Below are 121896 nucleotides of genomic sequence, written 5' to 3' on the forward strand. Positions count from 1 at the left end.
TTTATTCCATTTTTGCTATATCATTTTTGTGCAAAATATTCCACTTCTGCTTTCTATTAAAGATGCCTCCAAGCTATGTCTTAGTGCATTTCATCACTATGGTCCTAGTTGTTTTGCCAAATTTATTCAATATACATATTTACTAAAGGTCCCACGACTGGTCTGTGCAGAACTTAGTTAACTCCCTCTAATACTTTGCATTTTTTCTTACCAGTAAGGATTACTTATTTTATATTTCTTCTACTAATTTCTATCTCTACCTGTACCTTTTTGATTTCCTTGATTTGCCTTCTTGCACACTGACAACTGCTCTGTACTATGAATAACCCATGTTCACTCCTTTGTTACAGCAGCACAAAAATGGCTCGAAAAAAATTTCCTGTCATGTCCAGCTTCATCACCTTATTTCTTACCCAGCTTGGAAAGACAATGGGTTATTTGGCAAGATTTGGGGGTTTTAACCTTTACTGTTTCTTTAGAAGGAATTGCAGACTTTTTTGTTGATAACAGGACTCATATTTATGGTAGAAGTGCTTTCTAAAAAAACCATTTGTGTACTATGTTCCTCTCATACAAGACTTCACAAAAAAAGTGCTTCGTTAATGGCCTTTGATGCCTGTGAAGGAAAATCTCTATGCAACTCAGCAACATCAAGGTGCTGTAAAAAAGCAAATCCTCTAAGTGAGCTACATGCTTCCCAAGAGAAATAATGAACATCCAATGATTCCTGTTCAAATAGACCAAGAAACTGGTTTGTGTCCTGTTTAGAGAGTTAATAGGAACTCAATAGGTCAATTTAAAACTTCTAATGTGGATCACTCTTTCAGTCTTTAAAGAAAAGTATCCAGAGGAAAAACTTACTTTATCTTCCTGTATGGTGTCATTACATGGCCTATTGCCTGACACTTTAGCCATATGAAGGTTACTGCCAGGCTATTCTTCCATTTGCCTTCTTCATAAGTACTAACATACAAACCCTTATTTTAAGCTACAAAACCAGTTTAAATCATGAAGCTGCTACTTTTTAAAGAACTGTTCATTCTTTCAATACATTACACTTCACACCTTGTCAAAAGCAAGTGATGCTTAGCCAATCAAAGTATGTAAGTGTATATTCTGCATTTTCTTAAAAGACTGATACCAGTTGTTTTTCTGGTGTCAAGTACTTGACTATTGTCAAGATTTTTTTTCCTTATTTCAGTTTCCTGTTTCATCCTAACCTGCAACATGAGTTACCTTGCCTGTTTCTACTAACTGATGTAAAGTTTTGTGTACAACTGGTGTTTATCATAACATCCGTTCTGGGTATCCCTCATACAAATAGACCTCACCCACATGATGTAGACACTTGTTAAGCCAAACATTATTCTGAACAAGTTAACTATTGAAGTGTCGCACAGAAATCAAATGGATAATTCCCATTGAATGACAATTGTCACATTTTCCTTAAAATAAAGGGAAAATGATAAAAGATTCCCATAAAAGTTTGTCGGGACTCCACAGATTCAGATACCATTTTAGAAGTTCGTGCTGTGGTTTGTAACCTCCTTTTCAAACATTCCCTACTTATCCCTTTGTGGTCTCCAAGGTTAATGGAAAATAGCCTGCCTCTGAGCAACAATTTCCCTGTTCTTGAGAGGAAACATACCACGTCTGCATTTGAACTCATTCAATAGAAGTGGATTTTCCATAAATCTATCAGGATTATATATTCTGCATTTTGTGTGGAGGACAAATGTGGCCACACATTTCCAACAGAAAGCATGAAACCAAATAAGCAGTTTTCCCCCTGTAGGTAGCACCTTTTCAATTTTTACAGAATTTCCAAACACTATATGGCAGAACTAAGTGGCTTTCATCCGGTAGCCCTGCCACCTTTTCTGCTGTCTTCAACTCCTTCATCTGAGGATGACAGCAGGCTCAGGATTCTGTAGGATATATACACTCTTCACTCTTCCAGACCGCCAGAACTGGGGCCCTGATACCAGCTCCCTGGTGCCATGGATGACCGCCCAGCAGTAAAGGGCTCACTTTCTCACTCCTCCTGGCACAGCTTGCAGGTGGGGCTCTCTTCTTGTAACCTCAGCTACCGTGCCAGGAAAATACCACTGATGTCCTCTGCCGGGTTCCTCCCCCGTGCCTCACATGCCATATTCATGCATGTGCTTTGTGTACAAATATTATAGTTTATGGGTTAAATATCTTTCTGCATATCACGCAGTCTCTGTGCGTGATAAAACACTGAATGTTTGCCTTTCCAGTTCCTTTGTCCTTCACACTCCCAGGGCCGCCCTTCTATTCATTCTCACTTTTCTGGGTTTACAATATGCCCTGGAAAACCTGTTCAGCTAGTTTTTCAGTTTCTTTGATTGATTGACTTTTCTGTTACTAAGCCAGGATCACACCTGCTTTCCGGCAGCACTATTCTGTCTTCTTGCTCACTAAACTTTGCAATAGGATCGATTACATTTGAATAAACTGGAGAATAATGGTGAAATATGCATTGTTTGGTGGTCTGACACCTGACCATGACTTCTTTTTGCATCAAGCTCCCTACGATCATGTGTGATTGTCTAGAAAAATTAATTTAGTATTCAAATTGGAATAAACGGCTATACCTCTTTGCAGAAAATAGACCTGTAGTTTTTAGTGGAGATCTCAATGTATCATCTTGGAACTTGTCTAATTTTGTCTTTGGTCCCAGCCCACAGCTTTCATGCCAAGCATTAAATGACAATAATTGGCATATTCTGGCAACCTGAATGATATAGAATCGTTCCACAGGCAGCCTGACTCCTTACTTTTCCCTTTTTTCTGAGCAGGTTTCTAGCCAGGCCATGTTGCTATCCAAGCCAGAGGGGACAGGCTGGGGTGGACTTGGATCCACGCCATAGCACAGGGGTTCTGCCCGAGCAGCTAACAAATGACAAGGAAGACTGAGGCTAAACTTAGGATGTTGGTGCTGCCCAAAGGTGCTCCCATTATGCTCAAAGCATGAAGACAAGTGACGTGGTGAGCTCCCCAAGCTCCTTTGCCTCTGGATCCTGGCAGTCATGTCATCCCAGAAGCCTGGGCTAGCACTTACACAGGAGGGCCCACAATTTAAATTCCCTCATCTCTTCCATTCCAATGCTTCTAGACATTAACGTTCCCAAAGACAGTCAGCTACCCACCCCCATCAGTAGTCAACCCTCTTTAATTTTCTTTATAGATTTCTTATCACCCGCTGAGCCATGCTAAAGGAGTTGTTATTTGTGTGCAACGAAGTTTTTACTGAAGGATTTAGTATTAGTTTTGCTTAATGGCATAAAAGCTAGAAACATATATTTTTTTTCCCCTGTAGAGCTTTTAGGGCTGTCAGAGTTAGCAACTTTTAAGTGTGCACTGCTCCAGGTATGTCATTTTCAAGAGTTAAAATTTGGCAATTTAACTTTGACAAAAATTCCTCTTTTGTCACCTGAAGTCTAAAATGTTTGCCCTCTCCTGCTCTATCCTGCTCTTTAAAATACAGTCAATTTGTTTCACTTTTGTGTTAGTTACATGCACAAAGCTCTATTCTCAACCTTTCCCAGAATTTGCCTACAGAGAAGAGCACATTTAAGTTTCAGAGCAACATGGGATGGGAGGGCAATGTGTGTTAATCTTTCTGTTTAACCTCTTCTACAGCATTATGACACATTTTTCATGACATTTTTTTGAACATTGAAGAATACAGTTTTTGCCCCTCACTGCAGTCATTTTTTTGCTCTTGTTAAGTAACAGAAAAGCCAAACCATATGGTTCTTCTATTACTTCTGGAGATGCAAGAATATGGAAAAAAAATTCTAGTTTTTCATGTCATTTGGGGGAGGATGAAGACTAATTTTTTCTGATAGTTTGTGGTGAAATTGTGATTTGTAATTGGAATATTCTCTCAAAGTATGCTGGAAATATTAAGTTGCAAAAATCTTCGATTCAAAAATGAATAGTGAACACAACAATTTCAAGTTTTAGTTTGTTCAGACAAGCTCTGACTGGAGAAGTTAACAAAGAAAACATGAGGTATGCTAGCATTACCAAAACTATGAACTGTCTGCTATTTGGGTATTGATCATTCATTACAGCACAGCACCAGAATTTTTAATAAAGTTTGAATATATACTGACACATTTGGTTAATCTTTAATGTAGTGCTGTGCTAACTAGACCACAATATGCCTAACATGTCATGTTCATTTCACAGGCTTTATCTCTGAAAATAATTTTTTTTTCTTTATCTGCATGCCCATACTGCTGCCACTTACATACTATTTCTAAGTCCTACAAAAATGACACCTCTTTGTCTATAAGCCAAAAATATCAGTACCCTCCCTCCCTCCACCACCATTGCTTTTCCATTTTTTAAACATAAAAATCACTCAAAACAAGTGAAACATACGTTAAGTATCTTGGCATTCAGTATTGCTCCATCTTTGATACTCACACAATGACCCGTGATATTCGTCACTATGACAATGCAAAAAAAGGTACTTATTTCAGAAATCCGTTTTGTGCATGTGAAATATAGCTAATTAGTTTAGTGTTTAGTTTTGCTAAGTCATTATTTTACAAGTTTTTGCCAAGACTTTCTTCCCTTTTCCAGCAAAATTCTTTTGGTCCTTCATGACTTATGGAAAACTTCTGGAGTTCAAGCAATGGTTCCACCATGATCCGTCTAAAACGCTATTGAAGGGCTAGTATACGCAAACCACCAATTTCGGGCACTTTGCTTGTGCCCCAAGGGTACTTCTTAGGTATCCAGGATGGTGAGACCAAATTTTTCTAGTGCTTGTTTTTCAAACTTACAGTGCAACGTGAATAAAGAGCTTGGCCTCCTCCTTGCCTCTGAGGACAGGAGGACGGCACCAATCCCTCACAGAAAACAGACATCACATACTGTGTCGCGAATGCAATGACTGCATAAAGTCACCAGCAAGATGACATGCCACAAAACTCGGGACCACCTGTCCTAAGATGGGATTAAAAACCCAAGAAGAACACATCATGCAGTATACCACCTGGCACTGACAAGTAGAAGACATCAGGGGAAAGAACATAATAAAAGGCCAAGTATGATGCAATACTCCCTCTCATTGTAGCCTCCCAGATTCAGTCCCTAAGCAGAAAACTGCAGTCAGCAATGGTCCCCCAGTGCTCAGTTGCACAAGTTGTTCAACTCGAGACCTCACCTTCTGTCCAGCAGATGTATCCCCCATGACTTTGGCTATCCTTCTGAGCTCGTTTAGATATGTTTGGTTTGTTTACAGTACCCTGTGTAAATGACTTGCATACATCAGTTATATTGTGACACAATGTACTTCCTTCGGATTGCTTTATAACACACTGTCTGATGATTTAATTAGATGACCTGTGGTTCTGGTATTTAACAAATAAATATGCATCAATTCATTATTTTTTTTCTCCATTATACCTGTAGTTTTGCAGGTCTGAACTTCCACAGACACAGGATAGAGAGAACTGGTGGAGAACTGCAGAGAAAGAAATCCTGCTTGTCAAGGGTCAAGGCTAGATGTGTTAGAATATCACAGTAGTTCTAAAGTTACATTGATTATGTCCTGCAGCATCAAATTTAACACAAAAATGTAAAATATTTGAATGGTAGCCACTTACAACACCAACTTTTTCCACAGTACAGCCACTGCAGATATTTATTTGTCATTTTCTTGTTCTGCAGTTTGTGGACCACTAACCTGGTACCCTTAGTGTGAAAATTAGCTTTTGACATATACTACAGGGTAAAATATCCTCAAAAGGAAGAGCATGTAATTATCTATTTTTCCAAGACAGAAGTAATAGTTACACTGCTAGGTGACCAAAAAAGGAAAAAGGAAAAAAAAAAAAAAAAGACAATTACTTTTAGGCTTCCCAGAGGAAAAAAGTTGCAACAATTGTCTCTAAGGTCAATTATGAAGATGAACTACTGTACTTATTAGCATTTGCTTTTCCTCACAGTGGTATTATCTATTTACAGTCAGGCATTTTTCCTTTTTCAAAGTCGCTGATGTGGTAGTTATCAAAATAAAAAGAGTTACTCATCTCTTGAAGCCATTGATTTGGGTTTTTACTGGCTCAGGTGCTTGCCACGCAATGCATTCCTCATTTTTAACTTGCTTTACTACTAACAGATAACAGTGTGCTATTTCCGAGTTTTCAGCTCTCAAGGAGAAGTTGGCATTTAAGGGCTGGTGACTCCTGTGCATGCTTCTTTGTGCCAGCCCTAGAAAGGCCTGTGAGCAAAGGAAAGCTAAGCTGCTACCTAACCAATGATCCTTTCACTTATAGCAAAAGTGACTTTCACCACATCCAGGGGGAGAGTTGTAACTTGTCATAATTTAGCAGGGCTTGTATTTTAATCTGTAATGCATGAAAGCGATTCAAGGCTCTGTTTTAGGTTAAGATGCAGTGTAATGTAGGGTTTTCTATGCTTGTTTTATTGTGTGGATTTGAATGGATCTTAGGCAACCACTATCTCTGTCCCTTTTGTGCCTCAGGGTTTATTAGTTGTGAACAATGGGTCACTGTCTCTGAGAATGAAGAGAGGCTAATGCTTCCTAAGTACATTATTGCCTATTCATTTGCCCCTAAAATCCTTTGGCTGAATTTCATCTGTTCTTCCATCTGTGAAATCATCATTTAGCTGAATGGTGATTATGCAGAGTTGCTTTTCACTTCTTCATTACTGTTTAATAGCTGTGCTGTCTTTAAAAGATTGCCTTATTTATACTATAGCTCAAATACTTCATTTATGATGAACCCTCTCCTTTTCCCATCACTGAGTTGCACTGATGGGAGCTCTAGAGTAGATCCGGTACTGGAAAGCACTGGAAGGAGTTTTTTTTGTCTCCCTGTATTCAGACACAAAATGAGCAAGTTTAAGCTTGTCTCTCTATGTCAAAGCCACCAGTGTGGGTGCTGAATGACGAGTGAATCTGAACTGGGGTTGAGCAGGGTTGTAAGGGACAACAATTAAATTTTACATCATTTCCATAATTTATCCATCATCCCATTTCTTCTTAATCACAGTGATCTTCTCTGGCCATAGAAAGCCTTAGATAAAATGAACACAAACTTCTGTCTAGTACTATGTTTTAATGCTTGCAGAAATACCAAGACCACACTGTGACGTTTATTTCTTTACTACCTATGTTAAAACCTCATCTGCGCAGAATATTTTATGGTGTTCATACTTGGGGTTTATCATCATATTACCATGTTTTTGCCTTCTGTTGAAGCTAGTTTAAATTTGTAGTATCTTTTTTTGCTGAAGCTAGCCTTTTGGCAAAGAATTACATTCCTGTATTAATAAAACTAATTTATCTTGCAGCTGATTTCCTAGCAAGAATAAAATTTAAAAAGCAAGCGAAGGCTGTGTTGACCTGCTAGTCCTAGAACAGGCAGTCGCAGGTTATTAAACTATTAACCATGACCAGCCTGTAACAGGTACATCACACTCCCATCAGCCACAGCCCAACCTGAGCCAACAATGCCTCCGTTATGCTTGATAATCACTTGTCTCGTGGCTCATTTCCATCAGTAGCTTCAGGGTACCCTTGCTGCACAGACAAAGATCAGTACTGTATTCTAAAGCTCTTTGGCCACTGACAGGCAGATCTCTATTTTCCAGATGTATGCTATTAATAATTAACAAAAAAGTCAGAAAAAAATTTACTTAAAGTTGTATATATTTTACATTTTACCTCATCACAACTTTCACATTTGAGAAACATGATAAGAAACCAATTGCTTTCAATGTCTTTCAAACAAATGAGCCACAGTTCTCAACTGTGGAAAAAAAAAAAACCAACAACCTGTCTTCATTCAGGGAGGAAGAACGAGTCACTTTGTTCCCTGCCACAGGCTTTCCTACCCAAATGGAATTTAGGTCTACACAGCAAAATCAAACAAAATCTGATTGCAGGAAAGTTAGGCACATCTAATGCAGCATCGACATATGTCTTATGTCAGGCTTGTAACTCACCATGGGTCCTGAGAGCCTGCTCTGGGAAGAGGCTCTGTCACCTGCATTTCACAGTGAGATTACCATAGAGCCGGCTTAGCCAGGAATATGTATGACCACAAAAAAAAGTCCCTCTTTCTGCTGTTTAGGGAGATCGTTAGGGGTTTTCTTCAAGAAGGTATAAATACCGACATTAACCTGACCAAGATTTTGCTCAGAGTGGGTATAATCTTAGAATAAATAAATAAAAAAAAAAATTCTTCTTAAACTTCACAGTCTTATTAACTTTTTGGTAGAGAATAATGAGAGTTTCTCATTCAGGTCACTGGCAAACTATCCCAAAATAGTTTTATGATGTTATATTAATGTAGATATTAATAAACCAACCTTGAGCTAAGCTATGTTTTGAAAGTTGTCCTTGAATTTCAGGCAGTCATGTCAATGGTCAACTACATTTAAAAATATTTACATATATCTTATATGACAAACCTGAAAAGGGAAATATTTTTTTCTTTTTCCACAGTCCATTGTAGGCCTGTGCAAAGTTGTTTCTTTTTTAAATGCAAACAGCCATATTGGTGGGAATGATGCCTGACTACTGATAGATGAGACAGAATTAATTTTAGGGAGATTATTAAGGTATATTACAAGCTTAACAATGAAAGTTCATTTGTGTTGCTTACTGATCATACTCCTAGGATGCATACAGATAAATGCAATATGCTATGTAACTTATAGTGGCATATTTCCTTGTGCATAGACATTATGATGCTGACCTCCATTTGGCTTTGACCAAGCCAGGTCTCTAAGAAACCTATCTTGGCAACTCAACAGCAAAAGGAATCAATCAGCTGCTAGGAAAATTAACATTCACTTTTACTTTATGGGATCAAAACTTCTGCTCATAAAGAGGGTAAGAAAAAACTGAATGCGATAAAACTGCATATCTATTAGTCAATCACAGTCAGTCAGTCAGCACCAGTGACACCACAGGAGTCTAGCTATCAACATTATGTATGCTCCAGATCAACAATGTGAGCTGAAAGCGACCGTTAAAGGCATCCATATAAATGTAATTATCTTTGCATCACATACCACTGGGCCAGTTTATAGCTATGCTTACAGCATGTCACCAGTCTTGTGAAAAAAATGCAAGTAATGATAGTTCAGCTCCCACTTTTGAGAAACAAGCTTCTCGCCTGCTTCGAATGAAGAAATGGGGACTTTAAGGAGCTTTTTATGAAGAGGTGTTTGTTTATAGTGAAATTTCCTTTGTAGTGGGCTCCAAGATTGTCATAAATTGTATTCATTCTGCAGTTTGTGCATATTACAGCTCAGCAGAAATACAGTGACTGGTAAACTAATCATTTGGCAAGTTCTTTCTTCCAGCCACTGACAATTAGCCTCTCTTCAACCATCAAAACAAGTTTACCAGGGCTCCTTGTCCTTCTTAAATAGATATAAAACGCTGTTTTGTCCTTCTGACATCTTGCTTAAGACCGCAGCAGGTTGGAAACCACCTGGTTACCCACGTTGTCTCAGAAAGGGTTTGGCAGGCCGTAGTTACCTTCTCTCTGCAGGTGCTTTTTTGTCAATTTTTGTCAGTTTATCTGCAGTGCTGTCATCTGTTATCCCACGGGTGACTCAAAGGGATGCATCCACTAACACAGACATGGCTTCAACAGTCTTCCAGGTGAGCAGTACAAATTGGCATATCCTACTGCCCAGTACCTGCCTCACCACTTTACCTCTTGATCTCTTTTGGGGTTTATCCATGATTAGGTCTCGCATCACACATTATCAAGAGCTTGAAAGTATTCAACTTGAAAGTATTCTTTGGATAAAATCAGTCTTTTCCTTTTAAGAAGGGAAGTATGTTATTTCAGAGTTACCAAGATAATCAAGGACTGGAAAAATACCTGAGTTAGTTTGTAAAAGTCATGTGTGTAATATGTGACTTTGTGGAGCGTTGTGGTGCAGATTAGGGAATTTTAAAGAATTCGTGTTAGCAAAAGGGTGGAAGGGAATCTATTACTAAGAACTTTTTTTCTTTAGGATTTGTTAATCTGGAAATTTGCAAAAGTCTTCTCATAGTTCACACTTCTCATCAATAATCAAGGAAAAAATATCTATTATTGAATATTTATATATTATCATAAATCTATAGTATGTTTTACTTGCAGGAGGCCTAAGAAAGCCAGGGAGTTTCAAGTAAAAATCCCTAGTGTTCAGTTAAATGTCATTGATTACACCAAGTAAGGTAGTCAACTTTCAAATAAAACTAGCATTTTATCATCAACAGTATTGCAATATTTTTTTCCAGACATTTTGTAATAAAGTATTGAAGTTTGAGGTATTATATGAGCACTTTTAAAACAACTAGTAATTAAATGGTAATAGGTAGTTCCCTGTCAAAGTGAGAAAAAAACCAAACACACAAAATACGTCTGCCTTCCTTTTTCTTTTTCTTCCTGTTTCTCTTGGAAATGCTCTTTTTGTTCTTATCCCCTCATCTCTACGCAAAATATACAGCTTACTCTGTAGGTCTGGCTTGGTACCTCTCTAGTCTTTTAACGCGGTGGTGGGATATGACGCCAGCTATTGAAGTATAATACACAAAGTTGCATTTTACAGTGAAAAGGGGCATCATTTTCCCTTTAGCCAAATGAAGATGTATTAACAGCAAAGTATTTGTAAAGCCAATGTCAGCATGTGTGAGTTATCAGATGAAATCAGGCTGTAAGCTTGCTCATAAGGAACTGCTTGAAGACTTTAGGAAGCTGATAGGACCGGAGCTGAAATGTTCTTTCTGTTATCTCAGCAGAGTTCTGAGGCGCACTAGGTAAGCCTGCACATCAGACTCACATTAAGCACCTAATCCCTCATCCCAAAAGAACAACTGCATGGATTTATATTTTATTAGCATTTGCTTATATGCAGCAATAAAAATTAACAGACAAACTAATTCTTCTTTTTCTAATAGATATATTTTCACTTCATGCTTTGCACTATAATGTTGGTATATGAATAAGAATCTTGCACGTCACCCCAGAAAAAGAAGAAAAAAAAAAAAAAAGAAAGAAAGAAAAGCATTTGCCACGAGAGGAAAATAAACATCTTTTCATTAGAGAGGCTTGCCACCAAGGTCTAGCTTTGTAAAATTTACAAGGGTGAAAAATAAAGATTTTCGTGGCCAGGTTGCCAAACCTAATGCATCTCATTTTTCTGGAGGAAGAACAATAAGAAAAGTAAATGAGCAGACTTAAATCTTAATCTCTAGAAAAATAATTTTAAAAAATTATGCAAACCCTGCCAGAAATAAAATAATCCTATCTCAAATCTTTTCAGCACAGCTTTAGTTTCAACACTGAGACTTTGAAACTTCTAGACAAGGGAAACAAAGAAACAAATTCTTTTTATTAATTTTAAGGAAAAAACCAAGAAGTCATTAGTGTATTTCTCCCCTGGTATACCTAAAGAAGCTTTTTGCACCTGTCCTCACTGAAAAAGAGGTGTTCTTTTGTGTCTCATACAGGTACAGCTCCCCAGAGCATGTTCTGGGATCCACTTTGTAACTCTAATGTCAGCTGAATTCTAAGGAGAATAAGGCAATATTTTCAGAATGAAGTACGTACATATGCTTTTGCTTTCCGATTCCAGTGGAGAATAGTGGTTTTTTTCTGTCTGTTTTTTTAACTTCTATGTTTGAGCAAACAGCTGTCTCACCAGAAGCTTTGTTGTTCTTACAGGAAAATTTACAGAGCATAAGAAAATGTTTTAAACATATTAGAAGGAAATCAATTATAATGTCTTCGTGACAGTCTTTGAAATATACGCGCGCACACACATGCCCAAACACATGCTTAACTTGGGGCAAAAAATCTACATATGTTTCTGATTCTGGTAACATTACTATCTGTTTGAAGGATATATTTCCCAAACTAGCACATACCTTCCAAACAAACTCGGACTGCGAACATAGGTTCTCACCACAACATTTCAAAATATTTACATCTTGGAAGCCAGACTATGGAGCCAACTAATTCACCTCCAGTTTATACTATATGACTGCATAGCTAATAAGTGCAGTCAGAAAACTGAGTTCCATTCCTGATTAATGCAGCAATTAAAAATAATTCTGCAAATATAACGTCACTGAATTTCTCTGTCAGTCATTTGCATTTTAGCTGATCTGGTTTTCTAGGGAAAATGGTAATGTCAGGTCTGCTATCTGCATCAGCCGCCTCAGATGTGTCAGTCATTTGCGTGGGCGCAGCCTGGCTGGGTACCCGGCGCGGGGTGCCGTGCTGCAGCCCCTCGGGGAGCGCCCCAGCATGGGGTGCCGGTGGGGATGGCAGGCAGCCCACCCCAGTGGCAGTCTGTCCTCCTTGTCACTGCTGCCCGCACTGATAGCTAGCCACCTCGGCCCCAGGCTCTGCAGGTCTCCATGTTATACAAGAAAATACTTCTGATATCCTGAATTTTCTGTTTGCTTGTAAAAATGAAATGGTGACTTAAACTTTAACTGAAATACATTATAAAGGCACTTTTATAAAGAAAATACAAATTTATTTAAAATTCTTGTAAGCCAACATCTTAATGATGTACTTTTTGTATAAATTGCTCTAAGTGATTCCCAGGAGAAGATAAGCTTCTTTATACCCAGTTACAGGTGGGAAAATTGTACATCAAAACCATTATGGGATTCTGTGTTTCACATAGTAAGCCAGTAGCACTTATGTCAGTGATCTTCAGCTGTGGAAGATGTACACAGTTACATCTCAAAAACTAGTATATCAAATATTCACTAGTAAAATACCTGTCAAATGTGCCGTCCCTTTAATTTCGCTGGACCTAAACATGTACATCGAGAGGAGAAAGTCACCTGAGTGCAAGTTTAATAGGCAATATGTCCTTTCATAGGAAACACAGATCCTTTCAACCAGTGCATACGCTACATTTGTTGACAGGACTGAAGGAAAAAATACAAAAATTAAAAAATCGAAAGAGGACTGTTCCAACACAAAATAATTCAAAATGGGAGGAGGATATCTCATTCAGACAAAAATGGTAACACTCTTGGAGAATGATGGGAAGGAGCTGTTTAAAACAAAATCTAGAACAGTGGGCAAAACCTTGGTATCTAAAAATTGACCTTGTATGTGGAATATTATTTGTAAGCAAGAAAAGTCTTATGACTCCCTTTTTAATACCCAGGAGCATAGACATGTTGTATTTCGCTGGTGGAAAGGACCTTGGCCCGCCCTGATGCAAAGCACGTGCAAGTTTGCTTTCCCCTGTAGTGAGATGCGGCAAGTCCACGTTGCACTGCTGAACCCAGTCGTATGGTGGCTTTCAGCAGGGCTCAGCTCAAACCACGGGTGAGACTAGGAGAGGGCTCATGCCTGGCTGCCCAGATTATGACATTGTGTATGTACAGTTCTGTGTGGAAATACTCAGAGTACTTGCATGCGTATTTAGAGACGTGTGTGTATCAAAATACGCTGTGTTATGTCTGTGGAAAGCCTTTGACTCTACAGTGAAATTTAACACATCTAAATAGTTTTCTTTACCAAAGCGTGGACAGTTCTCCTTTACGTTTACACTATTTTACACCCATGTGATCCAAAACTACACGTTTGTGCAGAATAATGTTCCTTCAGGAGTACGAGGCAGTCCATGGGAAGGTGGAGCTGCATGGTGCTGGGGGTGGTGGGCAGAGCAGGAAAGGAGACCTGGACTTCAGGCTGAGAGGCTGAACGGCTGCTCTGGGGACAGCCGCAGCGCGGGGCAGGAGGTGATGGACACGGAGGCTTTTCCCGGGGTGCAGTGCTGCAGCCCCAGAAGCTACCCAAAGGGAGCAGCGTGAAGAGCAAGCCTAGGTGGGCGGAGTCTCTTCTCAGTAACATGATGAGCACAAGATGTCTGTCTCTTTCTTTTCTTTCCATACTGTCTTGCCTAGTCATTTTGGGTTTTCTCTGTTTTTTAAATGAAATCCAGTTTTCTCATTCACGCTCTTGTCTGCGTTCACAAGCCGTCCTGGCTCCTCCGTGGTGTGAGGAGAAGGATGAGGGAGATCTCTATCAAAGCTTTGGCCAACTTGGAGCTGGAATTGAGGATCACTGGAAAGAACAGGCCTCAGCATGGCTAACTTTGGCAGCCACCACTGTCAGTGCTGCTGGTCTGTTTTCCCCTGTCACACTGGAGACATTTGCACTCACTTTCTTGCAATGCATGAGGGTCAAGTGCGAGTGACAAGAGCTTATAGACCCCTCTTTCCAGATTTCTGTTGAAATTAGTCTGAATGAGGAGGAATATTATTCAACTCCACCCAAGACCAGCTGCAAGCTTGCATCTACGCACAGATCGTATCACGTTCCTTGTCTGAATACACACCATGTAGAAATCTCCCAGGCAGATTAACAACCATGCTTTAATGTCCCAGATTAACAATGTGAAAAGCAAATATTATACAAATATGCTTTCCAAATTAGCAGAAGCAGAGCTCCCCAGATTCACAAAACTTACATAGACCAAGCAAGCAACACAAATCAGAAAAAAAGTTTTAATGTCATTTATGCTGTCAGCAATGTCCCATTCCATTTTGAAAAGATATTGACATATTAAATGGGTCTTTCAGAATACATTGACAGGTGAAATTCTCATGTAATTGAATATCTCTGTTTGGACTGGAGTTCTGTTTGCTCTTATCAGGACTGATTTATCAGTTCACAGCAGAGAAGTCTCCAGTACTCTTGGAATAATGTGTTGTCTTTTATTACCTGCGTGAGTACATATGGTGTCTCACAAAACTCAAGATTGGAAAAGTATTTTACTACTGTACATCACTGATGATCCATCTGTTTGCAGCAAGAGTGTGGCAAAGAGATTAGTCAACAAAACCAACTCATCTAAGTAGACTTCATTTGAAATTTTGTTTAATGAAAAGCATAACCAAAAACTTGTAGAACAAGACAAAGCCTAATACAGTGGTCAGCACCATCTCCTGTCACTCACTGATGAGGTGTATGACAAAGCATGATACTTTTCTCCAGAGGAGATAAAGAACTGCTTGTGGAATTACTCACAAGCTCTAGGAAGAGGGTTGTTTTTTGGTTTGTTTTTGTTTGTTTTTGTTGTTTTTTTTTTTTTTCCGGGGGAACATGAAAAGAAAATGTCCATGCTGGCAGAACCTCCATTACTGTTTGCTTCCTTCTTCAGATCTCCTCAAGGTGATCCCCAGAGTCAGTGTGAATCTTTATGATCGTTTGGACTTTTTCTGTCTTCCACTTATGAATATTTAGAGTCACTTTATTTACCGATGACTGCGAAAACTTTGGAAAGGCTAACATCACCGGCTTGAGGGTCCTTCAAGTCTGTGCAGGTTGAAGACTCAAGGAGACCAAAGAACTGCTGTTGCAAAATAGATAGCCAAGGGAAGCAATGGAAACTCTATTGACTAGAAAAACCTGAAAACAAGCCAAAGAGGACATGAGTGAATTAAATCTATTCTATGATTTGGTTCATACCCTACAAGCATATCTCCTACAGTACTTTAGGTCAGGCTAGGACTACATTCAGAAAGTTCTGCTGATACCCTCAAGTCAGTGTGGAAACCAGACATCTTCTGGTAGATGTCATGATGTCAGCAAAATTATTACTGTGGGCAGTTCTTCCAAAAGAAAAGATCTTTATATAATTCAGGGAGCTGCCACAGAAATTTGGCCAACCGTAAGCATCTCCTATCTGCCTGATCTGGGTTTACATGAGAAGCTCTGTCAGCAGAGCTACATGAGTGTCTGTAGACAAGGCTTCAGTAGTCAGCCCTTCGGGGTAGCTGAGCTCACAGGCAGTAATGCTGACCCATGAAAAAAACCTCATAAGATTGACTTACCAGCATGGCACAGTTATTCGTGCACTAAGTTTCACTTTATTTGTTAACACAGTGAAAAAAGTATGCCTTGTTTTGTGCAGTCCTGTAATTCATCTTCAGCAGAACTACAGCTTTGTTTTTGCACATGAACAAATGCCAAGCCCTGGAGTTTTAACATAATCATTTCTATCTAGTTGTGATTCTAGCAAGACTGGTAAATGTGGACACATTTTACACATAAGCAATGAAACACTGGCGAGAGCTTATGAACACAGTGATGAATTTATAATCTAAAACCAAGCTACAGTGTACTAGTGCAACAAGAGTTCATAATTCTTTCTGCAGGCTAAGTAATGTCAATAGGCTGCTTCATAAAATAATGAATGTTTGTAGTAATAATTTCATGGGTTGACTGCAATTTAATAGCCTTTATTTCCAGTATAAGTTCATGAAGGATATCAGTGGTAAACAGGTTCTTAGGAAATATGTTCTGTCAGAATTACTATTAAGCTGTTATTGGTGTGTTTGTTGCAGTTTTTACGTTCTGTTACTGTTTATGTGATGATCCGGTTTCATAAAACTTTATGCTCCAGTTAAAAGCTGGACATTTGCAATGGCTTTACTGAATATTCTTATCGATCAGTTAGGAGCTGGCATGACTCTGGGTTGCATCAGTTTTATGCTTGCCCAATACAAATTACTTCTGAGGGGCTTTTGATTTACGCAGTGTGAATTTATAGACACTTTGCATTCTTTCCCTCCACCTGCCTGTGTGAATTTGTGGGGTCGGAAGTTGTCACATTCACTTCCCAAGGGATTAATTTCCTAGTTATTCAACAGGGACAAAGCAAGCAACAGCATCCTACGCACAGACCTGCCAACGTCTCAGTCTTGACCCGCCTCTAGGGCAGAGCGGGTAATGCGTTCCCTCTGCTGTCACCTCTTTAATAGAGCACTGAGAAGGGTGAGTATCGGTGCTATTGCCGCTCTTTCGCTAAGACGTGAACCTCAGATCTTTTACTCATGATTTGAACTAGTGACCTAAAGATAAAGACTTTGTATGCTTTTATTGAACCTTTGAGATATCTGTGTTCAGCATTTAAAATACATACTTATTTTATATCCAGTATGTCCAAGATGCAGCAAATTAATGATACATTCATGGATTTTTAAAATTTTTTTTTCAATAGCAAAGCTGGCCAGGGCAGTTCTCATTGTCCATTGCCACTCCCTCCCTGCACCCCACCCTCTCCATTGTGTATCAACAGCTCTTTGTGCAGTGAACCAGATTTAAAAATGGAGTGCCATGAAAAAATTATACAAGAGAACAAAGTGAGATCTACGTAAGCCAGTACTGATGCCAAAAGAAAAATATGTGCTACCATGTTCTTTGTTCATCCTCTACTAGCTGCTGAAGCTGGGCCTAAGTATTTATAAATTCACTATACTGAATAGTACAGAAATCATTTTTACATTCCAAAGCTTGCAGGATAAATCTATGTAATGAAGTAACAAATCATTCTGCAACTTCAGTAAGTTTATCCTCTGTATGCAAACAACAAAACCCAAACAATAAACTATTAAGTTGGTAGTGAGGAGGATGCAGCAACGTACAACAAGGACAGCAGGAGACTGACCTGAGTTCTGACTCAACTTTGTGCAAGTAATTTACAAGTGCTTCAATTTTTCCTTTAAAATGTAAGTAAAGAAAAAAATCACCTTTCATTGTTAAGAAGCTCTGAGCTCTGGAGGAGATGAAAGGAGTTATATAAGTGCAAATTACTGTGCTTACTCATTTATATTAAGAAAATGTCAGTTTTTCATTAAATGTTTTGCTTTGTTCAGAAGAATGAGATCCATATCTTGATGTAACAAACCTTATTCAGCCCACTCAAATGACCAGAATGTGTGATTCATTCTCTGTGTGCAGCAGCATTAAGCTTTGCAATAGCTTTGTCTGTGCCCCATAGTGAGATGGGCTATGATCTCAAAGTCTGGCAGCTTAGGGCATGATTCGAGCTTGGATGGGAGATCTTTACGAACGCACGTTATATAGTCTTTTTGCTTCAGCAGGTGTCACATTTCCTTGAGTCAGTATTGAATTAAGACCTTAATTTGGCATGAGGAAGCAGTGCACTTTTGGAGGTGTCCTTTACCCGATAATAAAGTAATACCAGGAACCCAACCGCATGGGCTGACTTCATTTTCTGCAGTGGTGTTTTATCAGGGATACATGTAGGGCTTATAACCCTCATTAGCTGCAAAGCAACATCACGTACTTGTTTTCCTTTAGAGAAGCACCAGATATTACAAGGTCTTATCTTAACTACTTTATCTTATCTTAACCCTCTTGGAAAAAATAGGGTTTGTACACCTCCTGGCTGTAAGACTAGCTAGCCTGCTAATTCCTACACAGTGTGCCTGGCCAGCCTGTTGCTCAGTGTTTCAGAGGTTGATATCCATTCTCTCTTGGTCTATTCCATTTTTATTGCTGCCTTTCATCTCCATTCCTATCGGCAAACCTTAGATTTGTTCCTCCCTAATCCGCTTTGATGTAACATCGTCCACTACCTGACTCACCAGTTAGCACCCACTGTGAGATAACATCCTGTTTTCAGTGCAGCTGTTTCCAGCTGTCTGAAGTAGGATTATCTATAGGGACAGTCCAGAAACATTTGTGGACTGTGCATTCCAAGTAGTTGCATGTTGCCTACACATACATATTTTCATTTACTATTCAGCATCCTCTAATGTGATGAATAGTAATATTGCCAACAGTAAAAATGAGCTCTACTTACTAGAATAGGGACAAGAGGTTGAAAAATTGAGCAGAGAACTCCTCCACACCAGTTACAAAGCACTAAAGACAGAGCAGCAGGAAGGGGAAAATAATCTCAACCTACCTGAAGTAGGTTTGAACCTACTTTGTGACCAGCGCCATCCAGATGCTTATCTCGACCCTAGTGCATCAGGATAGCCTCAGAGCTGCTGACATCTGCCACTCACAGCTGAGAGGAGTCAATCTACCCTCACTGGTGAGGTCCTGACAACTTAAGATGTGCCCATTGGGCCGGCGACAGAAAAACAACCTAGAAGCAGGGTGGTAGCTCTGGATCACCTGCAAATCCAGCACTGGAGGGAGATGCTCTGAGGGGACAGACACATCACACAGGGGGGTCACAAGTAGAAGGTTGTAAAGCAGTCTGTATCTGGCCTATAAATCTCTCATGCAACAAGCGTTTCAGGAAAAAAAAGTCATAGAAATGTAATGTATTGTCAGGTTTCATCCAGTGTTACTTAATTTCTCATTTTTCTGTTGTTTATGTTGTAAAAGGTAGTAGATGTGCTCAGTATGCTAACAAGTAATTAATGCCTGCTTGTAATTTCCAGTGACTTGCTTTTGGCATCCAAAAGCACATCCTGTTCCATGAGTTCCAGCAAGTATACACATTACCAAAGACTTCCCTATAGAAAGCCTGTTTATCGGAACAAATAATGCTTAGCTGCTTAACACTTGCTGTGCAAGTTGTTGAGCTTGCTAGTTCTTTCATGCGAAGCTCAAGAGAGATATAAAATCCAACGTAACAAAGGCCAAACACCTGCAAAGTGTTCAGTGTCTGTTAAACCAGTGGTATTGACGTAGTCTCCTCTGGATCCACTGGTGAGGCCTCTGCAAAGACATCAGCTTTCCTCCCTTAGGCTTGCGAAATATTTATATGCTTATGACTGACGGCTTCCTCGAGATGCTTAGATGAAAATTAACAAAACTATCCATTACAGGATTTTCTAAATTTTGCATGACTGTACGTCTCACTTCTGAGATTGGAGAGGGGATTTATGCTTGAGCTTTGAACCCCAGTATGGGAGATTATGTTTGGCTGTGCCAGTGATGATGTATGTCATCACAAAGGATTTTGAACACGAATTACATCAGTGGTGAATTTAAACAGATCTTTCAAAAGGATAAATGGAGATAAATATAGGAAGGAATATTGCCATGCACCTCGGTTGCATGAAGATCTAAGTCTGGAGTTATAAATGAAGTTCTGTATCAGTTGCCATCTGAAATGGATTCTGAACTGAATCCAAATCTGAGAGAAGGCTTCACCTTGTCCTCCCCCACTTCTGCCTTTGTGTCTGAAATTTTTGGGAGTCAAAAAGTAAGTCTCAGCATCAATGAACCCAAGGCTATGTCCTGAATAGACTTCAGACTCAAACTCCTTACCCCAGAACAGCAGCGCTGTGAATGCTGAGTCCATCTGCCAGAAATACCACCACAGCAAAGTGGCATTGCTTCTACCAGTTGCAGTCTGCGGCTTATTTATGGCAGCTTAAACTGATCATGAAATTAGAGCATTTTTAAAAATTTAGTCTTCAGGAGCTGTAAAGTGAAATAATTGTATTGCATGAGTCACGTAAATGGTTTGATGATGATCTAAATAGCTGAGCTTTGGATCAAGACTATAAGTTTTTTTAAGAAATTGAGATAACAAGTTTCAGTTCAGCAGGGTGAAATAGCTACGAGTGAAAACACATAAATGACTCCTAGAAACAGCCCTGTCCCAGGGCAGGAGTTGTAAGTCTTCATAGGCCAAGTGACTCACCAAGCAAGAAGTCTGAGGATCTCCCGTCCATGACTGAAATTGCTGAATACATTGACAGTTGTTAAGCACAGTTGCAAAATGTGAAGCTATTAAGTTGATCCCCTCTGCCAAACAATTTGGACACATTTTGGGCTAAAAAAAAAAATAATTGTCCTTAGAAGAGAAGCCTGAGGCCATCTGATGTGGTTAAAAAATAGTTTGTAAGCACATGCACATGCCACTTCACTGACTTCTCTTTCATTCTTGCTGCCAGCAGGAAGTTGTCAAATCAGTATGATTCAAATATACCAGTTCACAGACTTGCGGGGTTTATATTTTTATTAGGAATACATATGTGTGCTCCTTTGTCCTCTCCTTAGTTCATTTTTTTTTCACAGTAGGAATTCTCTCAGCATATTTGGCATGGAGGCACATCGGCACGGTACCACCTCCAGCGAGCACCAAGAGGCTTTCCAACATGAACCCCATGAATCCGCAGGACCGGAAAAAATAAATGTGAGAGGGGAAGCGTGGTTCTGTTTCATCGTGCCTCCCGCTTTGGAGATCATTTCCCAGGCAGCTGTTTCCAAGAGGCTGCTTGCCCCATCTCCCCCGCTGCCGGGGCGCCTGTGCCAAGCTGGCTCTGCAGGTCCCGCAGCACCAGGCTCCTGCCAGGGCATCACCGGCGGGCTGGGGCGGTCAGGGGCACGGGGGTCATTGCTCATTAGCAGTAAGGGAAACGTCCATGGAGAGACCGCTTTGCAGCGATTCTTTGCCTTGAGGATGTCCTGTAGCAGTCACTGCACTGGAGGCCTAATTTCTTGCCGCCCTTAGGATAAGTATTTCTGCCACAGGAATGATGTTTGCTCCCTGCAGGTCCCAAGAGAAAATAGAGAAGACGGGCACCAGCTTCATCTTTAGTCAGTTCTTTCGTGTGTCACCACACTCAGTGTGCGTTTCTCTGCCAGAACAGCCCTTGGGCACTTCTGAAAATTTCAGTCAGTCACTTCCCCGTGCTTTGCTGGGGCTTTTTGTTTGCAGTCTGGTATTGCCACTGCATTCTTTGTATTGTTTACTGCAGCGACTGGAAAAGGCATGTTACCCTGCAAGCTAAAGGTGGTGCAGGCTGTTCTCAACAACATCACTTTAACATAAACCTATACAGATAGAGGTTTTGTTGTTTTGTTTTCAGCTGCAGGGAACTTTCCTAGTTTTGCTGCTGCTGCTACAAAGCGTGCAGCTCTCTGAAATGGCTGTCTGCCTGCTAGAAGCTTGCTTTCAGGAGACGGGAACTGGCATTTAACATTCATTCCAGTAGAAGACTTTAAAGGAAAAGGTGCTTTTTATTCTCATTTTCACGTACAGCTTTTTATTTGCCCTCCCAGACTGAAGAAAAGGTTAAAATTAGAGAACGGCAAGGCAAACATCCCACTTCACTTGCATGAATGCTGTATTATGCTTCCATCACTCACAACAGACATTTTTCTCTTGACCGCCTCACATGAAGACCTACTAGAAAATAAATGACCAGCACTTTTTTTGGAAATGTTTTTGGTTTTGTTTTTGCTTGTGTTTTCCTCTTAATGGGGAAAGGAGGATAGAAAGAGGGAAATAAAAATGAGTCAGAAAATGATGAATGACATCTAAATGAGTTGCATGGGAAAGTTAGAAAGTTCCAAAAATAAGGGCACTGAATTAGGATCACATGTGTTAAGAAGTAAGTGTAATAGAATTGAAGCAAGATGTAGATTAGAAGTTCACATTTCTGGGGTATAACACAAAGGAAATTATAAGCGAAACAAAGATTTGAGGAGACAGCAATGTACATTACAGTCAATATCGGTTGAAGAGACAGAAAATGAACAGCTAGGCTGGGTTTGTTTGGACTGAGGTAAAGAAAGAAAGAAAGCGGTTTCTGATTGTGGTATGCCTTCCACAGGAATGCAGACAATTGAGGATCTGAAAAAGCTGCTACACTGATGACAAGGCAGGAGGATTAAAAAAAAATAAATTGCTGTATTCTATTTGCCTGTCTTTGCCACTGAGCGCATAAGCCCTGGCTGATCCCTCGACTGCACAGCTTCAACGCAGCTGTGAAAGGTGCAGGAGGAGAACAAGCCTGGGCTCTGAAAACACATGAACTGTTCAGGGGGCACATGCAAAACAATTAATCAGATATTTTTTTAAGTGAGAAAAAGCACCATTGGTCAGGGCAGGGAATGACTTTCATTTATTTCATTGCTGTCTGACAGTTCTGTTTAATCTATGGTTAATGTAAAACCTTTAGACAATATTTTAAATTTTAGGTGCTTAAATGAAGGCTTTTAAGTCCACTTTCAGCACAGAAATGAAGGAGGCCTCATTTTCAAAGGCAATGACTTCAGTGAGGTTTATTGGTGCTCTGTCAGTTCCCAGCTAGCTGCCAAAATATGGATTTAGGAGCCCAGCCACAGTCAGCCAAGTACAAAAAGTCTGGCCACAAAATCTGCTGGAGTCTGGGTGGGTGCCTTAAGAGTTTAGAGCAAAGCTGTGGAGAAAAACACGATACAACTTTTTTGTTGTCGTTGAACTAGCTGGGCTGATTTAGATGGTTATTTTATGTGTGTGTTACACCACTGTGTCAGTACGTGGGTGTGCAGCAAAACTCTGATAGTTCGCAGTTCCTCTGAACAGCTGGGTTCTCTCTTGTCCCCCATGAAGTCACCTTAAAACTTTGGCTTTTTAAAAACCTAGGATGCATCTGAGAGCAAAATTAGTCACTATCATGCCACAGTCCAGCTGCACCAGCTAGTCTCAGGGCAGCGGGGGCAATGCGGGTCACCGAGCAATGCCGGCTGGAGAAGACAAACCTTGGAGCAGCGTTCCCCAGTACAGGGCTCCATCCCCCAGCCAGCCTGCTTCTCACACAGCCCTCGTTTCCCTCTCCTCATGTAAAGCCCGTTGAGATGTGTCAGCAGGAAAGAGAGAAACTTGCCCACAAAACGCAATGCGCTTTCTTCCCTGAGAGATGGTCAAAATGACTTATTCATTGCCCTTGCCCTGTGTGGCGTCTGGCACAGGCAAACGTGCTGGGAGGGGGCAGGAGAAGGGAGAGGGGCGAAGCAAAGGGATCTGTAAAGTTTTCACCTGTTTGAAGTTTGTGCCCCTGTGAACACAATGTGTGGCAAATCCTAGGACTGCTTACGTTGCTTCTTTTTAATATATTCCCTTAAATATTCCTTTGTTTGTCTGTATATAGGCAAGCTACAAACAGGGAGTAAATTAAATGGCTATTTTGTTTCTTGAATTTCATTTTACTTGCACTGCTCCCTGGAAAATAAAAGTTCCTGTAGGCTTCCTTTCTAATCAGAAGGCAAAAGTCCTTTACAATATTGAATCATTGACAAATTAAGTGAAAATATTATAGAAAAAAAAACCACAAAACAATCAGAAAACCCCAAACAAACCCAAAACTAAAAACCCAGAATAGAGGAAGTATCATTTAGTTCTTCTGAGACAACTGCCATTAATTTATTCTAACCCATTAAACTTTGGCTTGTTAAAAACCTAGGATGCATATATTTGTGAGAAAAATTAGATTATCACTCCATGTTGACTAGTGACTTTTTCAGATCATTGGCACAAACCTTCAGTTGAAAAAAAAATTATGAACCTTCTTTTACAGGTATTTCTAAGGTGTACATGAAAGCAGTGTCCATTTCAATACTTTTAAATATTAATCAGTCTGAAAATCATCAAAGAACATTCAGCCAGTTAAAGTCAACAGTAGGTATCCTGAGGGATCAAAGCGAAAAAAAAAAAAAAAATAAAAATTTGGTCCTTGGTAGACAAGGAGCATTGCACGCACTGTTATTCTCTGCCAAATTATGAGATGATACCTTACTTACAGGTTCCTAGCAATGCTATAAAGGACCTCATGAGAGTTATGAAGCCAGCTGCAGAACTGCCTTATTGAGCATGATGTATTTGATCAAGGAAAAGCTGGCAGCCTTCATACTACAGATTACACTGGTGTTGCTGCATCTGGGTGCAACTTCTGTGATCCTTTAAAGGTCCGGATTAACATATTGCTTTTACCTATCAGCATTTGAGCACCTCTTTGTGAAAGGGGCTGGAGAAAGTGAAGAGGACCAGCAAAAGAGAACAAAGAAGTCTGAAGAGCACGTATAATTGTCCTGTCAGTAGCCGATAGAGGCTTTTGAGCGAGACATAGTCCACACAAGTGCATTAAAAGCCACGCTGAATATCCTTCAGTGTAACTAGCTGCAGGATGAATTTAAGTACCAGTTGAATAGACGGTTAGCCAGGACGTGATATCCATGTTTGAATCCCTGGATTAATCCTGCAGTTTACACGAGGCAATCCCTTAGGTCCACTTTGTAACTATTTCTCATCATCCAAGGATTTCCTTTGGATTAATTAAAAGATTAATGTCTGAAAATCCTTTGAATTTCCTTTCAGCAGCATAAGGAAGCAGTGAAGTTATTTGCCCAATTAAACATCTCCATTCGACTTTCCACACTTCTTTTAAAAGTGGTGATTTTGTAACACAGATGAATGAATATTAATGACAATTGTCCACTTTTCCTTGGATTATCTGTGCTTCATCCTCAGACGCTGCTGTTATGATGACTTGGGATTTTATTTCTATTTAAACTTATGTAAATGGAGGTGCAAATTGGACACGGTTTTGCAGTTCTGACATGCAGCCTCTAAAACCCTCATTCCAGAGATGCTTCTCGTTAAATGCACAAATGTGAACAACTTGCTTTTCACAAAGTCCTCCCTAGACACTGAACTACTGCTCTCCTTCACAAGTTTCTCTCAGAGGATCTTTCAAACAGCTGACCACTTAAAAATCCTGCTATTGTCCCTACCTGCTACAAATCACTTAGCCAACTTTGAACCGAAACCAGAGTCTTTTCACTGGATTATGCATTGCAAAAGGCTTTGGATTATTTTGTATGACTGGACTCCTTATTTATAACAAGAAGATTATGGTATTAAACAATAAAGAATTTTTGGACTCATGAGGGTTCAGATCTTTTAATTAATTTGCTAAAAACTTCAGGATAGAAGGGTCTTGATAATCTTCTAGTGCAATTGATACCATAGTAATTGGTACATTTCTGAACACTTTAAAAATACTATGTGCAACCCCTCTGGTACTCAAGGTAGCAAAACAAGTCACACTCACTTATACTGTGTAGATACTGACTGCAGCACTGAGGCTTCTTAACTTGGCTACTAGTTAAGAAAGACACAGTTGAGAACTGATAAATTTTAGCACTAGTTATTATTGTGTTGTTATCAGCATTTACATATGGCTGTCTGTCTCACAATTTTTCCATTTATTCATGGTTATTTACCCATGGGATGGGTAAATCAGACGAAATTCACAGTGGTAGAAAAGGGTACCCAGTGAGAAATTCATCACACTGGAGTTTCCACAAGCGTCAGACTGATGAAGCTTCATTTTCTGTGAAGTGTTGTCTCCTGGTTGTCTGTCTTTGGCTTTTTTTATTCTGAGCTCAAGGTGAAATTTCTGCCATGGACAGACATTTGTCACACTGTCTGATGTGTGCATTCTCACGTTCATAATAAGATAGGAGCTTAAATGGTAGCATTTACCATAAAAAGGCACAAAAATTGTCTTGTTCCCCTCAGTGAGCACTTATTTCCTTTACATTTGTAGGAATTGAACTATCTTTTAAGCCTGTATCTCTCTATCAAATACTATTGAAATTGGACGACTAGTTCAAATCTACTCAATGGAGGGAAAGATGCAGTGGGATTATATTATGCTGTTTCCACAGAAAACAGAACTAAAAATTAAGTGGCCTAGTTTATACCAGTGGAACAGATTAATTGTGTTCGAGGTGTATGATCCTGATGAGGTGAGGGAATAGAAGGTGCTGGAGTCAGACCTGGTGTGAGTGAGGGGAGAGGAGGAAATCTGCGATGGCCCATACAGGCGGGCTTGTATCCACCCACATGGCTACGAGGAAGCGTACAGGTCTCTGTGGTTCAGGTGATGTTTGTGAGCCAAAGTTTTTTTCTGTCTTTTCCGCAGCACAAACTGTCAGAAGAGACATTAGAGGAAGAATTAAAGGAGATCAAACAGGCAAAGGAGGAACTGGTTGGGAGTGAATGCAGTCAAGGACTGCTTATACACAATGTGATTAAATTGGTACCCACAAAGGGATAAGTACTTGAGTAGTGGCAGGAAAGGATTTTTTTTTTTCAGATGGAATAAATGCAGATGTTCTCCAAGAAAGCCGACCACTTTATGAACAGCTCCACTGAACACAGCTCATGGCCCCTTGCCCCATAGGAGCTTTGGTCCAGCTTTTGCTTTAATGAATTTGGCCCACCCAGGCCAGCAACCTGGAGAAATTCCTATTTCCTTGTAGCAGCTTGCTGCTACACCGTGCAGTCTGCATTGCCTCACAATGTCTTCTTTTGCTTTAATAGCCAGCGACCTTGGAGTGATTTCAACTGTAAGTAACTTCTGGGGCTTGTCAGATAAGGAACGGTGTGGAGAATAATAAAACTGTTACTGTACTTGATACTCTGAGAACTCCAGGTCAGTCTCACCTCCAGTGAGGCAACTAACTACCTTCTCGTGAAAAACAACAGCAGCTCCCTTCCCTGAGACAAGGATCCATGCTTTGAGAACAGATGTTGCTACTTTTTATGCCAAGCATTCTGCACTTCACTATTTATTAAATTGGCCAGAGAAGACCGTAAGACCTGCTCTCAAATAATACACATGAGCCGTGATGTGTGCATTGTTCACACTGAAACCCCATTTACACTGAGGACCTTTTTGCTGTTAAGGAGTGGAATATGCACGTGACTGGAAATCAGGCCCTCTGAAATCAGGCCCTCCAGCTGATTTGTTTTTAAATCTGTTTCTGTTTTATTCCTTGATGCCTTTTTATTTAAATCATTTCTAGAAGATCACGGCAATTGCTTTATTATGCCCCCGGTACAGATGGTGTTGGTGTCTAAAGCTCACGGAAAGGAAGCACTACTGCTTTGACTTCATGTCTTTCTGGCGTCCCCTTCGAATCCCTCCTGTGACTTAGGTACATAGTTCTTCATGATTGTTCTACTTCCTCCTAAAATAAGTGCCAAAACTCCTAAGTCTTCAACACTAGTATGCCCGTAGTTTCCAGCAGAGTAGAAAGCAAACCTCCTAGCTTTCCCTTGACTCATCTCCCCAGTAGTGACCCAACACGCTGAAGTCTGGGACACCCACATGGGTTACAGATATTTGCTGTTCTAGAGGGAGCAATTGAGACATTTAGATGCTTGGTATTTCTTAGGATTCAGCCTAGTTGCTACCATATTAATCTTCTCAATTTCAGTCGCCTTTGCAGCACTATAATATACTACAGTATTGTGATCCACAGACAAAAAGAGGCCGAACTGGGACAATTTCTGTGAAGCTACAGTTTCTGGTAAGAACAATTCCTGTTATTGATTTTAGCTATTTGATATTTTTGCGTTTCAGAGATTGCCCTGAAAGGAAAGCACAAGCCTGAAATAGAAGTTTAAAGCACTTCACAATGGCCTCAAGTACTCCACAAATCCAATTTTGCATAACCTGTAATCACTGTCTACAAGGGGGCCTTATTCTGCCCTCAGCTGTGGAAAATCACATACCGTGTTTCTTCACAAATGCCTGCAGTTGCAGTAGCCAGGCTCCTGAGAGAGGCCATACAAGCCACAGGCGCTGGAGCTCTGGCTTGTGCATGTTGATTGCCAAAAGATGGAAATTGTTTAACGGAGCCTATGCCCTCTGACCACATTTGCATTCACTGCCTAGGCTTCTCTCCTTTTTCCTTTTTTTGTTCAAAGAAAAAATAATTCTGCCTTGTGTTGCATTAAATAACATGTTTGTGTTTTCAGTTCGAAGACTGGACAAACTAGCTCTTTAAGTAAAGGGATCCCAAGCCTACAAAGAACAAAGTGGCTAAGAAAATGTTAAGTTAGGGAAGTTGTTTAGTGGTCAGTCCTAGATTTACAAGCCAGTGGGTCCTGCATAATCAAATCAGGTCTCCTGCAGTTGGTTCCAACGTCACCTTGGCAGGCAGGTTTGAGGACCTGCAAGACAGGTTTATGGAAAGTCCACCATCTCTGGAAAGGGCATGCACCAGTGGGAGGGCAGGGAGAAGGGAACCAGCTGAGCCAGTACGGAAGGAGTAGAGGAGCTCTGACTTAAGAGCGCTCATTTTGCTTTCCGTGCTGCTGGAAGCCATGCTTATTTCAGAGCTGTCAGTCCTCACTAGCCAGAAGACTTCAGGGCATCAGTTCTTTTCTTCTTTCTTCAGATCCTGACTAATGCACAGACAGAGCATTAGACAGCACACTTGTTAAAAGGAAAAAATATGTACTGGGATGTTGGCATAGGGCTGGGCTTACATGGGGAATCAAATCTTCCAAACAGTCGCTGCCCAGTGGCGATGGGGTGTCTGTTGCAAGGGTCCTTGCAAGCAGCATCTTCAGCTGGAACAGGAGAGACCCCTCAAACCACTGTTTTGCCTGGTTCTTGTAATCCAGCAGGCCATCGTCCTACATGCACAGCACAGCACATGCATACTTCATCACTACTCATACACCTCAGCTACATAAAAAACACCTCTTAATATCCTAGTTACAGACATAAGACTGTCCCACATGGCCATTTCTGGAGGAATGGTTTCTATTGACTATTTACAGATGTTTCATCTATGTACAATCCAATCGCTTCTGCAGCAGGGACACTTTTGGACACTCCATCCAGGATGTTAATAAACACATTTAGGCAAAGAAATTAGACAAGACACTAGCAGGAGTTTCCTCAGGGGCAATTTCTAGAACTGTCCAAAATTCCCACCAGGTGGGCTCCTATAACAATCAGCCAGCTACTCTATTACAGGCATAGCCCTGCTACCCACCTACACCACAATTACAACTAAAGAACAAGCTTGATTTTCCTATTTATAACTCACAACTTAAATCTCATAGTTCTTGCCACACCTAGGTGTCTTGAGTGTGGGATGGAGAAGATGTGGAATAGTTTTCCTGCTCTTGATGATAAATCCTTTTCTGAATGCGAATGTCTCTTTTGCAAATAATTTTTTTCAGCCAAAACTGAGGGTGATCACTCAGATATTTGTCTGCCCTCCTTCTAGATAGTAGTGGGTACTGAACTCTGAGCTGCAAGTTGGAATACGGTTTCTGACTTCGGTATTTTGAAGGGAAAATACCAGTTCTAGTATACCTGTTATTTCCTCTACTGTGAGAAAAGAAAGAATTGAGAGCATGATCTGAACTTCCATTAGGCTGCTTTAATTAAAAACATATTGAATCTTTCAAGTCTCAGCAAGGCTGAAAGAAAACTCAAATTCAGTCTGATCATTTTTCTACTGGAAATAAGATTTATTAGGATGAAGTTAGCTTCTTCATATTTGAGAATTACAGTATCCTATAAAGTCTATTACTCTTGACACTCATATTTCATAATGAGTACATTTCTAAAAAAAGCCATCCAGAAAATTGTCTGGAGGGAGAGGGAGAGGGAGAGGGAGAGGGAGAGGGAGAGGGAGAGGGAGAGGGAGAGGGAGAGGGAGGGGGAGAGGGAGAGGGAGAGGGAGAGGGAGAGGGAGAGGGAGAGGGAGAGGGAGGCGAGGGGAGGGAAGGGGAAGGGAGGGAAGGGAAGGGAGAAGGCATTTTCCATATATTTCAATGTAATATCACTTGTTAGAATCGTAGAATCATAGAATGGTTTGGGTTGGAAGAGACCTTAAAGATCATCTAGTTCCAACCCCAGATCATCTAGTTTTAACCCCAAAAAACTACAGCAAAAAACTTCTAGCAAAACTACAGTGTTTTGCACTGAATGAGAATCTAAACTGAAGTGACTAAATCAGTACCTAAACCCCTGATTCAGTACCTGAAAACCCAAAAAGCTGAGCACTCACTGATCCTGGCACTTTCTTTTGTTATATGCCTGTATGTAAAACAATGTTAAAGGTTTTATGGTAGTGCATTTACTTCTTCCTCTCCAAGTAATGACATTTCCATGGTAATCTTTCTTATCTTCAAAGCTTTTATCCTAGGTTTACGGGATTTCTACTGTACAACAGCAGCGTTCACCAAAAGCTGTCAGCAATGCTGTAACTCATCTGTAGATGTTCCAGTAAATGTTCTTTGGGACAGTCACCTTCTAACATGAGAAGAAACATGTAGTGAGTGGGAAAATTACACAGACCTCTTCCCTTGGATCCAGATTCTGCAACACCTTCAATATTGACCGATTGACACACAAATGTACAATATTCGGTTCCCCAGTGGAAATGATCTGCAGCTTACAGAATCAGATACCTTGTTTTAATATTAGAGTGGCTCAAGTAATACAGATGTAGCCAGATAACATTCCTTATTTCCAAATTATGTGATTGCTTTGTATCAAAACAATGTAAAATGTTTACTTACAAAGTCTTAACCATAGGTATTCAGACAGCTTTGTCGTTTTACATGAATGTTCATCAGAATGTCCAATAGCTTTCCTGGAAGATTAGTGACAGTTTACTCTATGGTTAACTAATAAAGTATTAAAATAAATTGCTGAACTCAAAATAAACACTAGGGGAACATACTTCAGTGAGAAGCATGTCATCTGACTGGATGAAAAGATTCCTGATACAGTTTTTGGGGAATAACTCTCCTTCATTCTTTCTTCCTGCAGCAATCACCTTCCATGCAGTCCAACAGTCTGTGTATAGTGTAACATGCTGATCGTGACATCAGCTTCTTGTTTTTACTTATTGCCAACATCATATGATGGGATCCATGCATTCACTGAAAATATAAGCCTATTGGAAGTGATTCTTATCTCACCTTAATTGTTCAGCAACATAGTCATACAAGAAGAAATCAATTAAAGTGATATACCTCACTTTCTAAACACGTCTGCATTTGCCCAGCTCTTAAGAAATTATATTCAGGGATTTATTAAATCACTTCAGGTAACAAGATGAAGTTTGGTGGAATGAATAGACATGATATCAGTAAAACACAGCAGACCTTAATGTGTATCTGAAAAGACTCTTTTTATTATTTCAATGTTTGTATTCTTTGAATAAACTTTTTCTTATTATGTGGTTTATATTCAAGATTGGTATAAGTGAAGGATATCAGAGTCCTAACTAGCTAGCTGCCTTAACTAACATTTTTTCACCAAGCTTTTAGTTTCTGTTTTTCTGTCCTTGTTATAACAAACATCTTCACATGTGAAGTAATATAATGCTGTACATTCCTATGGACAAAACCAGAGCTTTAAAAAAGCTCAGAAAAGATTTTGCACAGTTCACATGTCAGACAAACTTGTAAAGGCTCAAATTGCAACAGAAGACAAAGATCAGAAATTCCTAGAGGTCTGTACATATGCACTCACTAAAGTTGTCTGTAATTCCTGAGTAATATTGGTACAATGTTGTACAGGCACAGAGGAAACAATGAGCAGTTTATAAAAATCTCCTTTACTAGAGTCTGAGAAGACAAAAGCAAGCAAAGACAATGAGAAGCTGGCATGCAGATTCCAAAGCTATTTCAGCCATGGGAACGCAAAGGGGTCAGTCTTGTTTTTCAGTAAGATGTAATGGAGTGACTCATAATACACAGACCAAGTACGAATTAGCATGCTATTACAATGACATGGATACTGAAAATGTGAGAATTATACACAAATGTTATTAGGTGAAAGAGGAATCTCAAATTATGTCACTTTTATCTGCAAAATAAATGCGAGCAGTGCATATGTGCATCATGTGCAGGCTCCATCCTTCTGACTTCTAGCACAGGAAAGCTTAAACATAACTTACTTTTTCTTATACTGGCTTACTTTGTGCTCCCCCCGCCAAATTCCTGCAGAAAGGTGGAAAAGGAAGTTCCATCGAGAAAATCCAGTCACATTAAACTGAATGGTGAATAGGGGTGATTTTCATCTAGCAAAGAATTTACCAAAGAGGTTTACTTTCCGTAGGAACCAGTTCTGCAACAAATATCATTCAAATGTTAATTGGGGGGGCAGAGGGGGCACTCTCTTTTCTATGACTACATTAACTTGTAGGAGTACTTCAAAAATTACAGTCCACTGTAGATCCGAGATCCTCGATGTCCCCGCTATGGAGTCTTAAGCTTTGTCTCTGTTCTGGCCCTTGGGTGTCAGGCACCCCCTCCTCCCTGCCAGCACCGCTGTGCGAGGTGACCTGCCACAAACTCCCGCGCTTCCATGCTGCTGGAAGTATTGCAGATACTATTGCTGCTGCACACTGCATAAGCTGCTTTGTTCATCTCCTGGGTCTCAGTGAACGGCAAGATAATAAACTGTTTTTCTATAGAGTGCTTGAGTGTGCACTTAAACTTCCTTCACTTACTCTGAAGTCCTGGACAGAACTGTGATATAATTGATGGCGATAGCAATGGAAATTACAGTCTGGATAGAACTTAAAATATCCGAGATATAGAAATTATGTTTGTTACTGATGTGGCTTCAAAATTATATCAATATGGTTTCAAAGGTGCCATAAATACCAAGATTAACTCTAATACTTAAACTCTAATGCCTGCAATGGCTTTTTAGGTCTGGCTTTTTAGCACAAGGATTGTGAAAGGAACATAAACCGAATTCTTGAACTGCACTTCTTTCTCTCATACATATGGGCATTAAGCGGCACTAGACACTGAATTTCATGTTCAAACTCTGTAATTTTGTAATTTGGCCACATACTACTTCATCATGTGGAACACAAATTAGATAGTTTTTACACAGGTATTCACCATAATATTTATGATTAAAACAATGTATTTTCACCTGCCATCACTGTATGGCAATTTGCAATTCTGTTCAGTCAGTACTTTGAACAGTAAGAAACCACTTAAAGAATTTTTTTTTAAATTAATATTACTTAAATAATAAAGATTTTAGCTCCTATGCATAAGAAGTAATGACCCAAATTGCAATAATGATAATAAGCATCTGAGGTGATACACATAACAGAATGATTTTAATGTACCTCGTCACAATACGGATTTAGCATGAATTCTGGAGGCAATATGGCATCTATTTAAACATTAGTATTCTCTTTTTTTTTTTTTCCTAGGTTCACCTTTTAGTCTCCTGAGTAAGCAGTGACCATAAATAGTAACAGGATAAAAGATTTCAGAGCACACTTAAGTAGCTACGGTAAATTCAACCAAGACATGTTTCTGAGTCAATAGTTAATTAATTCTTAATCGTGGCAACAGGATACCTTTTCTGTTTAAGTTGCCATGCTTTCCAAACAAGTTTGTCCAAAGGACTCAAGCTTATGGTCACCGATGATCATAAAAATACCTAATAAATTAATTATAAGCATAAATCCCAATATTCTGGTTAAAGCCTATTTTAGAAAAACATGTTTCCATGAATTCCTCTCAGATTTTCCATTGGGTCTTTATTTTTCACTACCTCTTTTATAAAAAATATCCCAACCATGCCACCCCTTTCCAACACCCTAGTCTTAACTCTGCTAAGTTGATCTCATTAACTTAGAAGAAAACTGTTGAGGACATAGACACCTGTGAAACATCACCATGGTTGATTGTAAATGTCTTTATTATTGTTATGTTACTTTTTGTTACTTTCTTTGGTAATTAGTGCTTCTTCTTCAGCAAAAAATGGCTGCATTTTATCAGAATGTTAAGACATCTCATTGTTCATCTCAATATATTGAGACCAATCTTAACTGTTGTAAAATGGGGAAAATGTTCCCTTTTGTCACATCCAGAAAAGCTGTTAAAACAGCCAGTGAAGTCAGTTAATACTGATTCACTAGTGTTCAATATGGATACAAAATTTTCATAATAACGTGACAAGTGTTACATGGCTCAGGTTCAGGAACTACAACTCAGTGTCGCGTCAGAAGTTTTTTGGTACGGCACTGAGCTGGAAAAGAAATCAGTGGGAGGTCAATAAAAAATTACTGTGATTGTATGTCAATGTGCATAGGTCTCCAAAACGTTAATCTCTTGTGAACTTCATCCTCCAGTGGAACTAAAAGGTTTGTTATGTGGATTAAAAACATAGGGGTATGTTTTGTAAATTACTTCCCTAGTGGGGTGCCAGAAAACAGAGAAAACACCATCCAGATTTCACATTTGAGATGGATGCCTCTGAAGGGAGAAGTCTTAGAGTGGAAAATGGGTTTGTAGCACCATTTTTATAATTAGTTAGGGGCAAAATCTCAGGAAAGAGTGATTTTAGACATGAACTCATGTGCATGCATATGGTTATGTCCTCATACACCTGGAGAGAATAGTACCAGCACACATCATTATACCAACATCCAAACAAGCCTGTGTGTCCTTTAGAGCCCGACAGCCCCGAAGGTGTGTTATTTTAAAAGCTGCATATACATAGTTATGTTTGGGATCCATGTCAGAGAAAGCCTCAGCAGGAAAGAAGACTGATGGTTATTAGAGCCTCCAAGGTTTCAACACCAGGCTGTCAGTCACTTCTTGTGAAGTTCATGAAAATTTGGTCTCAATATCTTCCCTGGATGATAACGATGTTTATGCTTTAGCAGGACAGCAAAATAAGAAAAAAACCCCACAACTGACAGGAGTCTAACTTCAGTTAAGTGGAAATATGTAAGCAAATTCAGAGTTTCCGAAAGGTAGTCACTGGATTGTTTCTGCATCTGAGAAAACAGCAGTCATTTTAGGCAATTAGCGGAGTCAGTACTCCACTACAGAATTTCTCAAAGATCCAGCGCTGGGAACCAGATGGAACAAAATCCTGCACTTTCCCTTCTGCAGCTGGTCTGAGTTCGGTCAGGTTGGTTACACGCACCGTGCCTACAAATGGCATTACAGCACACTCAACAACGCGTGTACCTAGTAGAGACCGAAGAGAGTAGTAACATAGTGTAGTCAAAGAGTGTGCAATATCTCTTCCCTTTATCTTGTAAGTCACTGTGCTAGTTTTCAGTTAAAGTGTGCTCAAACACCTTTCAGTTTCCTTTGCACACCTGGCCTGAGGACACTAGGCTTGCCTCTGGTCACATAGTCTGCTCACATGCATAGTTTGTTCATAAAAAAAGATCTAAATTTCATATGTAAATGACTTGCATAAATTATGATGAGTCTTAGTCCAAAATACATTCACGAAGACTATCTTGCCTTTCCCTAATGTATATGCTTATTATGCAAATGCCTACACCTGAGCTAGTTAGCTCAGGCTTTCTAACTGTTCAAAGTGAGAAGCAGACACTTTTAAGGGTATGTTAATCTACCCTATTTTTGGTGTCCACTTTAGCATGAGATGAACTGCACCACAGAAATGCCTTTTCCTCTCCAGTGTCTATGAAGGAAATCCAGACTGGTGACAATAAATTTGCTCTTCATCAGATTAATCCCCTTATGCTTTTTAAGTCCAAGAACACCTTGTATATGATGCAAGACACTTCTTCTAGGTGTCCTTGGTGTCATTCTGAACCTGGGTGTCTTTATGTGATAATTTAGTGGACTTAGTTGGTGTTTTCTTATTCTGTTGTGAATTTTTTGTCCTGGAGGGTTGTTTGGGGAGGCACTCCTTGTGAAATCACTGAATTCCTTAAAAAGTTATCATCTGTTACGTGACATCCACGAAGGCATATAATATACTTCCAAGGGAGGTTGCCATAACCTTCTGAAAGGAGGCTAGCCATGAGCTGCGTCCTCATTGCCAAGCACCTTTGCAAGCTTTCCTAGCGGCAGCTGGATGTGGCATACGTAGGGGTGCAGTCCGTAGGTGGGAGAGCGTGGTTTCTATAGCCCTATGCTCTGCTTCGCCCCGGGAGGAAGAATCTGCCTCAGCCACTCAAAGCCTGAAACCAGATCTGTTGTGTTGCTGGGGTTCCATCCATTAATTACCCTGAGGATTATGTTTAAAGGCCTTCAGCTGACTTTGGAAATGGTCCGGAGCCAGAGGAAGGAAAGAGGCATGAACCTCTTTCATTTGCAAAAGTCTGAAGCTAGTCAGTGTAAGATGCTGTGCTTTACAACACATGAATTTGACATCCTCACCTACAGCTGCAAATTCTGAGAATTACAGTAACCCTACATGGAGGTGAACAATGCAAAAATAATTTTCTATGTTTTTTTTAAATTGGTCCAGTGAATTTTAATCACATAAAATATCAGAAAGTTACACATTTACACCAACATGAGTATTTTACTATCATTAGTTATCTACTCTGAATGAATCTGATTAACTACCAGCTGGATTTTATATGGAGAGCAACAAAGAAGTTCTTTTTGCTAGCAGGAGAGCTGTTTTTGAATGTTCACATTCTTGTTTGGCGTGATCTATGGGTAGTCTGGAATCCTATAACAGGAAGGATTTTGCAGAAAATAGCTGGCTGCCTGATAGAGTCAAAAAGTAGCTGCTGCAGTAGTAAATCTCTGCCATAAGTTTGCATAAAGGCATATCTAAATGGGGAAACTGAGCATTTTATTTTAGAAACACATATGAGAAATGAAAGTGTCACAAGTGACAAAAAATGGCTATTTCACCTGGGAAGGGATACATATAAAATCAAAGTATGCCATGAAATTGGATTCTATGATACATTTCAAAATGGGGAAAAAAAACCAGCGGATTAATGGTGTTTGTATATTTTCAGCAGTCCTGCAGTCACCTTGTACTTAGCATTGGCCATGAAATGATGGCAGAATCAAACTTGGTAAATATTTATTTAGCTCTAAGGTATTAAGACTAATCCCTTCAGTTTTCCTCTCTGTTTTCCTTTCACACAGATGTGAAAAACTTGGCACATGCAAACTTTCATTCACTACTGATAACCCAAGGGGATATAGAGCCATTTCAACTTACAGAGGTGCTTGCATAAGCAGTTACAAAATCATTGTATTTTTCCTGTAATATAGGAGAAAAGGCTTAACATTTGCAGTGTGGTGGCTCTTAACTGACTGATGGAGCACAGGTCTTCTGTACAAAGGCCTGAACCCCATCATTTCATGGGGAGAACTTTGTACTGAGGATTTCTGTGCTGCAACCAGGAGCCAACAGATGCGTGGTGGGGTTTCACTGGATCAGCTTTACATCAGTTCAGAAAAAAATAAGTGAAACAACATGGTCCAAATCCTTCTTTTCCTTTGCATCAGCACAGCTTCTTTAATAGTTAACACTTGTACTCCCTGGAATCATGCCATGCATCTTAACTCTTCTTTGCCCAATTTATGAGATATGCGTGTTGCACTTCCATGCCAAAGCTCTGAAGTGGGGCTCTGGTGTGTTTCAAACACGTCTTCCACATATCCACTTCTGAGTGCAACAAGCTTTCTGCTCCTGTAGCTTTCCCATTCTGCTTCTTCAGCAGATCTCCAAGACTGGAGGAAATAAAGCAAGCCCACCCCTTCCCTTATATCTAACTAAACAGGATGGCCTTAAGACAGTATTTCAATGAACTCTGTGGGCTCTTGATGAGGTCCTTACCATGACAGTTTTTTTTCCTGCAAAGCTGCCTGATCATACCCTGTACATCTTTCAAAGGACGGAATGAATTAAGCCAGGCCTCTTCAGACCCTGGACTCATTCCTTGCTCTAGTATACTTCAGTTCTCAGGACCTAGTTAGGCTAGTCATGCATTCACACGTGGTGTAGCCACCTTTACTTCATTGCGTTACCTGTGAACATTGAAAAAACATATTAATTGCATTGTCACACCGTTATGGGGGGTTTTTTCCTTCCAAAATGTAACTGGATCTAAATTGATATGCGTGCACTGGGTTATTGACACCTGCAGTCATTACTAATACAGCAGAGCAAATTATGATTCTTTTTAGTTAAATAATTACAATAAAAATAAGGGGGAAAATATTTCTGAAATGGACTTTTTTGTGTGTTTTTCATTGAAATGTTGCATTATGTTCTCAGATTATGTACCTCTAATTATTTCTTCTTTAAAAAATATAGACCACTCGCCAATGAAAAATGTTTTTTGAAAGGAAAAGCCAAAATGATTCATTAAGAAAATGTCAAAATAAGCAGTTGGTGTTTCTGAAATGAAACATTTCAGGTCTTTTTATACTGCTTCCATATTTTTTCAGTCGTAATTATTTGCCAAATTACACTCATTGGTGTGAACAATTTCGGTCACTTTAGAACCATACTTTCAGTGACTTTTCCAGTAATTGAAAAAAAATTATCTATCCCTGCTGTTATAACAATAAAGTATGTAAAAATATTCACTGTAAAATGGAGCAGGAACAATAGAGAGTCATAACAGATGAATAAGAAACAGTATTCTGCTCCATGAAAGTAATCTAGTAGACATTTCCCAAGCTGTCTACACTTAACATCCTTGAGTGGTCTATAGCTATATCTAAAAGCAAGCCTCCTAACACCTCACGTAAAACTTTCCTTCATCTCCCAGGTAGAGGTTTCTTTTTCGCCTGAGTTCAATTGTGCATTTGGGTCTCCAATAGCTTATCACCACATCAGTCACTTTAGTGACTTCTTTCTTTATCGATGTTTCTCTGTCTTCTCAGACAGAAGATGTCTGATGTAGTAAGAAAAATTCAGTAAATAGGGTTTTACATGTTTCAGCTAACTTTTAGTCTTGGAGATTCTCACTTGCACCAGAAATCCCAGCCTTTTTGAAAATTATGTATATTCTTTTGTGACAAAGTCTGATTTAAATTCACTTACATTTTCTGTTAAAAAAATAGTTTTAGTGAAATTTCCCAAGTCCCTGTAATCAAGGCAGATCAGGGCTTCTATATTGCTAAAGTTAACACAGAGACTGAACTCTACATGTGTCAGTGACATTGTGTTGGTCACACCAGCCATATAAAATAAAGCGTATACATAAATCTTTGCAGGATCAGGTCACTCATAAGACAAGTTGCATGTAATACACCTGTTTAGATAAATATATCCATATATAGGTAGATAAATGCTACATATTAGAATGATGACTGAGTTGCAACTGTAATTCTATTCTGCTTAGAACGCAAGAAATGTTCCTTTAGTAACATACGAGGGCATGCAGTGATAGGACGAGGGGTAATGGCCCTAAGCTGAAGGAGGGTCGATTTAGATTAGATGTTAGGAAGAAATTCTTTACTGTGAGGGTGGTGAGGCACTGGAACAGGTTGCCCAGAGAGGTTGTGGATGCCCCATCCCTGGAAGTGTTCAAGGCCAGGTTGGATGGGGCTTTGGGCAACGTGGTCTAGTGGAGGGTGTCCCTGCCCATGGCAGGGGGGTTGGAACTAGATGGTCTTTGAGGTCCCTTCCAACCCAAACCATTCTATGATTCTATGACAACTAGAAAACCATAAATTACTGACTGTCTTCTATCTCTGTGCCCTTAACTCTTAAAAGACAAACTTATGTATTACTGTATTAATTGAAATTAAGGATTATAGCATTTTTCCTCCTGGAAAGGAGTTGCACAGTACTTAATTTATACTATTTTCCACACATATGAGAGAGAGTGCGATGTATTCTGTTAATTGACTGAAAAGGCAGAGACAGCACCAAGATCACCTTTTCTTCTCATACAACCTGCCAGAATGCCAACACCCCAGTTTTTACACAGGGTTCATATCCTTACACATGAAATTGTTTATTATTGTCTCACGTTAGTTTCTTTCCTACTTTCTAAGATTATTAATAAGAATATTATCAATAAAAATACAAGTGATTCTGATTTTGGAGAAGCTTTTTTTATTCATCTGTCTTTCTGAGAACTTACAACCTTGATGAAGGCTTCTCATGGGAAACTGAAGTGATACAACCAACAAACGATGCAGCTAAAACCGGCTGTTAGGGTTTGGACTGAGTATTTTAGATCAGTCTCAGCCAAGGATCCACGGAAAATTTGTTTACAATTGGTTATACATTTTGTGCTATCAAAGCGTGAATATCTTCTGTGCTGGTGAAAATGTGCTTGCTTTCCCATTGAAATTCTACGTAATTTTTTTTTTTTTTTGGCTAATTTTTATGTTGGCATTTATTCTTGAACACCCTCTCTCTCCAAGAAGATCTGTTAGGATCTGCCACACATATAACCACAACTATTTATGCAGTTTGTTTAAACTCCATGTTAGTAAAACCTTTCTAAACCATTGCCCCACTATTCAGCTCATGGAAAACCATCAATTTCTGTAATGCTCAAAAGAGTCTGACTTGAGGTGGCAGGGGTAAAGGATGATTGGGACTATCTGTTACTTCTCTGTATTTCCTAGTTTATTTATTGTGAGTTTCATTCAATTGATTGCAAGCAGAGCAAGAACATAACTGATAAAATTAAAGCAGCTCTAAAACTAAGATAAAATGGCCATTTCAGTTTGAAATGATTAAGTTAAATATCCAGCCCACTCAAGGCTAACAGCAGAAGTCTACAGTGGGAACGTGGGATCTTCTCTGAAAATGCCCTTCCTGAACCACACGAAGTCATTTCCACAAGCGAATTGTAAATATATACAAATTTTTGTGTTCATATAACTATAAATAGTTAACAAATGAAGAGACTAACAGAAAAACCATGCAGTTCCACAAACTTGCTTCTAGCCCTGCGGGATCACGCGACAATGGGGCTGATGGCTCTCACTGCCCCAAAAGTGAATACAGCCGCCGTCGTGGTGCTTTACGACCGGGTAACTCCAGGAGAAAAATCCGAAAAACAGGATTTGTCGGGTTGGCATCGTTCTTCATGCTCATCAAATTGTTTAGAGAGCTTAGCTGAAGCAAAAAGTGAAACAGGATAGCAGCTGGTGCAAAAAGATCCTTAAACAACATTTGATAGATGATGTACGTGAGAGAAAGCATGGCTCTTTGGCTGAGGGAGGGAGAATTGCCACAAAGACCTCAATTTATTTTTGCCATTCTACCTATTATACCTAGGATTACCGCAGAAAACAAAGAAATAATGGTGGTGTTCCTTTCAAGTGCAAAGCGTGACTGACTGCGTTTCATTCTGCTCTATTCCTTCCGCAAATTAAAGCCCAAGAGTTACGACTACGTTTTCACACCAAAATATAAATACGTGAATAAATCGGTAAATAAAAATGATCATCTGCTGCAGGGCAGATGTTAACAAAGCACTTGTGGTACAGAAGTGAAACTGATATCAAAAACATTTGCAAACAACTCTAGGATTGGCAAGCGTCAAAAGTCAAGAGATTCATATTTAATGCTGGTACTTCTCTCTAACTCAGATGTATTTCAAAAAGAGACACCATATGCTCAGGGGTGGGAACAGGGTGGATATACCAAAATAACATTATATAGAAACTATAATAAAATCACTGTTGAAGAATTGATCCCAGATGACATGCTGTTGACTGTACTTGGATGTAAATGAGCTGACAAAAAAATAGATAATTAAATATATAATTAGGCTATAGAACTTGCTGTTGAAGGATAGTATTGAGGGTGCAACTAAGTTTATGAGGCATTAGAAGGTGTGAGTTTGCGGGCAGGAGAAAAATGTTTTACAGCCTTTGTTTCTCAAGGTATTTACATGTATGTGCAACTTAGAGCAAGTTTTCTTTAATTGGGTTCTTCTCATACTTAAAGGTACACACGTGTGTGTTTTACTACTCAAGCCTGTATTCTTCCTTGATTGTGTCTGCTAAAGGATGACATTAGAATGTCAGGTGTTTCAGTATTGTACACATCACACAAAACATTCCTTTAAACTGATTTATTTCGTGTAAGCTGAAAAGAGGACTTCTGTGTTTCTGTTGCAGGGAGGCCTGTTTTGGATTACTTAATCCTTTCTGAGTGGATTACTGTAAATTAAGGAAAAAATTCTCAGGCCTTGTGAACTCTTAAATAAGGTGTGTGCGTACCCTTGTTCCCCCTCTTCTCCCCCTATCTCTCCCCCTCCCACCCCCACACCGCCCCAACAAAAACAGTGGTATTCCAAACCTCATTTTTTGCAGAATCTGAAAACATTTGTGAATTTGGGACAGTTTCCAGCGAATGGCAGAATGTCTCATTCTGGAGAACTGAAACAATGAAACAGTAAATATTTCCAAAATGAAACATTGATACTTCACATTTAAATGATGCTTTTGTTTAGAAATGACCTAATTTGAAGGGGTCAGAAATGTTTATAAAAGTGAAAAAATTGAGCAATAATTTTGTTTTGGCACAAGTGAAATTACATTTTTCCCATATTTTGGCTGGATGACCAAACAAAAAAAGTCCACTATTCACGTGCCTTTAATCTACACAGATTTTTTTCCTTGTTATATAACAATTTCAATCATGGGGAGATTTCCAGGTAAAACAGTTATATAATTGCAATTTAGATGTAGTTATTATCAATAAAGGTGCTCTTTTTCCTTACAGGAATAAGGGTATTCATTTCTTTATAACTGCAGCTTTCTCTTGTATGTGGGAATAGCTGAAGCGGTGCAAGATATTCACATGGATGAATACTTCAACCTCAGTTACACTTTCCATGTGTACCTGTGTACTTCTCTTCATGTAAAGACAGACCTTGGGACACACCAATGAATGCTCAGGTTAAAGCAGAGCTGTAGAGATTTTCTGTGTGCTTCCAACAGCATCTATTAAAAAGCTGTATAGAAATGAAGCACTCTTTGTGCGCAGAGATTTGTTTTTAAAGTTTAATAAGGTTCCTTCAGTTTACAAACTTTTTTTCAAAGGATCAAAAGCGTGTAGGTGCATTCTGGGCTACTCTTTTCAGGTTGAAAGTAGAAGGGCAAAATCTGAATTCAATTATACGTGTAAAAGTGTAAAAGTAGGTGTCTAAAATTAATATGCATTCTTCTTTGCTACTTGAAGTTTTAAAAGACTTGACCTGTCAGTGACTTAAAGTGTGCTCAAAAATCATTCAGAGACTGAAACCTTCATTTAGCTTCAGGCTGACACTATTTTTTATAGATATTAAAAAAGGGCACAATAGAAACTGCAATGTACATGGGCTTCATACAGCAGGAACATACAGGTATAATAAGGTGACTTTTTCTTAGTGAACCATGGCACGCTTCAATCTTAAGCTAATTTTTGAATTCGCAGAAGTTAATATGGTTTCAAGTACAAAACATGGATGTAAGCAGCAGGAATACAGCATGTTACTGCAGTTACCTTGTGACTTTACCTTGATGCATCTTTCATATATTACATATCCAAGCTGTATCCCTAGGACACAGGCAGGCACAACCTTTGGGTTCGTGTACTCCACTCATCATACTGTGGAAAACCTGCTGCATTTAATAATCGATCCGCAGAGGAAAAGACAGTGGAAAAAAAGAAAAGCAAAGTAATAAGATTACACCATTTATAGTAGTTAAAATCTCACCAAGATATGCTCATTTCAAAGGATAAGAATAAGCACTCTCAAGGAAAATGAAAAGACTAAGGGAGGAGCAGTTGAGAATATGAATACAGTAAGTCTAAGAAGAAAAAACAGCAAGTTCCTCCAGGGAATTCTAAACCTGCTTCTTCTCCCATAATTAAGTGAAGCTGGTGTAACAGTACTGGTACTAAAAATGAATAAAGGTTCCCATTAAAATTAATGTTAAAACTCCCTTTTCCTTGAATCAAGAGCTAATCTCCTGCTGGGGCCGGGATCATGTTAGTGAATCGGGACAATGAAAATATCATTGTGAAATGTAGGTATGCACTATAAAATTATGACCTCATTGGGATTTTTTTTTTCCTGAAGTCATCTTTTTTTCTTTTTGACCCTGTAGAAAAGCAGATTCATTTTGGTTTTCTTTAGTCGTGAGAGAAACATCTACCAGGACAGCAAGAACCCTCTTACAGAGCTGAACCAGGGACTATCTTGGGTAATTATCCCTCCTCGGCCACCACACCACGCAGGGGCTGGATGAAGCTCAGCCCCGTAGAGGCAGGTCAGCGGCTCTCTCTTGTGCAGGGAAATCAGCCCAACCATGGAGATGTGCCTGGGGGCGTCTTTGTGGCCACTGAAGAGACCACTGCCAAGGGCGGGGAAGTGGGACTGCAGTATAGGGATCTCCCATTGGCACCCAGGCAGACTGGCAACACCCTCGGCTTCTGGCTGATAGTTTTGGGTAGGAAACAGCCCCAGGGGGAGTGACACGAAAAGGGAGGCTTAGCATCCTCCCTCTGCTACACCAGCTACTCCCCAGCTATGGATCAGGGTACGGTCCTTTGGGTTTCTTCCTGTCTTTGTAACTCTGCCACTACACTCCTTCTTCTGAAACATCGTGGTAACAGCCCTCACTCGCTCATTTTCTCTTTTTCCTCTCTTGTCCACCCCTTCCCTTCACTTTTCTCTCTCTCACCTTCCTGTGCTCTCTTTCCGTTCATGTTAAGTATCTGATGCTTGTGCCTAGAAAGAAATGTGGTGGGTTTAGAACAAAATAAGCAAAGTGTATGTGGGTCCATACAGACACTTACAAATCAAGGGTGTTTTGTATTTATTATTATAAAGTATCACAATTCAACAATATAACTATACATAAATAGTTAAAGAGGAAGAGAGAACAGCAAGAAAACAGGCATACAGAAGGAGAGCAAGAGATTACAGTAAAGGGAAGCAGAGCAGAAAGAAAACAGAGGAAGCATTGTCTTGCAAATATTCTTCTGAGAGGAATCCTAAAGTATTCTGTCCTCTTCCTCAGTGAGGTAAGTGGCAACCAGAGAAATCTAACTGGAAACCATACCGTTTCCTCATCTATTATTTTTCGTCTGTCAGAAATGCATGAGGAATTTACTTAGTTGGCTGGGAGTCTTAAACCTCTTGGCTGAGACAACAGGAATCTCAGTTGCATTGTAGACTGGATGATATGTACTCCTGACCATGGGTATGAAACATAATGTTGGAGCGTGATTATTGCCAGTAACTGCATTACTCTTTTGTGAAAAAAGCGTGAGCTTTGGGACTTTTCTGAGGCACATAGAAGTTCTTGCATAAATGTGTGAGAGTAGGGCCCCTCTGCGTGCAAGAGAACCAGTTTTCTAATTGTACTTTGCAATGAAGAGGGACTCAGTCACTCAGATTTCTCCTTAAAGGGATAGTCTTTGATTGAAAAAAGATTTAAGTATGTCATCTTTAATAAGCAAAGTACTGGGCAAGTGGATTTTAAAAATATCATATACCATGCAACTTATGCATGTTATTCTTGGCTAAGCTTGCTTATGATTTGAATCAAAATATTATGATAGATTTTTCTAAGAGATGACAACCCAGATCATTTTGCATTATACTGTATGCAAAAAGCTGGGAATCGTGAGAATAATCCAACTTTACAATATAATCTTAACCTTAGTCATTCCTTAATAACAGTCACGGTTATAGAGCATCCTTCCCCAAAAAATTCCTAAGCATATCCAACACTATTAGAAACATAATTTACCAGCGATAAACCAAACTCTGTGCATTGTAGGGTGTTGTCTGAGCCCTTCCCAAACACATTCATGGACGATCGGAGCACCGAGTCCACCGCTGGGTCAGGAGACGCATGCACATAAATATGCAGCCCATGTTCTTTGGCCCTGCTGGAACCACTGTCAATCATGCCTGCTGCATGATGCTTTTCCACGGATTTCTAGACAAGGAGTTGGACAGGCACCTTTCTCCATACAGCACAAACAGTAACTCTGGCTGCAGTTTTGCTGAGGCACACCCAGAGACACAACCATTCTGACTTTGGCTGGAGGAATGATACAGAAACACAACCACCTGATAGCAAATCGCGGAAACTCTGCTAAATATCTCATCTAGCTGGAAGTGTGTGGGGTAAAAAAAAAAAAAAAAAAAAAAAGAAAAAAAGAAAAAAAAGAAAAAAGGAAAAAAAAAAGGCAGGTTTTGTTTGGTGTTGGTTTGGTGTAGGTTTATTTTAAAGGGTCATAATGAGTGGTGGTGCGTGAGCATCGCCAGGGAGGCCCCATCCCATCCATTCGAATAGAAGCGAGAGTTTTCAGAAAAGCACATTGTTCTGCTACAAATCTATTTGCCGATTCCTGCCGATTCCCACTGAAGTGAATAGCCCCTCATTCCAGCAGGAATTTGTGCCGTCACTTCAAATGTTATGCATATAAGTTAATTTCACACTGCTTTAGGACTTTGTTTCCAAATGACCAAAAGGGTTAAGAATGGAGAAGTAAACGCTTGCCAAACACTCCGGTCTAAATTAAGAGTAAGGGCTTTTTTTTCGGGGAGGGGGGAGGGCAGGTGGGTGGACAATGGCCAGAAAGAGAGGGAAATATGGACTGGAAATAAAGTACAGTCTTTTGTATTTCTACAGCTCAAAGGTGCTTTTGAACAGGACTGCTGCCAACTGTGGAAAACCATCTTTTTATGGAAAAATATGTCAGTAACAACGGATTTACAAGAACTGAGCCAGTGTGTCCTATATGCATTTATTCAATATTATGCAAGATTAATTGTTTGGAGCATCGTGCCTTCAGGAGTGTTCTAAGCATTGGGGAGCCAAATTTAGCCTTGATATCATGAAGTCAAATTTCCTTTTGTATCACAAAGTCCCCAGGATGCCTGATTACAACAGTGCTGAATCTGGCACTGGAAGATGTTACCTACAGACTGGGCACAGTTCTGTTTAAATATGACAAACCGCATTTGCTTTCTTAGCCTGCATGAATCGATGTGCATATTTTGGTGCTAAACCTTCAAAACATTTTATTTTAAACGGACTTAATGCCTTTTGTTGTTTCGGAATGAGAAGAAATGAAAATATTATAGCAAATGACAATTTGATTATAGTTGTCACAAATAGGATTTTAAGGGTTGCACTCTCAATTACACTATGGCCCCATTATATTTCCTGCTCATCCTAAGAGTGCCTTAAACTTGGTGTAAATGTAATTATGAGATGTAATTTGCTTCGACTGTTAAGTATAAAAGGGGATTTATCTATATAGGACTCATCTACACAGGGAAATGGAATAATTAGACCAAATTAAAACATCTACCTGGAACGTTACATGAGCAAAGCCATACCAGTATAAATTATTCTGCTACAATTATGCTCATCAATTTTCCCAAGTAAAAAGGCTCTTAGCATAAATAAAAATTGGGCTCTAATGATTAATTCAGTATTATATTTATCCAGGTTTATTGGCATGGTGGAATGTATTGGTTTCCATGGAATCAAAACGGCAAAGAGTCTGACAACAGAGTAAAGGACCAGCAAAAGCATCAGCAGAGTGGGATAACCACTTCAGTAAATACTCTGGTTTTGCTTTAAACAAACTGTCGGCCAAATTTGTTTACACACTTTTGGACAAGATGATGTGTACCACCTGAGCAATCCCGAATCTCAATCCCAGAGCAAATTGGCATAAGAACAGGTTTTTTACTGGCTGAGGATTAGATTTAGGACATTAAATTGATTTCACAAAACTTTCTTGAGTCTTCTCGTTATGTTGGTTTGCATACCAAAATGTTGATGAACGTAGGACGTCCACCACAACTAGCAGTTTGCCTCTAGTAACTGTTTGCCTGAATTCTGTTTTGTTTCACAGTTACAAATTAATGAGGCCAGTTCATTGGCAAGCATTCAGTGTAGCTGAAGACCGGATGAACGTACTATTGTGAGCAACTGATAAACTTAGCCATGTGTAGCTTTGAGAGAAATTGCTGTTCCCGCCCACCATTGGAGGAAATGATCAAATATTACAGTGTATTGCAGAAAACGTGGGGCTTATATGGAACCTGCTCCCAGCAGATCTTTCAGCAGTGGGTATGAGATATACAGCTATTCAATATTTTCCTTCAAGTTTTGCAGGGATAGCGCATCTGAAATGAAAAAGCAAACCTAGATCGTCAAGAAGCAAGACTCTCAACCCAATTCTTTTGAGCTTCTGTATTTTGCTATGGAAAACCTGACTCAGGGATACATTCATTGACATCGTGCCCACAACACTCGCATTCAGACACATACCGAGATGCTGCAAAGAAACTGTATTTCTTGGAAAAGTTACCTTTAATTTTGTGACCTGGTTACAGCCTGCTCTAATTCCGAGCCAGCCCTTAGCTGGACTCCTGGGACCTTGGCCATGAACCCCCTCCGCACTTCGAGAGGGGCCACCTCGCTCACAGCATTGGTCCCCGCCTGTGGCTGGAGCGTCGTCGGAGCAGCTCTGCCCTCATGGAGGACAGCCTTACCCAGAGCAAAGCGACGTGCCGTGCCACAGCCAAGAATCCCCGCAGGCGTTAGCGTGACAGAAACCCTCCCTGCTGCCCCGCGGACCCCCGCAGGCCCCTCTGCCAGGGCCGCGCAGGGCCATATTTGGTATGCCTCGGTGGTTTCTGCGCAGGGCTCGCACTGCTCCCACACGGCTTCAGACTCCTCGGCTCCGCCAGAGCCTGCCTTCGGATAAGTCATCTCTTGCAGGCGTAGGACGGGGTCCGTGCCCGTGCGCTCGATGTCCCCCTTTGGCTGCCGGGATGCCTACACAAGCCACGTTGGGAGGTGCTGTGGGAACGGGTGCCCGGCACCTCGGTGGCGACCAGGTAGCACGTTACGTGCCTTTCACGAGGGGTTTCCCAACGGTAGAGTACGCGATGTGGGGACAGCGCCGGGAGAGTTTACTGTCGGTAAAGCCAGGGGGCCACAGCCGAGCGCCCGCTGCCACCGGACCGGCGCAGGATCCGCTGCGCCCCGGCCCCGCAGAGGGCGGGCGCCCCCGCGGAGGAGGAAAGAGCCCGTCCCGCCGAGGAGGGAGCCGCGCCGGCCGGCCCCCCGCCCCTCCGGGGGAGCCCGGGAGCGGCCCTGACCGCCCCCCGCGGCGACCCGGCGAACGGGAACGCCCGTGACCGCGCCCGGCGCCAGGCAGAGCGGGCTGCGGCCAGTCCCCCGCCGCCCCCCGGGGAACACCGCCCGGGACATGCGCTGCTGACTGGTCCCCAGGCCGCGGGGCAGCTGCCACCCGGCCCGGCCCAGCGGCGCGGTATCTCTCGGCGGCACGGTTCCCCTCTCCCGCCGGTTTCCCCACTGCCTCAGCGGGGCCCGCTACATGCGTACGCCGGACAGCGGCTGGGAGGACGCGTGGCGGAACCTCCCTTTCCCGCAGGGGCGAAGCGGGACGGGAGAGGCGGAGGAGTCCGGGGAGGACAGGCGACGCGAGAGAGAGAGGGCGGGAGCGCGGGGCGGGCGGTGAGTCAGGCCGGGCCGCCGGGGAGCGCGGCGCCCCCGACCACGCTCGGGGCGGTGGCGGGTGGGGCGGGGGGAGGGGGCGGGGCGGGACGTACCAAGAGCCCCCGGGGGAGGACACTGTAGCACCCCTTCCCACTAGCTGCCCGCGCCGCCTGCGTTGCCAAGGGGGAGCCCCCGGTGCGCGGGCGTGTCTGCGAGTCCACAGGGAGAGGCGGGGGCCGAGGCGACTTGCCCTGGGACGGGTGGAAAAGGAAGGGGAGTGAGGAGGTCGAGGCAGACGCGCACGGCACACGCCTCCCTCTCTCCCCCCCTCCCCGCGGCGGGGTGGTGTGGCCCGCTCTGAGGAGGGCGGGGAGCGGCGCGCAGCGCCTCCCTGCTCAGTGACACACGCACCCGGGGCGGGCAGGCGGTGGCTGGTCGGCGAGTGAGCGTCGTAGCGGCGGCGACTGGGAGCCGAGCCCGGAGCATGGCAGGGACCGAAGCCGCTGTGGAGGCTGCCGCTGGTTTCCCCCCTTCGCCGGCTCCTCCCGTCCGCCGGGAACTTTTTCCTGCAGCCGGCGGCGGTGCCTCCCCCCGGTGGTGGCGGCAGCGGCGGAGGCAGCAGCAGTGGCGGCGGCTACGTTCGGCGGTGCCTCCCGGGCCGGGACTGGGGCTGCTGGGGCTGGTTTTCTCTCGCTTCTGCTGCAGTAAGTGAAACTTTTTCCCGTTGCCGGCCGGGGCAGGGCGAGGGGGCGGGTGGAGGAGGAGAGAAACCCGAGCCCCGGCAGCGCCGAGGGACTCGGCCGAGTTGGGGGAAACTTTGTGTGCGCGCCCGGCCGGGCGGGGTGGCGCTTGTCTGCCGGCCGTCCTGCGGCTGGGATGTGGCCGGGACCGCGGCCGGGAGAGACTGGGAGGGAGGGTGGTGAAGGGGAGTCGGAGCCCGCACCGCCCCGGGCAGAGCCCCGGCGCTTTCCCCCGCTTTCTCCCGGAGAAACCCCCCCGCTAGCGCCGCCGCTGGGACGCGCACACGCTTCGAGGCCGCCGCCGGCCTCGCCGGTAGGAGCGGGTGCCGGGCGTCCCGGGAGGCCGCGGCAGGGCGGGCCGTTGTGCCCGCCGTTGGGTTCACTTGCCGCGGCGGGGACCGTTACTCGGGCGGGGGGGGGGGGCCGGGAGCCGCCCCGCCGTGCGCCGCCGCCAAGTTTCTTCAGCGATCGGCTCCGCGCCGCCCGGCGCCCTGCTGGGGTGGCCGCAGCCCGGGGAGGGGCGGCGGGGCAAGTTTGTCCGCCGGTGGCGGGGCCGGGGCTTCTCCCCGGCGGGCGGCGGGTTATCCGCCGTAATTCCCGTCCTGAACGGCGAGCTTTCGCTTGTTTGCGGAAATTCACGGCTGCTTCCCTTGGGAAGGACAGAAGGGTGGGTCTTCATGCTCTCCGGGTGTACTTCGGGGGAGGAATAGTACGCCCTTTGCTTCTGGTGCTGTTGGCTTGCATCCTTGTTTCCCCTTAATCAGGGTGAAATCGTTGCTAGTTGTTGTAGGCTTACGGTTTTAGATCGCTTATCTCTTCTTGTGCGAATAGGTCTGTGTACTCTACATCACCTTCGTCTTGAGCAGCTGCTCCTGGGGGCACTGCGGTGCGGGGCACCCCTGCGGCTTAATGTCACCGCTCGTAGAAAAACACCAGCACCCCCCCACCCCCCAGCGTGCTTTTTCCTGTGGAAAACAAGCAAAACGACGTAGCAGTTGGAAACTAAATCAGAGCAGGATTTTATTTTTTTTTTTCTTTACTGCATGCAGTGCAGCGTGTGTAGTGTCGTTTTTACAGCAGTGGAAGATGAGGGGGGAAAAAAGTGGACTTGGGCAAGAGCGCGTTGAAAACCATCATCCTGCTGTTGTATTCCCAGAGCAGTAATGAATAGTTGGCAAGGGTATTTTATTATAGGATACACCGTGTCCTTTCCCTCTTGAAGGAAGGAGGAACAAGTTAGAGGAGGTAGTCTCTGGAGGTTCATGTGATAAAAATACTGAGGAACTTGCAAGCCATGCCACCATAAAGCAGTTGTGTAGTATCTGAGAAATGCTTTTTCAGGGAGGGAGTCGAGGCACCGCTGCTGTAAGATTGTGCTCTTGCATGTCATAGTCTCCCCCCTCTGGCAATGATGTAGCTTTCAGAAAAGATGATTATTACTAATTTAAGCTTAAACACATGCATGTGCTGAAATTGAACCCTATTAAATTGTGTATGTTCTCTCTGTCCCTAAAGAAAGGCAGCTATGGGAAAGACAGAAGGGTGGATCTTCACATACATAGGATTTATTTCAGAGGAGGAGGAGTAGTTCACCGTTATTCCTTGTTCTGATGGTGAACCTGTTATTGTTTCAACTTACTGAGAGCTAATGTGCTCACACAAATTTTGTTGAGAGGACAGATTTGGTCCTAGTCAAGCTGAATAACAACTGTAATACTTCTTATAGTGCAAGAGTTTGGAACTAGGTGAATGTCTCCTTAGCCAGAGATTACTGGGATGCTTCTTTAGATGAGATGAACTATATGTTAGAGAAATGATCTAAACATTTAATTGCTTACGCAGAAATTTTTGTGTTGCATAGAGTATGTCCTGGCTACAAGATTAAGTGTTTAAATTGCCAGCTATTTTTAATTTTTTTTATAGATCATCAGCTATTAAACTAAGTTGCTGTTGAAATAACTGAAGTGATCTATTGCCTCCTTGTATGTTCTCTGGAGCTACTTGGCTGAATGTTTTAAAAAGTGTTAAAAACCTATTTTTCTTCTTCTTTAAAACACATCCAACAGCTTAATTTCCCATGCATAAAACTTTGGAGTTCTTAGTTTATAACAAGCACTTATTAGACAGTATTTGGCTTTATTTGTGGTAAAATGACTTTTCAATATTAAGAAGGTGCCGCATTTCAAAACCTTAAGGCTTGAAGACACAGTTTTCATGGGATTGGCAAACTTGTTGCGCTTTTCCCCTCCCTTTGTTCAGGATGACTTCTGCTCTTTTGCGATTAAAAAGGTGAAATTGCGGACTTGACATAACTAATTTTATGTGTAAATGTGAAGATAATAGTAACAATGAAGTTAAGAGCATCTATGTGCTGTGTCATGTGGTATCTTACTATTTGAGTGTTGATAAGTGTAATTCAGATGTCAGTGTTCCTAGTTTCCTTTTGGCGTATGTGAACTTGACTAATAATGCTTCAGAACATTTGCCAAAAGTAAGAATGTTGTGTTGAAGTAATATTCTTTTTCAAGTACAAAGTTTTGAAGTGTAATCTATGGACAAAAGGGGAAACTTAAGAAACTACTAGTGACTTTTGGACTGTGAGGTAAGAAGCAGGGAAAGATGGTTTTTTTTGTCAGTTACCTTAGTTTTTGGATTACTTTTTTTGTCCCTGAAATTTCCCACAATTGTTTTCTATAATCTCTGACTGTCACAGGTGACTGTGAAGGAAATATAGAGATTGTAGCTTTTTAAGAGTGCTGGTAAATGCATTTTGAGCATGATTAGATGTTGATGGAACCTAAAATTGCCAATGACTTTTGGTCACCATTCGTCGTACTGGTCAGTCAATTTTCATAATGCTAGCAAAAGGAAGAATTTAAAACAGCACCAACACCACACACACAAAACCCCCCTAAACTGCTAGTAGAAAATCTTCAGTATAAAATCAAACCAATTTTTACGCAATCATTTTGACTGATGGCTAGAATGATGATTATTTGATCTATAATTCTGCAGAGAAATGTTGCCCAAAAAAACTCCAACACTGAAGGGGGAAGGAAGAGCAAGAAATGTATGTGGAATGTGAAATAAAAGCAACTTTGGGAATTTTAATAAAAATAAACCTGCTTTAATAAATACTTAGGAAAGCAAAACTATCAGGTTCAGCTTACCATGTACAAGTAATTCTTCCACTTCAGTTGAACAGTGTGTCATGCAATGAAGTGTGTACTAAACTTACATGATCAAATTTCTTGTAGCTTTGCACTGGGAGAGATGTATACCATCTGTAAGAAACATTGTCATAACCTTTAATCTATAGCATAACTTAGTATATATTGTGGCAAATACTTTTCAGCTATGTTGTATATGAGGGTCTGTGTGATACTAAAGAATTAATTCCTCATAATTTCAGTGCCTCATTAGTTTGCACACAGCGATTAGTTTTTAATTCATGCTTACATTCCAAGAAACTGCACAAAACTTATCGAAATTGTGAAGTGAGGTGAATAGAAAGGAAAAATATACAAGATAGATGTTTCAGGAGCTTCATTGAGGAAATGTTTTTCAATTTGACTTGTTGATTTTTGTTAAGCTTCTCAGTAAGGCTAGAAACAGAAGTGTTTGTGAGGCATATGTTTTTTAAATTTGCATTGATTTTTTTTTTAAAGCAGCCTGGAGTATAGAACTCCAGATTGTGGTGGAGCTGGAAGGGTTGGATTATAAAGGTGTGGATAAATACAACTATACAGTGTACCATATAGAAAAATGGAGTTGCAAATAAAAAAAAGGGAACTTCCAAGTAACTATTAAACAGAACAGTCTATTTGACTAAAAATTTTTTTCAAGAATTTCAGGTTAAGTCATGACAAAAATATGAGGTCAAGCAAACCAGGGTACTACCTTGGGAATGGGAAAGTGTGGTGGTGTTCAAAAAGATAACGATGTATTTTTTTCCTCACTGTATGTAAAAGGTGATGATAGTTTAGAAATTCATGTCTGAATGTGCATTTATTTTTTTAAAATGGTATGGAGAGAAATGCACTTTAAAAAGGCACTAGGCGAGCCAATACAATACGGTGAGTAAGCGAAGGAGTAGGAATACTATAGAAGGTATTTTAAATGTTGTAGAGAATGACATGTTGGTGAGCTATGTGGTAGGGTGGAGCAGTGTATGAAACTGCTCTGTGAACAGAGTAGCTGCACTGATAAAAAGAACAGAGTAACTTCAAATAGGGGCACAGTTAAACCAGGATTATTTGATAATTAGCAAAAAACTGAAGCCAGAAGTTTGTCAAGCCCGTACTTCAGGATAACTCAGTATAATATGCAGTGTGCTATTTTGGAACAGTTCTTAGCTCTGTTTCGTTGTGGTAGGTCTGTCATGTTCAAGATCACTGTTAAACTGTGTTGCTCATGTAAAATAAATACAAAATAAGAAAATGTAGATGCTAACATTTTAATGAAATATATTGTATAGGCTTTATAATTCTTGACTGCTATTTAAATATTAGACAAGACAGTTTCAATTTATCTGTAGCATTGCATGGAAACACTACAAGTTGGAGTTGCTCAGAGAAGTGGTTATAAAATGTGTGTGGGCAGGTTACACTAATCATAAATTTTAGGGTAAATGAAAAGTGCGGATGCCAACTTACATTTTTGCTTCTATGTGGAAGAACTCCCCTATATTTGAAAGTGTGATGTTATTTGAGTTGTTAAGATCTGAATGCTTTGAGTATTATAAGAATTGTGATGGTTGTTTAGGTAGCACAAGCAGCTAAAGGTTGAACAGTCTCTTGATTTAAACAATGTGTTTCTCTCTTGCCTCCTTAAATAACTTGATCTTAAGTCATGGAATTTGAAGATTGTGTGATATTGAACAAAAGAAGGCTAGGCTCTAGCAGTGTTTATTCCTTGTAAGATTAGAGTCAAGTATCCTGTTCAGAACCATGGTCAAATTTAGGTTCTCTTTCCCACTCCCTTTATGTAGTATGGCTCCCAGGATGATATTGGGAAACAAAGGACTGTTCTGTAGCAGGAGAAGTAAAAACATGTTGTCTTTACAGAGCACATCTGTACCTGCTGATTGCCCTTCAGGTGCTGGTGGTAGAGCTTTTAAGGCATGCAACATGGCAAATGTAAATGCATCTGCTGTGAAAAGGGAAAAGGAACTGGGGGTGTGTTGCTTCAGTAAGTAGTGTGTGGGACTAATGAGTAGCATTTGTGGAGCTCAAAGAAAACTTGAGTTAGAAGCTCTAGAATCAAAAGTCTAAATTTCAATTTTAGAAACAAAATCAGTAATGAATAGAAATAGGATAATATAAATACAAAACCTGGTATACAAACTGGTAGAAGTGCCAACTACCTGCAGTGCTGTTAGTAAATGTCCTTTTTCATCATTGATTTGGTTATCTGTTGAAGAGCAATAAACTTGAAGAATATGACTTTCCATCCGGTGTTACAGCAGATTGGTGGTGGTAGTTTGACCTGCTGTCCTGTGATTGAATGCAGCTTTGTCCAAACAGTTCTTTATCGGAACATATGGCTACAGACTGGTTAGATAAGTCTGCAAAGAAGTGAGAGTGCTGAGATTGCTTATGTTGCCAGCTTGCTGTGAAGTCCTGGTACATTACCTCTTAAAGATGAGTTGTGTGATGACAGATTACTTTGCTCTAGCACTGTTTGTGTTTGTACTTGGACTTTGTTTCCAGCTTCAAAAAAGTGTTGTATTGATTCAGGATTATTTGAACCTTTTTTTATTGTGATGATCACTATACTGACTGGTATGTAGATAATATGCAGAAACTCGTGTGAGGAATTTTATTAGGGACATGGTAATTGGATACTGAATAGCTAGGTTTTCTTAGGTATGTGAAGAATAGCTACAGGTGCAATTATTTAGTTATTTTGTTATGCCATGTGTTGTTGGTTTTTATTGTTATGCTTATTTGAAGAGGACGAGGGGTATATGATCTTTAAAGGTACCTTCTAACCCAGACCATACTATGTGGTGTTCTGTGTGGGTTTTTTTGGTAGGGTTAGCCTATCTAAACCAAGATTTTATTGAAAAGTATTTATTTGAAGAACAGCTGTATTCAGTGCCTCAGAGACCATAACTGTTTGCAATGCATTCATGTATTTCTATTGAGATGATAGATGAATTGTTGGTTTAGGCATGAGATAGGTTGATCAAGCTTTCTTGTTAGAGGTAAAAGGGTCATTAGCACTATTCCTGGTTAGAAAGCAGATGAATTACCTAGAAAAGAATATCGTGGAAGTATGGGAAGAAATCCCAAGAATAGCTAAGAAAAAGATAGGAATGGCTGAATATGGATAAAATGCAAGGAAATAGTTGGGAAGCAGTTAAACAGCAAAACATGCAGTAAAAGATCATATTAGGGAAAATTATTATTGTGTTTCCATCTATAAAGTAAGGAGGGGTGAAAAAGTTGTTAGGTCTTAGCTTGTCTTACTCCCCTGGATGTGAAAACACAGTGAAGGTGTAAAATAGTGGGTTAGAACGAGGTACAGGTATGTGTAAAACTCCTGGAGGGGAGGCTCATGTATAATATTTACTGTGGTCCTGGAAGTGCTAGGCCAGTGACTGCTTACTGCACAACTTAGTACACAGGCTTATAATAAAGAACTTCAAGGCATAGCACAAGAATGTCTGTCAGTTAAAAAAAAAAAAATCAAAACCTTAACAGTCCCCCATCTGTCCGTGTTGTGTCTGTCCCCCCCTGCAAAACCCAAACTTTTTTTATTATCCAATAGGTGCATGCTTCAAGAGTTACTTTTCTCCTTCTCATCATTTTCAAGTAATTAATTATTAGACTTGGGACTGTTTCAAATGTGAACTCAAAATTTGGTCTTTGTCCATTATTTACCAGTAGAAAAAAAATTAGCAAGAGTAAGAAACGTTCAAAGTCTTGAAACTTCAGTCTCTGTCCTCTATCCCTTTACCTGTGTTTTCCCAAGTGTGGCAAACTGAGCAGGTAAAGTTTAACATCAGCATGTTATCAAGAAGGTCACTATTAGTTCAGGTAGTGAAAAGTAACCAACTTTCAGACTGTCCTATTTAATCACTACTGCATTCTTCTGTTCAATATTTTTGCTTTTTTCCATTGTTTTTCCAGTAGCATACAAAAGTGAAAGCAATTTTAATTAATACTTTAAAATATGTTTTCACATTATCACCATGAAGGCTAGTCAAGTGTAGCTTGGCTTGGGTTGACTGGTGTATTAGGATTACTTGCAGCAGTAGATGGCTCTGGTTGATTTCCCCTACCCACCATCAGATTTTCATTATCTGGCATTTAAGATATCTTTGTAGGTCTACAGGGGATGATTGTTTTCTCCTTTTCTGTTAGTCAAGACTGGTATAACATGATAGTTTTTAAACCTGTCCTTAGTATCTTCCTGGGATTAGTTTGAATGGAATGTTTTCCTTAAGTGGCTGTTACTTTAAACACTTAGAAGGTAGGTAGTGCTATAACTGTAATGCAGTGGCATGTGCAGAATTCAAAGTCACTGAAATGGCAATCTTGTGCCCAAAAAACCCTGTACTTGCTAAAAGGTGAGTAAAGGATAGTAAAACAGGTCTCCGTAGTTGATGTGCGTACAGATGAGTGGAAGATACAAACTGAGCTAGCTGAATGAATTTATTACTTTCAGACCTATAGTTTTCACTACCCCTTGAGTTAGATTACAGATTAATGTTTGACTTAAATTGTTCTTCATCCTGTTTTGCATGGGTATTCTTTGCCCACTTCTGTTGCTGCTTCTTTACTTGCAATACCACCTGTGCTGCATTATGGTTAAGCTGATAACTGTTGCTTGGACCAGCACACTTAGGAACAGCCTATTGGGTGAAGGAATGCTGGAGATAAAATGTGAAACAGTTGAGATTATGATCGAGTTGGGTAACTAGCTTTACTTAATTTCTTTTAAGTGTACATAATCTGGTAGAACAATAGTCAGTTTAGCCAAGCATAAGTTAAATTACATCAAATGCAAGGAACTTCATAATGGCAGAGTAATTGAGGGGGGCAAAACTTTTATATTTGCGGTAATTTCTTTTTCTCCAAATTCCTTCTTTAGTTTCTTGTACATCACCTGTTGTCCTTTGCCACAATAAAAATATACCCAGTCGACTCTAAGATTATGATTAGAGATTGGAGAAGCAAAGATAAAAAGCTGTTAAGCTTAATTCCATTTTTGAACATATTTGTAAAGATTAATAGTATTTGCATTATAAAACCCCACTGCTCGGCCCATCACCAGTGATGCTGCTTCTGTGCTTTAAACACTTCTGTGCAATTTTGACTTCAAAAGGTAAACTTTCTTGAAACAGAAGTAATGTTCTTATGACTTCATTAAGGTACTTTAACATTTAAAGAAGCACTATAGATGGAAGGAAATCGGCTGTGAGTATTTGATGCTTGTGACCATACTGTTAGTCACTTAAGAGATTTAAATGCATCCTGTTGAAAGTTTCAGTGTGGTGTTGGTAGCTGAGGTACCATAAAATCATCTACCTCTGGAAACTAGCAAATGCAATATACACATTTATCCAGGATATCTTGTGTAGGAAGAAGTATACTTAAGTTCTACATAGCTATGTTTCAGCAGTTTGTGGTATCAGAGGTAGCTCAGGCTTCTGCATGTAGCTTATATGGCAGGGGGGATTGGAATAGACGATCTTTAAGGGCCGTTCCAAACCATTCTGTTGTTCTATGTGTAAGAAAAGTGTTAAGTTTAATGGCTGTAAAATAGTAAGGCTTTTGACCATAACCAGATTAAGTATCACAGTTGATGTGTCAGTGTTTTCATATGAACACTTAATAATTTATGTCACCTTCTGACAAATCAGTGTAGTCTATTGAGAACGTTTTGTGCAAGCTTTATTTCGTGTAAGATCTTTTAAAGATTCTGCTGAGAATATTCTGCCATACAGAAAGAGATGAGGACTGTGAGACTCCATGGAACTGTTAGTGAAAGCTTCTTTGGTGATGTATTTTGAGAGCTGCTCAATAGCTGTGTTTTCCAAGACTCAAGGCATGGCTTAGGTGTGATAAATTGATGTGGCTGCAAACAAGGTGACAACTAAGTAAGTGAGGAAAAGAAGTTGTGGTGTTTCCACAACTTGAGACTGCCCTGAAAAGAGGTCCTGAATTGATTGCTGTAAGTACATAGGACAAGATTGTGGACAAAGGAAGAACAGCGAGTGTTACTAACCTTGGCTACAGAGGCTTTTAACAAGGCTTCCTACAATGTCCTTGTAGCCAAATTGGTGAGATATGGTTTAGAGAAGTGGATTAAGTGGGTGAAAAATTGTGTACACTGCTAGGCTGAACATTCTGATCAGCTGTACAAAGTCCATCTCGAGGCTTTTCCTGGTGGCATGCCTTAGGGATCAGTATGGGACAGTTTGTCTGTATTTTGACCATTCTTCCAGGTCAGTAACGTACTTGAAGCAAGTTTGTGGATGCTACCAGATTGTGAGGGGCAATTGGTACGCTGGAGACTAAGGGTAATTGAGTGGGACATCTGTGGGCTGGAGAAATAGCTGGCAGAAACCTCATGAAATTCAATAAAAGTAAATGCTAAGTCTTTCTGGGGTAGAATGACCCCATGCAGCAGCATAGATGTGGTGCTAACTGGTGAAAAGCAGCTTTACAGAAAAGAACTTAAGGGTCTTTCTGGGTCAGTATGTACTTTTGTGGTGTAAAAAGTGAAGAGAACACTGGGCATGGTCAGCCAGTTGAAGGGAGCAATTGTTCTCTGATATTTGGAGCTTGTGAGACTGCATCTGGAGTAATGTCCAGTTTGTGCTCCCAAGTAGAAGGCAGATGCTGAGGTGTCTGTGGAAGGCCATTAAGGTAAGGAGTCAGCAGCAGATCATGTCTGAAGGGGGGCTGAGAAGTGAGTTTGTTCAGCTTTGAGAGAAGTCTGAAGCAAGGGATCTGAATTGCTGGCTAAGACTGTTTAATAGGAGGTGAGAGAAAATGAAGACAGACTCTCCTTAGATATTGCAAAGGGAAAGGATAAGAGGCAAGGGACAAGATACAACAAGGGAAATTCTAATAATGTATTAGCAGTGTGTTTTCCCACATGAAGAATGAAGCACTGAAACAGGTTGTGGAATCTCTGCCCTTGAAAATAGTCAGAACCTGACTATGGTATGACCCTGAGCAACCTGATCCTACTTCAAAGTTAGTCTTGCTTTCAGTTGGGGATCAGATTGGATAACCTCCAGAAGTCCCTTTCAGTCTAAATGAGCCTTGTTTTTTGCCTGGGTAGGCAGGAGCTAGTATACTATAGTTGCTAGCCCTGGAAGAAAAGTAGAAGTAGTTGGAAGTGTTTTAAGGTATTAAGATCAAAGTGTCCAAGTAAAGTCTTAAACAAGTTTTTCCTATAAAGCAATTTAACTGCTAAAAGCCTACTTTAAAATTGGATCCCATTGTTAACTCCTAAAGCAAGTAATAACTTTTAGAGAATTTCTTAAAGAAAGACTTGCCTGCGTTTCTTCTGTTACTTCAGTAAGTAGCCAGTAAGACCCAGTTCCTTATAGCACAGAGCTGAGTGACAATGAAACAAATACTGAAAATGTAGTTCAGCAGTAAATAGGCTATACGTGTGGTTGTTGGTTACCTAGGCTTACTGTCCTGATGCTGTTCCTGGACAAAAAGGGTTAACTTCCTGGAATAGCTTGCAGTGGCTGGTGGCCTTAAGAGCTAAAAAAAAAGCCAGCAGCAGTGCAGGGGGCAGTAGGCATCTGCATACCTTTGTAATGTAACTGGTAACTCCTCGGATCTTGTCATGGACAGCTGAGAGATAGGCATCGTATTTCATAGTTTGCTGCTCCTGACCAAATACGTTCATTTTATATTTCATAATATGGGTGCAGTTGTTAAATATTGGCAGATAACGCGCAAACTTTACAAGTGATTGAAAATGTGAAGTTAATGTTTAGCTGTCTTCTGGAACTTAGTTGAGACTTTCACTATTTTTATTTAGTGCAAAGTACAATCTCCCTTCTCCTCCCCCAGACCTCAGCTCTTCCTAGAGTAGGTGGTGCATGGGATGACAACATATAAAAAGTGAAGGAGTGGTCTTCTGCTTAAGGGAATCAGGGCTTTCCTAGGCAGCAAAGGTCTTGTCCCTTCAGCTAGAAGGATGTCATACATGTCAGTTCTCCTGACCAATTTTTAATGGTTTTCTAATTTCACTGTAGGAGGTACATTTGTGGGGCCAGGGAATGCTGGATGCTTACAACTGTTGCTGTATGCTTAGCAGATTTTTCAGGTCCTTAAAATTAATTTCATGAAAAAACCCAACACACCACCACCTGAACTGCAAATCCTGATACCTGGGTGTTTAAGAAAGTCAGAATTTTTGCTTGTACACAACTTGTTATCTTAGCCTTGAGCTTTCTGTAAGGACTGTGTTCAGTCACACCACCAAATACAGTGGCCAGTCTCTCAGAGTATGCCATGTTCCTTCCATTTGAAGCTGGAGCTATTTCCATTTCTGCTTGACTTAAATTTTTGCTTTAATCTTCCTATGTAAAAGTAATATTCTGTTAAAGACAATTAAAATGTTAATACAACAGTATTTTTCTATTGCTTTTGTTCTCCCCAAAATGACTGAAATGCCCTATGTAAGTTTAAGTTACCCTAAGTCAGGAGATATTATTTGTGCTTAAAGCTTTGTTCTTGGTTGAGTTTAATAGGAATTTCAAGGACACTGCTTTTCAATATTACACACCTTTAAATGGCCATCATTGTGACTTGTCAAGACCAGCCAGCAATTTTGGTAGTATGTGTTACAAAGTTGTTTGTTTTTTTTTTTTTTGCTGATTTGTTAATCTGTGTTGTGTTCATACTGAATGAACTTACTTGCCTAAGACAAAGAGGAGCAGTCTGTGTACTCTTCACTTTGACTTTATTGGCCATTATTGACTGAACAGTTCAGAAATCCTTCTCCCTCCCAGCCATACTTTTGATTAGGTAAAAAATGGCTTAGTTGTAAGAAACTTAACTTAAACATGATCACTTTCTTAGACCTCCTGTTTGAACATAAACAGTAATTGCGAAATCCAGAAATTGGTGGTTAATTGTTTCTCGGAGTCCACACATTAAAGACAAACTTAAGCTATTGTTAATAATGAATGAACAAGTGGAGTCGGAGAAGTGTAGTGTAGCATGAACACAGAAAGTACATAGGTGTGGAAAAGTTACTGTGTAGCAATAATTAAGTACTACTATAGTACTGCACAAGCTTATAAACACAGACAAGGAAATACACAAATTCGTGATTTAGATCTTTATTGCTTCTTGTAGTCAGCTGAGTTGATGGTCATTCAAACATGTGTCTTGTGTAGTCTTACAGTTAATATGTAGATTCTGGCTGACCATTGCAACTTTATTGTGCTGGCTGGTGTAAATACTGGGAAATGCCTGAAGGATCAGGTATTAACTGATGAAGTCTTAGTAATCATGAATTACAGCCCAACCCAATTACTTTATTAATATAATATTATTGGCTTGAAGATAGCTGCTGAAGGATTCCCTTAGTTGCAGTGTAGGGTTATAACTTTGCTAGGCACTGAGGCATTTGCTACTTCAAACTGAGAAAAAAACCAAGTTTTTAATTTCTGGACCCTTATGTAATATGCTACTTGAACTAGTGGCAGAAGGACATGCTTATGGAGATGCCTCAGTCGGCTATTGCTTTTGGTAACATGCAGGATCAAATTTTGGTTTGCTAATTCATAGGTCATGCATTCAGCAGTATTGGTTCAGCCTATCAGCATAGTGGTACCTTGACTACCTTTCAAAAAGGTGTCAACTGAGAAATGTTGTGACAGAGCCTTATTTTTTTTCTATTTAAGAAAGCGTATTAACTTATTAGCTACTAGCTGGGATTTCTACTTCTGGGGTAGTAGTAGTAGTCTTAGCACTTCTAATTATCAGATGGGTGAATTTAATATTGCTTAGTGGTTTCATCATATGATTGCACCTAGTTCTGTGCATTTTAATAGCCTTCTGTTTTGAGTGAAGGACTTAGTGTTGTTGGAAAGGAGAATGGTAGGTATCAGAGTTTCCTGTGGGGTTTGGAGGAACCCTCTCTGTGGACCTGATTTAATGTCTTTAGATCTTCCCCCTTTCCAGGCCATTGGATCCAGAATTTGAAGAGACCAAGTTTGGTCTTTTGACTGCTACATTTTGCAGATATCCATGTGATCACCAGTGGTACTGCCAAGGGTGACCCTGAGTGTTACCAAGAGTGACTAGAAAAACTCTGGGGGGCAAAGGGGAGAGACACGAGTGCAGAGCCTGCAATCTGGATGCATATCCCAGTGAGGGAGAAAGACTTGGATAGGAGTGAATGCATCTGGCTGGTGTTGAAGGTAGGACTTTGACTTGTTTGACCACTGAGCTCTCCTTGAAGAACAAGGACTACTGAGCCAGAGACAGGATCCATCGGACAGTAAGCGGAAGTTTATTTTCAAATAGTATTGTTAGCTTGTGAGCAAGGCTTTAAACTAGGCATGTGGGATGTCCGCAGATTTCTCTCTGATCTGAAGAGAAGCAAAGACATGAAGAGCAATGAAGAAGTGTCCAAGGGGATGTGATGGGAGATGTTTTTTCCCCTCCCATTGTGAAGGCAGCACAAATGAGGACTGTGCACAACTGCAGACTTAATGACCTTGTTGGGATACTGTCACTGTAATGGGATAGCTTACATAACAGGAGTAGTGTGATTAGCTGGATCCATACCTTTCAGGAAAGGCAGAATGGGAAGGTGAGAAAGAGGTAGTGCTCCAGAGAAGAATGGCTAGAATGCATAGAGCTTTACCCTTAAGCAGGTGACAAGCCAGTTAAAAACTTATGGGTAATGTTAAGAGAACAAATCAAACCAGATGACACTAGTAAGTCTTTGCTACTGCTGGCCTGATCAAAGTGTAGATGAAGCCTTCTTTAGGCACCTTGAAGAAGCCTCATGATTGCAGGCTATGGTGTTCATGGGAGACATCAGCCACTCTGGTATCTGCTGAAAGAGCAATAGGGCTGGGCACAAACCATCCAGGAGATGTCTGGGGTGTATTACAGACTATTTGTTGATGCAGGTGATTGTGGGCTGACTAGGGAAGATTCTCTATGTGATCTGTTATGCATAAACAAAGAACAACTGGTTGAAAATGTAAGTCCATGGCACTATTGGCTGAAGGAGGTTTGAAATACTGAGAAGTGGTCAGGACTGATAGTAGAATCATAACCGTGGACTGTAGAAGAAAAGATTTCACCTTATTTGGGGATCTGCTTGTGATGTTCTCTTGGGGAAACTGTTCTGGTGGGCAAATGAAATACCTTCGGAGTACAATAAACATCCCCTGCAATGTGCAGGAAGTTTAACAGGTCTGCAGAAGGTCAGCATGAAAGAACAGGGACTTCCTCACTGAACCTCAGGTGCTCAAAGGAAGCCCACAGAAGGAATATGGAGACAGTATCTGAGAAGGTAGTTACAGAGCGGGGGAGCTCACTCTCAGCTGCAGCTGGAACAATTAAGGGATGTTAATGGTGACAGGAAAAGCTGCTGTAACTACACTGTCAGCAAAAGAAAAACTGAAGAAAATGTGCCCGATGCTCAGTGGGGCAGGGGACCTAGCAAGGAAGGACAAGGAAAAAGCTGAGATGTACAGTATCCTGTGTTTGATTTTTCACTGGTAAGATCTGCCCTCTGGCTTCCCAGTTTGAGTCTCTAATAGAATGATGCCCCTGAGGGTGCTGAGTGTGTTGGCTGATGTTGCTTTCTGACACCTTAAAGTCATAGTGACTGAGGAAGCTTCCTGATGAGTGGAAAAAAGCAGACATCATACCTATCTGCAAGAAAGGAGGATCTAGGAAACTACAACCTGGTCAGGTTTGCCTCAGTCCCTGGAAAGATGATGGTGCAAATCCTCCTCTAGGCACATGAAGGGTAAAAAAAGGTGGTTCGGAATGGCTTGGAGGATGGAATTCAGTTGTACAGAGTCCAACTGGTGGCTAATTGTCAATTGATACTGGGGCAAATACCATTTCATGTTTTTTTGAAGGCAGGATATAAAGCACACTCAGTAAGTTTGTGGATGGTACCAGACTGGGTTACAGTTGATACACTAGGAGGCAGAACTGCTACTTTGAGGGATCTCAACATGCTGGAGAAACAGGCTGGCCAGAACATCATGGAGTTTAGCAATGGCAAGTGTCAAGTCCCACATCTGATCTGAAATAACCCCATGCAACAGCATGGGCTGTGGTCCAGTGGGCTGGAAGGCAGCTTGGCAAGCACAGATGTACAGTCCAGGTGAACAATAAATTGAAAGTGTATCAGCAGTTTGCCCTTGCAGCAAAGATAGATGATCTCATCCTGGGCTCTGTAAAGCATGACAGCAGGTTGAGGGAAGGGACTCTTCATCTCTGTTTGGCATTGGAGCGCTGTGTCCAGTTTGGGGCTCCCCAGTCCCAGAGGGACACTGAGGTACTGGAGCAAGCACAGTGGTGGGGCCACCACGTTGATTGAGAGGTGGAGCACAGGGTGTGTGAGGAGAGGCTGCAAGAGCTGGGCCTGATTAGTCTGGTGAAGGGAAGGTTGAGGGGAAGGAGCCCTTATTGCTACCTGATGGGAGTGTGTCAAGAAGGTGGTGCAGCACACATGTGAATAGGAACAAGCTGGAGTGTGGGAAATTCAGAGTCAATGTAAGGAAGAAATACTTCTCTGTGAGGGAGTTCAGATGCTGGAATGGGTGTCCAAAGCATTTGAGGAATCTATCTCAATCTATGGTGATATTAAAAACTTGACTGGACGAGTCTCCAAGCAGTCTAATATAAATGGATCTACTCTGAGCAGGACTCAGTAGCCTCTAGAGGTCCTTTGCCTCTTACCTACATGAAATCATTATTCTCTAAATCAATATTAGAGCTTGTTTGTCTTTGCCAATGAGAAATGTATTATGAAGAAACCTATACCTAGGAGTTCACTTGTCTTCTGGTAATTGGTAGGTGTCATCGTTGGAAATGATGGATATAGCTTATACCTGCATTGGAGATGACCTGTTGAATGCTTTGGAGACATCACAGGCTTTCTGTGAATACATTTTCTTTACAAGCTGGTACTGATAAATAGTGATTCCTGGGACCTGAGCATTCTGAAAACCTAGGTCTGATAGATGAAGTCAGCATGATTAGGTGAAGAATATCTTGCTGCTAGTAATTTATACTCAGGGATAGATGTGAGCTTTCTAGGTAATCTAGCAAGATACACATTGCAGTTACCCTTATGATTAGTATGACGGTGTATGTATTGCTGTGTAGCAGAATAGTGGCTTTCTACCTTATAATGAAAGACAGCAAACAGCAATGACAAATCCTGTACGGATCACTTTGTATTGCGTTTTTGGATTCTGATTGCAGTTGTCTTGTATTTCTGTTAGTCTAATGGCAACTTTTTTATACGGTAGTGCTGAAAGAACAACTGTATCGCTTGGAAGACAAGTTGTTTGTTGGACGTAGTGTGCATCTCCTGGAATATCAACCCATGTTTTTGAAAGTTTGTGGCTATGTGAAAGAGACTGTGCTGCTGTCATCTACTCCCAGATTTTGAAATGAAGCAGGGGTGATGGGCAGTAACTCTTCAGACTTCTGTGATATTTAGTGTCTGAACCCCCCACCCCCAATTTTCTTCCTCCTCTCAAAAAAAAAAAAAAAGCTAGATATTGTGATAGCATTAAATAGCATTAAATCACTTTTCCAAATAAGGAGTGGAGGGATATTTATCTGACCAAACCTTCAGTTAGCAATGGCTGTGGTCTTGCTAGGACCTTTTTCTGGAGAAAACTCATATGGTGGAAGCTGTAGTTCTGTTTGGTGCTGAAGGACAGTTGGATCTTGTCTATTGCATTTCATTTCCTGGAGTATGAGATGCCCTAATTAAACATAACTACTTGTTGCTGATAGCAAGTTGGAATAAAGATGAATTAAAGTTATGGAGGACCTTATGAAACTGATTGAATAATGAAACAAGCTGAAGTGTAGATAAATGTTTAGTGATGCCCACGAGGCCCACTTTGTGGAGGGGAAGAGTAAACTTCATGTATCATTATAGGATATGTATTTGTGTACTTGGAAACAAGGCCTTGAGTATGTGATGGTCAGGTCACAAAACTGACTGTTAGTTATCTTTAAAAGGGGGGTGGGGTGGGTGCAATCAGGTGTTGGATTAAGAGAACACCACACTGTGCTAAAGTGTGAATAGGTTTTGTCTGTTCTTCAAATACTCTGTTCAGTTTTGGTCCCTTGATCTTAAAAGCAAACACACACCCCACCACCCCACTCCCCCTCCCACCCCCCAAAATAAAATAAATCTTGGATTGAAGTAGGTTCAGAGGAGGGCAGCAAGTGTCAAAGATATGAAAGCGGGCTTCCGAGTGAGGTTGGCTGGGACCTCTCAGTTGAGAAAAGAGTGATTTCTTGGGAGAAGGAGAGGGAGGGATATGGTGGTGTCTGAAATCATGAGTGGTGTCAACAATGTGTATACAGATTAACTCTTACAGTGCAAGAAGTAGGTAGGTGCTCCTCAGATGAAGCTAAAAGGAGGCAAGTTGTAAGCTTGCAAATGAAGAACTGGAGTTTTAAAAATAATTTTAAAACAAGCAACACTAAATTTAATGTCTAACATCAGGTTGTAACTTACTAATGAATGTACTCAGAATAAGTTACTTAAAGCTGAAGGTTATCTGTTATTTCTGCAAGTGTTATTTGTGGCTGAGAATGAGAAAACCAGTCTCGAAGGAGTGATTTGAGTATGTTATAGTGACTTAGTTGAGGTCAATTGGGTGTTAATAGAGATTTTGTGGGAATTCATGTATAGAACTTTGAGGAGTTAAAAGCTTTTTAAAAAATACGTGACAAAAGCTGAATATATGCTTGTGGATCAGAATACAAGAAATAAGAAATAGGGAAGACTGATTCTGCTGTGAGCTGTCTGTCCCTCTGAAGAGGAAAACCTTTACTGAAAAGGGCAGCTGGAAGGGATACAAATAGAAGCAGCAAATGGTGGAAAAAAAACTTGGTGAGAAAACAGCTATCTAATTGAGGAGGTTGAATATAACATTCAAGTTAAACCCCAAACACAGTAGACCTGAGGATGAAAAAAGTAGTTGGAAGTGCTCTGTCTTAAGTAAATATGTGATAGCTAAAAGTACTGGTGCTCTTGAGCACAGAACTTCTGGTTTCATAATTATTTTTTGAAGTGCTACTAACTGAGCATTAAAAAGAAAAATTAATTTGCAATCCTAAATATGACTTAATTTCTGGTTTTTTGTAATTTCTTCATATGTAACTGTGTTAGTTCCTTAATTTGCTAAGTAAGGATAGTCTTGAAACACAGGTGGAAAAAATGTGAATCAGCAGGTTGCTAGTAAGAGGACTGGGAATGGGAAGACTTCTAAAAGCAATGTAACCTGAAATCTGAGTAAACCAAATCGTCATGAGGTAGCAAGTGGTATAAGTGTATGGGATGGATTGTTGCTAATAAGCTCCCAAAAGGAGAGCTTGTAATTGAGTCCATCAGCATGTGTGTCATCAGCTAACAAGAATTTGAAGGAAGACCAAATTATTACTTTACTAAAAATGTCTGTTAACAATCTTATAGTAATTAGGCCAGCAAAATCCTTGAACAGCAGATCATGTCTCTACCCCAGTGCTGGATCAGCTTAGGGTTAGTTGGGATGTTTGGTTTTTTTATAACTAAACATCAAACCTTTCTAAAAGGTCATGGAGGGTTTACTGTTTTGGCCACGGTGTTCATCTGAGGAATTCACTTTCTGTAGCATCAAAGATTTTCTTGATTTCAGTGGGTTTCGTTGTTGCTTTTTTGTGGTAGGGTTTTTTTTGTTGCTCCAGTTTATCTCCTTTCTAACTACCATAGGCATATTCACAATGCAGGCATTCTCTTTTTGCAGTGTAAGTACTTCAAGACTTTTTATTGGGTTGCCTTCTTTGAGAACAACCATCAGCTCTTCCAGTCCTTCCTTGTAGGTCATGTTTTCTAGGCCTTTGAGCACAGCTTGTTTGCTTTCAGACTCTCCAGAAGGCTCATATCTGAGGTATAATGTTCAAACTGAACAACTCCAGATGGAGCCTCACTGATGTTGGCTAGAGCAGAAAGTTTACTTCTATATTAGCATATTCTAGAGTGACACTTCGAATTCTTGAAATATAATTACCACATACTTGCTGTAACTCTCTGAACAATCTTTGCTCTCTAACTGGTAACTTCTTGTATCTGTTAATTAGACTTGTTCCTATTGACTTTGCTAATTTGGACCCACTAGAACCTGCAACTTCTTTTCAGGCTGGCTGGAAAATATTTGTTATGCAGAACTTCACTTTTCTGTATCTAATGCAGTTAGTTGGCAGCCCCACCAAGATACAGAAGTGCAGTGCTCCTTTTGACCTCCTGGTATATCTGTTAGATATCTTGGTTATGTGTTTAAACTGGGTGCCACATAGGAGGACTGCAACCTTTACTTACACGTTGGTTTGTCAGAACTGTTAACTCATCTTTTGTGTTTCAAAAGATTTTGAAGATCATCTGGAATTCTTTAACAAACTTTCCAATCAAAGATTTGAGTTACATGAATAATTGCTTTTTTGATTTCTCTTGCTTTTTTTAAGTGTACTTACACCTCTTGCTTTGGTACTTGGGGATTAAAATTTATTTAAATGGAAACGTGAACCATTTTGTGGTGTTTAGGGAGAGGAAATGGTATATATTTCTATGGATAACTTTTGAACTACTTGTTTACTCTTACTACTGTTTTTTTGAGGGAGTGGAACCAAGGATGAGATGTTCTCTTCCAGTCCTGCTTTTGAGCCTGACCCATTTGTTGGTGGTGTGGTTTAACCCCAGCAGGCAGTTAAGCACTGTGCAGCTGCTTGCTCACTCCCCCCTGCCCCAGAATGGGGGAGGGAATTGGAAGAGTGAAAGTGAGAACTCATGGGTTGAGATAAAGACAGTTTAACAGGTAAAGCAAAAGCCACGCAAGCAAAGCAAACACAAGGAGTTCATTCCCCGCTTCCCATGGGCAGGCAGGTGTTCAGCCATCTCTGGGAAAGCAGGGCTCCATCATATGTGTAACAGTTACAGGAAGACAAATGCCATCACTCTGAATGTACCCCCTCTTCCTTCATTCCCCCCTTTATATGCTGACCATGATGTCATATGGTATGGAATATCCTTTTGGTCAGCTGTCCTGACTGTGTCCTCTCCCAGCTTCTTGAGCAGAAAAGGTCATGACTGAGTAAGCACTGCTCGACAGCAATGAAAACATTTGTATATTATCAACACTGTTTTCCACACAAACACAAACCATAGCCCCATACTAGATACCATGAAGAAAGTTAACTCTAACCCAGCCAAAACCAGCACAGTTGGAAAAAGAGTACCTTGTTGTCTCACTTATTTTCTTTTAAAGGGGGTAGGATTGGGAGGTTTGTCTAGTTAAACAGCAGTTGGAACGTTCATTGCAGAAGAACTGCCAGCTGCCTCATAGCTTGCCTCACTTATTAGTTCAACATGTCTTGTAAACATCTGAATGCTTAGTATCAGGATAAATGTGAATGTCTCAATTTGCTATGTGTTCTACACACTCCTACATTATAATCTACGTATGTTAACAGATAGTGATGCTAATACGGTTTAAGTTGAAATTCCAGATAGTTTTAAAGTTCATGAGACTTTGTAAACATTCTTGATAAGTAGTTAGATTTAAAGCTTTAACCTTATAAAATTGGCTTTCTAAGAGTATCGTTCACAACTCAATTTGAATCATGAGCCTAACCTTTTTTAAACTTTCCTCTATTCTCTTAGATTGTACTTCATTTTCTGCTGTTTAATAGTAGAGGTCTGTGCAGCATGGTAGGAAGCAAAGTATGCAGGGGCACAGTCTCTGCCCTGTGTGGAGGTAGTGAAACTAGAACAGAAGCACCAGTTAACATGAGAAGAAAACAGTATTGTGAAATAAGAGTAGTGGGTTACAGCCATGCCTGACTTCAAGTGCAGAGGTGTGGAGCTCTTTTGAGGCTCCAACTCATGACTGTATGAGTTGGGCTCAAGATATGTTATTATCACACTCTGAGTTTAACTACTTTTTTCTTTGACTTTGTGTTGCACTGGAGTAAAATACCTCCTTTCAATCTGTTTCCTTGCTTTCTGTAATGAAAACTTTGATCTTGCTGATAAGTGTTTATTATGGTGTCATAGAAGTTTGCATACTTAATCATCTTAACCCATTTGTATTAGGATGAGAGTGTATTGTCTAGTATTGCATTATCTGACCTTTTAACAGATGATATGAATCTTCTCTCTGTGGGCCCTGGATGCTACTTTGTGAATGGTAGCTGTAGCCTTCCCCACAAGTATCAGTGTTTCTTGCTATCTGTCTATAGGTACATGTTGATTCAGCAACTAGAGGAAGATAATTGACTGTCCCTTCCATCAGGTGTGGGGAAATAGAGTTGAGTAACATGACGCTCTTAGTAGAATGGTGGGATATGTTGTCAGCTCTACCCTTAGAAGCAGCAGGTGGAGGTTAAAAGTACTTAAATTCTGCAAAACATCCCATGATAGCACTTAACTGAGAATTTGTGTGTTTAGCTTGATGTTTTGAGTAAATCCCCTGCTTCAGCAACAGTTAACTCTTGAGACAGTACTGAAATTGACACTGACCTTTTCATGTGTTCTAAAACTCAACCAGGTCTTGTGGCCAGTGTCTTCAACTTCTAGGTTGTTTAAGAAATTTTACTTCTGTGCAACTTTTTTATGATTTTCAACCAGAAATTATGTTCCCCTTAATATAGCCTTTGTAAGCATGTAGGCTATAGTCACCTAAAGGAATGCTGCTTACATGTTAGATAAAGTTAAGACTGGAACCCAGTTTTGGGCCATTTGTAGGCATAGAAGGTTAACATTCAGAAGTTAATAGATGCATTTCCCAGTGATAAATGTGTATGAGCCACAGTAATGATACATCAGTGCAATCAGAGAAATCTAGAAATGTTTAAACAATTGTTGTCATAATGTTCCTAGTTTCCTTCTGGTATCAGGTGAAGTTGACACCTGGATTCAAAAGATTGAGTCCCTTGAACATTAATAAAATGAAAAAGCAGCCTGAGTTAGCTGGTAAATACAGAGAAAGGCTAAGAGGATTTCAGTAGTCTCAGCTCAGACCATCAATTGCTACGCCTCATTTCACCAAAATTTTTTGCCTTCTGGTAGGCTTTAATGTGTCTGTACTGTTGTGATAAACACTGAACAAGGTTTTAAGAATTGCTCTTCTAAGATGGAAATAATATACCTCTGGTTTGTGTTTTTTTTTAAAAAAGGTGCCATACAAAAAAAGGGAACTTGAGCTGACTCTAGTAAATATAGAAGCCAACCTCATGCCCTGTTTCTGCTCCCAGCTCACTTCCTTCCAAAGACTTCATTGACAAACTAGCACTAGCATTGTAACACAGGTTATAATACTATCTCTTTGATGTAAGTGCAGTTTTTTACAAAATATTTGCTTAACAATTCTAATTGGAAGCTGGTGTTGAAGCATTTTGTACTACTCAATCTTGAACCTCTTCCATTCCTTGGTTCTGATCTTTTTTTGACACAGTAATTTGATCATGCTCTGTTACTCAAGACACTCACTGACTTCTTCACAGTAATTTAAGCATATATTTTTATAAAGTCTCAAGTTGAGGTTTCAGGCTTGTTTTCTGGAGCGTTCTTAAGTGATTCGATTCTCTAGCTAAACAAATCGTAAAAAAACCGTAGAATGTGTGGCTATGCTCTTGTTGCTTCTGTTGCATTGCCACTTGTGACTGAGCTGGGAATGAGCCAATTCAGAAGGCTGAATTGGGGAGAAAACAAGGTTTTGTAGGTTAGTCTCTTAGGTACCTGATGAGTGCTGATGCAGGAGAAGGGAGGGCTGAAAGGGGTCTAAGCTTTCTGATGTCAGCTAAGGTTAAACTGACCTAACAATAATGCTTAGCCTGACCTAAGAGTGTTTCATGGGAAGTTCTGCTGACATAGCAACTTGCTGTCACCAAAATGGGATGTTCTTGTTGCTCTTGTTGTGCTCTTGATTTGAAACTCTTCTTCCCTGCATTTGTGGGCAAAGGCCAGATATACCCATGAGCTGAGTAATATGCTGATATTGGGAAGAACTTCAGGTTTTGTGCTCTTTTGCAGTTTGGCTTTGTCTTGTGGAAAAAGTTGACAGCTAGTGCAAAGTGTCAGTGTAGTCTTTCGGTCTTGCCAGTGGTGTGCTGTTAAGCAGGTCACAGTTCTATAGCTGGTAACAAAATGGGTTGCTTTTGTAATTAGCCTTGTGCATGGCTGTTCCATGTAGAAAATCTCTAAATCTGCTACTTATTACAAATAACAAGGCTGGAGGTGTGGAGACTACTCTCATTTTGTAGCATGAGTCCTTTGTTATATTAAGAAGGTCATATCTTCAAGACCCTGTATTTACTCAGTATTTTTTTTCAGTTAGTGAAAGAAGCTTGATTAAGAATTACTAGTGAACAGCATCTGTTATCACAGTCAATATTTGATAGCTCTTAGTTCTGTGGCTTTTAGTGCTAGAAGTGAGTTTTAGGGATTTTCTTGTTATGTTTACTCTTCAAACTGCTTTTTGACAAGTGAGAATGGTAAGTGCCTTGCCATTTTGTATAAGATCCTTGCAATGGTCTGAAACTGGAGAAGTAGCGAACACAATGTAAACCTGATAAAAACTTTGAAGAAAAGATGAAAGTTAGTGTTTATCTGAAATAGAACAATAGCTTGTACAATTTGGACTGAGATACATGTGCAGTACTGGACCTTGAAATCTGGTCTGTGTGGTGATGTGAAGGATGGGTGGGAAAATGAAGAGACACTGCAGCTCATTTTGGGGAGGGAGCGGAAGGTGTCAGAACTCAAAGGGCCAAAACTATGTTCCTCTGGAAGGTGTTTTACCAAAACTTTTAGTACAAGAAGCTTATGCTTTCCTTCCCTGCGCTCTCAAATGAGATAACCATTGTTCAGCTTTTGAAATAATTTTTTTTAAGACTTCAAGTTGAGGTAGAGTGATCTCATGGTATTAATAAGCAAGTGTGGAGCCATGAGTAGTAAATGACTGCTTTATTAAAGTCCTCTCAGTTGAAATTAGAGATAAGAGGGGAACTGTTGCAATTTGAGAAGCTGAGATGTGGACTGTTAGTGTCTGCATGCAACTAACAGTGTTATCTGTGAAACAGGTTGAGAGTCTTATTAGCCTGTTTGCAAATAGATTGGAAAATGGATGTGTCAAGTAAATCAGCTAGGAGGAGTATCCACCTGCTTAACTTCTGTTAGCTTTAGACACAAGGTAGTTTTGTGATTGACTTGGATGTGTGAAGTATTACCAGTATGGATTGGATTGCTGTGTGATCAAAAAATCAATTAGTGCATAGGGACTTAGCTAAAATGGAACCATCTAAAGGTACTGGAGATAGGAATACCAGGCTGCTTATGAAACGATACTGGATAATCCCTTGCTGCTCCAGACAAGGTAAATCCCCTGTCTGTTGCCTGTGCAATCTGACCAGTAGTATGAACTGTTTCATTAAAGGAGCTGTTCATGGAAAATAAGGAGGTGATTGGTGACAGCCAACACGGCTTCACTAAGGGCAAATCGTGCCTGACAAATTTGGTGGCCTCTATGATGGGGTTACAGCATTGGTGGATAAGGCAAGGGCAACTGTCATCATCTACCTGGACTTGTGCAAGGCATTTGACACTGTCGCGCACAACATCCTTGTCTCTAAATTGGAGAGACAGGGATTCGATGGATGGACCACTCAGAGGATAAGGAATTGGCTGGAGGGTCACACTCAAAGAGTTGTGGTCAACGGCTCAATGTCCAAGTGGAGAACGGTGACGAGTGGCATGCCTCAGGGGTCTGTACTGGGACCGGCACTGTTTAACATCTTTGTCGGCAACATGTACAGTGGGATCGAGTGCATGATCAGCAAGTTTGCCGACGATACCAAGCTGTGTGGTGCAGTCAACACGCTGGAGGGAAGGGATGCCATCCAGAGGGACCTTGATAGGCTGGAGAGGTGGGCCAGTGGGAACCGCATGAAGTTCAACAAGGCCAAGTGCAAGGTCCTGCATGTGGGTCGGCGCAATCCCAAGCACAACTACAGGCTGGGTGGGGAATGGATTGAAAGCAGCCCTGAGGAGAAGGACTTGGGGGTATTGATTGATGAGAAGCTCAACATGAGCCGGCAGTGTGCGCTTGCAGCCCAGAAAGCCAACCGTGTCCTGGTTGGCTGATCAAAAGAGGTGTGACCAGCAGGTCGAGGGAGGTGATCCTGCCCCTCTACTCCACTCTTGTGAGACCCCACCTGGAGTACTGCGTCCAGCTCTGGGGGCCCTGGTACAGCAGAGACATGGAGCTGTTGGAGCGAGTCCAGAGGAGGGCCACGAAGCTGATCGGAGGGCTGGAGCACCTCTCCTATGAGGACAGGCTGAGAGAGGTGGAATTGTTCAGCCTGGAGGAAAGAAGGCTCTGGGGAGATCTAACTGCGGCCTTCCAGTACCTGAAGGGGCCTACAGGAAAGCCTGAGAGGGACTGTTTATGAGGGAGTGTAGTGACAGGACAAGGGGTAATGGGTTTAAGCTGAAGGAGGGTGGATTTTGGTTAGATGGTAGGAAGAAATTCTTTACTGAGAGGGTGGTGAGGCACTGGAATAGGTTACCAAGAGAAGTCATGGATGCCCCATCCCTGGAAGTGTTTACGACCAGGTTGGATGAGGCTTTGGGCAATGTGGTCTAGTGGAGGGTGTCCCTGCCCATGGCGGGGGGGGGTTGGAACTAAATGATCTTTGAGGTCCCTTCCAACCCAAACCATTCTATGATTCTATGAAGTCTGGCTGATTAGTAGAGACAAGAACTTCTGAAACACTTCTACAGGCTCAATGATATTTAGGTACAAAGCTTTGAAATGAATGAGATATCACAATATCATGTGCCATATCACAATATGATACTCAATTATTGTAACCCACCAGCACGTCATCTGACAGTGTCTTCAATAAGCGGGTTATGAGACAACCTCATTCCATGTTTCCAAGGCATGCTGGAATATATGACCTGTCAGAGCACACATGACTGAGGAAATAAGAGGGAAGGCATAAGCTATTTTTCCTGTCTTCCAAGTGTGTAAAACAAAGGGTAAAAAAGATCCATGAAAACTTTGTCAAATATAAAGAAACATGTAAGAAAGCTTTATGATGCTGTTTTTGCCTTAAGAAGTTAGTTAGTAAGTGAATACAAATGGTTTCCTTAAGGGATGTTGAGAATGATAAGCAAGGATTTCGATATTGTGAAAACACAAGCAAACGAGGTCAGATTTCAGTATTAGATTTCAAAAGGAGGAGAGCTAGGCTTTATTAAAACAGTGTGTCCTATGCATTAGTACCTTGGATCAGTTAAGAAGATGAATAATGTGGCCTTGAAGTGTCTTATTCTTCAGAACCTTGTGGATTGTAAGCCTCTAAAGCTTTATTTTGGAACAGACATGTAGTTGTTACTCATTATTCAGGTACAATCTTTGAGCAAAATATTGACTCTCAAATGAAAATATCTGTCACAGGAAATACTTCTTAGAGCCTTGAGTCTTGGAGAGCCCTGCATATCAGCATAGTAATTAACTTTCTAGTTTGAACTGTTAGCTTGATGATTTATTCTTTTGGTTGCTGAGCAATGATAACTGGCTGAAGATAAAAAACAGAGATGCTATTGCAAGTTAAAGATGTGGTTGTTCTGACTTGGGCTTTAAAGTATTTTTAAAACTTTAAATCCTTTGGAGTATAAACACTGTTATATAAACTATATGTAAGTACAAGTTAAATGATTAGTATAGATGAGTTGGGGTTTTTCTAGTCTTTGGAGTCTGAACATGTGTCAGAAGATGAGATAAATGTGTAAAATTTGGTGTAATGATCTGTTGGCTCTACTTCCTTTATTGGAGAAGATAAATGAACAATAAGATGTAACTGATTATTGTTCTATAGCTGCAAGTGTGTGGATGTATATAAATGAGGCCTGCTCAGTTCAGTCTAAATCTTGAGTGTAGCAGCAATAAAAAAGTTTGACTAATGAAAATATTCATGCAACTCATGTGAGAAAATAATGTTCTTGTGGGACAAGTGAGCTGTTAGAAGTATTCCTTGGTGGAAAAAATGCAGTATTTTCATATCTTGAAAAAGAATTAACTGTTAGTTGAATATTGACTTCTTAAATGTACTCTGGTTGTTTTTAGCTAAAGCCTCTAATTATTGGAAGTAGTTGTCAAAAAAGAAAATTTGAAACAAACCAGCCTGTGTAGGATGACTTTCCAATTCAGTTTGTTACCTTTCCAGAAGTCTGAGCAGCTTTTGTGTAAGTTTAATTGTAGGGCTTTTCTGTATTAAGTTTGTTGGACTTATATACAGCTGATCATTATGTTAAGGTTCAGTAGACTTAGATATTGCAAATGGCTGATTTCTGAACAGAAGTGTGATTTTCTTTATTTAAATGACATTGCAGAATACATATATTCTGTACATTCTAAAATGCATTGCAGAAATGTAACTTGTGACCCTTATTTAGATATAAGGTAGAAAGCAATAGTTAAATACTTCTTAAGGAATGTTCCACCTTTATGCTTAAATGTAGCAATGGCAAGTGGAGACAAAAGTTTGGGCAGAATTCTGCGTGTTTCAGTGTTCAAATAGTTGCCCTCTTTCCAATGTCTATCTCAAGAATTCCATATTGGCTCAAGAGGCATGAGAAGACTAGACAAAATGTTCTTTCATTGCTCATGGATTAGTCATGGTAGATATTCTGTCTATGAAACTTATTTATTCAGTTGTTTGCATTTTCTGGCTATTTTTTTCCCCTCATCAACCCCTCTTAGTGACTGGCATATCAACAATCTTGGTGTAAAGTTCTAGCTTAGTTTGATTTATTTGTGCAACTTAATGTTTTCATATTATTGGCATTAGTTGGTAGTTCTATACTGAAGAAATCCATAGCTGAATCTTTAAATCACTTGTTTAGGTGACTTGGTTAACTTAGTTATGGTTTGAACACTGAAAAAATCAATTGATGGGAAATGGAAAGCTTTCAACAACGGACTCTTACATGAAGGCATATAGATAATTTTGTCCTGTATACATGGCTTTGCTTTTGTGGGAACTTGTTGACTGAAAAGGTGGTTAATGTCTCCAGTTGAATGACCTCTTCATGCTTGTGAAAATAGGGCTACTAAAATTTAGACTTCAATCTAGTTCCATGGGTGAACTTTCTCAGGAACAGCTTGAGTACTGATTGGTAACTGAAGAGAAAATCAAAACAGTTGAAATGGCTCTATTAAAACTTAAACACAGTAGAAAGAAATACAGGGCTAAGGCTTTAGTTCTTTTTTTTCATCATGTTAGTTTACTCCAAGAGGATGAATGATTGAAATTGCTAGAGCATCTGTTTGGAAAAGAAATTTTGAACCTGTGGTTAAATGAACTGCTTTGTCCTGGTAGATTTCCTTTCTTGAAAGGAGGTGGTGTGAAATGCTGAGCTCAGAATGTAGTTGCTATTGTGGAGAGTATTTTAGGTATTAAATGGAAATACATTGAATCTTAAGCAAACACTGACTATACCTATTATTACATATTTACTGTGTTAATATAGAGGAAGATCTAGTGTGAAAACACCACACTACAGTGTAGCAGAAAGATTGTCTATGTATAATTGTACATATCTTTGGAACTAGGATACCAAAGCTAAAATTGAATTCTTGACCGTCACTGTTAAGATGGCATAATTTGTGGGGCTTGGGGGTTTTTTATTTGTTCTTTATTGTTGCTTTGCTTTTTAAGTTGTTATTCATATGGTAAGTGGTAGAAGTTTCACTTACGCATTTCTCCTTAAATTATCTTTATTAGGAATCTTACCTTTTAAATTACTGTGCTTACTTCTACTTTCAACTTAAATTTTTACCTGATGCTCTGGATCAGTAATCAAACTGCTAAAATACCATGTCTGATTACTGTTTTTTCAGTAAATCTGAATACATACAATGCTCATATCTAGTTAAATTCTCAATGACTGATATACCAGTTACACAATTATCAGGTCATTTTTATAGAAAGCTGTCTATTAGTATTCTCTGAAGAATGGTCAATCTACACTTAGCTTTGATGTTTCTGCTTAAAGCATGCTTTTATGATGTTTCCACACTGCTGTGAATCAGCTAGAATATGGTTATTCAGAAGAAAGTAGGAATTCTCTCTGAAAAAGGCAAGCTAGTTATTGAAGAAGGCTTAATGTGAAGTCTTAGAGGCATAACCTTCTTGTGTACCGACTAATGATTGCTTTGTGTTTTAGGTGCCTTAGCTGGACCAATTGTTGATCCACATGTGACAGCAGTTTTGGGGAAGAAGGTTGCACTGAAATGCATAATTGATGTAAATGAAACAATAACACAAGTTTCTTGGGAGAAGATACATGGTAAAACTTCACAGACTATTGCTGTTCATCATCCTGAATATGGAATATCTGTTCAAGGAGAATACCAAGGAAGAGTGTCATTTAAAAACTATTCACTTACTGATGCAACAATCATCTTAAAAAATGTAACCTTTTCTGATGCAGGAGAATATATTTGCAAGGCAGTTACATTCCCACTTGGGAATACACAATCATCAACAACTGTAACAGTACTAGGTAAGTCAACTTCTTTATAAAAGGAGGTGAAATTAATAGCACAAACTTGTAAGTGAAATTCTGCAAACTTAGTAATATGTTGCATTTTACCTTTTAACCCAGTGACAATACAAAAAATGTATTTGCCAGTCTTTCATAACAGATGTCTTGGTATTCTTTCTGACTTTGAGGACGCTTCTTTTGGATCTTGCTTCTTTAGAACTTGCTCTTTGATTTCCACCCACCACCACCACCCCCCCAGATATTAAATATAAATAAGCAGTTCCTATTTAGGCATTGTGCCAATCAAACATTTGGACAGTGCTTTAGAACTTAAACCTGGCAATACTGATACTGGGGACCTGTGTGTGTGCTGGGAGAAGCTGCCAAACATAGCTTTAGCTACCATCTTGTTTAAATTCCCTCATAAATTTGTTGCTAATATGATAAGTTAATGTAGCTGATTGGGGCTGGTGATGTAAACTGGTTTTTGTACAGTATAAATGTGAAGCAAAACTGCCTAGACTACTAATGAGAGTAGTGAGACGAAAGAGGCAATTTAAGCCCTTGACTGGTTGTGGGTAGTCCAATGTGAGCCTTATATAAACTCAGTTTTTCACAAACTAATTTTGTCTATCTTGTTGAGGGTTCAGTATTGCTGTCATGAAGGACTAGTACTGAAGCATGGGTAGACTTAGTTGGTGGTAAAATGATTACTTGATCCTAAAATTTGAAAACTTACTCGTTTGTCCTCTACTTATAGTATTATACCTTCTTATAATAGAGTAAGTTAATTCTGTATCCACTGCAAGTCATCAAGTGATGCTTTATACAGCTGAGGTGGTCCTCAATGACCTCTATTTTTATAAACTAATGTGGGTTTTTTGTATTTTCATGGTATTTGATATCTGCTTTATAATATTATGAGATTAATCATATGGCTGTAGCACAATGTGTAAACTGATTTTCACCACAAGGTGGGGCAAAATAAGTGCATCAAAGCAAGTGACTTAATCCAATTTGAAACAAGTAACTTGACCAAAGAAGTTCTATGTGATATACAAAGCACGTAGCCTTATGGGTCTCTTCCACCTGTCATCTGCCTGTACTACAAGTGGCTATTGCAGCAGTCTTTTGACTTCAGGTTTCAGCTCTTGTGCTTTATCAACATGCAGTGGGAAGTTCTTACTGCTTTCCCTCATCTCTTCTAGTCAGTTCCTGTTTCTAAGATAACTTTTTTTGTATCACATCAGTAGTTTTGTGTCCATTTTGCCCTTCAAATTTCAGGTTTATGGAGAACATGAGGAGGAACTTGGAAAGTAAATATATGGCCTGTGTGTTTATTATTCTACCCTTGAAAAGCTAGGAGGACTGCAACTTGCTTGATAAGATATATATTAAAAAAAATTGCAGTTGGAATAGGTAAAGTATGTCAGGCATATGGTGGTCCCGATCATATTTTTTTTTTCATAGTTGATGATGTAGATGGTTGCGGATAGTTGTAAGCCTCTTGGTGACTTGGTATTAACCTCTGAATTGCAAAGATGCCTTTCTGTCCCAGTTAGCAGCTGCTTGGCTTGCATGTACATTTGGGTAGCCAACCCTCTGTTGGACTTATCTATGTTCTGTAGCCTCAGCAGAGCATTTTCTGTCCTTCTGAAAACTTTTTGCTACACTGACATCTAGACTTAAACAGTAAAAATACTGGGGAGGTAAAGATTTTCAGAATATGCATATAACTGACCTTTAACGGCCTGAGCTCAGCAGTTCCAAGGTCAGCAGATTCTGAAGACATGGAGTAATTCCAATCAAAGTTTAAAACCTGATGTAACTTAAAATCAGCTTTATTCTGACTGCATTCTCCCACTGTTCTAAAACACTTTCCCTTGAGTGAGGAGAGAAAAGTTCATGTCCTAAGGCTGTAACTGTTTCCAGTCCAAGCAGCATTGCCTTTTTTCCTAGTCCCTGTCTGTTCCTATTTAGCAAAGAATTAGTTTCCTTCCTATGTGTAGTGGGCATACTTAACTTAATCTTGTAGTAGATGCTTGTACACTGTAAGGCAGAGACACTGAGGACAAATGGAAGAAAAAATAACTATAGGATAAAATGTCCTGTATTTAGCTACAGTCCACTTATCAGTTAAGACTGTATTTAGAACCTCTGTCTTAGACTACTTAAGCTTAACAGACTTAGCATGTTTGGTGACTTTGCTCACTCCCAGTTTGGTTAGTGCTTCATGTTGTCTTGAGGAAATGCACTGTAAAAGACAGTGAAAATATGAAAATGCTGTTTGAGTGAGAGATATATTGATCTTGTGTAGAACTTTGGTTCTTCAACCTTACCTTGTTAAACTAGGGGGAAAAAAGTGCAAAGAATTGTATGTCAAGCAATTGCTTAAGATGATGACTAAACTGGATGAAATGGTGTTTGAAGGCAGAAGAGATGGTGTGTGATAGGATAGCTTGCAGAGCTTATGTAATTTTATGTCACTAGCTTGAACGCTGTACATGACTGTTTTAAACACTTGGTTCACTTTGACTCCTACTGTCTTGCTAAGCTAGATTTCTCAGCATAGGTATTGATAAAGTAGATCTTGTTCTTCGGCAGGCTAGCTCTTACCAGTGCTACAAGTGAAGAACAAGAGCTGCACAGATGAGAATAGCAAATGGTCTGTCACCACTAATAGATCCCAGACATGCTACTGTAGAAATTCTTACAATAAGGAATTAAAGGAAGATGCATGTCAGACATTACGGCACATGGATCCTCTCAGACAGTTCTAATAAAGTAATGGTGTTTGAGAAGTTGTAGTTGATGAGATGTACACATTCTTAAGTACCCCAGGCCAAGAATAAGTATCAAGCAGATAAATTAGTGAACTTACTGTTATTAAAAAAAATAACAACAAAACAAAGAAACCCAAAGGATTAATTAGTGGGCAGGATAAGTCACACAGAAATATAAAGCTGCTGGTTTTGAGGGGAGAGAAAATAAAAACTAGAAATACAGTTTTGGAAAGACATTATTCAAGTAAATGTCAGTTGGAATGAAGGGGCTCACAATTCCCAGTGTCATTCTGTTGCCAAGGAATTAGTCAATTTAATGGTAAGTGGAAATAATACTGTTTGTGTTGTAATCATGCCAATTTTGTCCAGACCTCCTGCGCACAGTGGCAGAAGAAAATTAGTTTTAAAACTAACAGAAGCAGTTGAAAAAGGCATATGAAGTACTTAAAACCAAGAAGAAACTTTGAGGCCTGGAAACTTAATGCAGTAGGATTTCAGGCTCTTTGTTTTCTGAATGCTTTATTATGTTGTTTCTCTATAAAGAAATGTAAGTCACGACTAACAAAAGATCTGTCCTTGTCCACGTGAATATAAGGTGATGCCTAGAGAAAGTAGGGTTAAATTACATAATGGTCATGAATCAGTAAAAAGGCTAGCACAGATGTGCCAAATTAGTTGAGACTTCCTAAACAGCTGCATGTCTAGCTTCCATACTGGAGTGACCATTTCTTCTAACTCAAATATTCATACTGTAACATTGCTTTGAATTTGTGTCATTATTCCACTAAGATAAATGAATGAGATAATCCATGCATGCTGACCTCTGGATACACTGACTGAATGGACAGAGGTTGTCTACTCTATCAATTATTTAAAGGGGATGGGGGGAAACTGCCACTGCCCTTGAAATCTTACATTGTGGAAGCAGGTCCCTTCTGCTTTTGGATCTTTGTGGGATTGGTGGTTTCCATTGCCAAACTAAGCGTTGTCCCCACCACCTTTTTCATTTGACCTGAATAGAGTGTAGTGTTTCTACTGAGTGAATGAAGCAGCTTCTCTAATGCTTTCCCAACCTCCTTCATGTGTCCCCACCACCACTGTGAGCAATGAAAGTCTGCGGAGCATGCTTCAGTGTGATTCACATGGCACACTGAATGGTCCAGGGACAAAAGAGGACTGCTACAAGAATCTGTGTATATAGAAGTTACGTGTTCCAAAAAAACAAAAACAAAAAAGCCAGCCAAAACATCACAAAAAAACCTCTTCAAATCCTCTGCTTTGGGCAATCTTTTTTCCAAGTTGAAAACAGTAAAACTGTTTCCCTATGTGAGAGGTAGATGCCAATGGCCCTTTGTAATTAGGGATTTGTTCACAAGATGTTTATCTTTATCTGTGAGTGAAACAGCTAGAAAGGCTATGGAATGAGTAACTGGGTTTCTGCTGGTTTTGCTTCAGTTGCTGGGACAAAGTAATCCTGAGGGATAGACTATAGAAATAAGATCATAACAACAGTTGCTTTCCACTTTTTAGCATGTTGTTACTCAGTTATCTTGTAGTTGGTGTGTGGTCCGAGAATCACGATTTATGGGAAGATGTGACAGTAGAAGCCTAACCATTTGTGAAGTATAATAAAACAAGCACCAAAACACACTGGACTGGGAATAAGTATATTTTATGAAGTTGAGTAGTTTTAAATAGTTCAGCCTTGTGTCTTTGACAAGTGTAAAACTAAGACTTACACAATGAACTGAAACTGACCAGTTTCACAAATTTCAGGTATTACTTGAGAAAGCAAAGCATGATTTTTTTCTTTACTAATAATGATAATCTTAGGAGAAACTAGACTTTTTAAATGAGTTGATATCCTGTTCTCTGACTACTGTCACTTAATATGTGAAGACATTTTTTTCTAAAAGCTCACTAAGTGAAGCAGCACACCGAGTAGTCTGCTTTGGGTCTGGCAATCTCTGCTACCTTAGTTAAGACCTCTTGCTGATTTATGTATCCCTTCACAGAGGGGTAGAGGAAAAATTCTGGAGTTGTACTCACTTTATTTTGAGGAAAATTCAAAGGAATAGAATATATGAAACTTTATTTCTAGCTGAAATGACTTGGGTCTATAAGTTCTGGCATGAAAAGCTAATGATAGCTGCTAATTTAATTGATTTCACTCCGATGGAGATCGGGGGGGTGTGCTACAGCAGAAATTGGTATCTCTATGCTTGTAAGGCTAAATGTAAATTTGTGTGTTTATTTCTGCATTTCAGTAATACTATAGATGCTATTGAAAAGGCTACTGCTAGTGATTTGGGGCGTACAAGATGGTAATGTTTATGTTAAATGGAGGAAACCAAACTGTGGGTTAAATAACAAAGCTATATAATAACAAGTTCTCCATACTAGGTTTTAAAGCCTTTTTCCAGAAGATACGATGCTTCGTATGTACATCAATCAAATATCCAAGCTTACTGCAGAAAGTTTTAGTTGTTCCTAGTGTTGGAGAGCAGGGAATTAAACTTTGAAAGAAGCTGTGTTAAGAGATACTTCAAATCTAGAAGAGTGACCATAGGACTTGGTGGAAAAACCCTGCTGTTGCTTTATTTACAGTAGGGTCACTAACAAATCCAGAGGGTAGGTGTTCAGAGAAACAAAGTAGAAACTAATCCACTCTCAGTATTTGCCCAAACAACTAACCTTCAATGTGGTAATGAGGTACATTCTTTAAGCACTTCTAAGCATAGAACAGAAACAACATATTTTTATAAAGTTATCAATTTAGTAGTTGCCTTTACTTTTAGTGTAATTGAGCAAATAATAAACTGCCTTCTTCAGACAAGAGCAGTGTTAGACTGAGCAGAAAACAATCAAAAACTGATTGTAGCATTGAATTCACTCAAGCTGAAAACACTTGTTACCCAGTTATCTCTTAAAAGTGTAGGTAGTTGAAGTATCTTGCCAGATATTGTGAACTGTGCTCTATTTCATTTCAAGATATGTAGGTCAGCTTCAGCTCCTTGGAAAGAAATTCCATGAACTAAACTTTTTCTTATAGGATACTGAAAGGCACAGAAGTTGCAAGAGTTGTCTCTGCAATCAGTGAGGACTGGTCCAGTGAGGTGGATTCTGTAGCATTATGGTGTGTAGCGATGACTTCACTTCAGAGGACTAGATAGTCTCATTAGATCAAAGACAGGGATTATGTAATAGGCTAGTATACTACTGGGAAACTTCTATCTTCTAGTATTGATGGTAGAAATGGGCCATCCTAAGAAGCAAAACCTTTGCATCTGAAGCACCAGATGGTATTCCTGACTTAGGCTGCAACGTGTCTTGTTGCAGGGCCAAATGTCTTGTACAGGGCCAAAACAGATTTCTTAAATAAGAAGGAAATTTTTTGTAAAAGCTTTTCTTTCAGTCTATGGCCCTCAACGGTAGACTTGTACATCAGGAACTCGATTTCTTTTAGAAGAAAGTCTGTTCTCTAAGCCTCTAAAATTTTGCATATCAAAACCATACAAATTTTATCTAAAAACTATGTGTATATTATGTATATGTGTGTACATAATAGATTTTATATATAATGTATGTGGATATATAATAAAATACTTTTTTAGAGATTAACTGTCCTTTTCAGCATAGAATTGATTTATATTGTTGTACTGATCAACAGGAGCTTAAACTCTTAATGTCAGGTGTTAAAACACTGAATTAAGTAGCTTTGAAGTGACACAAACTGACAATATAGATTAATACTTTAACTATGATGCTTGACAGTGTAGCAGGATGCAAGCTTTTTCTAAAATCATGGTGTAGTTTCAACCTAATATCTTCAGCTGTCTGTGGTCAGACAGTGCAACTGGAGCACTGTAATTTTGAACCTAACCGTGTCGGAATTCCCTGTCAGTGCATTAAATACAATGAATGAGCAACATTAAACTTTAATGAGTGGACAAAGCTCTGTAGAGCTAATATCTCTGATGTGTGACATGATCTTATTTCTAGGGTATCTTATTAACATGGGCTTTTGCAAATGGCTTAGATCTTGTGTAACTCTTACGTAGCAACAGTTTCAAAGATGTGGAGTCTTGATTAAATTAGGGTGTGGTTTTTTTTTCCCCTCCCTAGTTGAACCTGTTGTGAGCTTAACAAAAGGACCAAGCCCTCTAATAGATGGTGCAAATCGGACAATAGCAGCCACTTGTACAGCAGCCACTGGAAAACCTGCTGCGGAGATTGACTGGGAGGGAGGTCTTGGTGAAATGGAATCCAGCTCTACTTTGTTTCCAAATGAAACGGTGACAGTTGTAAGTCAGTATATGATTGTCCCTACACGATTTGCAAGAGGAAGACGTATAACTTGTATTGTGAGGCACCCTGCTTTGGAAAAGGAGATGAGATACCCTCATGTGTTGGACATACAGTGTAAGTATTCTGTAAGGTAACTACTACTTGGTATATATCTTATAACCACCCTCTTTATCGGTGTATACCTTCCACAGGAAGGAGATAAACACTTAGTGCTTCAGGAAAAAAAAGGGAAATTTAAAATGTATAGAAAAGCATGCGATAAGAGGTAGGTCACGCAGGAGTAGAAACCTAGGGTCTCTTTATTAAAAAAAGTAAAAATCTAGTCACAAAACTAGTATACCATTATGTTTCTACTGTTTCTTTTGGATATTGGCTCATGAGTAAACATTATTCATGTTTATATTTAACATTGAAAAGATTACAGACAAAATATCAAACTGAGTTGATCTGTGAACTGTTTATAGTGCCTTACAATTTCAGCAGTATTAAAAAAGAATTCTAATGAAGATTCATATTTGAGATGACAAGTTGAAAGTAGGTCTTATGAGGCTCAGTATGTTATTTTCAAATTACTCGCTAAGCTTTTTCCACTCTAATTTACATGAGGGAAACAGGAACATAATATATATGTTCCTAACACTTTGTTGTTCAGCTTCAGATTGCTCATGTAATTCAAACCTGTACTAGGCTTGTTTAACAAATTTGTGGCTTTAAACCACACAAATATGAAGTGAGATGGCTTACAATGCTGCTTAGCTAAAACCAATTAAAACAAATAAGCTTTAGGCATGTGATCCATTTTTTTTGTTGCACAATGCATGTGTGATCAAAACAAGCTATTTTCAAGTTCTTCCTTTGTTATCCTGCCTCAGCTGTGCTGTTTTAAAGTTCCTAAATCATAGAAGTCTGTCAATTCAATTAGAAGAAATGTGGCTAGAAAAAGTAAACTATGCTATTATGGTTTGACTAGAATCTCTTGTGGGTTTACTTTTGTTCTGTTTGGTAAAGAATCACTGATTTGGGCATAAAATAATTGTTAGTACTGGTTTATTTTGTCAATGTTGAAATAAAGTTCTAGATTGAAGTGCCATTGATACAGAAGTGGAAGTAAAGATTAATTGTCTCAGTGAATAAGAGAATGAACTTCTGTATTGAAAGTGAAATGAGGGGGCAAGTTGATCTTAAACTTATTTTTATCTGAAATTAGTGCTAAGGCATGTTTCAGACCTTATAACAATTGTATAGTAAGCAACACAGGAGCAAGTGAGAAGCAGAGATTTTGTCTGTGTTCTCTAGTCTTCCTTCAGTCTTCCCTTATGCTTACAGCTTTTGCAACTGCTACTCCATCTCTGCTGTAGGAGCTTATACCAAATCATACTGGTTCTTCTGTTTTCTGGGTTATGAATGTTTCAGCTAGGTGTCTCTGGCTTATCTGAAGTGACCTCCTTGCTTTTTAGAGCCATAACAATGTAATTCTACATTATGATGCCAGTGGATAACTACTAACCTCTTTAACTGGCATATGTGGATTTTTTGATAACTTCCTAATTACCTGGCTTCTCAAAGCGCTGTTTCTGATCCTTTGCTGTATCTTGTTAGTGAGAAGTACCTCTGAATTACCTTTCCTCACTTCCAAAAAATATCAAACTGATTGTTTTCTTCTGAAGTGTTCTCACTTCCTTAAAGTGCTGTATGTTTGCTAAAAGCATGCAGTGGGACAGTTGCACTGATTGAAACAACTTACTGTTCCTGATCTAACACACTGCTGCATATTATGCTGTAGCTTGGAGCTGTATTGGTGTGCTCCATGTATTTGGGTGGTGGTGTTTTTTAAATTACACACACAAACAAACCCTGATAAACAAACAAAAAAAAATCTGCTGCTCCCCTGAGCTGACCATTACACACAGTTCATGTTTAAAGAAAAAAATTGTGATGATTGATAGGTTAAATCTTTTTTTGTCAGATGCCCCAGAAGTTTCAGTAACTGGCTATGATGGAAACTGGTTCATTGGAAGAGAGAACGTTCAGCTCAGATGTAATGCTGATGCAAATCCATTACCTATGGAATTTATGTGGACCAGGTAAATATTTATAAAAAGGGGCTGCCACATGATTAAAGTGGAATAATCTCTTAGCTTACAGTAAACAGCTGTTTTGAAAACAAGTATATGACTTCTATTGGGTTGTAATAGTATTTATCCAGCCTTTTAAAAGGAGAGTACAAGATGTGTGTATATATGAATGTGAGTGAGTGGATATCTTGTAAATTTACAAGCCTGAACAGTTTGTCATACTCTCAGGATAAAATCTTTTGTAGTTACTTAATAAAGTAGACTAAACCTGTGTATGTTGCACTGTATAGGGCAAAGCCCAATAAATCTAGTAGGGATCCAACTTATTTCACTAGTTCTGTTTTATTATTAAAATAGATTGTAAATACTCAGACTTCTGTATCTGCCTTTTTAAAATCTGGAAATTACACTTGAGATGTCAAATTTTGCTTACTGAATTATAGAATTTGTCATGTTTTTCAAAAGTGCTCAAGTAATTGCCAAGGCAGATAAATGCATAACGATGGAAACTAGGTCTTGAACATATGTCTCTAGGAAAAAAAAAAAACACCTTACATAACAGACGCATTTCATTAATATATGGATTGGGTGGGCCATGCTCAGACATGTGCTGCTTTGCTTTTGCAGCCATGGATGTACTTTGGGCAAGAGACAGAGGAAGGCAATAAAAGCAAGCATAGATCCAAATCTGTCCTGTGAAGGAAAAAAAATTAAACAAACCCAGCTAGTTTAAATTTATTTGTTGCCTGTAGAAACAAAGGAAATAACTTACCTAAGGACAGTGTAAATTTATATGTAGCTATGTTACAATACTTCTGTTAGTAAAGTCACAGAAATATTTACCAATGTGAAGCTGTAATCCATTTCCCTACCTTCTCAATGGTAGATGTAATTGAGTATGTAGGAACTGCAGTCATAATGTGGTTTGAAAATGTTGTACTGGTAAGTTTGGAATTGCTTGATGGCAAGTTTCACAGGAAAACAAAACATTACTGTAATTGACTCAAACCTAAAAGCAGCATTGAGACCTTAAGTCAGTATTGCAGCTAACTCCAGTCAGAATGGCATGGCTACACTAAAGTAGGTTTAGTAAAATGTGTGCTTTACCTACGTGCTACCATAGGTTGCCATCCCCATCCCATGCTTAGCTCAAATTCAGTGTGATGAGAGATTTCAATGCACAAAAATTACAATGTTTAAAAAAGCATGTCAGATTTTCAACAGCAATACCACTTGTTTCTTCAGTTGAACTGGGATCTCAGTTCTCTGATTTGAATTTGATATATATGTAAGAACTAATCAATACACCTATTTCCAATTCCAGAAGAAATACACATTTAAATATGTTTAAAGCACTTCAAGCTTCAGAGGTCACCTCTGAAGTTTCTGAGGTTAAAACGGAACCAACTTTTACAAGAAAAGCTTAATTTTTCTGGCATAAAACTAGTGTACCTTTTTGTTTGAGAAAGCACACAATCTCAGTACAGCTACTTTCCATTTCCTTAAACACTCAAGCTATCCTTTTGCATATAATTCCCCCCCCGCCCACCCACTGAAGTTCCTCATTCACCAGTATATACCTTCTTGGATGGGTTTTGTTCTGTTTTATTGGCTTCAAATTATAACAGCTTTTAGAACTACCATACCAGAAAATCTTTATCCCTTGGAAGCAAAGGGACACTGTACCTGTTAGGATAGTAATATTTTCATGGTCAATAATATTTTAATGTCAGATGTATGAGAATTTTATTAGAGCTTTCCAACCAGTTGACTATTTTATAATGTTTATTGAAATAATTCTGGTGATATGAATTATGAAGTCCATACTTAATCGCTTTTATCAACTGGATATGGCTGAAACAATTCTGGGCAATAATCATTGTCAGCAAAGCAATGGGAATGTTATCTTGAACCTACATTTATTGGAGATTGTTTACTGTGAACTGGGGTGGGGGGGGTTGAGTACCTATTTTAAAGTGTCAAGGGTGGTGCTTTTTTGATACTCTTAAAAAAAAAAATCATACTTGCTAAATGCTTCCGAGATAGTGAGACCTACTGATCACATGGTTGAACATTGACTTAGTCCTGCTTAGCTGTTAATAGATATTTAGATAAAAGCAAAATGGGATGCAATGGCATGAGATTACAGGTGTTTAATAGGCACTTGGGAGCTCTGTTAAAATAGTTCCAGTGCCTCTGCCCTTTGCCCTTTCCCTGCTGTGTTTACACAGTTGTTACTGCAATGACATGCAGAATGCTACAGGGAAATGATAGATTTGGAAAAGCTAGTTGACTGGAAACAATTTTTTTTAACCATTGTTTCCCCAAATGTATCACCAAGTGCTGTAATTTAGATGGAAAATTGATGGGAGATGAGCAAAGGCAGGTTGAGAGGGAAGAAACTGTTTGAATTCTTACTCAGAAATCCTAGTCAAAATGTCCTACGAATTAAACGTGCACTGACAGAAATACTTACTGTAGTAGCTCAATTGGAAGCAAAACAGGGAGATATTCCTGACAGCGGTATAAGTGCATCTTTGTTATTTTTTAGAGCTTGCGGTGGATCGTTCCTCCAAGTCCTTTTGAGATAATGTTTTTAGTTGTAGTAGTGTTCATTTGTAGACAGCTTGCAAATGTCAGATTTGATGTTTAAAGGACTTGGCACAGAAATTAAATACCAAATGTGCAGGTGAACACAGAATATCCAATGAAACCCCACTGACGATGTCAGCACAGTGAAAAGCTCGCGCTCTAGAGACTATTGCAAGTATTTTTAACTAGTTATATTTCAACTATCAATCTTAAGGATTAAAGTCTAAATATTACTGTTTTGTTTTAGGTTGGATGGACAATGGCCTGAAGGATTGCTATCTGTCAACAATACTCTACAGTTCAGTAGCCCATTGACTTACAACTACACTGGGACTTACATATGTAAGGTGACTAATTCCCTTGGTCAGAGAAGTGATCAGAAGACTATCTACATATTAGGTAAGCCTGTCTTCTCAGCAAAAGCAGTATGTTAACTTGGAAATTTTTTTTCAGTCAATGTTGAAATAGCAAACCGAAGAGCTGGTTGATACACAAAATATATACTCCTTTTAATTGTGTGAAAACCTATTGAAAGTATGGATTTGAGAGCTACAGTACAACTTGGGATTAAACTGACTTTTCAATAACAGCAGCATGCAGTGGAAATTCTTAAGATTGAGGTAGTAGTTTCCATAGTGCTTCTGATATATTATTAGTTTCTCTTGGTAGGGGAACTTTTTTCCGATGTTAACCTGCATTTTGGCAAGACACGTTGACTGCAATAAACAGTACCTTGTCTGTAATAAACTGAAAAAACAGATGTTAGTGGGACAGGAACAGCTACATTTAGAAATGGCAAAGATGCTCCGCTTTAAGGAACGTAGCATTATGTTCTGCATGTGTGTGTTATACTCCAGTTACTTGTTACCTCCTTTTCTTGGTCACAGATATCCAGTAATCAAAGTATCTCATGCAGAACTTTTGCGGATCTACTTAGTATAATATTGTATATTTATGTGTCTGTTTAGCACCACTGATGTTGGAAAACATCCCTGTATCTATTAACACAATGTAATTAATGTTTTACTTTGACACCTTTTTTGTGAAGGAACAGCATGACTTGGGTTATGTGTCAGTAGTGCTATACAAGTGTGAAACAGCTCTCCAGATTTCCATAATGGATTAGCAAAATTAGCTGATACCTAGCTTAATTGATAAGTGCTAATATACTATCATTTGTAAAGGAACAAAAAACACAGATAAGAAAAGTAAAATTCATTTTGTTGTATGGTGTTGCTGCTCTTTAGTACAGTTCTTGACATTAGTTATTCCACAAGGTGAATTGTCAGAGTGCACGTTGGCCAGTTACAGGATACAAACATAGATGACTTCTTTGTAAGAACTTTAAGATTGAGATGAGAATGAAAACTTAAGATTAAAACTGAAGGTACGGGATGTTTAAAGCTACATCTGTCACAATTCATATTTGATAGTTATTTGCATCTTTAGAACAAAGGATGGTGTTTTGGTCAGACTGACATAACTACACTGCAGGTCATTGTGGGAAAACTAGTAAGTTCTAATTAACTGACTAGTTAATGAGCTAGTTAACTGGAAACTTCTAAATAGTTTGAGAAAGAGGAATTATTTGTGAACAGCTTAATAGCTTGAATTTTATGTAACTTGTAATACTTTGTAGCACTTAAGTCTTATGAAAGTCACTTCTGTGAGAGGTTACTTTTGGATACTTGGTTCTAACAATTCCTTTATGAAGAACAACTGATGGCTGTGTAACAGTCTCAAAACAATCACAAAGACTTTCACATTGTAAGAAGTATCAAGTAAAAAAAAAAGAATATCATCATGAAACAGGATGAAATACTCTTCTTGAATGTAACATTAAAATACACTTAAACTGTATTGTTATTTTCTGAGTATAGCTCTGTTCTCAGCCTGGTTTTAACAGGAGGGAGCAAGCTTTTTCATGTCCACTACTTTCAAGTTGTTAGTTCTATGAATATGATTTGTTAAAAGTAGAACTCATGCTATTTACCATAATTGTCATGCATGAAAACATAAGGCTATCATTCAAATTAGACTTGAGACTAACAGCCTAAAATGGGTTAAGTATGAAATCTTATATGTTGTTTCCTAAAATGAATCAAGTTTTTTAAAAAGCAGAATAGAAATATATGCTAGTTGAGCTGTGGTGATAGCCTATGTTCTAGCCTGTGGCAAATGCAACATAACTTAAACTAGCTTACTGCAGAGATAGTTAAGCTGCAGTAATTGGTCTTTGGTGTGGACTGATGGATACTGTTTACATGTGTGCTGCTTTTCAGCTTTGTTCAGCAACTTTGTTTTGCTGCAGTAACTTTACTGCAAATAGCAAAATCTAGTTGTTTTTAGGGAGTGTCAAAACTGAACCTCAGCTAGCTAGAGATCATACCAGGTCATGGTTCTTGAAGTTATGTGCCCTAGTGAAAACAAATATTTGACATGAAATTTGTTTTTAAAAACTTCGGTTTAATCTTGGTGTGTAGCATGACCAACAACTAAGAAAATACAGGTGATTTTTAGGCAACTTAGAATAAATCTGGTGCTGTATCACTACAACTAATGCTCAAGCAAGTCATACACATCAGTTTAACATTGAGACAAGCATTCAGCTTTCTGCTGTAGATACCTTAGAGAAGATTATACCAAACTGATTAAAAGCAGTGTATTAACTCTCAGTATATAGGATAAATGGTTAAAATGAGAGAAGTGGGGCAATCACAAAATATAGTACCTGTATTGTGTTCAGAAATTAATATTAAGCACATTTTATTGTAACTCTTAAGAATAATTTTTCAGTGTGACTGGCTTATTTAAATAACTAAAATGCCCTTAAAGTTATTCAGAATGGGTAAGTGACTGTGAAATAACAAAAATGTCCATCTTAAATAATCGATTAGGTTACTCTACAGAGGGAACAGACTCATATCAGGAGTACAGAAAATAAGATTGAAGTAAAGTTTAAGTCAAACTGCTTACCACCTTAATATTTGACTTAACTGAGCAGATATGTAGTAATGGTTACCATGGCACTGCTGTACTGTAGGGCAATCAGAAAAGTAAGCTAATTAAGTATCTCAGCTATTTTCAACTGTGTAGAACTTGGCAAAAAACATACAGTAAAACTTTGAAGCTAGCAGACAAAGCTGTATGATCATACCATCTTTCAAATATTAATTATGAAGCTGTTAAAGAGGATTTATGAAGTTAATGTTTCTGAACAGTCACATTGCTGGTAGTTGTAAAGCTTTTTAACTGCTAGAAAAAATAACTGTTAAGTTTAAAATGTGTTGCAGGATTAGAATGTAAGCTGAGCAAAACATGGTTTTGGTCCTAATATGCATTGTTAAAAAATAAAACTCTAATAAATTCTGTTGTGCTCCTAACCTTTATGTTAATACTATTGAAGTGGAATAGAGAAATATAGGAGTAGCTGTTGACAGAAATTAAATGATAGATTCACCAGCTTTTAGTTACAAGAGAGGATACATCTTTATATGGATAGGGAAATACTAAAATAGTGTTTGAAGCTAGAGAATTTTTAAAATACTGGTTTTAAGGCACAGATATCTTCACTATTTTTCACTTGTTCAGTAATGTAAAGTTAAACTTGTGTTTTATAGTTGTCCAGTAGAAGCAAGTCATGCTCTTCATGGAGTTCAAAGGTGATCAAGTGTTTTTGAAGTTTCTGACTTAGTCCAACAGCAACAGGTTTTCGAAAACAAGCTGTCAGCTTGATATGTAAAGCATTTCATCTTGTAATATACATTGACTTAAGTTTTTTTACACAAGGAATTGAACTTTATTTTCTTATCTCTGTGTTCCTTCACCTTCATACTGTTTACTGAAACTGCCCTTTTCTCCATGTGGAAGAGGGGTGACCTGCGAGTTTCACATTCAGATAGGAACATATTTGTTTCCTCTGTCATCTGCTCAAATGACTGCCTTTGGAAGAGACAGCTATTTGTTAAAAGTAAAGCCAGCCTTTATTAGCCATCAATCCTAGCAATTCTAGGAACACATGACTTCTAAGTACAGTCACCTTCTTGTAGAGTGGATATTGTCACAGTTAACATAGCAGAGCCTGATCATGGGTTTTGCTTTTGTTTCTTCATATATCTGAGAGTGCTGTGAATATAGGCACTCTTGTATTTTCTGCAGTATATATTAGAAGGGTTATTGATAAACTGCTTTTTCCAGCTGTATAGAAAAGAGGGTCCGAGGATATCCTAACTGTTAACTTGCATGCTTCCTGATGTAGCAGGCTTTGAACTTTCAACCTTGTTCCTGAATATTCCTTGCAAGCTTGAGGTTATGTTAATGATAATATTTGTTCTCTTGTGTCCTAAAGAAATACTAAAATATTCTACCTAGTGTGTTGAAATAACAGCTAGAAACTGCAAAAGTATACTGAACTTTGAAAATGGATGATTGATGAAAGAAATTATGGGTTGCTTTTGGGCTGATCTCAATCTTCATATCTATTGTGTTGCCAAAATGGGGGGGGGGGGGGGGAACAAACTGAAGATAATATTAAGAAAAAAGTTTAACTCCAGTGTGGAACCTGTGTACACAAGACACTTCATGGGGAGAAGATTACACAGTGTCCTTACCCACTACATGACTTAAGAGTGGGAATAGTTTGAGAAACAATGATGTATTTCAAAACAGTTTAATCTCAGACATTCGAAAAGCCTCCTTTCATGGAAGGGCTACTTTCTCTGCTTTTATAAGGGAGCTGCAACATAAGCTTTTCAGCAACTGAAAGAACAGGCTGTTTTTATAATGCCTGGCTACACAGAGTTATCAAGTACTTTAGGTACTTAGCATCTAAGAGAAGTTTAAGAATAACAGCAGGTTAAGAAGCAGAGAAATACATCTCTCTGCAAACATACATTTAATAATGTACAGGCAGATACTTTCTACTCCATAAAATTGGAACTGCAGAGAGAGATCTTGTAGTTTGTGCAGAGCCAACTCAATTCTGGATTATAAGTAATTGATAGCAGGTAATTGTCTTGCAGAAGGCAAAGAAAGGGATGTGGGAGTTGAAGTGTGGATCTTGAATTATGTGGGGTTTGTCCTTTATTTTTGAAATGGGGAGACTGTATTAATACACAACTACTAGCCAAGGCACTTTCCTTTCCAAAACTTCGTTTCTGTAATGCTTAAGTGACAGATTTTAGCCAAAGGAGATATGTGCTAGTACTGAATTTTCTTCCGTACTATAGAGCTAGTCCCCTGACCCCTGAAATACTTCATAGTGGGCTAAATACCAAGTGGTTTGTAGTTTACAAATACTGTGTTCGCTAGTTGATTTTTACAATGGTGTGCTTCTTGAAACCAAGATTTAACCTAAGATTTTGAAGCTAATGGTTCTAAGGATGATCCATCTGTCTCTTTGCCCATTCATCTTTCTGACACTTGGCTGCTTGTTGGCTTTGAATTCCTATGGAAGCAAAGATGGACCCTGGACATTTGAACAAGGGTGTACTGGAGGGGGTAGATACAGTGTTTGGGCATATGAAACATATCATGTAGTCAGATGTTTGGGTTTAAGCTGAAGGAGGGTCGATTTAGATTAGATGTTAGAAAGAAATTCTTTACTGTGGGGGTGGTGAGGCACTGGCACAGGTTGCCCAGAGAGGTTGTGGATGCCCCATCCCTGGAAGTGTTCAAGGCCAGGTTGGATGGGGCTTTGGGCAACGTGGTCTAGTGGAGGGTGTCCCTGCCCATGGCAGGGGGGTTGGAACTAGATGATCTTTGAGGTCCCTTCCAACCCAAACCATTCTATGATTCTATGTTTCTACTAAACTTAATTGTAAAAACTCATCTGCCCAAGAAAAGTTGTTTGTATTGCAAGAACTGGGAAAACTGCATCAAGAATAGTCATTTAAGGGAAAAATAGAAATATCAGACTGAATCTGTTGAAAGTCGGTCCTGACTTACATGGGAAACATCTGGAAAATAAGTAATAGAGGGGAAAACTAAACATACTGTACAAGGACCATGGTGCTTTGTTCGAGGTCTTAAAGCTTCATTTGACGTAAAGACCAAACCTTGCTTTTCTTCGTAGAAAACTATTAAAGGCTTTGAAGTAAACTAGGAAAACTTGGCTTCTTTTTATGTATAGAGGGACCTGATGGGTTTACTCTTTCATACCAGAAAATAGGTTTTTGCTTTCTTCAGTTAGATCTCCTATCCTATTTTAATAAGGGTGGTAGCTATGTAACAGTAGAAGAATTTTTTGTGGGGCTTCACTTGTTTTCATCATTACTACAGGCTTTACATAATAAGGATTTGAACAGGGCCCAGAACATAGTAAGACACAAAACGGACATCAAGATGTGTTTAACCTAAAACCAAAAATTTTCAGAATTTTTGCCACTTTCACTTCCCTGGCCTTCATGGATACTTCAGTATGTTGTTGTGGTTTGTGCAATAACACAAGCCTACATCAGTGAAAGATGTGAGAGCTATTAAATGTTGGGTCATAAGTAAAATGTTAAAGAAAATGATGAGTAGGAAATAGCTTTTGAATAAAGTGCTATTTGGAACAATTAAAATCATTATGATGTGCTTAATGTTTTGTGGAAAGCATTAAGAACTCAAACTGGTATTGGTGATATGAAATGTTGTAATTAAATAGCTTGTTGGTGTGAAAGACTCATACCAATAGACAAGAGTGACATTTTCTTAATTTGGAGATAGCATTTGAGATGTGATTTTGCAAGAAAAATGTGCACTTTACTTTATGGAGTAAAGTAAGGAACTCTGGCATTCCTGATCTTAATATTGTTTTCTATTTGGGAAACTTGCTTGGTGCAGGAAGTTAAAATATAACAAAAACTAGTTTTATGTTCACAAAAGCTCTGGGTGACATCAGAAGTTAACTTCACATGTTTAGTTGTAATTGGCCTTAACAAGGAGGGATGATTTCAATTTTGTCATTCTTCAACAATAAAAGGTACTGACACAAATTAACAGTAAAAGTATTAGTTTTCACGGTTATGTATTCTAGGAATGCATATAAACAACCACTGAATTGATACTACATTTGCAATTAATTTAAGATTAATATGTTAATTAGTGCTTGTAGATAATGCAGCTGGACAACCTGACAACTGATGGATGAAACAGAAGTTTTGAAGGAAAAGCTTTTCATAAAACACTGGTATTTCAATATATCGGAATGTAATTGCCACTGTGTTTTTCACATGTGTGATGGTTAAACTTGCCAGGATGCAAATACTGCATGCTTGTGAATGTGGATGAGACTTAAGACCTCAGTATCAGGGAAATAAATGAACAATTCCAAAGTCAGTTTAGAAAAAAAACAAATTATATAGCCAGGAAGAAAATATTGCTGGTACTGTCTGAAATTGTATTTTAAGCTAACAAATATTGTGTCTAAAGCAAATAAACTCAAAACCCTCTTCCTTGAAAGTGTAACTTCCTGACTTACGGATTTGTGGGACATGGGAACCCTGGTAAACTTGGATTCCTTAATCTCTACTTCTTTGTTAATTATTAAACTCATTTTTAAATCAGTTTTTACTAAAATCATAATCTGAATTCTTCTTGTTCATTTTGATAGTGCATCTTCCTTGTTAGGTTTCCTGTCTTCTGTCAAATTAATTTCATTTATGTGTAGCTCCCTAACAAATCACCACTTTTTACATAGACAAGTATAATTATGTGCTTTGAAAATCTGAGTAAAACTTTACTGATGTCAAGCTTCAAACGTTGCATTCAGCAGTGAGGTGCAGTCTGAAGTATGATTTGTAGTGATGACAAATGTGGCAATTCTGTCTAGTATGAGAGAATTGTATGGCTGACTCTGTATAGTAAGATTAAAAATCATATTTATGAATCTTTAAAGCGATGATTTGTCAAATAACTGGAAACTTGACAAATCTCCAGTTCCATCTGTTGTACATTCTGTGGTGGTAAATTTAGGGTGCCTCTGTAATATGGTAGTAGTAGTTCCATGAATCTTGCTTATGGGCATTTTAACTAAATAACATGACATAATGAGCTACTTGGCTGTCCATGTAATATTCTCTCTAAAAGATTCAAGCTATAACAACATGTTTAGTGTTTGTTGCTTTACTGATTTTAGAATTACTTGCATTGGGCGAGGCAAAAGCCGGTTTTATTCAGTATGGTACAGAAATAAAAACTGGAGTTGCATGTAACATGGCAATTGACTGGAATAATCTCAGGAGGCTTTCTCAGTGTCTTCAGCCCATCACTTATAACCTTGTCTTCGATACAGATGCATACATCTCCAGTAGACCTAAAGAACAAAGGAAAAAGCTGAATGCTAGAGCAGCTCGGTGTCTGGCAATCTCTTGTCTACTTGCATAATCTGACATGAAATCAGTTGATATTTTATATTGAGGAATGAATATGGAAATGTCTGTGTGAGGGATCAAATTGCTTTTAGGAGGAATGCACAGAAATCATTTTTACTTCAAATGTTACAGGTTTTTATTTTAAAATCCTGAAAGCCCCTTGCTCAACATGAGTGTTATTTTGAGATTAATACATGCCATTTTTAACTATGCTTCTTACACTAATCCAAAGGTGAAGCTGAGTAATTTGTATTAATGCAACAAATGTTTTTGGAGAGAATAGCTTAAAAATCAGTAGTTCATGTGCTGCTGACTGAGCACACAACTCATAGTTTTTCATTCTTATACTCAGTGCCCTGAACAATTTCTGAAGTGGGAATTCGATGTGGAATAATTGACTCTATGGCATTATTAGTTAATTTGATCCAGTATTCCTAACTGCTGGCTGGAAAGACGTAGGACTGCTTTGGTTTTTCCTGATAGACAGCATTCTTCCGTGGGGGGAGGTAAATGAACTAATGAACATCTGAGCAGAAAAGCTGCATCTCCTTACTTTGAGGAGGGCAAGATGTCTACTTAAAGATGATTTTTATTTTATTTTCTCCCCATACTTCCTATCTTGCTGCAAGCATAGCTCAAAACCACATGTAATGAAGCTAGTTCAAAGCCTGTGGAAAGTGTAAGACTTCTTGGAATGCCATGAACTTGAGAATGAAAAACTATTCTTGTAGAACATACCCATCAACTTTGCTTTCTTATAAACCCTTAACTGATTTAGCTTGCATTGACATTCTGTGCCTTTTCTGTGTCTTGTCTACTTCTTTGCTCTTTCCATTAGATCCTCCTACTACTACCACTCGACTGCCCACGCTTCCCTGGCATCCTTCGACTGATGGCATCACAGGTTTAGCAACAGAACCTAGAATAATAAATTTCCCAACATCAACCTTGCCAGCAATGCAGGAAGACTCTTGGGGTACCGTCATCGGTAGTGCGGTGGGTGGGGCTCTCTTCCTTATACTTGTCAGTGTTCTGGTTGGAGTTATCTGCTATAGGAGAAGACGGACGTTCCGTGGTGACTACTTTGCTAAGAACTACATTCCACCATCAGATATGCAAAAAGAGTCTCAAATAGATGTTCTTCAGTCAGATGATGTGGATTCTTACCCTGACAGTATAAAAAAAGAAATAAAGCATCCAATGAACAGCTTAATATCTAAAGATTATTTAGAAGACCCTGAAAAACCACAGTGGAACAATATAGACAATATTAACAGGTACCAGGAACGTTATGAAAGACCAATGGATTACTATGAAGGTGGAACATTGGGAATGAAGTATATGGGTGGTGAATGTTATGATGACAATGAAGAAGACTTTGTTTCTCACATAGATGGCTCGGTAATATCTCGGAGGGAGTGGTATGTGTAGTAACCACTGAAAACTAAACATGTTACCTGCAGTTCATTTTGTTGGCTAATCACTTTCAGATTGTTTATACTTACACAAGAGGAGGAATAAACTTTTTGAAACTGATTTTTTTGAAGGTTTTTATATTGTTGACTTGACAAATGGAAATATTCAATCTGGGGAAAATGTATTTGAGCTGCTTTTTTCCCAATGCTGTACTACTGTTTAAGATTTGAGTTTTAATGCAGAGTGCTTATATTGGTCTATGTCAGAGGTAAAAAAAGGCTAAATTAAAGTTGCCATTCAAAATTGTTTAAGAATAAAAAGTGGCTGTCTTGGCTCTCTGATTTAAAAAGTTTACCTAAGGCAATGATCAAATATAATCTTCTGGGGCATTTACTTTGCAGATTAAGTGAATTACTCCAGTCTAGATACCATCCATGGTAAACTTCGTGCTTCTGTATAGCAAATACTTCACCAATTAAAGAGTTACAGCAGAATCAAAAGCTTTATTTTTAGGTTTTTCTGCACAAAAATGAATACCTCTTAGCATTTTAATGAGCCTTCTTGTAACTATGTACTTAAAAGAAGTCATTGCACTGAAACTAACTTATGAACAAAATTTTGAGGAGTAACTGTGTAAACAGGTCAAAGGCTTGTCTTTGAATAAGATGAAAAAATATTTCTTATAGTTGTTGATTTCTAAAGCTTATGCTAGTGTGTATATATACACATGTGGTAAGATACTGTTAGGCCTGTAACTGGCAGGATGTCAAAACTCATTACAAGGCTCTTTTTGCAAGTACACGGGGTACAATTTTGAGAGACCTGTTTCTGAAGTTTTGTGGCAATCTTACAATTGAATTTGAAAACTGGAGAATTGGATGTAACTACAAAAACTCTAATAGATTTCAAAGCTGGAGGCTAATTTGAATTTACTTATTCTCCTGGGTGCCAATAAACATTAAGCATGCTAAGAGGTGTCAAAGCATTTACTAGAATTTTTATGACCAGAAGTTAAAACAGCGGTTTTACGCTGCTTCTGAATAAGTTGCAATGTTTGCTTTGAAGAGGGTAACTAGAAGTTAAGATTATTAGTAGGGAAGTGGACACTTGCATTGCTACTTCATATAGTGAAAACACACTCTCCGATGGTGCAACTACAGAATCTCTGAAGAAGGATTTTAGAGAAATTGTGCAGTCTCTCTACCACAGTGGATTTGTTTTCCCTGCAAATAATTGATACTGATTTAACAACATGTTCTTGTTCTTTAAAATGACACTGTATGCAGGACATCTTGTTTGACATCTGAAGTAGTTCTACTTTCAGCAGGTTCACCAAACTAATTCTGCTGATTATGTAGGGAGGAATGAAATAACTTTAATTACAGAACAATAAATTCATAACTAGAATAGTAGATATTTTGAAGTGCCATTTTTAAGTGTTTAGTTTGAGAAAATGAAGCTGATAACACGATTAGTATTTGAAACCTGAAAAGGGAAAAATCTCTGTTACCTTTAAAATTAAATAGGCTGCATAATTATGGCTGCTTCATGAGCATTCATGCTGGAAGTTCTTTACTATCCTCATGATCTTTGGTAGCTTACAGCATTTAGAGCTTCACAAAAATCGTTGTATTGAGCATTGTAGACAATACACTGTGATTGCATATGACTGCATGTCTTTAAAAAGGTTAAGACAACAGCTTTATTTGAAATTCAAATGGCAAAGCATCCCTAACCAACTTAAGTTCATGTTTGGGTTAATGGAGGACTGATACATGATTGACCAAAGTCTCAAGAACAATAGCAAATGATATTGTATGTCTCAGTAGTTTGAGTGCAAACACAAGGAAAGGAGTTAAATTTCTAGCAGAAGATTCTGATCCAAATTATTTCTGGAATCAAGAGATCATACCTCTCTTCAAATAAAGAAATACTTGCTATATCATCTTTAAAAGATGGTGTTACTTGGAAATAAACATAACCATAAACCTGTTCTCCACATGGGATATCTTGCTTTTGTCTCTGTGGATTTTTTGTTTTGATTTTTAAATATATATATATATTTAATTCCTATGGGTTAAGAAGTTGAAATGTTTTGGAGTTGAAGTTGATCATAGGGATAGGGTTTATGCGTGTTGCAATGTTTTGTACATTATGTCTGCTGTAAAAAGAATTGATTGTAAGTACAAATGGCTGTTGTGTGAATAAACTTTTTATTACGTTCTGGAACATAGGTAGTGGTCAAAAATGTTTGACAGATATATTCTTCAAATTGAAGATGAAGAAGCATAATAAAACCAGAAGCTGGATAGAAGGATCTAGAGTATTTAAGCTGTTTAAGATGGGCTATTTAGCATTTCCTTTTGAAGACCCTAAGCTTATAAAATAGAAGTGTCTCTAGAAACTATTTTAAAAAGTATGAACCTTGAGAATGATAAATAGGGATAGCTGCTGTCCAAACAGTTTCACTTTAAGTGCAGCTGATTACACTGTCTAGGATTCACATTCCTAAATATTTTTTTTCAGTTGCTGTAGCTCTTCTTTAACAGTATTTCTTGGAGTGAATCAACTCCTGTCTATTTCTGACCAACTGGTGGTTCAAATGCTGTGTAGCTGGTACCATGCACCTTAGGCTCTCTGTCTTACTTAGTTTGGCATGGTAGTCCGGGTTTCTGATCATTCTTCTGGTTAGACTGATAGAATTTTTGTGCCTACTTATTTGCCAAAGCAATTCAAAAAAGCAAATTAAGTGAGCCCTGTGGTAATTGCACTTCTCAGTTCTTCTATGTTGCTACAGTTGCTGGGATATTGCTGTTTTCCTGGTGTTCAGAGGTAAATGGGTGGCTATTTGTCATCTCAATACATTTCAATATTATAGCAGAATTTACCAGGAAAAAAGGCACTGTAAAGTTAGTACAGTATGAAACAGTCAGACTCTTCTGGTGGCATTGTAATCACAAGACCAAAGTGTCTTCATGAATTCTGGACCTAATGGTGTGTATTAGCTATCTGCAACTTTCTCACTTAAACAAGAGGGCACCCAGTGTAACAGAAACTTAGGCTGATTAAAAGGCAGTAGTTAAGCGAGCCTTCTACTAATCCACGTGCCTGTTCTTCAGGGAAAATGGGAATTGTGGTTCTTACCTATATAGACTGGTGCTGACAGTCTTGGCTTATGCCGAGAAAGCTGTTTTGTAAAATAGAACAACAATCACTGAAGGTGGTATGTTACATTGATCTTCTGGAGTGAATTAGCTTCCTGCAAGTTGTTAATCTATTACTTTATTCCTTAACTTTAAGGAAGTCACAAGGAAAAAAATGCTTATTTGAGTTTTGTTCAATCTACTTAAACATACCTGCATGAGTGATCCCAGGGGAGTATTGCTGTCAGGTCTTTCACGTGCAGTGAAAGGACAGGAATCCTTTCAGCAGATTGGAAATAAGGTGGCTTTGGTTTGATTTTGGGTGGGGTTTTTTCCAAAAAAAAAAAAAAGGGGTATGAGAAAAAGATGTTTGTCCAGCTTTCCCGCACAGCATTAGATTTATGAGTAGTTGATAAAACAGATTAGATAGTTGGTTTGGGTTTTTTGACTGTGAATAGAATATATATATATAGCTAGGGAGGCTCCTAAAATTTCTTCTGGTAAGAAATTAAATAGAGCATGGTTGTGTGGTGTTTGGATAAACATGCTATATGATGATCTCCGAAGAAAAATAGCTCAAGTAAACCACATTAGGAATGTGTTAGAAGTGTAGAGCTGTTAATTTTAAACTCCTTCACTGGATCACAAAGGTAACAGCAATCACTGTAGATCAAAGCATTATTTCTATATGCTACCTATATTTTACAGGTAAAAGTTGTAGTGAAGTTAATATGAATTATTCCAACTGTGCAACTTTTTGGTAAGCCTTTTGTTGCAAGTTTGAAACACTGAGATTGATGATGTTGAATTCAAGTATGCCAACAGGTTTCAGAGCTTTATGAGATCTAAAACTTTTTGAATTCCTAGCGTAGTGAAATGGATGACATTTGAAGACTGACAAGGGTGTTAATTCAGTATGAGTTAAACATCGGATCTGACAATGCTGAGGTCAAAAGAAAAATGCTTTTTTTTAAAAAAAAAAAAAAAACAACAAACAGCTTCTCTCTTCTCTTGTTAAAATTTATTTATAAAAATGACTGTTTCTCGTAGCTTGAAGTGCGAAGTCCTAGAGATGATAAATGGTCCTAGGGGTTGCTTTAAGTGTAAGCAAAGTATTAGTGAGCTTGCATGTTCATTGCTCCTAGCAGTATATCTCTCTTCCCCTGATTTTAAGTTTCCCGTTTTCATTTCTGCAGACTTCAGTGGCTTTAAAGAAAGTTTGCTAATAAAGCCATAGTTGTCTAGCTTTTTGAATTAACACCTCGTTTGCTCATGTAAGTGCAAAGCATGTGTTCTCTAACTTCATCTTATCTTGAAATTGAAAATAAAAGCATGCAGCTGGTATTTTATAAAAAATAGTCAATGAAATTTTGAAATTATATTAATGATTCATGAGCTCTCTTAAACCATTTTTTTTTTTAATTGGGTGACCAGAGCCAAGAGTGCTAGTGCAGGACAAGGCTGTCTCTTCATGAAGGAAGAAATGTTTCTCAGAGCAATGCTGAAATACCTTATCTGAGTATTGAAAGTATGTGAACTTCTTAAAGTTGTAATCTATGCTATCACATTGCAGATATGCCATTTAAGCAGACATCTTCTGTTGCTGTAGCAGGGGCTGTGATTGGAGCAGTTCTTGCTCTTTTTATCATTACCATCTTTGTGACAGTGCTGCTGACCCCAAGGAAAAAAAGGCCATCCTATCTTGACAAAGTGTAAGTATGTGTTGGATTTTTTTTTTAATTGAAAGCAATATGCAGGAAGAATTTATTCTGTACAGGAATTTAAATGTCTGAGCTTCCTTAGAAGCTGTTGAAGCTGTCATAATTTCAGGGCTGTATTTTCAGAGTAGACAAACGTGAAATCACTTGCATTTCTGAAAAAGAAATTAGGAAGCTCAGAATTACTTCAGAGGTAATGTCTCTTTAAAATTTGTTTGAAAGAAAACTGCTCATCAATATAACTGGAGGGCAGAGGAGAGCTCCATCTTGACTGATGCCACAGACTATTAATTTATCATAACTTTAGGTCTAACATGAGAGCAAATTGACCATGCTTTACAGAAGTGAAAGTCCACTAAGATTTATCCTGATCAGTGTTTAAAATTAAGCAAGCACGCACAGACATATGTGCTTAGAAATGACTGACTTAATGTGCTTTCTGGATTGTTGGTTGTTTCTTCAAGTCTCTGGCACAGACATACTGTTTAGTTTTCTTAAGCATCCAATGTGGCCAAAAAAGACAAGCAAACAAAAGTTTGAAAAGATTTTGTCAGTGAAAGTGGATGATGTCTAGACCCTGTTTGGAACATGCATAAGAAGTGATGACGAATATCTATAAATACAATTTTTTTCACACATGCTATATACAGTTAACACTTAATGTGAATGAAGAATGAAAATGTCTGTCATGTCTGTATGTACTTAATGAGAAGCAGAATAAAATAACATAGTGTTTAGCATAAAATAAGTTTTGGCATTTGAACCTCTTGAGGTAGCAAGGAGTCAACGGTTTTCTTACAACCAAGTAATTTCTAACAGTTAGAAATACTGTTTTCTGGTTTGTTTCTCTTAAATTCTGTAGCTGAAGCATATTTATATGAATAGTCTTAAACTTTTTATTTCCTTTATAACCATTTACTTTCCCTGAGAAAGTTATGGTAGAGAAGTCTTGCATGACTGTAACACTGTATTGATTGTAAGGTTTTCTCCAAGACTGTTCAAAGAAAGGCTGGGGTAGTAAATGTTGCTAGAGTTATATCTCATAACCTAGAAATTATGATAGATACCAGTATTCCCTAATCTTAGTTTGGGGGAACAGGGGGGAGAGAGTTCAACCTACTTAATACCTTATAGGATAACTACCAAATTACAGACGGTGTTCTTGTAGACAAGCACGTGCCTGAATTATTGCCAGTGGTGGGTACGTTAATGTTACAATATCCCATATACGTGTCATTGACCGAAAGCTGTGTTTCCCTGAGTGTGAGTGTTGCATGATTTGCACCTAAAATAAATAAAATCTGTTCAGTTGGACTTTGCAAACATGGCATGTCATATTTCATTCTTTCTTTACTACAGGATTGATCTTCCACCCACTCACAAACCATCCTCATGTGAGGAGAGACCATTCTCTGTACCACAGAAAGAAGCTATGCTTCAGGTAAGTGATTATGTGTGTTAATTGAGGTAGGAAAAGTGTTAACTTTCTCTTATTATGTTAATTTAGTCTGATTTGCTTTCCTGGTAATGTATGGAGTCTTTTGATTGTTGATTCACAACCAAGAGATGTTTTCTTATATATGTGATATCTGAATCTTATGTCCTTGGTGTTAGTCATCTTCAAAGGTCAGGAAATTGGTAGATAGATCCTTATTGTATCTCTGATAGTGTTTGGCAGACTCTGCTCCTCTTGAAGCAGAAAAAGCTATAGTTGAAACTCTGTGATGATTAAGAGAATATACATGGCTTTATAAAACAATTTTCATATGGGAGAACAAATATACTTGGTAGACTGAACAAGTGACTTCAACATCATTATCTTTGCTGGTTACAACTGCCACTCTTAAGCTGTTAGGTTAGGAGTGGTGAGTATATATTGGGTTTTAGCATGGCTAATCTACCAAAATATGGTTTTGATTCCCAGTGATGATTACTAAATCACTTTTAAGTGCTTGTGGTTATGTAATTTCTAATTTTATCTCTTTTTTTAATTTATCAGCAACAAGAGACTCTGTACTAATTCTGTGACAAGTAATTGAAGTTTTAGTAGGCTTTCACAGGTAGCTTCATGCAATCTAAAGTGATGCTGTCCAAACAAGACAGCAATAGGCAATGAGGTTCCTCACCAGCATTTAGTGTTTGTGTGAGTGTAATTTGATATAACAGGATCATCAAGGTGATATGCTGGAAAGCAAATTCCAGCAAGAGAGACAGTTAAAATAAGCAGGGAGCAAGAAGGGAAAGGACTGCTGCCCTTAGCTACAGCATGGCTTTGCACTGTTTTGGGCTGCTTGTGAAACTCCAGGTGAATTCAGAAGGCTTCTTTTGCACTAGGCAACATAGAAGAGACTTGTTTGTGGGACATAGCTTCAGATAACAGAATTGATTATTACACTTTGTATAATAAACCAGTCTGGTCATGAAAACTGTAGATACTGACTACAGCCCCTAAAGTCTTATTTTATGGTTTTTTGTGTATATTAAATCAGTCACTCTGACTTTTAGATTCCTGCTTACACTGAAGAAAACTTTAATCACCTATCAGTATTGGTGAGAATTAGATTGTAATTGTTGTTAACGGGATTTTTATTCCTTCTTCAGTGCTTTGTATAAATAATATGATTCTAACCACTGATGTGCTGAATCACAAGACTGAGGTAATTCAGGCAATCATTTGTTTGTAACAGATACTGTTTTTCCAATACTCTGGTGTAGCTGTGCAGCTTTAAGGACTTATAGAAGTCTCCTTTTTCTGATAGAGGAAAAAAATCTTCACTCATCTTCAAAGATGGATTTTTAATGCTGAAAATACTCTTGTAGATTTTCTTCGTGTGCAAACTGATTACTAAAGCTCATCAAATATGAGTTGCTGATAAAAGTTTTCCTCTTTCTCATGAAATTAATGCATGAAAATATTGTTACAAATATTACATTAATACTTGCAAATATTGTTGCTGAATGAAGCCAGAAACTTCTGAGATCTATTGCTACTTTTAGTAGCACCCTGATGATTGTAACATTATGAAGGCATAAAACACTTAATTGGCAAAAAGCGTGGTAGATTTTTGTCTTCTGATTTTGAAGGCAGTATAACACCTAAGATGGCACAAAAGAAACAATGTTTTTCTGTGCCAACTGTGTAGCAACTCTTTCTTCTGTCACTACAATACTCAACAAATGTAATACTGATGAATTGTGTTTCTGCTAATACATTCCTATGCTTTAAGTATTATGGTGAAAGATTGTTTTGCTTACAGAATCAGAAGATAAGGACTATTGTGTTATTTGTGCATCTGTAGTGCTGCTAGATGGCAAAATGACAACAAAAGGAAATGCAATTATTCATCCTTTACAGGGCTACTCACAAAGTGTATACCTTATTGTTTTCTTCTGCTGAACTCTGTTTGAATTCTTTCTTGTTTTTCCTTACTATGGCTTCTGTTAATGAATACTTAAGAACTAAGAAAAGCTGAAGGTGACTGTAGTCTTTGGGCATGTAGTAAAATGTTTTATCTAAATATATTTTGTAAATAGGGAAAAGAAGGTAAACAGACTGTGAATACTCATTTCCCTCAAGCTGGGTAAACATAGTTTTAAGTTGTTTTGGAAAAGGGATGAGAAATCTAGTTCTTTTTCAGGCTAGGTGTTAGCTATGCTTTATTTAAAAATAATGGATATTGGCATAACATTGTCAGTGTACCTGTTCTTTTTCTTGTCTGTGAAACTGCAAAACTGAAAAGAACTGGAGCCGGAGGCAAGTTCCTAGCTGATACTACCTATAATCAACATGTACTCTCTGTTATGCTTGAGGCAAGAGCTTCTGCTTTATCTAATAGAAGTAAGTGTCAAAATACTAGCTTTAGCCAGGAAGTGATTGGTGGCATTGTTTTGGTGCAATGAGCCAACACTTGAATAGTTGTGAAGAGGTAAAAGAAGCACGTTTGCAGCCTGTCACTATGTCTTGTCCTGTTTGACTAAAAGTCTCCACATGCCGTGTAATTTATGTTCCAAATGTTGTTTGAACTGCGTTGTCTAGTCATAAATGCAAAGCATGCTGGTGAGCCTCTCTAAATAGTTCACACGTAAGCTCTGGTTACGCTGAAAAGAACTGCAGGTCAAGTGTTGCTGCGTTGTCAACAGCAATCAAAGTTCAATCTGAGTGGAAATAATAGGCCACACGAAAGTGCAAAGTAAAGTTAAAGGAGAATGAACTTAAATGATGTCTTCTGCATACTCACTGAGAATTAACAGTGGATTGATTCAATTTAAGCTGATTCTATAAGTTGTTACATGTAATGTGCAAATTTTTGAATCATCTGTATGGTTATTGTTCAAGTCATGGTAGCTTTTTTGGATCTTGGGAAGTATTCCAGATGCAACTGAATAAAATGAAATTCTTCTATTTGTGTCCCAGCAGTCAGCATTTAACCAGATTTTATCCAGATCTGAGTAGATGACTGTTGGTATTAAAGTGAAGGGGGATGTTGCAGACATTTGATAATGTTGGATAGAATCATAGAATTTTGCCAATGTTTTTCATAGTTACTACTTCAGACTTGGAAGCTTTTAAGTAGACTTTAAACATCAGCTTTTATGTGCTAGTGTTAAATCATAAGCTAGATGTATGTATGTAAAAAGTACTATGTAACTAAGTACTCATAATATCTCTACACTGATATTTACAGATACCAATTTATGTACACGTGTGAATCACTTAAGAATTGAGAAGAACTGGTTCACTTCTGGCCCTAAAAGAGAGAGGCAGAAGTCCAAAACATAGGAATAGTAAGTGGAACAAGGGAAAAATAGCAATGTCAGTAGTTTTATTTACTGTGAAGATGATAGGTTCATCTTTATCACCTTTTTTAGCAACAAAGCTATTGCTTTCGGTGTTTTTTTTTAAGAAACACTGTCATGGAAAAACTATTTTTTGCATGTAATGTGAAAGGGCAGTGAGCAGCCTGAAGGTTATGTCCTTGGTGAGAGAGAGATCTCTGCTTGGCAACTGAGTTTTGAGGCAAATCAAGAGGAAGTTGAGCAATGGAAGAATTCCAGTGGCTTAAAGAGGAATTCGTCTGTTGCATAATATTTATGAAAGGAGTGGGAGAGGAGGTACTAATTCAGGCAATTCTTTGATTCGTTAGAGTTACTTCACTATATTTCAAAGAATATATCTCTTAAGAAGCAAGCTACTTTACTTGCATAGAAACATGACTGAAATGAACAGTCTTTGAGGTTGTGAAAGAACTGAATTTATGTCTAGCTTGACAGATGCTTCTGAAGGAAAGAGGAAGAAATGTTTTGTGTAATGCAATGCATGAATGTTCAGAGTTCTTGAAACATTCAGAAATTAATAGGACCTTTTTGTAGAAAGGGGAATAGAAGCAGAGAAGGAAAATACAGCCTAGTAGGTAATTCTAGCCATGAGAAGATTGACTTTAGACTTGGAATCTGTGAGAATACCTCATACCAAGCAACCCTGCCAAATGCTAAAGCTCTTCAATGGTAATATTTGTATTCCTAATCAAAATAGGAAAGATGATGGTGAAATTGGATTACCACAGTTAAAACCATATAACACCACTTACTGAATGATGATGTTTCAGGATCAGATTTGAAAAGATCACTCAGTACTCATAAACCTAGCATAACATTGATTCACTGCTCTCCTGCACTCTTTTGGTTCTTTTCCTGATGGTCTTAATGCAGGTGGGAATGTCTCTTCCTTGATGAAAAAGGAACCATTATTGTTATAATTTGCCTTGGACTGAAGAGCTGTTTAGGCAAGCAAGGTTGAATAGAACAAAGCACAATATGTGCATGGATAAACTCATCTATATTGATAAAGGATCTTGCAATGGAAAAAATACTAACCAGATAGAGGGACTAGAATGAGGCACAAGCTTTTTATTATTGGACACTTTTCTAATGGGATTTCTGAATTGGAAAGGATGAGAAAATGTAAGATGAACGTGTTGATGAGATAATTGATTTAGGCTTTTAAGTGACTGTTTTGAGAAGGAGCATGTTTAGAGTAAAACAGAATACTTTTATGAAACACTGCAAAACGTAAAGGTAAGACAATGCCAACTATTGTATCAAAGCACAAAACCTCAGATATACTGTATCATCCTGCAGAGAAACACTGTAGCTCAGCACCAGTTTTCTTTGACAGAAACTGATGATTTTGGTTTTATCACTTGCTCCATGGCAGTAAAACATACAACTCCTTTCTCTAGCAAAGGTGTTGTGTTTTCATCCCATGTGAGAGGATTTCTTTTGTCTCTAGTTTTAATTGAATAAATGAACCCACTGGAATTTCCTGTTTATCTGTATCATGTCTAAATCTACTGTTGGTAGAAATTCTTGAGCAAGCAGATTTTTTTTTTGCTCACAGCATGTTAGCCTTTGGTGGTGATGCAGGGGTTCTTGTTCCCCACCTGTGTTTCGCCTTCTTGTGTGGTGAATTCATGCTTGTAGCTCAGGTATGAAAGAGCAATGTCCCCTTCTGGTAAGGGGTAAATCACGTATTCTCAGAATTGATCTGTTGATTGTGTTCTAGGACTCGAAGCAAGAGCAGTATGACTTTAAGGGTGGAGGAAGAAAAACACTTTTAAATGGAATTAAAAGACAGGAAACATGACAAAGAAAAGTTGGAAAAATAGAACTGTGAAGATGGTGGAGAACAACTGCTGGAGGAGTGGAGAAAGTAGAAAACACTAGATGATTTTTTAAACTGGTTTCACAATGCATTTGCGGGTCATGTTAAAAGTTAAATAACTCAAAATTGCTTTGAAACTTGAACCAAACAACAACTGTGGAAAAGGTTTAGATGACAGATAAAGTGACTGGGATCAAAACTGACCCCTCTGATAGTGAGCTGTTTCAATTGTAGGAAGGTTGTCTACTCATGAGGAAGTGGTTTTAGTTGCACTAAATCTTCCCTGGAGAAAATACCTTTATTTGTAGAGATGCAAATGTATAGTTATAGTACAGTGTTGTGTTTTGGGGTTTTTTTTAAGCTAAGGTTAAAAGGCCAAAAAAATTGCAACATTTAGATACTTTCCACCACTTTAGATAGTTTAAAACCATAGATGCCTAACAAATAACTGAGTTCCTTGGGATTTGAAAATATGCATGCAAGTGTGCTTTTTAATGTGTGCAGTGTACTCATTAGATGGAGCCCAGAAAATGAGCAAGGAAGCATTTCTTTCTGAAATGGTAGTACTTTGTCTCCCAGATCTAGTCAAATTAGAGGTAGGTATATAAACAAGCACAAAATTACAAGTTGTGTTATAATTAATAGTTTTGTAAATAAGCTAATGAGTTTTAGTTTAGCTGTTTGTTCTGTTTGGAAGGTTCTTGTATTGTCTGTCCTCTTGAGGATACAATGTTCTGCTCTTGTTTTGTGTTTGTGTTTTGTTTAGAGGAAAATCAGTGAGGGAGTTGTAGGCCTGGGATCTTCTGCTTAGTCTGAATTCTAACTTAGTTTGCATGTTCAAGATGCATATGTAAGCTGATCAGCACTGTAACTATCAATTACTTGGAGATATTCAGTAACTTCATGTATGCAGGCAGGTGTTGAAAATGATGACCTGTTTGACTTGAGTGAAGAAAGTTATATTCTACTTAGTTTGAGTAGGTTTGTTTATGAACTGCATGTGATGTAGCCTGTTTGTATTTTATTCTGATATGAACCCTGTTACAGAAATGAACTCTTCTTGATGTGATGGTTCTTTGCTAGCCTTGATCAATGATTTTTCTTCATGGTGTTGCTCTTAATGCAGTGCAGTGATTGCCCCCTCTTTTTGGAGACACAGGCAACATGTGTTCATCCACTGTCTTCCGTTTTGTCATATAATCTTATAACTGTTAAGACTGTGTTCTGCTTGTCCATAAAGCTTCACCTTTCAAGTCATCACTCCTGATATCTCTCAGACTAGTTACTACATAACATCAAGGTACAGGTTTGTTCCCTTTGGCTAAACCTGAGCCTCTTCTCTTCAGCTGCTGTAATGTTATTTCAGCTTTTTGTCTACTTGGTCACCTTGGGGTTGCTGATGGCGAAGCAATGGTAAAGCTGTGAAATTGGCTAGTGACAGACTGGAGCTAAAACAAGTAGTATTAAGCTGCAGAGTTGTCTGTTTTCCAAATAAATCTGATACCTGCTCGTTGAAGGCTCCCTATACTTCACCCAGATATATTTAGTTGTATGTTACTGTGAAGAAGAGTCCTTTTATTTACCTTCTTTACACAACATAAACAGGAATTACTTGCTTTCCAGAAGTTGTCTTCTGGAACTCTTCTTCAAAACAATCCCAGAGGTTGGTAGAGGGTTAGTTCTTTGTTTAGAAAGAAGATGACTGAGGGAAGGGAATGGACTGGAGGTCTTGAGCTTTACAGAGTAAGCTTTAAGTTGTGGGAGGAAACAACTCCTTAGTTGAGAACTGCTGCTGTTAAATCATGAGTCAAGCAGTAAAAATCCTGCTGGGGAGAGACCTGAGCAAAATCTAGATGCCTGTTGTCTCTCATTGGATTAGTGTGGTGAATTAATTGGATAAACATCTATTCCTGTTGTCCAGCAGCTGCTGAATTTAGTAGTAGTCTGCCTTTTGAGATTGGACAGAATTTCCACTTTAAGCACTGAGAATATCAGAAGTTATGCAGGGTACTGTAACAATGTTTATCATGATTGATACATGAGTAATGACTTTAGGAAACAATTGGCCATTCTGAAAGAAATATTGAAGGACATGATGTTCTTACTACCAAGTGAAGGACCATTTTGAAGAACAGAAATCTACTTGCTCTCCTTTAGCAAGACCAAAAAAAAAAAAAGCTTTCTAACAGAAGAACAGAAAAGATATTAGGCTGCCTGGGAAAGCTATTTGTGATCCAGGCTGCTTTTGAATAGTGTCTCCAAACACTGTTCAGACAAGATATAGGAATGGGTGATTCTACTTCAGCCAAATGTCTGGGTAAACTCTGGCAGAAGTTCCTTTCTTCCATATTTTTCTAGCTTCCAAGAGCACAGTAAGTGTACTGATTTTTATGCCAATAGTGCTGGTTTTCAAACAATATGATCTACCAATAAATGTTACTTCCTCTGTATGTGCATGTTAACCACACATTATGGTATCTAAGTATAGATAAGCTGTGTGTAGCTCACTTCAGATGTGTACAATGAGCAAGATTTCCATCTGGTATTAGTTCTTAGATGATTTTACCCTAGCTGGTTATGAAGCATTTGTGTACTTGAATACAGTTTTGGTTGCTGTTAATATGTAAAGCATATACTGAATAAGATGTACATGTCGTCCTCCTCCTGATATAGTACTAATAACGACCAGGTGTTCCAGATGTAATATAGTTGTCAAGATAGAGGAGCTAAGGTACTAATTTCTATCTAGAATTTTTGTGTCTTCATTCTTCAACCCATATATATTCTAATGGACAGGATTAACATCTGTGTTATGTATATCTTTTATGCACTTGTAATTTTATTGATATGTGTTGGTTCTCTCAAGCTGAGGGCTTAACGCAAGCACTTCTGCCAGGTCAAAGCATAGTCACCCTGTTGGGAATGTTGGTGTTTGTGTGTGTTGAGGCTCAATTGCATTAGCTCATAAAGCTGTCACAGAGCCCAGTACATAGGGGAACAGTTTTGTTATGAAATGTAAGAGGTGTAAGAAGGGCAGAGAGCAATGACTATCTGCTACCTGAGAACCTGTTTTTATTACGGTGTTTCTGGGCGACCTGACTGAAGAATTAAGTAATAGACACCTCTCAAATGCTTTGATTACTATATGACTGTCAGTTTTAAGACTTGTTTTGTTACTGTAATAGCTCTGTGGCCCTAATGAGTTTTGTAACTTAATGTTAAGCAGTCTGTAAAACTATAATGTTTTTTGGGAACCAATGAAGGGCAAATAACTGCAGAATAATGTGACTTTCTAAGGCTACTTCTGTAAGTAAGAGAGGGAATCAGGTAGCAGGACCCAGCTGGATGGTAAGCTGGGTTTTTTCCTGTTCTAACATGGCCAGTGTTCCAAAGGACTAATGGCCTTAATGAATCAAGCAATGGACTGCTATTTGAGTTGCAGAATAACTTACTGCTGTATACGGTTATGTTTTTATTAGCAAGCTGTACTGAACAGTAGGAGCAGACCTCCAGTGAACATTGAGATGTAGGGTGTTCATGCAGTACGTTTTTAGGAGGATGTTGATTGCTGATAGCTCTTGCCCTGTCCTGTGAATACAATGCCAATTAGTTCCTGATGTATATCTAGCTATTAGGCCTTGCTAGACCTCTGAAGTAGTATTTTGGAAAGATATACTTTGACAAACAGGTTTTAAGCCTCATAGAAAAAGTTAATAGTAAAACATCTAAGTAGTGTGGACTGTCAGCTGGAAAATCAGTCAGCAAACTTGACTGACAAGTTGTAAGTATATCTATGCTGCTTTAATAAGGGAAAAATAAAAGTAGTTGTACTGAAAAACATTTTATTTGTTTTGGATGGTGTCATTAGAAGTTTTTAATTTTTCAGTAGGAAGTACTTTGTTTAATTTTACCAAATTAAGAAACAAACATCTACACCCTTCTACTCTCAGTAGGGTAATTCTTCTTCAGTGAAATACTTTTGTGCAGTATCAGACTCAGCATTTATCCATAGAATGCTTGTGAAAACTTTGTAACTGATTTTGGATTTTACTTTGGTTTTAACCTGTGGCTTTGTCATGTTAAAATAAAACTTTTAATCTTTCTCAAATGTGATTATGCTTAAATAAAGTCAAAATTAAATGTGTAAATAGCACTTCGTAAATTGACAATAGTACTTTTTTCTGCCAGAGATTAGCTTGTAAGTAGTATTCTAAATGGTAGATGGTTAAGACACTTCACAAGGCAGAGTGTATTTAGTGATGACTAGCACTTATGTATAAACCAAACCTGTTTTGCAGTGCTGAATTTTGACTTGTTTCCACTGTAACTTTTCTTCTTTCAGAAAGAACATTTTGCTTTGCAAAGCCAGTACAGAGAGAAAGATGTTGGAAACTTGGAGCACATGGTAAATAATGTCTTGAATTCTTCATTGAAGCTTTGACTTCATCTTGTTCCTTAAAATAAGCTTATAAGGATCTTTCATGAGGAACAAAATATTTGTCCATCCTAGCCAGCTGCTGGATGTGTGGGTTTGCTATTGGAAAGTGTCAATATAATTTCAATAACCTGTATTTCCTAGTTAGTTTTACTGACTAATTTAAATACATAAACACTATAGCTTTCCATTTTTTGTTGAATAAAATAACAAAGCACAGGAGTGCTGACAGACATGGGTTTTTTTCTGATTTGCTTCTTAAATGCTTCAGTTTGTGGGTTGAGATAAAGACAGTTTAATAGGATTACAAAGGGGGAAAATAATAGTAATAATAATATGTATAAAACAAGAGATGCACAAATGCAATTGCTCATTGCATGTGGAAGGGGGAAAAAAAGGACCTAATGCCCAGTCTGATCTGAGCAGCAATCCCACTTCCCAGCTCACTTCCCTAGTTATATCCAGAGCATGGATCTGTATGGCAGGGAATATCCCTTTGGCCAGCCTGGGCCAGCTGTCCTGGCTGTGCTCTCCCAGCTGCTGCTGCACCTGGCAGGGCGTGAGAAGCTGAAGAGTCCTTGACTTTTAGTGTAGGCACTACAACTACCTAGCAACAACTAAAAGCATCAGTGTGTTATCAACATTATTATCATCCTAACTCCAAAATACAGCACTGTGTTGGCTACTAGAAAGAAAATCAACTCTATCTCAGCTGAAACCAGGACACACTTCTGTCATCTCTGTTAATGACTGGAATTTTTAAGTTCATATTTCTTGATTCATAGGACTCTTTTGGAGATGATGCACCTTTTATTTTGCTTAAAGCTTTAACAAGACTAGGAATTGCAGGTTCTATACATGAACTATGGAACTGATTGCTGCTTGTGTGTGTTTAGAAAGCTGTGAATGGAAGGCACCTTACTTGTGAGGATGAAGAGCCACAGGAACAAGAAGATCTTCAGCATATGTATCCTGTTTATCAGCAAACATACTACAAAAATTGGAGCAGCAGATACCCACAAAACTCAGGATCTGGAAGAGTCTTCATCAATCCAAGGGAGCATTATGTATGATTCTGTACCTGGATATTTTAACTTTAAGAGACGAGGGTTTTAATATCCGACTGTATGACCAATATGTCTTGTTGACTTTCATCTCTAAAATAATTGGAGTTTTTTTCCTGTGGGAAGAAATTGCATGGGAGTATTTTATATAGATAAACCCTATGGAATTTAAGATTTGCTTCTAGCCTTTTGTACATATTTGTTTTTGTAGTTATATCAACCTTGCAAAGGAGGAGAGCTATTTAGCTTTATTAACCTTCATAGTCGTATAAATTAGATTGGTTGACACATGCCAAAATGTAATTTCCCTGGTTATTTCAGGGAGCATTCTCTCCCTGAATGGATATTTTACAATAAACTTACCAATGTGAAAGTGAGTAAATATGAGCAAGACAACTGAATCCCTGGTAACATAAGCAGTCTCAGGCTGAGAGTTATTTTTTTTTTTGTGTCCTAGAAAACTTGGGATAAGTATCACTTTGACTGGCCTTAGCTATTGATTTCTCAACTAGTTCTACCTCTCCCAGTCAAATAAGCAACTAGACTACCTCTCAAATACTGACTTGCTGTTTCATAATGCATGTTGTGTGTCTTCCCACCTTGTTAAAAGTGAAGCAATTTCCTTACATCAGAAACTTCTTGTTTGATATTGATCCTGGCTGTCAGTTGATGTACTTGCTGGTTGTAGTCCCCCAGTAGGTCTATATGAAACTTAGTTGCAGGAAGTAGATGACTAGACAGACAAAACTTCCTGAAAAGTCTTATGTGTAACTGCATCTTACCTACAAATTGCTATTTAGCCATTTTTCCAAGTATGACTCCCATGTTAAGTGTTGCAGAGTTTGTCTTGCTTGGTAATAAATACGTTTGTTTTTTGGTTTCATCTCAGTTGGCAGTAAAACTGTCTATGATGTGTTCTTACACCTTAGCAAGAAAAGGAAGGCTTCAGTAGACTTCAAATAGTTTTCAGCGCTGTCCTTTAATCTTAACCAGTAGTGTGAAGTAACTGGAGAATGTCCTGATGTTCCCAGGGCTATAACAGTATTCCACATTAATGCATGTGGGGTAATGGTTGAAAAATGTTCTCATGATCTTTTTAGAAAAATAAGTTTTCCTTTGGTGTAAAAAAAAATTAAATATTTAGCAAGTAAAAAAATCTCTAATGTATTAGTGCTGAAATGAGCTCACAGGACAATCTTAAAGTATTTTAAGACAGCAGAAATAAGACACTGACTAAAATTTTCTGGAGAAACTTATGTGTATTCTGTACACATAAGCACAGAATAATGATTTTCAGTCAGATGATCTTAAGACAAAATGTTGAGAAGAATGGCTATGTCATACTGAACTAGCTATTGATACAGAATTAGTATTATTAAATGTTACTTCTGCAGGTGATTGGATTTTTCAGACAGAGGGAAGAGTCAGTTGTAGAAGCAATAGAACTGAAAGCTAGTATAGTTAAGTGTGCTTGCAGGCAGGATGCTATTAGAAAACCTGCATTCAACCTGCATTCGTATCCATCATAGTACAGTTAACGAGATCCCTATCCACAGCAGGGCCAGGTAAATATTTCTACTTTGTTACAGGTAGCAGCTGGAAGATTATGGCTTAGATGCCCATGTTCTGGACACTGTACAAGTAGACATTAACTGTTCTCTTGCTAAGCAACTTTCTGTGTTATGGTGTGGATGAAGTTGATAACTGAAGGAATGGCAAGAAAAAGGTTGGAGAGAAGCTGTTTCTCAAGAGCTTCCTTTAAACCACTGTCAACGTGCTTTTCTCTTAGGGACTGAGCACGTTCATGTAAATTGAGCAGCTGTTTTCATTTTTAAAGCCTCCTGCTGTAGTTGAGCCCCAAAGAAGGGCTTGTGTGCCTCAAAAATATTTTTTTCCAATGCTGTCAGCTTAAACAGCTACCTCTTTCCACAAGCGTTTGCCTCATCTATCCTTACATTACTGCAGCTCTGAAAAACATCTATTGCCAGAACATGAAAAGATGGCAGTGTCTTGGCCAAGTGTTAAAGCAAACAGAATGACAGAACATTGAGATTAACTATACTGCTTGAGATAATTTGACCGATATCACTGAGCAAAAGTTCATACAAAAAATACTTGGTTATACATTGTGGGCTGGTTCAAAACAGTGTTGTTGTGGTAATGCTTCCACTACATTTATTAGTATAATGTGATATTGAGCAGATGATCATTGCCGTTCCTCTTATGTTGGCAGATGATGTAAAAAACCAATTATTTAGGGTTCAGACCTCTTCTACTGCTTTTTATTCTTATTTGCAGATACGTTTTTGTTTGGGGAGTTGAAACTTTGAGGGAAGGAGGGAAGAAGGAAGAATGCTATCAACAAAGCTATAATTGCTTTTCTGAAATTGTAAAAAATAGCTTAAAAAATAAAAATGTAGTCCAATTACATTGCCTGAGTTATATATCAACAAACTACAGAAAGCTTGAATTGAAAACTCTCCATCAGCATGTAGTTTGCCCGAAAGTCATTAGGGAAATATGTCATTGTGGTTATTAACTGTGAGAAATTATATTTTGTAATCTGTTCAGGGACATTTAGAGTGTTAGGCTTTTTGAAATCTTACTTAAGTGGGGCTGGATTTTTGGGGGAGGGGATTTGGCATCAAATGCTCTGAAGAGAACAGAAAAATGTCTGCTGATCAGGATTTCCCGCAGAAAGGAGTGCATGTATAGAAGTAAGTTGATCTGCTTTTTTTAAAATGTAGATGATGTCCTTTTTTATTTTTGTACATTTTCAAATGTTTGTATTTGTATATTGATTTGAATAAAAACATTCAAAATAAAAACTTTTCAGATGTTCTTTAGCTTTAAGATTGCTTAAGGTATGGAAAATGCATCCACCTGGTGATATGTTTCTTCCTCTCTGGTTGTATATATGCAGAGCATGTGTATTTTTCCTGACTACAATTTTTGAGTATCTGTGGTGTGGGATGCTGAAATGAGATGTCCTTTCAACACCTCTTTTGACAGTCACACAAATTCTGTGAAAATTCCAAGCTTATATAAACTGAGCACCCAGAATCACTGTTGAGGGATGTAGGAATGGAGGGGAAGAGTAGTAATTCACATGTCCAGCTTTAATAAATATAAATTGTCCTCTGCTCCTGTTTAAATTCTACACCCTAGTCTAATTACAGAAAATACAA

General features: G+C 39.0%; 1 protein-coding gene across 3 annotated transcripts; it reads left to right on the forward strand.

The window, feature by feature from the left end:
• Positions 1–49899: 49899 nt before the first annotated feature.
• Positions 49900–121536, forward strand: NECTIN3 (nectin cell adhesion molecule 3). 3 transcript variants are annotated; one of them, XM_075767715.1, is made up of 9 exons: positions 49900–50315; positions 79839–80177; positions 87068–87364; positions 89217–89334; positions 92165–92316; positions 106440–106542; positions 107908–107989; positions 117552–117614; positions 118541–121536. In XM_075767715.1, exons 1-9 carry the CDS (start codon positions 50096–50098, stop codon positions 118715–118717), a joined length of 1551 nt encoding a protein of 516 aa, XP_075623830.1. In that variant the 5' UTR covers positions 49900–50095; the 3' UTR covers positions 118718–121536. The 3 variants fall into 3 exon arrangements, 2 of the variants coding, with proteins under 2 accessions (XP_075623830.1, XP_075623822.1); XM_075767707.1 differs by having other exon boundaries at positions 49904–50315; positions 106404–106542; XR_012837891.1 differs by lacking the exons at positions 117552–117614; positions 118541–121536 and adding an exon at positions 101110–106358 and having other exon boundaries at positions 49908–50315.
• The last annotated feature ends 360 nt before the right edge of the window (positions 121537–121896 follow it).

This window comes from Balearica regulorum, chromosome 1, assembly GCF_011004875.1.
Source record: "Balearica regulorum gibbericeps isolate bBalReg1 chromosome 1, bBalReg1.pri, whole genome shotgun sequence".
In the NCBI taxonomy this organism is placed as follows: Eukaryota; Metazoa; Chordata; class Aves; order Gruiformes; family Gruidae; genus Balearica; species Balearica regulorum.

Coding starts and splice junctions, on each gene's coding strand:
- NECTIN3 (XM_075767707.1), top strand. CDS start 50,096: ATGGCAGGGACCGAAGCCGCTGTGGAGGCTGCCGCTGGTTTCCCCCCT. Junction 87,365..89,216: donor TCATGTGTTGGACATACAGT/GTAAGTATTCTG, acceptor TTTTTTTGTCAG/ATGCCCCAGAAGTTTCAGTA. Junction 106,543..107,907: donor CCATCCTATCTTGACAAAGT/GTAAGTATGTGT, acceptor TCTTTACTACAG/GATTGATCTTCCACCCACTC.